Source organism: Lemur catta, chromosome 9, assembly GCF_020740605.2.
Source record: "Lemur catta isolate mLemCat1 chromosome 9, mLemCat1.pri, whole genome shotgun sequence".
In the NCBI taxonomy this organism is placed as follows: Eukaryota; Metazoa; Chordata; class Mammalia; order Primates; family Lemuridae; genus Lemur; species Lemur catta.
The window spans coordinates 80,741,847-80,886,025 of NC_059136.1; the positions used below are offsets into that span (position 1 = coordinate 80,741,847).

General features: G+C 38.3%; 1 protein-coding gene across 1 annotated transcript; it reads left to right on the forward strand.

Moving 5' to 3' along the window:
- Nucleotides 1-27,625: 27,625 nt before the first annotated feature.
- TRPA1 (transient receptor potential cation channel subfamily A member 1) lies at nt 27,626-75,901 on the forward strand. The gene is made up of 27 exons (XM_045560642.1): nt 27,626-27,736; nt 31,883-32,042; nt 33,688-33,863; nt 37,424-37,531; nt 39,418-39,526; nt 39,715-39,860; nt 40,831-40,967; nt 43,899-43,947; nt 45,535-45,634; nt 46,292-46,392; nt 47,323-47,492; nt 47,579-47,743; nt 49,315-49,429; nt 50,349-50,515; nt 51,898-51,991; nt 55,228-55,287; nt 55,825-55,923; nt 59,632-59,702; nt 60,605-60,767; nt 61,539-61,628; nt 63,259-63,428; nt 65,003-65,132; nt 65,563-65,745; nt 68,949-69,017; nt 72,783-72,896; nt 74,618-74,715; nt 75,421-75,901. The coding sequence occupies exons 1-27, from the start codon at nt 27,626-27,628 to the stop codon at nt 75,674-75,676; spliced, it is 3,411 nt and encodes a 1,136-aa protein (XP_045416598.1). The 3' UTR covers nt 75,677-75,901.
- Nucleotides 75,902-144,179: the final 68,278 nt, after the last annotated feature.

Sequence of the window (144,179 nt, forward strand, 5' to 3'; positions counted from 1 at the left end):
AGCAAATATACTTGATGAAATGGCTTTTTAAAATCAATATTTGAATTTTACAACTATGAGAAGGCACGTATGATAATTCAAGTGGCAGAAAAATGGAAATTTAGTTGTCTGTAGCAAATTGTAGGTTTGTGGATTCAAGTGACATGTGACGATATACTGGCTATGTTTATTGCTGTGGTTTGTATATTTATATAAAGGATTTACAATGCTTCTTGAGCACAGGATGTTTAAACCAATGATATGACAGCAAATGGAATTTATATTACCATGACCTGTATTTACTCAATATGTCTTGATGTTAGAAGCTTTGAGTCATCATTGGAGAAGTTGGCCTAAGCCCTAGCAACACTGTGGAACATTTCCAGATAATTTTTTAATTAATAAACTTTTATGGTGACAAAAGGAGAGGAGTACATGGGCAAAGCTATCAATGAGGATTCTTTCCTCATTGTAATTGGCCTTAGCAACAGATAAGCAGCACAGAAAAAAACTCCTGCCAGTTGACTTTCTTCTTGAAAATATAAATAATGAGTCCTCTTACCTCCAGTGAAAAATGAAGTCAAAATTTGAGGGGAAAGTCTCTGCTTAATTTTGATTGGCTTCTTCTTCTTCCAGCATCCCCCTCCCCGAGACATCTAGCAAATTTTCAAATGAGGGAAATGGGTAATGATAAAAGCTTTTTTTTAAAGCTACTATTTTAGTAACTTCCATGGGTCATCAATGGCATTTTCTTGAGAAATTAAGAGACACTATATATTATAAAGAATGTTTTTTACTGTAAGGAAAGGACAGCTTTTATTTTATTAACACAAAGTACAGAGAAAAACAGTTCCAGGGTTATTTCAGTAGCTCAGCGATAGCGTCACACAGAATCTGTCCATCCTTCTATGACACCCTTCTTAGCATGCTAGCTTGCATTCTCCTGCAATTCACTTCATGTCACAAAACATGTGCCACAGATCCAGGCATTAAACCCTCATATCACAGTATCCAAGCTGAAAAAAGGAGGCAGGCAGGAAGAAAAGGGCATTTCATCATATGGTTCTCTCCTTTAATCAAAGAGAAAAATTATTTCCTCATTGTACTTCTTGTTTTAGCCACGCTCCCAGCCAAAGGCTTAATTTCTAAGTGTTCGCACCCAGATCGATCATAGTGGGATGGAATTACCATAATTAGTTTAGGCCATTTATGGCTTATCTCCTGGGGCTTATCAAACAACACTCAAATTATTTTAGAAAATGAGAGCTAATGACATCAGGTAAGCAAGGAACAACACTTGTCATGGGTTACTCTATGGCTATCTTCCATGTTACCATGTTGAACAAAAGTACTCACATGGGTTTTCCAACATTGCATTCTCCAACATGTGTTATATGTCAGATGTAGGTCAACAGACATCAACATGAAGAGCATGAAAAACAAAACAACTTACTTAATACTTTTAGTGCACAGAAATAAAAAATCACTATATATATTTTTAATGGAAAGCTTATAAGTCAGGTCACATATTGGAATGTAAAGTTGCTCTACCTAAATGAATAAGTTGAAATCAGGATAATATTTGGGTAAATATTTTCAATTTTACAATAACACTACCAAGAGTGGGTAGGAAAAAAATGTTAATACATGAAAGTAAGCTCGTCACCACTAAGCAAAAATAATTAAATCACATGCACTTCTGATGATAGCTCATCTTTATACACCAGATCACCAAGTTATTTTTGTGAAGTCAAAATAAAACAATACAGTGAAAATGTATCAAAGAACCCCAAAAGACAGCACAAAAGTCCTCTAAAGGAAGGACAATGTCAACAAACGAAGACAGAGATTATATCATGGTTACTATTCTGGAACAAACGCATCTGAGTTTATCTTTTCCTCAAATATTTATTTCATTTGGTAAGCTAGCTTTCCTGAGGTTTTAAATATTTCGTATGGTTAGACACCCTTGTAACTAGACAACAAGGCTGTAAAACAGTGACTAGGCAAATTTACAAAAGATCATGCAATGTTTGGCAAGAAAACACCTGATCTGCTGATCATCATGGAAGATTAATATCTGTGTAGAAAAAATTTTCTGTTTAGATAGTGCATGCTGAAGTCTGAGGTGTGCAGTGAATCCTTTGTACTTTTGTACCAGCAGCTGGCAGCATCTTGTGGGAGTGTGGTCTATAAGGAGAGCAGAGTTTTATTGTTTGAATGGAAGGATGGAATTGGATCAGATTATTCCCCTGAAAGGGACTGAAATCCTCATTAAAAAAAGGTCACCCAAGAGAAAAGACACAAATCTGGAAATATAGCAGACAGTATAAAGAGGAAGGAAGACAGCACTTGAAAGTAACAGGAAGATGAGGAGAAAAGATAAATAGAGCATTTTAGCTGATAATTGTGAAGATCCTTGGATGGTTCTTTTGGTTCCTTCTGAGCCTGAGTTAAAACTTTATACCATGTTCTTACTCCTAACTCAAAATGACATAACTCAAAAAGGCAATGCATTGGACCACGTAGGGTGGTCCAGGTGATATACCTGAGGACATCATTCTTGACTCTTCTTTTTTAAAAAAATTCCTAATAGAAATTTTTTTTTTAAATTTCAGAATACTACAGAGGTACAAATGTTTTGGTTACGTGAATTCCTTTTGTACAGTTTGAGTCAAAGTTATAAGTGTGTCCATCACCTAGATAGTTTGCATTGTACCCATTAGGTGTGAATTTACCCATCCCCTCCTTCTACCTCCCACCTACTTGATTTCCCTTGAATTTTACTTCCATATGTGCACATAAGTGTTGATTGGTTAGTTCCAATTTAGTAGTGAGTACATGTGGTGTTTGGTTTTCCATTCTTGCAATACTTCATAAGAAGAATGGCCTCCAGTTCCATCAGGTTGTTACAAAAGATTCAAGATCACCATTTTTTTATGTCTGAGTAGTGCTCCATGGTACACATATACCACATCTTATTAATCCACTCATGTATTGATGGGCACTTGGGTTGATTCCACATCTTTGCAATTGTGAATTGTGCTGCTATAAACAATGGAGTGCAAATGTCTTTTTTATAAAATGTCTTTTTTCCTTTGGGTAAATACCTAGTAGTGGGATTGCTAGATCAAATAGTAGGTCTACTTTTATTAATAGCTCTTTGAGATATCTCCATACTACTTTCCACAGAGGTTGTACTAGTTTGCAGTCCCACCAACAGTGTATAAATGTTCCTTTCTGTATGCATCCAAACCAGCATCTTTTGTCTGGGGACATTTTGGTAAAAACCATGCTCACTGGAGTTAGGTGATATCTCATTGTCGTTTTGATTACCACTTCCCTGATGATTAGAGATGTTGAGCATTTTATCATATGTTTATTGGCCATTAGTCTATCTTTTTTTGAAAAGTTTCTGTTCATGTTCTTTGCCCACTTTTTAATGGGCTTGTTTGATTTTTTCTTGAGTTCTAAATAGATTCTAATTATCAGCCCTTTATCAGATGTGAGGCATGTGAATATTTTGTCCCATTCTGTAGGTTGTCTGTTTGCTCTTGTGACAGTTTCCCTGGCTGCGCAGAAGCTTTTTAATTCAGGTCCCATTTATTTATTTTTATTGTTGTGCTGTGATTGCCTTTGGGGTCTTCTTCATAAATTCTTTGCCTAGGCCAATGTCCATAAGAGTTTTTCCAAAATTTTCTTCTAGAATTCTTATAGTTTCATGGCTTATGTTTAAGTCTATCATCCACTGTAAGTTGATTTTTGTGAGAGGTGAGAGGTCCAGATCCTGTTTCAGTCTTCTACATGTGGATATCCAATTTTCCTAGCACCATTTATTGAATAAGGATTCTTTTCCCCAGTATATGTTGTTGTCTGCCTTGTCAAAGATTAGATGGCTATATGAGGATGGTTTTATATCTGGGTTCTCAGTTCTGTTCCATTGGTCTATATCTCTGTTCTTATGCCAGTACCATGCTGTTTTAGTTACTATAGCCTTATAGTATTGCTTGAAGTCTGATGAATTTATGCCTCTCAATTTGTTCTTTTTGCTTAAGATTGCTTTTGGAACACAGTGTCTCCTCTGGTTCCATATGAACTGTAGAATTATTTTTTCTAGATCTGAGAAAAATGATGTTGGTATTTTAGTGGAGATTGCATTGAATCTGTAAATCACTTTAGGTAGTATAGTCGTTTTAACAATGTTGATTCTGCCAATCCAGGAGCATGATATGTTTTTCCATTTGTTTACATCCTCTGCAATTTCCTTCCTCGGTGTTTTGTAGAGGGCATTTACCTCCTTGATTAAATATATTCTTAGGTATTTCATTTTCTTTGTTGCTACTGTGAAAGGCGTTGGGTTTTTTATTTGATTCTCAGCTTGACTGTTGTTGGCATATAAGAATGCTACTGATTTGTGTACACTGATTTGTAACCTGAGACTTTGCAGAATTTATTTATCATTTCCAGGAGTCTCTTGGCAGAATCTTTGGGGTTTTGTAGATATAAGATCATATCTGCAGTAAAGATCGATAGTTTGACCTCCTCTTTCTCCATGTGGATACCCTTAATTTCCTTCTCTTGCCCAATTGCTCTGGCTAGGACTTCCAGCACTATGTTGAATAGAAGTGGTGACAATGGGCAACCTTGCCTGGTTCCAGTTCTAAATAGGAATGGTTTCAATTTTTCTCCATTCACTATTATGTTGGCTGTGGGTTTGTTGTGTATCACTTTTATAATATTGAGATATGTTCCATCTATGCCTATTTTGTTAAGAGTTCTTATAAAAGGTGCTGAATTTTGTCAAATGCTTCTTCTGTGTCTATTGAGAGGATCATATGATCTTTGTTATTTCTTCTATTTATGGGGTGAATCACATTTATAGATTTGTGTATATTGAACCATCCTTTCATCTCTGGGATGAAGTCCACTTGATTGTGCTGGATTAGTTTTTTGATATGCAGCTGAAATTAGTCTGCTAGGATTTTACTGATAATTTTTGCATCTATATTCGTAAAAGATATTAGTCTGTGGTTTTCTTTTTTGTTATTGCTGTGTCCTTTTCTGGCTTTGGTAGTCTGAGAAGATACATGTATAATTTCTATTTTTTTAAATTTGTTGAGAGACATGCTTTGCAGTCTAGGCTGTGGTCAATCTTAGAGAATGTCCCATGAGCTGATGAGAAGACTGTATATTCACCAGTTTGGGGGTAGAAGGTTCTGTAAATGTCTGTTAGGCCCATTTGTTCTAGAGTCCCATTTAAGGCCATTGTTTCTTTGTTTATTTTCTGCTTGGAGGATCTGTCCCATTCTGTCTCTGGGGTGTTTAAGTCCCTGGCTATTATTGTGCTGCTGTTTATCATTTTGTTTAGATCAAGTACGGTTTGCTTTATGAATCTGGATGCACCTCTGTTAGGTGCATAAATGTTTAGGATTGTTATGTCTTCTTGTTGAATTGTTCCCTTCACCATCACATATGATCATTTTTTTTACTTTCTTTACTTTTGTTGATTTGAAGTCTATGTTTTCATCTATGAGAATGGATGTTATCATTTATGAGAATGGCTATAACCGCTTTCTTTTGGGTCCCATTTGCATGGAATATTGTTTTCCATCCCTTCACCTTGAGTCTGAATGAGTCCTTGTGGGTTAGATGTCTTTCCTGGAGACAGCAGATAGTTGGCTTGTATTTTTTTTATCCATTCAGCCAGCCTATGTCTCTTCAGTGGGGAGTTCAAGACATTCATAGTTATTGAAAAAATTGATAAGTGGGGTGGATTTCTGTTCACCATGTTGAGTAGAACTTGGTTGCTTTGTTTTACCTCTGGAGCCATTGTGGTGCCTGGGCTTTGACCTTTAGATTTTGGGTGATTTTACACTAATCATTGTCTATTGTCCTGCTCTGTATATAATGTGCAGTTCTCAGTACTTCTTGCAGGGAGGGTCTTGTCTTGACAAATTCCCTTAGTGTCTGCTTCTCTAAGAAAGTCTTTATTTCTCCCTCATTTAAGAAACTTAGTTTTGCAGGACACAAAATTTTAGGCTGGCCATTATTCTGTTTGAGAAGACTGAGAATGGGGTCCCAATCCTTTCTGGCTTGTAAGGTCTCAGTTTAGAAGTCTGCGGTTAGTCTGATGGGTTTTCATTTGTACGTTACCTGATGATGCTTTTGCCTTACAGCTCATAGGAGTGCCTCTCTTGTGTTTACTTTGGCCAGTCTGAGGACTATGTGTTGTGATGATTGCCTCTTTACAATGACTTTCCCAGGAGTCCTTTGAGCTTCTTGTACCTGTATATCTAGATTTCTAGCAAGGCCTGGGAAATGTTCCTCAATTATTCCCTCACATAGTTTTTCCAACCCTTGTGTATTTTCTTCTTAGCCCTCATGGATGTCTATGATTCTTACATTAGGACTCTTTACATAATCTTATGTTTCTTGTAGGGTTTATTCGTTCCTTTTGTTTCTCTGTTCTTTCTCTTTGATTGACTTATTTAACTCAAAGGTGTTGTCTTCAAGCTCTGAGATTCTTTCTTCTGCCTGATCTAGCCTATTCTTAAGGCTTTCCACAGTGTTTTGTATTTCCTTGAATGAATTTTTTCATTTCCAGAAGTTCTGTTTGATTTTTTTAAATAATTCAATTTCTTTAGTAAATTTTTTATTCATTTCCTGCATTGTTTTTGTGTTTTCTCTGTGTTGGTTTCTATTTTCTCTTGTATTTCATTGAGCTTCCTTAAATTCCATATTTAAAATTCTTCATCTGTGATTCCACTCTTTTTGTTTTGGTTGGTATCCATTGGTAAGAAGTTATTGTTTTCTTTTGTGGATGCCCTTTCACCTGATTTCTCATGTTTCCAGAGTTCTTTCACTGATTTCTTCTCGTGTGGCCTCTTGATTGAGACCTGGGGGTGCTAGGCCTGGCTTATCTGCCTGTCTTCAGGTCTGCGAAGATTGATCCCCGATCATGCCAGAGAGAGGAATGGTGGTCCTGAGTTGCGTATGGGGTGTTCTAGCAGGTTTGATGAATCTATTTGGTTACCTTTGACCTGCTGTCTTCACCTCTTCCCAACAGTGTTTAGTGAGTTAGGTCCCCCAGCTTAATCTCTGAGATAGTGGCTGGTACTTGCAACTACGTATCTGCTGCTCCCTGTTTCCTTGAGTTGGAAGGCACTATGCTTAACTATGTGGTTTTTCTTCTGTCATTGATTAAAGTTTGCATGGAAGAACCAGCTGCTGAGATGTTCTTTTGTGCCCATGGTAAGCTCTGGTCCCCGCTCCTCAGTGCCCCTCCACACTCTCCTGTTCGATATGTCTGTGAGGGCTTCCTCACCACCCAAGTCTGGGACCAAGACCTCTCCCCTGTGTCTCCCTGCACTGCTCTCATGTCTGGAGCACTGGATCCAGCCTGATTGTCCAAGGTGCCAGCACATGATCCTGTGAATCACTGGTGGGCAGGAAACTTGCAAATTGTAGTGGCCCCACTCTCAGTGGTGGGCTTGGCTGGGAAAGTGCACCTGCTGTAAAGAAGCAGCCATTTGTGAGCTTCTTGATTCACAGTATTCTCATGGTTGCAATGGGAGGGGAGGAGCCACGGCTACCAGCCATACAGAGCGACAATTACTTTCTGTAATGCCACGGTTGGAGGAGGTGCAGAGGAGGAAGCGTCTAGGTGTAAGAAAGGTGGCACTCTGGTCTCTTGTGGCACTCTCCCATGGGATGTCCCTTTTAAATGTCCAGATTCCTGGGGTTCACTGGTTCACCCCACTATTCCTATTTAGCTGCCGTGCCTGGGCTTGTGGAGGGTGGAAGTGCCTCCAACATGTTTTGTGTACCCGCTGTTTACTGAAGGTACCTAGGTAAATGACAGGTTTTGGACAGGCTCATCAGTTTTCCCACTTTCACTTACATTGCTTGCACAGTATTTTTTCCTTCCCTACCCATCCCTACTCATTGTCTGGCTTGCAATCTTTGCTGTACTGATTCATTTTGGTTGACTTCATTTACTCCAAAAGCCTCAACTATACCTTGAGCTCAGACCTCTTGATACTCAGATGAGACACCACCCACTACCCAGAAACAGAGTAATCTTAGAAGGCAGAAATCCTCTTTCACCTATGTATACTGAATCTCTTATAATTCCCACTGTTTCTGCCTCCTATAAATCTTTTGTAGCCACTGGTGCTCACCATCCCTACTTACCATCCCCAGTCAGGCCCTCATCATCACCAGCCTGTTAAGCCCTCCTAACTGCTTTTGTGTCTTCCAACCTGGTCCTCAGACCAACACCAGAATTACTTTTCTAAGAAGGAAATTGAATCTGAGAAGCAAATTGAATCTAAGAAGCAAATTATGTCTGGGAGGATTTTCTTTGGGGCAGGCAATTTGTGTGGAAGTATGTGAGCACAGGATGAATCAGACTATCCAGGCTCAATGTTTATAGGTGAAAAGAACAATCATGTGAGTAGAGCAATGAAGGGAGTAGGTGAGGCAACCTGTTGATACCTGGAGATTATTAACATTAGAGTTGACAATCAAAGATGTTTATGGAATCTCTATTTCTAATGATCCTTTGGGCAAGTCATTTTACCACTCTATGACTTAGTTTCCTCATCTGTAAAACCGGGGAAATAAAGGAGCAACTTCATAAGTTGTGAGAATTCAATAAGATAATAAACATAAAGCACTTCAATGAAATAGTAAGTAAAAAATCAGGCTCATGGTGATCATTCAATAAATGTGAACAATGTCCACTAATTACTGTAACTATCTTGGTGACTTCAAAATAGAATTCTGAGGAAGCATAAGGCATTATTTTCCCTTTTATTACAACAACTCAATTAAAAAGGTTACTCTGTAGTCATTTCCCTAAAGATTTATCTTATTCCCAAGAACCACAATAAAGCAAGTTTGGTTTTAGAAGAGTGCAAGGGTTAATGTTTCTCCACCTGAAAGGTTCATAAATGGTCTGTTTTGTGCTGTGCTCCTAATGCTTTCTTGTATTACTGAAAAAGGATCATCAGCATAATAAATAAGCATTTGGTAATGCTGCTCATAAAACCCAGATGATTATGCTACACGGCACTTTATAGTACAATAAGCATTTTCTCATACGCTGTCTGATTTGTGTCACACATAACCCTAATGAGGCTGGTTTTATTATTTCCATTTTGTGCATATGGGATCAGAAATTCAGAGAAATTAAATGACCAACCTAAGGTTATAAAACTTCCAGGTGGCAGGTTGAGACTCAAACTTTGGTCTTCTTATTTCAAATTTTATGTCATTGCATGTCCTTGGTTCTCTTGGCCTGAACAAGTCTAGTTTAGTAGAACATTGGTGTGGTGTTCTGTGGATAGCTAGGTAATTTGGGCATGCGTTTGCTGATTTCTTACTGAGGAAATAGAACAACTTTTGTAGTGTTCTCCATATTGTTCTATATAGATTGTCTTACTTTCTAACATGGAAGTATTGTAATTATTTTATCCCTGATGAGTCAGAAAAACAAAACTAAAAATAACCAAACATAAGAGACAAGATGCTCCTTTTTTTACTTTGTAGTAATCCATCATATTATGATGTTAATATAGATGCCAGACCATTCTCCACTTAAGCTTTTGAACTTCTCATAGAATATGAAGTGAAAAAGATACACCATTTTAGTTTTTAAGGGGATCAATGATTGTATAACTAAATATACAAGAAGTTATCTTTGTTTCATTTTTAGTTTTTTGAGATTTTGTTCCAGATAATGTAGTATTGCATGTTAAGTTTTGAGAGGTTACTTTCTTAATAAAACCACAATTTTCTAGTCTACAAATTCCAGTTTTGCTAATATATTATAAGCTGTTTTTTTATCTTTCAGAGATTTTCTACTGCACATGAAATATCTGATGTTAAAATGTTTAGCTTGACTGCTAAATAATAGCTAAGCTATATTATTGTTCAGTAAGAGGGTCTTAAAATATCCTTATTGATGCTGCATACTTTAAAATTTTACTGTCATAAATTCCACAAGTCATTACTCTTACTTATATTAATAGCACGATTTTCTACCATTTTGATAGCGAAATTTTTAAAAACATTGCAAATTGCAACATGCAGCATGATGTTTTAGAAATAATAATCATATACATTATCATCATCAAATTTCCCAACAAATTTAGGCAGAGATAAAAGTGTTCCACATGGAGAAATATGAGAGTTGGAGCTCCAATAATTCTGTACTAGAGATCTTTTTTGTATGTTCAGAGCATAAATATATTCATTTTAAACTTTGCTCAATGTCATTGTGATGAACAGTAAAGTCCCTTCCCCTCTATAACTGAATCACTTAAACACTAGGGTAAGCTGTCCTATTACTTAACACAACACATTTCTGGCATGATTGTGATGTTTTACTATTTCCAATGTTGTTGAAATCTTACTATTAATCAATAGATTTCATTTCTTAACTGCTCTTAGCAAGTCACCAGTGAGATTCGAGTTTCCACATTAAAAAGCTACATTTTGGTCCTTTTTGCAGATTTTACAAAGTTATATTTTTCTATAATTTTAAAACTCTCACATCTTATGGTTTTCCGGATGACAGAGTCTTTTTTTCCTCCCTCCACTGAACACACCTGACTTTTTTCTTCCTCTCTTCTCCCCAGGAAGTCAGAACCCTTGAAGTCCTTCTAGAGTCTACTTTGATTCATCCCACCCTCAAATTGTCCTCCAAGTTTGGTAGTGCCTATGTCCCAGAGGTCTAATAAATCCTTCTTCCCTCTTTATTTCCACTGCCACAGTTCAAGTCTTCATCCTTCCCGACCTTATGATGGCTGTGCCATCCTTACTGATTTTACTGACTCCACTCTGGGTCTCTATTTCATCTCCTGCAATGCTAATCAAGTGGTCTCAATGAAGCATGATGTTATTAACCCAACAAGGTGGACAACTGCATTACAAAAGCATCTGTGGTCCTTCACATTCTCCTTTTCTTCCACCCTTTCAGGAGAACTCATGTTGCAATTCCTTAATTCCATCAACCTATCTTATGTTTATGATTTGCACACAGACTCTTCCTTCTGCCTACAATGATCTTGCTCGAATGGATCTTCCTTCCCCACCCCAAATTTCTCCTGGTTAGTTGTTACCCACTAAATACAATCCAGCATAGACTTTGCTTCCTTTAAATAGCCTTTCCTGACCAATCTCCCACCTATAGCTGTGGTCCTAGAGCACCTGAGCAGGGGGATAGTGATCAACGTGGTCTCTCCTCCCCCTAGGAACTATATTTTCCAGACTTCCATTGCAATTATTATAACCACATGTCCACAATAGACCTGGTCCAAAACAATGTCGCTACAGCTGCTTTGAGCTCTTTCCCTTCCATGGCTTGATACAAATTAACATGGCAACATGGGAAACCATGAATTAAAGATGGTGGAGCCTCTTTATGGAAGGATGCTTGGTCTCTGAAACACCACTTAAAGAAAAGTTTCTGGCTGATTGAGAATACTTGTTTTGGACTTTGCATAACTGAGATCACTCTTTCCACTGTAGTTAGCTTATATAATACACTCTGTACACACTATTGAAAATATCTACTTCTCTTTCTTTCTCAATAAGCTGGCAGCTCCTTGGATGATCCGAATATACCACCTCATATGTAGTTGCTACTCAATAAATGTTTCCAAATCAATAATTGAATGAGGGAATGAAATGTTTTAGGGACAGAAAATGGAGAACATATCAGATGGGACATTTACAATCAAGTCATCACATTTGACATCTAAAGTTAGTGTGATTTAATAAAACATTACAGTTTTCACAGGGTAATTTGTCAATTGCTATCTTTAGACCTGTATTTTTCCTTAACTCATTTTTCTGGTAGACACAGATATGTGTTTATGGTATGAGGTATTGTCATATTTTATTTTGGATACTTTTCTCTTGGATAGTCCAGTTTTGTCCCCAATTTACCAGTACACAACAGATTTTAACAAGTAAATGACAACGTTGCAATTCTTTATTCACTTTTCTAAATAATTTGTCTCCTATTCAATAGGAGGATAGTAATTAGTTTTCCACAAAAGTTTGATAATTCTCGTATGGCTACCACTGTTAACTACACTAGTCCGTTTTCCCCCAGGTTTCACTTTCCATGGTTTCAGTTACTGCCACCAATGATGTTCCAAAAATAAGTGAGTACAGTACAATAAGATATTTAGAGAGAGAGAGAGATGGAGAAAGGGAGAGAGACCACATTTACATAACTTTTATTATAATATATTGTATAATTGTTCTATTTTATTATTAGTTATGGTTGATAATCTCTTACTATGCCTAATTTATAAAATAAACCTTATCATAGGTATGTATAGGTAAGAAAAATAGTACATATAGGATTTAGTACCATATATGGTTTCAGGAATCCACTGGGGGTCTTGGAACTTATCTCCTGTGGATGGGGGGGACTACTGGACTTTGCTTTGTGGTATTGCATTATAAAGGAGCCATGGTAGGTGAGGCAAAACTACATGCAGTAAATAAATTAGGTGATTGGTTTTGAGTAGGCAGTAATCAAATTTCAAATCTCAAATTATGAACACATGATGCTCACTCACCATTTATATAAGGTAGTCTAATAAAAAGGTATAATATTGACTCTTAGAGTGAACCACCCTTTGTATAATTATACGGGACTATAAAAGTGGGTGCAACCTATTGACTGTGTGAGAAAAGGAACAGTTGTCCACTTGGTTATTTAAGCCTGTGTAACATCAGAAACAGGATGTCACTTTCCACAAACAAAGGTAAACAATTTTTTTTTCAATATCTTGTAATTGTCCTATTTTTACAGGATAATGCATGTATTTTAGATGTTAAATGAGTCAAAGTTTCTGATATATCAAATAAGTATAATTGTTATATTTTATATATATATATCAATTTGGGTTTCGATTGTAAAGAATGTAGCTTTTCATTTTATACTTGATATTATTTAGTTTCAATTTGATAGAGTTCCCATCATGAATTGGATGAGATAAAAACTTTATTATACACCTAATTCTATTTGAATTGTTTGAACTATGATTGTCCAGAATTCACCGAGAAGCTTATGACTTGGAATCCTAAAAAGGTTTTCTCTTCATAGACTGTGATAAATTAATATATCTTTGAAACAGTCGAACAAAAATATCTGTATATACTGAAGATAGAATTTGAATCACAAATGTTATTGTGTTAGCTACTTAAGATAAATTTAATAAAATATTTCTACATAATAATTTAAAGTAGCTCTACATTCTGAAAGTTTCATATATAATAAAATTATTAATGTAAATAGCAGAGATGCTTAATGAGAAAAGAGCTTTCTTTTATAGTTTTACTGTGCCAACATAAAATGATCTGGGTATAAATTAAGTGCATAGCTGGCAAAGTTGTACCATAGAGGATTTTTATACTCAATAAGTGGCTTACATTATACTTCCTAATCCTATAAAGCAATACTGGTACCATAAGAACTCTGCCATATCTCTCATTCATGGGCAGATATCATGGAAGCACATTTTAAAAGTTTGACTGTTGCTTCAGGTTAAATAGTTAGAAATAAAAATTCACAATATAAAGATTAATTCCATCATCTGATTAAGTAATAAAATATGTGCACATTCACTACAATTTAATAAATTCTTACAAAAATTACCTTTATCTATCTTATTTTATTCTTGGAATTTGAAATACTACTTGCTCTGACATAAATGACTCTTAGCTAGGTTTCCCTTCTCTGGGGGACAACTTAATTAGCTTTTTTAATATCTCACATTTTAAATAATCTTATCAAATATGCATTTGTATTAATGGTTCCAATAATCCCTCTAGACCACGGTTGCCAGGGGCCCTGGAAATGGTGTTGCTCAGGACAATCTGTGTGTATCAGCTGGTCTTCTGGGAAGGAGAAAGGGCAAGGCAAGATCTGCTTCAGGTCTCTCTGTAGCAAAGTACACTAAGTTTCTTTGATTCCCTGGTAGAATAAAAGCCATTTCATACGTGTCACAGTAGAACGTGTGTGTGTGTGTGTGTGTGTGTGTGTGTGTGTGTGTGTGTGTGTGTGTGTAATTTATCACACCATTTATCCATATTAAGCAGAATTTTCTATCTGGAGCTCAGCTCTCACCAAACTAAAGACACAGCTTGGTAAGTAGCAGAATCTCTATGACCATCAGTTTCTTCCTTTCTAACCCAGTCCTTTCTAATGTATTCAAATATTTCAAGAGAGGCTATAGAAAAATGTTCTCCTTTCCATATAATTTGGCAGAAATAGGGTAGAAATTTTTAATTCCATAAAAACTAAGAGAAAACAATTGCATTAAGATAGTTCTCTAAATATACCTATCTACCTTCCTTTCCATCTGATATAAAATGACAAAAAAAAAATATTTCAGAAGAAAAAGTAAATCCAAAACAGGAGGAGAAAAAAGAATGCCACCAACAGACTAGAAATGTGAGCAGATTCTGGAAAGATAGAAGGTAGGCAGGATCAGATATACAAAGTGATGAAAATGAAGGAAAACATAAGTTAAACACAGGCAAAAGGATACTGTGATGGGAAGAATGATGGGGGAGTCCTGAACACAAAGTCAGTGGCCACAGGGATACAAGGTGGCCTCAAGCATTCATCAGAGAAGTTATTCATGGGGGAGCAACAGTGAGAGCCTAGTCTGCTGGGCTCCCCTCTCTGGTCTGTGCTAAGCAGCAGGCAGCAATGTTGTTTGCTCGTGGCTAAGGCTCAGTGTGGGCAAGTGGACCCTGAGGCAGAGCAGTGCCCCAGGAGGACAAGGAGCTGTCGTACCCAGAAGGTCAGCCAAGGCACATAGCATAGCCCCCTCAGCAGCACACACTGAGCCTTTCTCACCAGGCCGACCTTAACGAATAGAAGAGACAAGTGAATAGAGATACTGAAACAGAAAAATGAGCAGGCAGGGATTATTCAACATTTGAAAGAAATGAACACTATTATAATGAGAAAATGAGATTAACAGGATAAGTAGATCAGCTCTTTACAATAAAATAAAATAAAATGTAAGAATATACTACATTTCCAAAGATTCAGAGACTTTGAAATAAAAATTTCTTCATACAATTAAAAAATATACTTGATAAATGGACATACCTGGAGTACAAAACAGTGAATTGGAAGATCAAGTCAAAGAATTTTCTCCTAACACAGTATAAAAGGACAAAGGAGCAAAAAATATGATAGTAAGTTTAAGATGCAAGGAAAATGGGTTAAGGAATTGTAATATGTAGGCAGAGAAATCAGAGCAAATGGAAAGAAGATATGTAAATATCTATACAACCAGCTAGAAATAGACACTCAATATCAATTCCTCCTGTTTTGCCAATGGTATACTCAAATTTCTCTCAGCATGATGGAAACTATCCTACCCCTTTCTCGATCTATTTTTATTAATTGTTTACCCAAATTCAGTTTGAGTAAAGTTGGTTCCCTGCCTGGGCTCAACAGGAGGCAGGTTATCTCAGGTCTAGGTAATCTGATTGTTTTCCTGGCCAGGTGACTAGCTGAAAGATTGAATTCATAACTCAATTAGAGCCAATGACACATTATGAAATTTTAAAAAGCTGGTAGAAAATTCAGTGATCATACCAGTGGATATAAACTTGGAAGATTTCAGCCTCATGCTGCCATAGCTAAATAGGTGAGCCTTCAAAGAAGTAGAGAAACTTCTTTCTCTCAATGAAAAACAGATAAAAAGAAAGAGAACAGCTTTAATGACAATGAGTCCCCAGATGAAGTTAGCACTACCATAGGCCTTTTTAGTACTGTGACCAGTGAATTCCACTTTGGGTAAAACCAGATTTGGTCGTGTTTTTCTATCAGTTGCCATGAAAAGATGCCTAACATATACAGAAATAAATTAGGATACTAATACAAGGAATGAAATTTCCCTGAGCCAAAGAAAAATAATCACTAGTTTGAAAGTGACCACAGAGTACAGAACAAGGTAAACAATAGAAGATCCCTTATTGAGTTGCAGAATGGTGAAATTTCAGAACACTAAAAATAAAGATAAAAATCCTAAGAGATTCTAGAGAGAAAATGAAATAACTTACAAGGAAATGAATGAGAAATGGATTGATATAACACTTTATCTGCAAAAATGGATGATGAAAAGTAATATCAAAGTCTTCAAATTTATGAGAGAGTGACTTTGAAAGAGTTTTATATCTGTTTAAACTACCATTCAGTAGGAGGCCAACATAAGGACAGTTCCATTGTAGCTAAGGATATGACAGGGCTTAGAAATTTTAGTACCGACATACCTTCTCTGGAAGAATTACTTATGTATGGAATACAGAAAAATTAATATGAATACAAGACAAGGAATGATAAAGATTATGAGAAATAGCAATATGAAATATTATGTAACAAAAGTAAAATCTAGAATTGTGTAAGTATTTTTATAAAGTTTAATTTTTTTAATTTGAAACTAAAATGCAGGATATATTAAAATGGGTGGGAAAGGTGGTCAGAGAAGAAAGAAATGCAGGCTTGTTAAGCTTATTGTATTGTACATGGGGAAGATATAGACAATCATTAACTCTTGAGGTTGACAAAAATCTTAAGCTGAAATGTGATTGTTAAAATTAAGGAGAATCCCAAGAAAAAAATAGCACGGTAAGTCCCCAAATCAGTAGAAGTTAGAAAAATGCTCAAGGCAAACTTCATCAGGAAGGGGAAGTATAGCAATAAAGAGGAAAACAGGTAAAATTTCAAAAGCTATATAAAAAGAACAAATGCAAATGTATTAGTGAGCACTTTAAATATAAATGAATTAAACTTCTCCATTAAAAAGAAGAGTCTTTCAGACTGGATTAAAAACAAAACAAAACCAACTCTAAGCTGCTTGCATGAGATACATCTAAAGGAAAAAAAAAGTGTAGATAAATGTTAAAAATAAGGAGATAGAAAAATATATGAGGAAAACAGTAACAAAGAGAAAGGTGCTATGGCAGTATTAATACCCAGTAAAAAAGAAATTCAAGTAGAAAAAGCATTAAAGAGGACAAATATATTTCACATTGATAAAATTATAATTCACCAAGGTATAAATTTGCCACCATTGTTATGAACATTTATGTATCTGAAAACATAGACTAGAAATACATAAGTAAAAAAACTGACGATATACATGACTAAATTTTCAATTCCACAATCATAGTGAAATCCCTTAACACAGAAGCTTGCATATCAAGTAAACAAAAAATAATGAGGTACAAGACTTGAAGAACAATCAATAAAATTTATCTAATGAATTTATATAAAGCTTTATATTAAAGATACTACCTTCAATTGAGCTTAGTTATATATTAGACCATAGAATCCCAACAAATTTTTAAAAAACACAGAGAATATAAATATTAACTGAGCACTATCAATAAAATTACAAACTAACAAGAAAAAGTTAGTTTCAAAAATTCCCAGCCATTTAAAATTTAAAACACTTTTTTCAATAATGTTTACATTGAAAAGGAAATTAGAATCCAAATGTTAGAATTAGCAAGAAATAAATTTAAAAGGCCCTATTTTTCAACATTCTGTGATACAACTAATATGATTCTAAAAGAAAATTTTATCACTTTAAGTGCACATATTAGTATAACAATATAAAAAAGACAAAATTAATGAACTAAGACAATTTTTAAAAATCTTCCAAAGGAAATCCCAAATAATTTCATATAAATACAAGTTAAATAGCAAGGATAAAGCGAAAAGATTTAATAAGAAACAATAAAAATTAGAAAACCTGATTACTAAAATCAAAAATTGATACTTAAAAAAAAACTGAGATAGGCAAATGTCTGAAAAATAATTTAAGAAACTTATAAATCACAAATAAACATTAGCAATAGCAAAGGGGAAACCACAGCTATAGAGAAGATTCAGAAATTTATGAGAATACTATGAATCCCAATACATTTTTGAAAGAGTGTGCGTGGTATGGATTATTTCCAAGGAAACTACAAAGTGTTGAATTTGACTCAGGAAGACAGAAAATCTGAACAGATATTACCATACAAAAACAAAATATGGCTGGTCCAAAGGTAGTGAGTTTTCTCACTTGATTATTCACAGTCAGTTACAGATTGAACTCCTTGTTCTACTCTTTCCCCCTTCTCATTACTGCACTTGACTAGTCTAAAAAGGAAAATATAAAATATTATTGCCGGGAGCGGTGGCTCACACCTGTAATCCTAGTCCTCTGGGAGGCCGAGGCAGGTGGATTGCTCGAGGTCAGGAGTTCGAGACCAGCCTGAGCGAGACCCCATCTCTACTAAGAATAGAAATAAAAATTATCTGGACAACTAAAAATATATATAGAAAAAATTAGCCGGGCATGGTGGCACATGCCTGTAGTCCCAGCTACTCAGGAGGCTGAGGAAGGAGGATCGCTTAAGCCCAGGAGTTTGAGCTAGACTGATGCCACGGCACTCACTCTAGCCCGGGCAACAGAGCGACACTCTGTCTCCAAAAAAAAAAAAAAAAAAAAAATTGTTAAAATAACAAAACCAGAAAATACAGTCAAATATTGAGCCCTAAAATACCTTATGTTTTAATATTTTCATAGGCGAGTTTTTCCAGAACTTCAAGAGATTATTACTTAAACATGCTTACAGTTTAGTAAAATTTGAGAATGAAATAAAATTGAAAATTACTGTAAGAATTAAAAGCACGTTCATTTATCTATAGAAATCTGTCAATTTTCATCTTTGTGACTATGATTATATATTCAGCTGCTAGCAAATAGCCAGTTGTGGATACTCTTTGAACAAAATAAAGCAATGATTTTATTTAAACAATACACATTCAAGTGGGTAATAACCCTAGGAATCCAGGATAAAGAAAAAAATTGAAATTAAAAAACCTTCTCTGAGAAGAAACAGCAGCAGCCACAAACCACATGGAAAACAAATTCTATAGTTTATGCTCAAAAAAGTTACCAAAAAAACAAAAACAAAAACAAAACCTCTTAAAAATGAATCAGAATCCAGAGTTGCTACAATATATAATCTAAAATATCTAGATTTAAACAAAAAGTTATAAGAAAGTGTAACCCATACTCAGGAGAGAAGCAACAAATAGAAACTAAATCTGTTTGGACATAGACATTAAATTTAGCTGTTAAATATTTCAAATCAGCTGATATAAACATGTTAAAAGTTAAAGAAAAAATATTCAAAGAATTAAAGGAAAACACATTGACAGTGATACGACAACAAGGGAATCTTAATAGAGAAACAGAAACTATAAACAAAGAACCAAATGGGCATTCTAGAATTGAAAAAACAATAATATAAATGAAAAATTTACTAGTAGTCTCAATAGCAGTTTTGAGATGGAAGAAGAATCAGTGAACTTGAAGATAGATCAATAAAAATTATCTAATCTAAAGCAGAGAGAAAAAAGATTGAAAAAAATTGAACAGACTTGTGGGGCAATGTTAAGCTTATCAACATTTGTATAATGGGAAGTCCCAAAATGAAAAGAGAGAGTGAAAGGAAAAGAAAAATTATTTGAATAAACCATGGCTGAAAACTTTCCAAATTTGATAAAAAGTATTAATCTATTAATCTACAAATTCAAGAAGCTCAATGAATACTAAGTAGGATAAACACAAAGAAATCAACACCCAGACACCTTATAGTCATGTTGCTGAAAGACACAGACAAAGAAAAATCTCAAAAGCATAAAAAGAAACACTACTTATCTCATTGTAATGAACAATAGGATAATTTGTGACTTTTCATCAAATACTATGGAGGCAAGAAGGCAGTGTAATAACATTCACTGTGCTGAAAAAAACATCTGTCAAACAAAACTTCTACATCCAGCAAAAAAAGTATTCCTTATTATTTTTTTTTCAAGCAGACATGTTTTACAAGAAATTCTAAAAGAGGTCCTTAAGATTGAAAGGAAATGACACCAGAGAGTTACTCAAATCTATAAGAAATGGAGACCACTAGATATGGCAAATAGGTGGGCAAATATAAAAGTCTATATGTGTGTATGTGTATTCTCTGTCTTCTCTTAATTTCTTTAAAAAATGTGAACTTGTTTAATGCAATAATTATAACACAGTATTTTGGAGCACATAACATATGTGTAATATATATAAACATATTACATATGGCAATAATAATATAAAAAGAGAAAGGAAATGGTGGTACATTGGAGCAAAGTTGCCATAGTTTACTGGAATTAAATAACTATTAACCCGAAGTAGATTGTGATAAGTCAAAGATGAACATTGTAATCACTATACCGTGAAAGTAACTTTAAAACATCTAAAAAAACCTACCAATGAATTAAAATGGCATGCTAAAAGAAATGTTGACTACAAGTGAAGGCAGTAAAGAAGAAACAGAGTGACAGAGAAAGACGTGACACAGTAAACAATTACCAAAATGGGAGTACCATATAAACAACTACATCACATGTCAGTAACACAATGAGTAAACATTGTAATCAAAAGGGAGAGACTGTTAATCTAGGTCAAAGAGCAAGATCCAACTATTTATAAGAAGCACCTTAAAGACACAAATACATTAAAAGTAAAAGGATGTAGGAAAATCAGCCATGCAAACAGTAAATATAAGAGATCTGGAGTGGCTATATCAGACAAAATAGACTTTAAGACAAATATTAATAAAGACAAAAAAGAAAATTTCATAATAATAATAAGAAAAATATAATGGAAAGACAACAATTATAAATATAAATGCATCTAAGAACAGAGAACCTCTCTTCCCAAAATGAAGCAAATCCTGACAGAACTGAGAGAAGAAATAGGCAATTTAACAATTATAATTGAAGGCTTTAATACTCCTCCTTCAGTAACTGATAGTATAATAGACAGAAAATCACTAAGAATATAGAAAACATGAACAATACTAATAACCAACTGGACCTAATAACATATTCAGAAACTACTAGTCAGCAGCAGAATACACATTCTTTTCAAGTGAATATAGAACAATCTCCAAGATAGACCATATGCTAGCCATAAAAGACGTTTAAATAAGTGCACATTTAAATTTACATAGATTGAAATCATACAAAGTATGTTCTCTGACCATAATCAGACTGAATTGGAAATCAACAATGGAAAGAAATTTGGGGAAATCTCACATACTTGGAAATTAAGCAACACACTTAAAAACGTAATTTGTGAGTAAAAGAAGAAACCACAAATGAAAACACAATGAATCAAAATTTATGGGATGCAGCTGATGTAATGCTTAGCAAGTATTTTGTATCCTTAAATGATTACATTAGAAGGAAGAAAGTTCCAAAGCCAATAACCTGATGTTCTACCTTAAGGACGTAGAGAAAGAAGAGCAAATCAAAACCCCCAAGTAATTAAAAAGAAAGAAAAATCAGAGAGAAAAAAACATTGAAAAATAAATGAATCCAAAAGTAGAAAAACAATAGAGAAAAATCAATAAAATCCAAAGTTGGTTCTTTGAAAAAATGAACAAAATGGATAAACCATTATCTAGAAAAGAGAGATGACACAAATTACAGAAAAACAGGAATGAAAGAGGGAGACATTATTACAGACCCTACAAAAATTAAGTTGATTGTAAGGGAATTGAATGAACAACTTTATACCTACAAATACATAGACAACTTAGATGAAATGGACAAATTTCTCAAAAGACACATATTACCAAAATTTACTCAGGCAAAAATATTAAGGCAAAATAGTTTTATAAAAGATAAGAAAATTGAAGTAGTAATTAAATATCTTCCCAGAAAGAAAACAAAAAGCCCAGGCCCAAAGGGCTGCACTGGTGAATTCTATTAAATACCAAACATTTTAAAAAGAAATAATACCAGTACTATATGAACTACTTCAGAAAATAGAAGGCAGCATTTCTCAATTTATTCAGTGAGGCCACTCTTACACAAAGCTATACAAATGAACCATAAAAAAGGCAACTACCAACCAACATTCTTCATATACCTAAATATAAAAATCTTTGACAAAATATTAGCAAAATGAATTCAGTAACATAAAAAGGGTAGATTTAATATCAAAAAATAAATTAATATAAAATAATAGAATAAGTGAGGAAAAACACATGATCACCTCAATGGTTGTAAAAAAGCATCAAAGTTCAACACCCATTCATGATAAAAACTCTCAACAAAGTGAGAATAAAAGATACATTCCTCAACCTGGTAATAGGCATCTGTAAAAATCCTACCATTAACACCATATTTAATGCTGAAAGAGAATGCTTTCCCTCTAAAGTTGGTAAAAAGGCAGAATGTCCATTATCTCCACTTCTATTCAGCAATGTCCTAGAGCTTTTAATCAGTTCACTGAAATGGAAAAAAAATTAAAGACATACATTTGTGAAAGGACGAAGCAAACTGTCTTTATTAGCATAAGAAACAATCATATATATATATATATTTCAAAGGAATCAAAAAAAGCTACTAGAATTAATGAGCAAGATTAGTAATGGTGTAGGAAACAAGATCAATATAAAAATTCAATTGTCTTTGCATATATTAACAACAGATATTAACAATAGACCATCTGAAAGTGAAATTAAGAAAGCCATTCCAAATTTGGAGCTAATCGATGGGCACACATGGGCACAGAAAGAAGTAAAAGTCATTGGAAATCCAGTAGGGGGTATGGGGGAGGAGGGGAGGGGTAAAAACCTACCTGACAGGTACAATGAACACCATTCAGGTAATGGGCACACTAATAGTCCTGATTTAAGCATTATAAAAACTATCCATGAACCAAAAACATTTGTATCCCCTTAATATTTTGAAATTAAAAAAAGCCATTCCATTCAAAATACCTTAAAACTAATAAAATACTTAGGAATATATTTAATGAAAAATCTGCATGATCTGTACATGGAAAACTACAAAATACTGCTGAGAGAATCAAGATAGATCTACATAAATGGGGAAAATTACCACAATTATAGATGAGAAAACTCAATATTTTTAAAATGGCCCTTCTCACCAAATTGATCTACAGACTCAATGAAATTCTTATAAAAATACTAGCATGAAGTTGAAATTGAAAATTGAAATTTTTCAATGAAATTGACAAACACACTAAAATGTATACAGTAGTGCAAAGGACCTAGCATAGACAAAACAGTATGGAAAAAGAAGAACAAATTTGGAGGACTTACCCCATGTGTATCAATTAGGGTTCTCCAGGGAGACAGAACCAGTAGCATATATGGCAGGGGATTTACTAGGGGGAATTGGCTCACGGAATCACAAAGGTGAAGACAAAGGTCGACTGCAAGCTGGAGAAACAGAGAAGCTGGTAGCATGACTCAAGGCCAGCAGCATGACTCAGTCCAAGACCCAAGTTTCAGTACCAGGGAAGACAGCAATGCAGCCCCCAGTCAGCCTCAAGACACACCAACCCCACCCACCAGAAGGCTGTTGGTGCAAGTCCCAGAGTCCAATAACTGAAGAACCTAGAGTCTTATGTCCAAAGGCAGGAGGAGAAAAAAAACATCCCACTCCAGAAGTGAGAGAGAAAACAGAAGGCGAATCCGTCTTCCTCTGCCCCCTTTTTCCAGCCGAGCCCCCAGCCCATTGGCTCCTGCCTGCCTGCATTGAGGGTGGGAGGTCCCTGATCAATCCACTGGCTCACATGCCAATCTCCTCTAGGAACACCCTCACAGACATACCCAGAAACAATCCTTCACCTGCCACCTAGGCAATCCTCAATCCAGTCAAGCTGACACCAGAAATTAACCACCACGTTGTTTGATTTCCAAATTTACTATGAAGCCACAATATGAAGGCTATGTGGCATTGGCTTAAACAGACAGATTTTGATCAATGGACTAGAATAGTCTAGAAACAAACCCTTATATTTATAGTGGACTGATTTTTTTCAATAGTTCCAAGGCAATTCTATGAGGAAAGTATAGTTTTTTCAACAATTGGTAACAGTTGTGTATCCATATACTATAAAAATGAACTTAGACCTCTACCTCACAGCCTACTCAAAAATTAACTCAAAATTGATCTATGTATTAATAAGAGCTAAAACTTCTAGAAGAAAACATTGAAAAGAAACTTTTTAATCTTGGTAGAGGCAAAAATTTCTACATATGACATACAAAGCACAGTCCGGAAAAAATTAAGAAATTGGACTTTTATCAAAATTAAAAAGTTTGCTTTTCAGAAGACATTATTAAAAAAATAAAGAGAAGCCACAGACTCTGAAAAAATATTTTCAAATTATTTACCTGATAAAAGACTTGTATTTAGAATAAAGAACTCTTACAACACAATAGTAAAAAGACAATCTAATTTAAAAAGAGGCAAAAGAATTTAATAAAAATTCATCAAGAAATTTCTAAACAAGAGAAATGCAAAATATACGTCCACAAAAAGGTTTATTTGAAAATGTTCAGCATTTCTTACAATAGAAGCATTATTTATAGTAGACCAAAATTGGAAATAATCCAAATATCTATCAACTGGTAAATGGATAAAGAAAATAAGGTATATCCATACAACGGAATACTATTGAGCATTAAGTAGTATGTAGTGTACTGATGACACACTACAACATGGGTGAAATCTCAAGTGCATTATGCTAGGCAAAAGAAGCCACATGTAAAAGAGTACATACTGTATTACTCCATGTATCCGAAATTTCTGGAAAAGGCTAAACTATAGAGACAGAAACTATGCTATAGAGACAGATCAAAGGTTGCTTAGGGCTATGAGTGGGAAAGTGGAATGACTGCATTTTAGCAGAAGCTAACTGGATGGATGGAAGTATTCTAAAATAAGATTATACAGATAATGGCATAATTGCATAAATTTACTAAAAATCATCAAACTGCATACTTAATATGGGTGAACTTTATATGTTTTTGGAAAAGATGCTATTTTGTATTCCTTAGTATTTTTATTAGGCCCCTTTTCATTATATTATTGAGTTAAGGCACTTAAGGTAACCAAGCAGTTTTCCCTTCGGTGACTGGTACTAATAATACATTTGGATTGATGGCTTGAAAAATTTTTTGTAATTAATGTGTAAATAAAAACTTTGTTTTAATTTAGGGAACAAAATAAAGATAATTTTTGGTAATTTGGATTTTTTGTAAAAAGTTATTACACGTATATATGCATATAACTATGTTTTCCCTGAGAATTCAAATAAAATCACTTATTATTACTTTTAATTTTCTTGAATATGGTCCTATGTAATATCAAAACATAATTTAATAATAAAAATTACCTTCAGGAAATTTCTAAGAAGGCTTATTTTCTTTAATAATTTAATAATTATCCTTATGTTAAAATTATAATTGGTATAAAAACACTGCATTTTATTACTATTCATCAATAATTAAACTTCAAAAGTAATAAGATCCTAGTCGTAAATGGCTGGATACCATCCTGTTCCTAACTACATTATGCATTTTAAGACCAGGATTTGCAGTAATTTAAAAGGGCAGCTTTATGAAAGAGATCATTTTTTATGGCTAGGAAATAATTTAACAATTAATAAGAAGCAGTCATGGGAATTCCTGAGAGGTCTTAGGATGACACTGCCTAAAGAGCGCCTAAAATGGACAAGTCCAGCAAAATATAAAAAAATTAATTAATATTTAATCCCTCTGTTTTTACAAGCAGAAAGCAGGAAAAAATATTCAGATCTATAACGCCAACCATCCATCTTTTTCAGTGTTAAAGCTGGAGAAGGCAAGTTAAAAAGAATACGTGCTTTAGGCTGGAATTCCCTGGCCCCCACATCCCTCTCCCAGGGCCAACAGGGCCATCTGGCTCTTGTGACCATGACACACCCTCTGCCTCAGTTTCCAAAATGACCCCTTTTATTCCCTTTTTGCCTTAGTGACCATTTTCAGCTGAGTGTTGGGAGAAAAGCAATTGATCAAAGTAATTCATAATAACAAATAAAAAGTCTTAATATTCTTATGAGGCATTTCCATTCTAAAACATGAACCTGGTGTATGTAAAATGCCAGGTAGATACCAACCAGTGGCTCAGTGAAAGTTATTCTCTTTCCTCATCCCTTTGATTCTTTACTGGTTTTTCCAACTGCATTACCTACTTCAGCTAAATCGTAGCAAGGTATGCAGCTGATCCCTGTTCTGCACTCTCTGAACATAGATGCTGGTGGGAAAGTGTGCAGGGCTGAAGCTGAACATTTGTATCCTTCACCAAGCTTTCAGCAAGCCACACTCACAGATTCATGATGTGACACATTTGACATTATCCTTCCAAGGAATTCCACTCCAGGGGTAGCATTGATGGCAATCTGCCACATGCATTGGAAGATTGTAGAGGATCTTTCATGGTTCCTCAATATCACCATGACCACTCTGCCTACCCCTAAGTTCAGCCCACTGGAGCCCCTAGGTCAGGAAGTTCACAAACCATTACTGAGCATCAGCTCTATGCCAGGCCCTGGATCCATGCGGGTCTTGTGTTAGGCACTGGAAATAGCCAGGTGACTATGACAATCCAGGGCTTCAAGAAACACAACTTGTCAAAGCAAAAAGACTGTCAAAACTATGTTCAGTCCTGTGCAAAGTATAATCAGCCTCAGAAAGAGGTTTTCTTGCTTTCTGGCCCTGCAGCTTAGATATCCTGGCAACAGTTTCAGAAGCTGCCCTGGCTGTACATAAAAGTAGAAGTAGCCTCTTCAAATCAAAGGGAACACCTTTTACTCTACAAAATTAATACCTATGCTGTCAATTAACAAACGCAGCAGGGGCCCATGAAGTCTCTCAAACAAAGCTGAGGGCAAACAAGCTTACATCAGTCACTACCCGCTTATGTTTAACTTGACTGTCATTTTAATTAACCATTCTTAAACACCAAAGCACGAGGCAGATCAATATGATTTGCCACAGGAAATGGGCCCTGAGAGTCCCAGGGACTTAATCTAGTCCCTCGAGCCAGTGCTAGGACTTAACCATTCTCCCAAATGTCTGGAAACAGAAGTTTTGCTAAAAACATTATTTCCAAATCCAAGAGGCCCCCAAAAGGAGGCGGACATGGGAAGACAGGTCCATAGGCTTTAAAGGTTGGAGAAAAAAATCCTGAAAATTAAAAATCTTCCTAATGTGCCCAGTTATTCTCGCATTCCTTCTTCCTCTCTCTTTACACACACACACACACACACACACACACACACACACACACACACACACACACACACACACACCTCTTGGTGTTTTCATTATAACAAATTCGCTGCACCCATCCCGACCTGACACCCTTGACTCAGCGAGCGCGCTGGGGCTGCTGCTGCGGGGACAGCGGAGACAGGCAAGTCACAAGTCACATGTTCCCCTTTGGGGCGAGTCCGCTGGCGGACACGAGGTTTGTGTTTCTGCCTCCTTCCTGTGCCCCGCCTCCTTCCCGCGCTACAAGTAGCCCAAGGCAGGGAACTCCTTCCAGAAGTTCTCCTGGGCTTCCCACAGCGCTGGCTTTCCCGCAGCCCGGGAAGCGCCCCGCCGCCCGTGCCGCCCACCGCGCTCTCTCGCCGCAGGTGCCGGCGCACGTGGGGAGCAGCTGCACCAGGTGGCGCCAGGGGTGGGGTCAATGAAGCGCAGCCTGAGGAAGATTTTGCGCCCTGGCGAGCAGAAGGAGCCCCAAGACTATGCCTACCAGGGCGTGCAGGACGACATGGACGGCTGCAAGGAGTCGCTTAAGGTACCCTGGGCGATGGGTGGTGGAGACCCAGTTCCCTTGGGACAGCCCTTGGATGCGAGGACGCGAAGTAGGAAGCTGGGAGAGGCCAGCGGGGTGTTTGCTTAGGGCTGTGTGCACTTTCCAAGAGTAGACCTCGCGACGTGGGGAGCCACGCTGATAACACGCCCATACCGTGCCTGCTTTGTCCCTTTTGTTTGCTTGCTTGTTTGTTCAACCTGTTCTTGCTCCTGAATGGGCAACTGCAGTCCGGGGAGACCTACTCAAAAAGTACCTGTGGCATTCGGTACAATTAGGCAATTGCCTAAAATCAGGACGATCTGGAGTGTGTGCTGTTTCACAGGGACCTTTTTGTAGATTTCGTTTGTAGCCACACAGCGTGTCCGGTAGTCCCCGGATAGCTGTTCAGGCAAGAGGTGCTTGGTAGAGAAACGTTCTTGACTAATAGACTGACACGGAGAAACCAACGCCTGCGAATGAAGCGTTACAGAGAATGCCCTGGCAAAACGCAGGTAGGACTAGTGAATTCCTCTTCCAGGGAGTGGGGGCGTCAGGAAACACTGTTAGATGAGACTCTCTGAGGATGGGAGAGTGGTCTCCTGGGGACGCTAAGGGCTGGCTGGGGGCTTCTGTTCCTTATACAGTTCTCCAGTGTGACCTAAGGCAGCACAGGGCCTGATGGCCTAGTCTGAGGCATAGAGAGGCTGTTGGGTTCTCAAAACCCACCACTGATTTCCTCAGATTGCCAGCAGGAGGAAAGGTCTCTTTTGAAACGTTGAGATGTCATTAAAAATTCTCTCCAACCCCCCATGACAAATCTCTTTCCACAGTGGAACCATGTTTGCAGTATGTATTTTCCAGGAAAAAAGTGCTTCTACACATACACATATGTTCATATATCTTTTAAAAATTATTTATGGAAGTATGAAGTAGCAGAGATTTCCACTTTGATTTACTCACAAAATATATTTTAGAATACTGTTCAAATTAGCACTTGGAGCTATACCTAGCTTTTTTGGAAGCTTCATAGTATTCCATTTTATGAATGTGTCATGATTTTTTGAGCCAGTCCAGCACTGATGGACACTTAGGCTGTTTTTGTTTCCGTTTTGTTTTGCTGTTACACACATGATTGTGTCTGTGAGTGTAAATGTGGCTTCTCTGCCCATCCATTCATACCTGTGTAGGTATGTCTGTATGTTAAAGTCCTGGCAGGGTCGAGAGGTATGTGCAGCTTTAATTTTAGTAGAAATTGCCAAATTGCTATCTAAACAGGTTGCACAAATTGTCACTGTTGCCAATCATGTATGTGAGTCAGGCACGTGTGATAAATCACACACACCAACAAGCCCAAGGTGAGTCTGCATATTCAGGTTGATCACAGACATTTTTTTTCTCCTTAATATTAGCATGTTAACTGATGCCATTTGGCTTCTCTAAAGAGCTGAGTCAGGACTGGATTTCAGCCACTAGGACAGTCTTACAATTTATATTGGACAGGAAGAAATTTTAAAATTTCAAAAATCACCCAGGTGGTTTGGTTTTTCTAGAGACATTTGCTGAGGGATTTCTGTAGCTCAAAGTCTCAAACTTATTTTGCTTCATGTTTTTCTTTAATTGTGTTTATTTAGTTTTATTGCCTAAGTAGAGCCACTTATGTTACTTAAGGCTTTTAGAAGCTACATTAGGGCTTGTAGATTGAGGGATTTATATATTTTATTTTATTAACTGCAGTAATTCGGGATCATTTCATAAAAATCCCCATGGTTAGACTTATTACAAAGCAACATGTGAAGGCTTTTGAACTCTAGCGATTTTTTCGTAGCTTCACAATATAAAAGATATGACATATAATATATTTCATATGTTGGCATTTGACCTTTCATTTGTTATAATCTTTCACCTTAATTTCCTTCTTTTTTTGCCCATCACTGCTTATATGTATTTCATTAAATCAACCTAAAGCAAATGTATTTGATATCTCTGCTTTAAAGGGCTTAGTTAGAATTAGCTTCTCTAAAAGTGATCTAGTCTATTATGTTCTGAATCTAATCATATAGTTCAAAATCAAAAAGAATATGAAGTAATTCTGCAACAACAGGAAACTACACTGAATGTATAATAATTTGTCTAAATGACATCCTTGGCTTTTAGGACTGTCACACAAAACCTGACAATATGTCAGGTACTAAATTGACACTGTTTAGCACAACTGATATTCTCATATAAAATATTTAGCTGCTGTTTGTTCATTGTGAATTCAGTAGTACCTTGTGAGTTTCTGAACCTAGTACTTCCTCTAAAGAGTGTGGAATGGGTTTGTGTTGATAGCACATCCTGAACAGACCCTGTGCTCTTTCTGGCACTGAGGAGTGGGCAGTGTAACCCCTTTATTACCACCTGAAGAATATAACAAATTCAAGTGCTAAAATGCTTCTGAATGGATTTAGGTAAATACTTTCTTTGATAGGGAGAGACATTGAGAAACAGCTTATTTCTTCAAGAAGCCCATTTTTAATTTAATACTGACTATGTAAAAATTTGGACATAGTTGGATGCTAAATGTCATATCCTGCAGTCACTAGAGCTATCATATAAATAGCATATGTAGAAGTCAGTTTTTTAGTTAAAAAGTGACACATCTATATTTAAAAGACTATCATAGAAGAGGGACTTTTAGGTACTATTCTGTGGTAACAGAAGCAAAAACCAAAGTTCAAAATTTTAAGAGGTTAAGTTTTATTTATTTCAACCTGACTTACTGAATGAATCCTAATATGCTAAATTCTTTATTAACTATATTAAAATACATTAAGTACTTTAACACTTCATTTTAATTGATTTTCTTTACAGTAGTGAGAAATGCTCTGGTTATCTTTAAAATCACAACTTAAGAGTTTCAACACATATATATTATCATATGGCAAATGTGACCAGTCATGGTCAAATGTAGAATTAAAGAAAGTATCTAGGCCATTTACTACTATTTGAAGATTTTTACATTTTCAGAAAATGGTCATTTCACAGTGGTTTCCATGAAAAGCTACTGTCTTTATAGTATGTTTTCCTTTTGCTCCACGTGATGAAATATTTGCTAAGAAATAGCTTTGGAAAAATTTCAGGCAAATGTATCATTTGATCACATATTTGCAAAACTGAAAGGAACATTGAGAAATAATTTTAGTCTATATATTGCCATAGGGCTGGAATGAGGTTCTTTTAATTTTTCTTATTTTTAACGTTGATTTTTTAAGCCTCTGGGGAATTAAAATTCATCAGATAATCTGGGGAAATTCTGGTGTATATAATAGTCCATGTGGCCTGACCTGCTGCTCTGTGAGAGCTCTGGTTTCTCCTTCCTGTCTCCCTTTCTCTCTTCTTTTCTTATTTTCTCCCTCCTTCCCTCCTATCCTTCTTTCCTTTCTACCCTCTCTGGAAAAATTATTTGCACGTATGAAAGTATCATGGAAAGATAAGTATTCAATCGGTAATACACATTTAGCAACAGCGTGTAAAATAAGAGATTAAGAAAGAACTGGAGACTTTTTCTCAAACTTTTTGTCTCAGAACCCTTTTAAACTTAAACATGATCAAGGATCCTGAAGAGTGCTTGCTTATGTGAGTTATAGCTACCAATATTTATCCTATTGGAAATGACAGTGGAGGAATATTTTAAAGCACAAGACACAGCATGCATTCCAGTAACTGTTAGTGCTGTGAGGTCACCACACATCTTGTGGCATCTGGAAAACTCCACTGTGAACTTGAGGGAAATGAGGGGGGGGGCTGGGCTGAAGATGGCCTGCTAGAGCTATCAGGAGGGCCTGCTAGAGGAGGGGCACTTTAAGAGGGCTTCAGGAAGCTAGGTGGATGGGGAACAAGGGAAGGAAGAAGGCCTTTATTTCTACAGCATAGACAAGTTTGTGATCAGAAAATAAAAACATGGACATAATGTATTGATCAATGTTTAGACATTTGCTTATACCTTCTTTATAAGCATTTTGTGTTTTCAAGAAAAATGTTTACCTTATTATAAGCATGGTAAATAGTCTTGGATAATAAACTTTTTAAAGCTATGAAAGGATTAACTTTATATTTATAAGCTTTGCATATGCTTGTTTGGTGTAACACTTTTCTATGTACCTCTAGGTGGTTTTTGAAGGAAATGCGTGTAGGTTACAAAACTTTATCCAGAAACAAAAGAGATTAAATGGCAAATATGATACAAATGCCTCCTCTTTGCATCATGCTGCAGCTGAAGGTCAAGTTGAGCTGATGAACATGATCATCAATGATTCCTCTTGTGAAGGTAAAAAATACACTACAATGAGTGTTCCATAAATCTTTCGTCCCATTAGATTCATTGGAAAGAGTGGTATGAAGTGATTCTGAAGGGTAGATTAGTGCCAATTATAAAAGGCCTTAAAATTACTAACTGGTAGCCAAGGGTAGAGTACCAACATTGAGAGGCAGGTGGCAGAGGAAATGCCAGAAAAAGAATGAAGAGAATGATGGATAAGACATCGATGATGCAAAAGCCAAGGGAGATGTTCCTGGCACAGGTAAGTTAGAAGGACCAGCTCCCACAAGGAGACCAAATAGGAAGGAGATCAGAATAAAGCCCTTACATTCGAAGGCCCCACTGACCTTTGTAAAGATGATTTCTGAAAAGTGGTGAAGATAAAAGCCAAACTTTAATTAGTGAATGGCAGTTTGTAAGTATAAGTCCCTGTCTAAGTTTGGTGCCAAACAGAACGAAGAATGGAGTGACTTGTCTTGATCAGACAGGATGGTCAAGAGAGGTGCGTGAGGGTATGTGTGCTTCTTGGGGATGTGGTGTGTATGTGTGTTGTTGAGAATGAGGCACTTGGATGAATGAAAGGAGATAGTGGAGAGAGAAACTTTTAAAAAGGAAAGAAACAGAAAACATGCCCGCCTGGTTCCAAGTATCATAGGTGATCCCCAAATCATATTTATGAGCAAATACTTTTTCTCCTACCCCAGACATAAAGATATACTGCTGCTAATTTAAATGGTTGGTAAAGTGGACAGCTGTATCTATTTTAGAATAGCCATAGGACACTGCAGGATGAAAAGACTTGTTATTCTTATGCTGAGCTCACAGGGAAAATAGTGCTACAAATTGCATTATAGAAATGTGTGCAAACCATGTGTGCGTCAGGGGTTCTAGCTTGAATTCTAGGCTTGTGGTTTATTAGCGGTGTTTCTTTTTCCTGTTAACGTTTTTTGAACCATTGCTATTGGCCAGGCATTCTGCTAAGATCTTTAAAGACATGATTTAGTGTTATTCTCCCAGGAACATTGCAAGGGATGTGTGTTTGTGTGCATGTGCGTGTATGTGCATGTGTGTAGATAGATGTATGTACGGGTTTTTTAAAGTTTATTTATCATACTAAATTTGAATATGAGACAGCTGAAGTTCAAAGAGGTCAGGTAACTTTCACACCTCCTTACTTGCCGTGTGATGTGGGCAAGACTGTTAGCCTCTCTAGGCCTCAGCATCTTCATCTTTCTGAAAATTGGTCATGGTGGTAGCTTGTGGGCTGTCGGAGGCTTGAGTGAAATAATGGTCATGTGCAACGTTGTAGAGTGCCTGGCACATAGTTCTTGCTTCTACATAATCTTGGTATTTTATCACAATCCCAAAATCCATATACGCATAAAAACATGCAACAATAGGTGCTATTTCTTATGAAGGTTCTTGATAGAAATTTAACTCAGTTGGCAAAGTCAGTGCCATGCTTCTGTTTATTGTTGACAGGTGCCCTTTAGACGGCTCATGTCACATGAGAACAGAAGCTGTATCTTTTTGTAAAGAAGATGCAGCTGATTATAGTCACACTTAGCACTGAGTTTTGAAGTGAGTAGGCACTCAGGAGGTATTGGATACAGTCCCAGCAAAATTTAATCTATATTTTGGTATCTTTTTCTAGTGCTGAATGTAATGGATGATTACGGGAATACCCCTCTGCACTGGGCTGCAGAAAAAAACCAGGTCGAAAGCGTTAAGTTTCTTCTCAGCAAAGGAGCAAACCCGAACCTTCGAAACTTCGCCATGATGGCGGCCCTCCACGTGGCTGTGCAGGCTATGCACAACGAGGTGGTCAAGGTGAGGGTGCTGCTGGCTCGTGGGGCCCTGATCATCGGAGCAGGGGCTGGCTCCCAGGTCTGGCCCTCTGTACTGGGCTGGAATGGCTGCCCTAAGCTGCCGGGGTAAACCAGATGTAATGATTACGATGGTTGCTTTACTTCTCCTCAACTGACGATGATGATGTTGATGATAGTCCTATTTTTATTGAGTAGTTCTTATTTACCAAGCATTTTTCTAATAGTTTTGTATGGTTTAATTTATGAAATCCTCATTTTAAAAAACCCACTATGAAGGAAGACTATTAATATTAGTATTTCCATTTCATAGCTGAGTGCACTGAGGCCCAGATAGAATGGAATAACTTGCTTAATGTTGCATTACCGGTGAAAGCAAAGATATAGGAGTTTTGTTCTCATCTTTATGTTTCCAAATTCAGGCTTTATCATTTTTACCTGACTGATTTATGACTAAAAGGAAGAAGGTAATCAATGCCTCAGTGAAAACAGAAAACATAATAATAATTTGTTGTTTTTGTCAGAGAGATTAGTTAGCGTAAGACATAATGATACTATTGGGAAATTTCTTATTGTTTTTCAAGGTTTGAGAGTAAGTTTGGTCAAAAAAAGGAAACCCTGGTAAATACCTCAAGGGTAAGATTTAGGCCATGGCTTTTAAACTACATCTCAGGAGTCTCACAGACACACTAGAAAACAAGCGTGCTTACCTAAAGAACAACGCAATTTACAAATGGATCATGTTCCAGAAGTTCATTTCTAAGACAGGCTATTTGGAATTTATGATAAGTTTTCCTGTAAAACAGTATTGCAAATAATGATTTGCTATTGTGGTAAGCCACAACAAAACCTAATTGTCTGTAAATCACCAAGGAGATCCATGAGTCTCAAGTTCGCTTTAGTCCAAAAACCTTTCTCTCAGCCCTCTGAGACCTTGGCTCCTTTAAGCCTGGCACAGAGGGTGTGAGAGGAGCCCCTTTCGGCTCTCTGACTGTTCCTTGTGTACGGCTCCATCGCAGTTCTTAGCACATGATATTGGAGTCAGATATTCCTGTGCTTTTCTCGCCTGTGGCTGGCTGTCCTTGAAGGAGGGGCTGTGTCTTACTAATCTAAACACCTCCAGTCCTCAGCACTGCTGGTAAATGATGGCTGTTGAATGAATGAATGAATGAATGAATGGGTGAATGGGAGTTCTGGCTGAAGGAGAAAGGGAGAGCCGAAATATCAGAACCTATGACAATGAGTCAAGGCAGCCCCCAAGGAGGTTACTAGAAAGGCCTCTGGGAACAGGCTGGTTTTTCTTTTTAATATCTGCATTATTCGTGAGCCAAGTGCCCCTTCCATATCATCTGGGTTGGGCCACTAGTAACTGCAGGGAGTCCCCCAGAGATGGCACATATCCTCATGGAGCTCTTGGTGCTTCCTCTGAAGGCTCTTTTCAGAAACAAATGCCCATTAACTTAATTAATATGGGCTCTGAATGTGTGATTTGGGAATTCAAAGGCAGGTAACAGTTGGAAGACTCTCGTTAATTAGAAGGAAGAAATCTTCAGACTAACAAATACAGAGAGGGAGATATCACATAGAAATAGAAAATAAAATTAAAACTCATAACTGATTTGTAAACTAGAAGGCCGACATGAAAGAAATTTTGCTTCTGGTGAAACCAGAACAAGAAGAAAAATAGGGTTATAAGAGTTATATAATAACTGTTGCAAAAAATTTGTCTCTTTCTTACTGGGTCTTACCAGCCGTAACTATGTCTAAAAATATTTTCAAACCACTTTGGTTCACCAGAGATGATGAGAGTAGAAGAAGGAGGAGGAGTTTTAGAGTATTTCCCTTCATGCTTGCCAATAGCAGTCCTCCCTGCCTGCCTTTCCCAGTGACACCCAGGGGTCAGGCCTGCACCTGCCCAGCCCTCGCCAGTTTAGAAGGCTGCTCCACCACTGCTCCGCCAGCCTTCCCCCAACCCTCGCCCCGCTGCCTTATGGTTGTAAATAAAAAATTTTCCTCCATGCAACACCTCAAGTTCCTGCACAGACGACCAATGATATGCATAGTATTTCCTTGGCCACGTTGGCCTGGGGATTCGGGGAGCCCTGTCTTTCGGTGGCCTGCAGACCTTAGTCCTTGGGGCTTAACTTTAAAGTATCCAAACGTTTGACCCTTCCATGGGGCTTCCTAGATTCTCATTAAAGGGACCTCTGGTGAGCTCACCTCCGAACCTTGCAGATTTGCCTGGTCATGACTGAGTTTGAAGTAGGTGCACAGTTGAGTTGGTCTCTCTGGGACCCCTGCCACATATAATGTAACACAACCTTTTGAAAGATTGTGCTTATGATAGTACAATAATAACAGTCTAATATATGTTACAGATCTATGATCTATGATTCTAAGAGGGCAAAGAAAGAAAAATCACTTCTTGTAGGCTTTGGTAGGTTATTTTACACGTGAACCTAGACTTTGTGAGGACAGAATGTGAAGGTGCCTGAAGTCCACAGAAGGAACCTTGTGTCCTCATTTCCCTGCATCCATCAGAAATTTCCCTGTGTGTTCTTATGTGCTGAAATCTTGGTTTAATTTCCTTTCATGAGCAGAGTTAATTAATAAGCCTGAATCCTTTGCTAACATATTGGGGTTCATGCTGTTAACAAGTGGCTCTGGCATTAGGTTGTATAGTCAAGGCTTTTAAGAAATAGCTTATTTAATAAATTTTTAAAAATAACTTATTTTATAAGCACATGTCATAGTTTTATCATAGTCTTGCTGTAAGAGGAAAGGCCTCTAATAGATAAATTCAAAGGCTTCTCGATAAGATATTTATATGAGATAATTTTGGTTATATTTAATAAAAAATGAAGACTGGTTAAAGATGTATAGACTCTTGGGGCAATAATTAGCAGGTAGTTAATTGGTGAGGAAGTTACAGGTCTTCAATGAAATTCCATCAGAAAAGTTACTTGACCATTATATCAGCATGCTAATTTCTTATATGGTAGAAGAAGTTTCTGTTCCAGACCAAGTTTGAATCAATTGAGTCAAGCTATATCAAACTGTTACAAAAAACTATATTTCTCTTCCTGAAGAGAATGGAGTTTTTATTGACATTTTCCAGAATGCTTGTAATCTAGGTAAAAGAAAAATGAGTAGAGGGGAAAAAGAAACCATTCTCTCCCTTCTCCCCTCCTTCCCTTCCTCCTCCCCCCTGCACACATGCTAAATGGCGAAAATATTAGTTAACATAGCTCACTTAAGACAAATGAGTGAGAAGTATTAAGTGAAGCTATGTTAACTAGTATCTACAATTCTTATTCTGTTTCTAATTCCACAACTCAATAGTGCCTTAATTGATGTGATATTGAAATCATTATTTCATCTACTTGAGAAATTTATTTAGTGACCACTGTGTGCAAGCTTTTGTGTTAGATTGTGTCAGAGAGGGATGAAAAAAGACAAATAGACATGATCCTTGGCATCTACAAACTTATAATCTGGTGGAAGACAAGTACCTTACTTGCAAATCTGCAATTTAGCTTTTTGACAATTATTCTCCACTTTTAGGTCTTGACTGAGCATAGCAGTACTAATGTTAATTTGGAAGGAGAAAATGGAAACACAGCTGTGCTAATGGCATGCACCAAAGATAACAGTGAAGCACTGCAAATTTTGGTTTGTATATTAATCATTTTTGCATTCTTTGTCTTTTCGTGAATACAACATGTATTATTGTTATTTACAACAGTTCTTTTGTTTCTGTCTTTAGCAAAATATAAAATAGATCAGAAAAATTAGTTCTTTGTGTTTTTGTATATGTACATACCCCTTCAGTGGATCTGAGATTGCTTACAGAAGACTGACAGTAAAGCAATGAAAGTGTGAGAAAATTGGAGTGAAAAGAAAATATAGGCAGGAAAAATTAAGATGAGGCTTAATCTTAATTAAGATGAGGGGTGGTCAGGTTAGAATACAAAATACAAAGTATCATGGCCTGTATTTTGGTAAAGACTCCGAGCTTCTGATAGTCAAAGGAAAGCTGAATATAGTCAATTGCAGACTTATGGGCCCATGGATAAAAACTGAAACAAACACAGCCACTCCTGTTCCTAAGACCAGAAGATCTGCTGCCACGGCTTCTCAAACTGGAACTCTGTGTGATTTAATGACTAAAGTCCTTACACACGTCATGTCTCTGAGAGCAGAGCCAGCCTTCTCTCCCTGGTGGGGCTTCCTGGGGTGGTCCAGTAAAACGCTGCGGATGCCTGTCTCAGTGACTGACTCCTGTTGTTCCTGGCAGGGCTCCTATTTAGAATTCCAATAAACAGCTTTCTTTCAAATAGTCTTTAATCCGTTGCCTGTCATCCAGGTCAGGTTCTGTATTTTTGCCACTTGAATTTTCCTCTTCACCATCCCAGAAAGCAGGAAAATGAAAGAAATATTTGCCTGCTATTGAAATACACTGTACAAATATGGTTTAACATATTTACTAGATGTACTTAGGGACAAGTGCATACTCTGTAAGTTGTTATGATTGGGCCTAAAAGAGAATAAATAATTAGGAGAATAAAAATAACCATTAACAACACTCAAACCAAGAATTTAGAAAAAAGAACCTTAAATTAACCAAAAAAAAAAAATTGGAACAAATTAGAAAGTTGAAAACACCTTCAAAAACAATATACATTTTTAAAAATCTTATTTCTTTGAAAATATAATATTTATGTATAAACTGTATGATCACATTGTTCAAAAAAGCTTTTTCTTAACAATATCTTGAGTAACCCTTTATGAAGAATATCTTCCATTTCTGGATACACAACTTTATATATATATATAGGTATATGTATTATGTAAAATATATATTTTATATTTCTTTTATATATATAAAAGAAACTGATGCTGCCTTTAGAAGCCAAGATTACAGGTGGAATTTGCTTCTTCACACTTTTCTGCTTTTTCAGATCTTTTCTTTTGTAATAATTAAAGGTATTTAAAACAAAACTGAAGTCCAGTGATGTATAGAAAATGGTAGTTAAAAATGATAGGCTCAGAGAAAAAGGTAATGCAACATTCAGGTTTTTTAGCATCTTTTTAGTAAAGAGCCTCCAGTAGTGAAAAGACTGTTTTTCATAGTTTGACTAGTGTGCTGGCATATTCGTTTATTAATTTTACATAAATGGAAAAATATCTGGGAAATATCACTTTATTTGCAGAAGGAATTGAGAGTGGATATAGAAGTCATGATAATGTTTTTAAAAATCTCATTAATCCCATTGAAAATTGTGATGACATTATTTGCTAGGTTATCAAGATTGATATTTTTATGTCTACATTGTCACTTTGGAAGATATAAAATGTCTCTATTTCATAATCTTGGCCTAGTGCAAAATTATCTTCTTGCCTAGATTTCATATCATATGAAGCTTTCTATATATTTTTACATGGGCACACGATAATGAAATGATCTGGGGGAGGCACATAAATTCTTGTTCACCCTCGTGGTTTGAGATTTAACATATATCATTGGACTTTGTTTTTTCTTCTTTCTTTTCTTCCAGTTTAACAAAGGAGCTAGGTCATGTAAACCAAATAAATGGGGATGCTTCCCTGTTCACCAGGCTGCATTTTCAGGTGCCAAAAAATGCATGGAAATAATACTGAAGTTTGGTGAGTAGAGGCTTTCCTACATCACATGCTATAAAGAAGCCTACTCTGGTGGATGCTATTCATTTGAAAAGTATTTAATAACATGTACACATGGGCTTTTATGTAAGTCTAAATGCCCTTTCTTTTAAAAATCTTCGCTATTATTTATTTTAAATGTTTGTTGTCTTGACTGTTGTTTTCTTCTGCAGGTGAAGAACATGGATACAACCGAGAGTTTCACATTAACTTTGTGAATAATGGGAAAGCCAGCCCGCTCCACATGGCCGTTCAAAGTGGCGACTTGGAAATGATCAAAATGTGCCTGGACAATGGTGCACACATAGACCTGATGGAGGTCATTGCTCGCATTCCACAGGACACCTGTATTTTAAAATTGTCATAAATTATTTTCTAAAATGCTTTATAGCTCTTCGACAGTTAATTTAGATTGAAAGTACATATAAGAAATAGATATTATTTCCTTCTGTTCATATAGAAGCAGAATAAGAGAAAATTTCAACCCCCCAATTTCAATTTATGTAAGGAATATTGAGAATTACCAAAAGCCATTGCAGACACAAATATAGATACAATAAAGATGACATATACAGTTTAACTGCCATTAAATGAGTTAAAGTCAACCCTCAGAAGATGGTAATATGTTACTGTTGTCAGCCAGGAACATTAAGTCCCAATCATGAATGTCTTTGGTTGTAGTTCTATTCTGAAGAGTTGTCATCTTTTAAACTAAGGGCCACTTAACTAATTTCTAAGGATATTATGTGAAAGTGTTGACTGTGCTTGAGATGAGGCCTTTCTGACCAAAAGTATAGAGTTCTGGCCCTTTTCCCTGAGTTTTGGGCAGCAACATCAAAGGCTCCCCATCAAAGGCCTGTGCTTTCTGGAGGAAGAGGGGATTGGTTATTAATTCTGTGTGGTTTCTGGACACTGCTCTTAAGTGCCTTCAGTATAGAAAAGAAGAGCTGCCACTGTTGGTATGGGGTCTGAAGTCACCTTATACACTGGGTTTCCTACAGCAATGAATCAGACATGGTTCTCATACTCCTAGGAGGAAGAATGGCATCCTGATGATGATAGTGGAAGTATATGCCAAGAGCTGTCAGATTCCAGGGATGCCCAGTTGTTATCTGTGATATTTATACTGATGCTTTTCAATAGATTAGACTGATCACTATTGTTCATTTGAAATGTGACAGAGATTCCTTGGTTTTATTAACTTAGGAAGACAAAACTCACCGCTGCATATAAGTTATCTTCTTAGATTGGGATTGAAACATTGATTCTGGTATCAAAATTCTTTACAGAAGGGGAGGTGTATGGCCCTTCATTTTGCTGCCACCCAGGGAGCCACTGAGATTGTTAAACTGATGATATCGTCCTATTCTGGTAGCACCGATATCGTTAATGCAGTTGATGGAAATCAGGAGACCCTGCTGCACAGGCAAGTTTCCTACCTATCATTCTGTACACAGATTTTTAGTCTTCTTGTGTTAAATTACACACTGAGAGAAAAAGTCAGCACTAGTTGTGCTAGTAAAGATTCATAGTTCAAAAGAAAAGAACAGAGATAACAAAGACCCTGTGGTTCAACTGGAATCTCTTGTGTTCCTTGGGAATTTGAGTAGAATATTACTAACAATTAAATTTCAGAATGAAATCTTCAGTGGCATATTCTAGATCGGTTCTCAGTCCAGTGGGTATAGGCTCAAGATTAATTTTCTGTATGCTAAGGAAGTCAACATACAAGACTTTCCAAGCCCTTTCTAATCTGTTTCAATTCCTCACGTGTATCTTATTCTCATTTTTAATGACAATAATAGAGCAGATATATATGGATATTCCACCTTTCCCTCTGTAATTCCTTCTGCTAACCCCACAATTACAGATAAATGGTTTCAAAACACATAGTTTTAGGGAATTATAACACAGTCACCAAAACAAGAAAAATTTCTGTGGCATTTTGCAGAAATACATATCAGGGAAAGTGTTTGAAACTGTAGGCTTACTAGATGCTAGGATAGGAAACAGGCAGTGCAGTCTGTAAGTTCAATTTCTTTGGGAAAACAAGCATTGAAAGTTCCCCATGTGAGTGAAAGGAGTGGCTGAGATGAGTCTCTTTGTATCTCTTACACACACACACACACACACACACACACACACACACACACACACACACACACAGCTGTGAGCAGGCTGAAGCAAAACTACCTGCTGCAATAGGATATGCATGAATAGAAAGGATTTCCCACTTAGGATGAGTTGACAAACTAAAATTTGGTAGCATAAAGGAAAATTAATAAGAAAAAACAACAAAGTCAACAAAAGGCTAATTTATTTCTAAGGGAATAGAAATAATAGGGCAATTTGATAAGAATTTTAAAATAAAGATATTTGAGACCTTCAAAAACTTAAAGGAAGGCTGGGCACAGTGGCTCACGCCTGTAACCCTAGCACTCTGGGAGGCTGAGGTGGGAGGATCACTTGAGCTCAAGAGTTCCAGACCATCCTGAGCAAGAACGAGACCCTGTCTCTACTAAAAATGGAAAAATTAGCCAGGCATTTGTGGCATACACCTGTAGTCCCAGCTACTCAGGAGGCTGAGGCAGGAGGATTGCTTGAGCCCAGAAGTGTGAGTTTGCAGTGAACTACAACGACACCACTGCGCTCTACCGGGGTGACAGAGAGAGACTCTGTCTCAAGGAAAAAAAAGGGGGGGGGGAATAATCTGTTATGTAAAAATAAATATCTGAAGATAGCAGAAGATCATAGGAAATATATTGGCATTTATGAAGCCAGGACCAGGATTGGTGATATGAAAAAGATCCAGTTAGAAACCCTAAAAAAAAATTAGGTAAGGAGCAATTGAAATAAAACAAAAACTCAATAGATAGACTCACCTCTAGACCAGCAATTCTCAAACTGCTGCATGTTAGAATCCCATTGCCAATTAATACAATAGATTATATCAGCATCTCTGGGATAAGTCTCAGCAATTTTTAAGAAATCTTTGATTCCAGTGTTTAGCCAATTTGGAAACCCAATGATTTGGTTATAGTTAGAATGTATCTTTAGAACACAGCCTTAATATATAAATATGCTTAAGAAGAAATTATTTTAGGAAAATGGGGCTTTAATGTTATAATTTATTCCCTGAAATTATGAAGTATAATTAATATATCTTAAATATAATGCAACCTCTTGTGGATCTTTGGTGAGAATCAGCAAACTGATTCTGAAATTTATATACAAAGGGCCAAGAATAGCTGAGAGAATCTTAAAGAAATGAGATTTGCAAGAAGAAACAAAGTTTTAAATCATTAGTATTAACATTTGTTATGCTGGTGTTTTCATTTGAAACTTTTGTTTCATTAATTAACATTATCCTTACGACTGTGAAATGATACCAAAATGACTTTAATTCTCTCCATAATGATTTTTGGCTTCATAAAAACTCAGGAAAGCTAATGCTGCTTTGTAAACTTTTGCCAGAGAGGAGCCCCACAAAGAGGGAGCTTTTTGAACCCTGCAGGTGAATGTTAGGCACACCTTGCATGCAGCTGTTGTTATTCCCCGTGATCTCGGTGATACCACCCATTTGTTTTGTCTTTTATATCTTGGGACAGATGTTACTGTTCACTTCAGAACATCTTCATTATGATTATACAGGAAGAAATAGGTTTACTAAAAGATGAGGAAGAAAATTTTGTGATGTATTTGGTTTTTTAAAACATTCTTTATTTTTAATTATAAATACATAATAGTTATACATCTTATGGGGTACATGTGATATTTTGATACAAAGATACAATGTGTAATGATCAAATCATGGTAATTTTGGTGTCCATCACCACAAGCATTTATTATTTCTTCGTATTAGGAACATTCGAATTCCACTCTTTCAATTATTTTGAAATATACAATAAATTATTGTTAACTGTAGTTGCCCTATTGTGCTACTGAACACTAGATCTTATTCCGTTTATCTAACTATATTTCTGCACCCATTAACCATCCCTCTATATCCCCCCCTCCGCTCTACCCTTCCCAGCCTCTGGTAACCATCATTCTACTCCCTATCTCCACGAGATCAATTTTTCTTTCTAGCTCCCACATATTATTAAGAACATGTGATATTTGTCTTTCTGTGCCTGACTTATTTCACTTAATGTAATGTCCTCCAGATTACTTTGAAAATATCACCCTAATCAGATTCAATTATAAATTTTGAAAGGTTGCTATTAATTCACTAACATGACATCATGTTATTCAATGAAGAGTTAAATTCACTTTATGAGTTTGTAGCTTTATTTTATGGTTTTATATTTACATCCATAGTACTTTAATTATAATGTTTATAATTCTCTTTTTGTAGAGCCTCGTTATTTGATCACCATGAACTAGCAGACTACTTAATTTCAGCGGTAACTATTCCATTTACTGGCTTATTTTTTATTACTATTTATAGTTGAAAAACCATGTAATTACATGCTATGGATTTTCAAACACAAAGCAAATTTTAATTTCTTGCTTATCAGCAAAAGAAGCTTATAAAAGGATGATTGACACATTTGCAAATAGAATATATTGTGTGTGAATATGTAACAGCCAAACTTTATTACTGTGAAGTTAGAAATGCCAAAGTGTACTTTGGATACCCGTCTAAGTGCTTTTAGTGTGGGGAGTCTGTGGATGCCTTGCAAGGCAAGCTCTTCCGATGTCCTGTGAGTAGGTGCTATGGGACTCTGGGCCTGGGCGACTCCCCCAGCCTTCTTCAGCCCTGGTGGCTTTGAGGTGGAGGCAGGATGGGCAGCACGTGGGTGGAGCTTCCACCCCAACTGCCTTAGCGCCACCTTTCAAACAATGAAAAACTGAGGAATTGAAAAATATTGTCCAAAGTTTATTACAAGTGCAAACAAAGGTCTTTTTCACTTAAGAAATGGAATCAGCCAGGTTTTGAGTTAGATTTTAATAAGCTCTTTATCCAGATGAATATATGGTGAATTTATTAAACCCTACCGTATCAGCAAAGAATATATTTAATAGTTCCATTTGCATTATTAAACATGTATGTTATCTATAGCAGCTACTGAAATTGTGATTCTTACACAGAAGAATTCTGGAGAGACTCATCGTATACCATAGTTCATGCCATGCATGGTTTCCTGCAAGGCAGCCATATCTTCACCTGCCAAGAGAACTGTGGCAGCAACTCACTGACCACCACACAGTGTGCAAAGGGGATGCCGCTGCCATCACTGTTTATATTCAACAGGTCCCAGAAGAATAGGGAAATATCCACAGAGTTGAAGCTATTTTTCTTACTCTGTCCAAAGTATAGAATTCTTTCCTGGAAATTTTAAAAAGCCTCTGATTTCTTCTCACATCAAATATTATAACTATAACACATAATCATTAATATTGACTTATTCATTTTTAAAATATATGTACATATAATGTGATTTTTAGATTCAAATTTTCTCACATAAATGTTATGCTAAAATTTTACTTTGAGATTTGAATGATTTCAATTGAGTTGTTTCAGTTTGTCTATTTCAGATGAAGCCAATTTTTTAAAAAGTGAATGGTTTCTGGTGAATGTTTGTTAAATCTCATATGCAATAAATTTGGAAGACTTAAAATTATAGACATTTAAGATTCATTTTTAACAGTGAGACTAAACCATTGTTCTAGGTCAAAGGATATTATTTTTATGGTTTAGGTAATATTATATATATATATATATGTATATTATACAGCTATTGCCAGATGTCAGTAAAAAGCCTAACATGAGAATAATCTCATTGTTGAAATTACAAAAGAATGCCTTGATTTCTGATGTTACAACATATAAATTATAGGGACATTTCAAGTAATTTTGTAATTAATTTTATGTGTTAGCGCTAGCCATGATATAGACACTCTATCTCAATGAAATAACATTATTTAGAGATTGCAATGTAAGCTGATTTGTTTGTAAGCTCTTTCTTGAATGACTTGTTTTATTTTAGGGAGCAGATATTAATAGTATCGATTCTGAAGGACGCTCTCCACTTATATTAGCAACTGCTTCTGCATCTTGGAATATTGTAAATTTGCTACTCTCTAAAGGTACCAAGGGGGACCAAGCCATGCCTTTGGGATTACTACTCAGTTTGGTTAGATAAATATTTATTAACCATCTATTGTGAGCCAGGTACTGGGCCAGGTGCTATGAATACAAAGATAAACAGAATAGTCTCTGTGTCTAAGATAATTTTCAGTCCAGTAAGGGAGCAATATTTTAAAAGACAATTTCAGAACAATAACAGGTAACATTTATAAAGTGTTTATTATACTCCAGTCATTTTGCTGAACATCTTGTCAACTTTCTCTCAACGAGTCAGTCCTGTGTGGTGTAGGTGCTGTAACTGTCCCCATCCTAGATACTACCTGGTGCTATGATATTATAACAAAAAAGCAAGGTTTCCTTCTCTCGTACCCTCCTTTCTTAATCTTGAATCCCTCCATATTCACATTTTATGCTTTAAAGAGTAAGGCCTCATATATTAATGTCATGCGTCACGTATTCTCTACCCTACTCACACACACACAGAGTAACATAAACCCATTTTAAAAGATGTTTAGTTTTCTCATCTAAATAAAATTTCCTGAAAATTAAAGATTGTCAAGGTTTTCATTAAAAATTTTTTATTAAGATGAAAATGCACCATAGACCATGCTTTAAATAAATAATTAGAATTTATATTTGTATTGTGCTTTTTTTAGGTGCCCGTGTAGACATAAAAGATCATTATGGGCGTAATTTTTTGCATTTGACTGTACAGCAACCTCATGGATTAAAAAATTTGCAACCTGAGTTTCTGCAGGTAATATACATTTGTGGACTTTCATAAACTGAGTTGAGTTCAACAAAGAATAAATTGATGTTTTTATTATATAATAATATTTCTTATTGTGAAAGCTGATTCTGGAATTTTAAAAATGTTTTAAAATAAAGACATAATTGAATATTTAGTTGCAACACGGTGATGGTGATGATGATGATAACTACCACCTCTAAGAAGGATACATCGTTCGTGGTTTGATTTCCTTCACTTTGATCATTATGATTTGCATGTCAGTGGAAATTGAGTTTTTCTTCATCAATTAAGAAAAATTACTCAGCATATTTGACTTGTTGACAGGTCAAAAGCATTATTCCCATATTTATATTCACCAGCTAATACTGAGTGACTATCACATGTATGTGAAGTACACCACATTGTCATAGTAAATAGATTTTAATATTGTCACTGTCTTTAATAACCAAGAATATATGTATTCGAATATTTTAAAAACAACAAAATGTTGATTGAATTAAGCTACTTATGTGTCATTCATTTTTTATTTAATATACATATAAAAGATAATGTAAACCTAATTTTAATATCTCACCCATTTTGACTAACAGAACATATTAGCATTAAACTCTTAGGTGTTACTGGTGGGGGTAATGAGAGGAGGCACACAAGGAGGGGCTGTGGTCCAGTGTTTGGAAAATGCTGGATTAGGTACATTTTCCTACTTGCAGGATGTCTCAGACGCTTTAATATGGTAAGGTATATTATAGGGAGACAGAGCATTCAACTCCATCCACATTTATTTTACTCTAGTAGTACCCTTTAGGTTATTTACATTTTGCTCCCAAGGGATACGTATTGACCCTTCCTGGAAAATAGTGTCCTATGGAATAGTTTAAAAAACATCATATTAGCATAATAGCAGAATTATATGTAGAATATTAATTTTTCCCACAGATGCAGCCTATTAAAGATCTGGTAATGGATGAAGACAATGACGGGTGTACTCCTCTACATTATGCATGTAGAGAGGGGGTCCCTGTCTCTGTAAATAATCTACTTGACTTTAATGTGTCCATTCATTCCAAAAGCAAAGATAAGAAATCACCCCTGCATTTTGCAGCCAGGTAAGGGGCAGCCTATGCAACATATGAGCATGTCTTCTTTCTGTTTAATATTTGCTTTGAAACTATGAAACCTATTTTTTTCCAAGTTATGGGCGTATCAATACCTGTCAGAGGCTCCTACAAGATATCAGCGATACAAGGCTTTTGAATGAAGGTGATCTTCATGGAATGACTCCTCTCCACCTGGCAGCAAAAAATGGACATGATAAAGTAGTTCAACTTCTTCTGAAAAAAGGTGCATTATTTCTCAGGTGAGGATATATGATTGGTATGTTTATTCTCTTTAGCCATTTCAGGCTGTTTTCCCGTTATATCTTAAACTTTGATATCTATTATAACTGTATATCTCACTAAGTACTTTTATCCATCTTATTTAATACTCAAAACATATATAACTTCTCAAATATTGAAATGGAAGTCAGTATTATTCCCAATTGACAAATGAAGACATTGAAGTTTACAGAGTTGAAGAGTCTTGTTCAAGGTCACAGAATAAGTGGCTTTGTACAGACTATTTCTCAGAATCTTTGAAATACAACTCCTCATATTTTACTTCATCATGCTGCCATCTTCCTATGTAAATGCAAACTGTGGCTGTGTGTGTGTGTGTGTGTGTGTGTGCGCGTGTACATATAGACATATACATACACACACACAAAACTGTAAAGTTCAAAGACCCTACTTTTTATTCAATCTGATGAATCATGGACATAAAAAGCTCCCTTTAAGTGACAACAGGAGACATTAAACATTCCTAAACTTTATTATAATTAGAAGAACTCTAATATAAGAAAGAAAACCAAGTTAAAATATGTAAGCTTAATAAAATACGTGACATAATTAAATGACATTGTTGTGAATGGGGGAAAAACCTGGAAACATTTTATAGAGGTGCACTGATCTGTCTTTTAATTTCATGGAGGTGGTAGCAAAGAGCTCATTAGGCTCATGCTCAAAAACACATTTCTGTACTGATCTACACTGATGCAAATTAGTGATGGAGTTGCAAAATGCGTACTTTCTCAGTTCCTTCCCTCGTACAAGGGGACACCAAGCAGCAGACCTGCAAAGGGGGCCCAAGTGGACCCAGGCCACACAGTTGTTATTCAGCTACATCATAACTGAAACAGCGAGCTGGCTCTCACACCTTCAAACAGCTGCTCACTAGAACTGAAATTAAATAGTGTCAGGATTTTTTTCTATGTCTAATTCAGAAAAGCATTGCTAATATGACAAGGCTTGATTGTATTTACATCTTGAATTTCTGTGAGAAAGGGTGAGCATTTTTCAAAAGGATTGAGGAAGCATCTTTGAGAGCACAAGAGGAAAGTTTTTTCACACCTACACTCTTAGAAGAATAAGTGACACTAAGCTAAGATGTTATTATTATTAGCAATATCTATTGACCTGAAAGACAAATACCACCATGGTAACAGCTTTTTCAATTTTCAATGAAAAAATGAGACAAGATTTAAAATGGTGTGTATAAGTGTATTATAGCTTTGGAAAAAATATGGTAAGTCTACTTTCTCCCATCCCCAAGTGTTTGGTAATGTAAACACATGCAACATACAAGCATGTATATAAATATACTTTTATAGTTTAATCCACTAAATAAAAAATATGTGTGAACCACATTATGGATAGATCATTTGAGACTATTGAGCTTGAAATTAGCTCGTTTATTATAAATATGTAATAAATATTTAGTTGCCACATCTCAATTATGCTTTTTTTTTTTTGTCATCAGATGAGCCAAGTGGCATCCTTCCCACATTTCGTCTGTACTGTGTATGCACATCTTTTCTTAACTCTTTTTCAGTGACCACAATGGCTGGACTGCTTTGCACCACGCGGCCATGGGCGGGTACACCCAGACCATGAAGGTCATTCTTGATACTAACTTGAAGTGCACAGATCGGCTAGATGAAGAAGGGGTACGTACCGGGGTCCTCAAACTTACCGCAAATGGGGACATGGCAGAAACTTCCAAAGTGGCAAGAAAGCCTTCTTCTTAGCTGCCTGCTTCCCTTCCTTGCTCTATTCGCAGCTTTTTGTTGGGTTTTTAACAGGCGGACTCTTAGAGTGAGAAATGAGTAAAAGGGGAACTGAAATAGGAGAATACCAAGGGGGTATTCTCACCCCCAATCTCACAGAGGCCGGTCCACAGGCCATTGCTGTTCGGTGGTAAAGTTTTAATTCCCTGGTGAACCTGGAGAAATGAAGAGGGCAGGAGTGAGTTTTTATTAATATTATTTGGAAGTGTATTGATTTAAAGGATCAACCTTTATTAGCTGTTATGTCCTTCCTTTTTTGGAGAGTAAGTATTAAAATGGACATTCGTTCATGAAATGATGGAGAGAGAAGATTGTTTTTGCTTTAAAAAATGTTTTTATGTGGCAAAACTTAAAAAGTGGCAATCTTATAATATTTTCTGATTTTTAAAAATTTTTGCAAGCTCCTGAAACCCTGAATCTGTAAATCACTGCTCTGCTAGGTGATAAATCTCCCAGGAGTACTTTCTTCTTTGTTCATTCCACCATCCTCACCCTGAAAGCTTGTTCTTTGTCTTGTGGAATCATCCCTTGCAAATGCAATGCAGAACAACCCCCTGGAATTCACACACACATGCACAGACCCACCTCCCCTGCCAGCACACACTATGTTTCAACTATAATAAACTCATTATTTTGAAGCTTGATTCTGAACACCAGTTTTAAATTTTATGTGTTTTGGTATTGAATAGTTAGTGTTGATAATTTCTTTTAAGCACTTCAACAATGAGACAAGGCAGTGAAATGGCCCTCGGCTGGTTACCCATTGTCTCCACATTTCTGTTTCTGCTTTCTCTCAAAGAACACCGCGCTTCACTTTGCTGCGAGGGAAGGCCAGGCCAAAGCCGTTGGGCTGCTTCTGAGCCGCGATGCTGACATAGTCCTGAACAAGCAGGACGCCTCATTTTTGCACCTTGCATTCCACAATAAGAGGAAGGAGGTGGTTCTTACAGCCATCAGGAGCAAAAGGTACCCGTCTTCCTGTCCACTGTCATTTAGTGTCCTCTGGCATCAGGGATGACCCACAGCCAGAGAGGAAACAAGACAGAGAAAAGGAATAAGTTTCAGCCATTAAACAGCATTTTAAAATGTCAGATTTCTACATAAATTTTTAAATGAACTTTTTGGGTGACAACTGGCACATTGCTTAACTTCCTCTAATCTTCATATGGGGAGTTGCTGCTAAGAGCACTAGCCTTAGCAGCACTCTTGTGAGACTCAAGGGGTTCAGGCAGGTGGACTGCCTGGCACCATGTCATTGTCAAGCACACTCTGCCTTGCCCCACCTGAACTTGCCCAGCACTCTCTTGCCAACAGCAACCCTCAAACTGGATGTTGGCAAAAATATTTCCTATAAATCCTGTTGCTATCAGTGCCATCTACTGGAGCATCTCTGTAACACGTGATCTTTTATGGTTGTGGGTTTTTAAACCATACTCCAAGGAGCTTTAATAATGAAGTTCAGGGATAGTTTGTCTCACTTCTCGTACATAAACTTTTCTGTATAATCAGATAGGTACGCACAAGGGCTCAGTGTGGCCCAGCAGTGGACACAGAGGTGAATGGTCTCAAATTCAAGGCAGATCAAGCCTGTGTTTTTGAGGATGGGCAGTCTCGAAAATCTGCTGACCATTCCTTTGAAACACCAGTTAATGAAAGTGTGTAACCAGAAGTCTTCTGATGGTGATGTGGATATTCTAGATGGATGTGACTGATAGGGTTAACGGAAAATTTGCTAGGATCTTGGAGATAAATGGGCTTTTCTTTACTTCCTGCTGTAGACTTAGTTCCTCCTGGGTATGGTAAGTACCTTCTTAACCCATCTAATTATTAGTAGATGGTGATGAAGAAAGGGGCAAACTCTGTAATGTTCTGGCAGAGGCTATGCTTATCAACACACTTCATGCATGTTAGTCTGTAGTTTAACTCAATATGTGATGTATACATGAATTAACTGTTAAATATGGGCACAATACTAGGTTGCTGATGTATGTATGTAAATGTGGATTTCTCTCCTGACATAATCAGCTCTGAAAGGACTTACCATTTCATGGCTTGAGGAGAAAAAGAAGATATAGGCCTGGCTTCTTTGGGAGGCATTTAGAGAGGCAGAATAGTGATCATAGCCATCCTGGAATTTATCCACATTCCTAATTTCTATTAATGGACAAGGATCCTATTAATAGATTGATCTTGGTTCACATATTGGTTCCATTGGAACCAACGGGAAGCATTGCATTTCATGAATCAACTTAAATTTAAGTTTCTCCTGAAGATATAATCTTGAGTTTCAACTGTTTTGCAGAACATATGGATTAAGAATTGTGTTTGTCTTTTATATTTTTTTGTAGATGGGATGAATGTCTTAAAGTTTTTAGTCATTGTTCTTCAGGCAATAAATGTCCGATCACAGAAATGATAGAATACCTTCCGGAATGCATGAAAGTAAGTTCTCTAAAACAAAACTCTTTCTGGGTATATGCTTAGCATATAATATGATGTGAGGATTTATTGTTGTAATCACAACCTAATAATAGTAATTCCATCTTCAAATAAAGTTTCCAGTTTTCCATAGGCTATATGGGAAGTTAGTCAACAAGTATTTAATGGGAACCTACTTGGATTAAAGAATCCTATTAGATTAATATATGTAATCTGAAAAAATGTGGTAAACAGATTTTTTTAATTCAAACAATCCATGTCTAGAGGAAAAACTACAAACTGGTGTTTTCTGGCTGAATAAAGCCCCTAGATATGTTTTTGTTTGGAATGCATGTTATTGTTGTTTCAAATTTACATTAGTCACTAACATTTAAAACCAGGATGCTTTCCTTAAGGATCCAGGTATCTGGCTTCCCTTAAAAATGAGATCTGGTAGCTGGGCCGGCCTTCTCATAAGGCAAGAGTTGCTGGGCCAAGCAGCAGTTGCTTCCCATGGATGGGACAAGCACTCTCCCACTGGACACACCCCACCTCTCCATTTTGTGTACTTGGCTTCAATGTCTAGTATTAGTTGTCATGTGTTGTCATTCTTGTGCAATTGTTTTCCTTATACAGATATTTCTTGATATATGGCTCTATCCCAACTGTGAAGATAAAAGCCAACCCAAAGAGAGCATATGTTTCATTAATAATGGGAGAAAGCTCTTATGCCTGGCATGGTTCATTCATTAATATTATTTGCATGGCCTGTGTGGGCCCTTGAATGTGCGACTCCCTGTGTTGCATTAAATACATACCCAGTATGTGACTGGATGTCCACTACAAGAAAAACATGCACAGACGGTTGAGCACCTGAGTGTTAAAGGATGCAAATAAAAGACCTCCTGAAAAAGTTGGGATTTGAGGATTGGGACAGACATAGAATGATCAAGAAAAGCAGAATGACTTCAAATGTCATTCAAGGGGAGAAATATATTCAAACACTGGAGCAGTAAGACATAGTGACACAGGGGATAGAGGACTAGATTTGGAGCCTGGAGGCCCTGGGATTTAATCCTGGCTCTGCTTTTGCTGTGCCACTGTAGGTGAGTCATTCTACCCCTCTGAGCTTCATTTTCTATTTTCTTTATCTTTAAGAAAATGATGCTGATACTGATCTTGAAAATTGATTACAAAAAACAGAGGTAAAATATATAAAGTACTCAGGATAATGGCTGGCACATAACATACCTTGTTCTATTTTTATACTGCTCAATGTGGCTACTAGTACTACTGCTACTAGCACTCATTTTTTTTAAATTTTTTAATAAGTGCTATGTGTTAAATATTTTATGTGCATTTTTTCTTTATGATGGCTAATGTTCCAGTCTAGTGCACAAATGGCATACATATTAACTTTTTAGATGCCTAAATATCATCAAAGGGCACATAAATATTCAGGGTTGAGAACCTGCACCTCAGACTTTCTCACTTGGTAATTACAGTTATTGGAATCTGTTTTAATGAATAATAAGAGATAGATTTACATAGAATGTTTTCTGCAGCATTATTTATAATTGTAGAAATATATATGTTAGAAATATTCACATATGGAAAAAATAATAAAGAGTTGAAGAAATTATACCAAAATCTTAAGAATGATCTGTTATGGGATGATGATTGGCTTTTTTTCCTTCTTTTTGCTACTATATTTTCTAGTTAGTTTTCTATAATGACATATCATTTTTATGTTTTTTTTTCAATAAAATAAGGGAACCTAAAGGTCTTAGTTTAGCCTCACATCACATAGTTGATGCTCATACAACATTTCTGAAAAGTTGCTTTTACAACCCCAACCCCACCCAAGGCAGCCCATCCTTTCTTTTGCCTGATTATTAAAACTGTAACAACCAGACTTCATCTGGTCCTGCCTTGCACAGCACTACTGACTGGTCTTGGCTTTATTTTTCATTATGCCTGTTATGTCCCCCAGTACTGCCATCTGGTCACTAACAAAGACTTTTCTTGAAATTTTCGGAGTCTCTCTGGTACCCAAGATAGGTCAGGTCCCCATTTCTTCCATTCAGGGAACAGTCTAACCCTCTACCCTCCAGTTCTGCAGGTGGGGTTGACCAGATGTCCCAGGAACTCCTGGATACACTGATGAGGCCACCTGGGGCCTTGTGTTCCACTCTGGTTCCAAGAAGGCAGCCTGGCTAGGGAGTATTTCTTTCTCAGGATCACAGATTTAGGCTACCAAATTTGGGATGTCTCTCATTGTTTATGTACACAAGGACCCCACAAAAACATATATCTCTACACACTGTAGGGGTGGCTCTAATGACCCCATAAGTGTTCTTTCCTTGAGTTAAACCTCCAGAGGGTCTTCATTTCTTGTTACAACATCTATCCCCCACTATCCTGTCTGAATCCCCTCTGAACACGTACTCTCTCTGTGTTGGTCGGTGAACGAGGAACAGAAGCAAACACAGTCCTCCAGACTGGGGCAGCACAGAAGATGGCACCTAAACCACAGAAAGACCCCAGTGTTGGGATGAAAGGTCTCAATTAGGGATGATACATTTTTGCTGTAAAATACTGAGCACAGGAACCCTTAATACAGATTGAATATTCCTTATCCGAAATGTTTGGGACTAGAAGTGTTTGGATTCTTTTGGATTTTGGAATATTTGCATCTACATAATGAGATATCTTGGGGATGGGATCCAAGTCTAAATATGAAATACATTTATGTTTCATATATACCTTACACATATAGCCTAAAGGTAATTTTCTACAATATTTTTAATAATTTTGTGCATGCAACAAAGTTTGTGTTAAGTGTAGAATTTTCCACTTATGGCTCAAAAAATTTTGGATTTTGGAGTATTTCAGATTTGGGATTTTCTGACTAGAAAATCTATGTATTATCTAGAAGCCCAGAAAGACATCAAATCATAGGCAAAACTAGTGGAATATCTCTTACCCAAATTTTAGTACATACAATTCCATTCTCAAGCACATGGTACTTTTCTGAATCAGCTGGTATTTCTGAGGCATGTAGAAGTATTTGTAACACTTTGTATGTTAAACCTTGTTCCTGAATGACATAGATTATAATTTGTCCTTGAGGTATAAGAAGCAAAGAAATGGAAGGAAAATACCTTATGTGTTATCTTAGCAATGGAATAAAATCCTCTCTCATGTATAGCGTGCTGCCCTGCCCAGATTTCTTAGCTTTTTTTTTTTCTCTCTCGGAGGTTCTTTTAGATTTCTGCATGTTGCATTCCACAGAGGACAAGTCCTGTCTAGACTACCATGTAAGTTTATTTTATCATAATAATTTGAAATTTATTTTATTATAATTCTCCAAGGACTACTAAAAGTACTGTTCCTTTAGTTCTACAATCTATTGTCAATGGTTTGTAAATATTGGTTTTATCTGTTATATTATTATATTATCTAATTGTAAGAAAAATTTTCCCTTACATCCTCACTTTTCCCCTGATATTTTAATTGTGTCTAATGGCATTATTTACTATTGTTTCTAGTCTTTATATTTTCTGGGGTAGTCTTGCCAGAAGAACGAAGGTCTAAAATATCTAAATGATCCTTTGAGAATTCCTCTTTTTCCATGCCTATGAGTTATAAATCAATTGCAGAACAACCTTCTTGCATAATTATTTTTGTAATTAATATGTAATAATTTAATTTCTTTTTCTCCACTTGAAATGATGCAGCTTTTTTCAAATCACTTAATTTTCAGCAGAATTGTAGGCTTATATATTTGATTTGTCAGTAACTACTTTTGGAGTCTATACTAAACTAATTTCTTTCAAAATTTATGTCTTCTACAGATTGAATATAATTTCAGATATCTTCAATGTCCTTTAGAATTCACCAAAAAAGTAAGACCTACACAGGATGTTACATATGAGCCTCTTACAGCCCTAAATGTAAGTACAGTGTTCTCATCTTCCAGGCACTTTCCACCTGGGTTCTAAAATGTTTTGGTACAGGCTCACATTTGGTAGAAATGGAAGGCGCCTGGAGAGAATTCCAGTTTTATAGTTCCATGTCTGTGTATGCCATGTGGCCCAACCCTTTATTTTTAGTAAAGTAAGCACTTTTTTTTTATAATTGCTGTAATTTAAAGTTCTACACTTCAGTTCTAATGGTCATGTAAGACCCGCACCAATCCAGAATCAAATAGACCATGGACAACATAGTCAGTACTTGCTCCACACCTCTACCCACCTATATATCCAAGAGTTTCCTCCAGTGTAAACCACAGGAAAATGCAGGGGGTGACATTTTACAGCCACAGCTTCCAAGTTCAATCAGCTGCTGGGCTCCAAGGTAAAGTCTGACCATTCAAAAGCTCATGGCTCCATCTGGAGGGATGAACCAAATCTAAAGAAGGCTCTGAACATATAGCATGGACCTGAATTTCCTGAGACTTGCTCCAAACCAGCTCTTATTTCAAAGAATGCTTTTGAAACCAATGAAGCAATGAAGGTCATGCATATGATCCACTTCAGTCAAATAAAGGGTCTCATACTCAAATAAATAACTGCAGAGAAAACAGGTAACAGATGAGTAACATAGGCTCCTGGTTATAAGGAGAGTGGCCACTAGTTTCAACAAATTGTTGCCATGTGGCAATAGCAGCCCATGCTTGTGTAAATATCGACAACAAATTAAAATTGTGTGCATGCAAAATAAAACATGTTTGAGGATTAGATCTGCAAATTTTGGTCTATATCAGTGCTGTCAATATGGTAGCCACTAGTCACATGTGACTACCTAGTTACTGTTCGCCTCCATTGATCTGGACTCGCTGAGTGCCAGAGGCAAATTACCTGTCTCCTAACTACCTCCAGTGGTAGCTCAGACCAGTCCCTCCCCTGCCCAGTGCAGTCCTGGCTCAGAGCTCCAGGAAGTTCAAGATGCTCCCCACTATTATCCCGCCTCCTCAGAGCCCCACATCTCCTGTTGCAATTTTGCACCAACTTCAGGCAGGTCCCTGTCTGAGTGGGTGTGGAGGTCAGTAGGGAAGCAGGACGTTCTCCTGTGGGACTGACCCTACTTCACTCACTGGCCAGGTGGGTGCAGCCGTCCCACACTCTATTCTCTATTGTTTGTCTTGCACTCTCCAGATTTCACGATCCTATCTCCCATTCACCTTTTTTTCCCCCTGTTTTGTGTGTCCCATGCTGATTCTCTGCTGATTCACACCGCTGTTCTTGTGGGGGAGTGATCCACTCATGTGACCGAGATCTACGCCTCTTTCCCTGGGAGCAGGAATCCAGGAGGTCACCTTTACTCCGCCATTTTTGTCTCTGACATGTGACTACCTAAATAAAAATTGGTTAAAATTAAATAAATTTAAGAATTTATTCATTCATTTGCACTCGCAACATTTCAAGTGCTCGGTAGCTGCTGTGGTTTATGGTTCTCATATTGGACAGCACAGATAACAAGACATTTCTATCACAGTAGAAAGTTCTATAGAACAACGCTGATCTAGGCCAATGAGGAATTTTCATTTACCTTAAATGAGTTTATTTCCCTACATTGAAGCGTTTTGTACAGATCGTGGTACCAACTGCCACATAAAGTGAAATCTACAGGCTTACTGGGCACCTGGAGTGTGAAAGATACAGACTCATGTGGATTTTATGCACTCAGCACTGGTGATGGCAACAGACTCACATTTTTTTCTATGCAAACCATTTTAGCTCTGCAGAGCCTTTATTTTTGAAGGACAGTTTTACTAGTTATAGAATTCTTATTTAGTAGTTTATTTTGTTTCAGCCCTTTGAATATATCATCTCACTCCCTTCTAGCCTGTCAGGTTTCTGCTGAGATATTTACTGATAATATTATTGAAACTTCCTTATAGGTAATCAGTTGCTTTTCTCTTGCTGATTTCAAGATTCTCTCTTTATTTGTGGCTTATGATAGTTTGATCATAATGTGTTTCAGGGTAGGTCTCTTTGGATTTCTGATAATTGAAGTTATTTGAACTTCTTGAATATTTGTGTCCATTTCTCTTGTCAGATTTGGGAAATTTTCAGACATTATTTTGTCAAATAGGCTCTCTAACCTTTTCCCTCTTTTTCCTCCTTTGGGAACTCCATAATGCATATGTTGTTCTGCTTGATCATGTCCCTTAAATCCCATAGATTTTCCTCAGTTTTCTTCATTCTTTTTTCTTTTTGCTTTTCTGACTCAGTGATTTCAAACATCCTGTCTTTGAGTATACTCATTCTTTTTTCTGCCTGGTCAAGGTTGCTGTTGAACTCCTCTAGTGAAAATTTTCAACTCAGTTATTGCATTCTTTAGCTCCAGAATTCCACAATTTCTGTGTGCTGCTTCTTTATAGTTTTTATCTCTTTGTTGATATTTTAATTTTGTTTATGCATAGTTTTCCTGATTTTGTTTAGTTTTCTATCTGCTCTTTTTTAGTTAATTGAGCATCCTTATGGTGGTTGTTTTCTATTAATTCTCTAATAATTCACATATCTCTGTTTCTTTAGGGTTTTATTTTTGAGATTTAATTTGTTCCTTTGATTGGGTTATGTTTCTGTGTTTCTTTGTATGACTTGTTATCATTTGTTGGAACTTAGCTTTTTAAAAAAAAACAAAACAGTCACCTCTCCCAGTGTTTACAGTCTTACTTTGAATAAGTAGGACTTTCACCAATCAGCCTAGCTAGATTCTGGAAAGCTCTCAAGCCTTTTTTAGGATTCATATTGTCAGGGCATGTGAATGTAATTTCCTCAGATTTGCCTATTTCTACTCAGGACCTCCCCCTGGTGTACGTTGGCAGTATTGTAGCCTCTCTGATGCTATAGCAAGCCATGATGCTGGGGCACTGCCTAGTGTCTGTCTGTGACACTGCAGCTTCTCTGGTACTAGACCAAGCCCCTGTGACCTACTTTGTTCTCAGTGGCCATCTCCTGGTGCCTGTTCCTGTCAGCACTTAGGTTCAGGCAAGGTAGGTATCATTCCCTTGGGTAGTCCTCCAAAAGTCAGAACATTGGATGTGTATGTTCCACTCTTCTCTTTCTCTCCCCAAGGAGAAGCCAAGAGTTGGGAGTTTTCTCCCAGTGACATTGTGCTATGCCAGAGGGAGGGGCTGTGATGAGTAAATGTCATGAATTTCCCTGCTGTCTTTGATTTGGTACTTTTTGGCTACATGTTAACTGGGTTCTGGATTGCTCACAAAGCAAACTGGTTTGTGTATTGTTGTTATAATCATTTGGTGCCTCTGTTGGTAGAAGGAGGGTCTGGGGCTTCCTGGGGCAGCAAGATTCAGCTATCTTGTTGACATCAGTCCCTCTATTTATGTATTTCTTGAATAATTAAAAATTAATTTTTAAATAGATACTAGTAGTTCCTAATAACTCTCATGAAAACTTACAATCTACAGATTAGTTTAACTACTAAGTCAAATAATTGCCCTGTATAATGGTTCTCTCTAACTTGTGTGTTTTTTTATCTTGATATCATTTTTAATTTTTTCAAATTTTCTAAAATAAGCAAGTATTACTTTTATAGTATCAAAATTAAGTTATAAAACCAGAAAATGGAAAGCTTAGTTTATATCTGGTAGTTTAATATGATTGTAATTTTATCACTCTTCCCTTATTTTTTAGGCAATGGTACAATATAACCGCATAGAGCTTCTCAATCATCCTGTGTGTAAAGAATACTTACTTATGAAATGGTATGCACTGAGCAGTATTTCCTTTTTAATGTTGTTCCTATTAAATCTATTAAAAGTCTTCTAAACAATTATGTTCTAATTGTATTTTAATGTTTTATACTTTGGAAAAAATAAATATTGAAGGCAAGTTTTGGTATTGAAAATGCTGACATTGTTTGTCTTTGACATTAAATGAAATATTTGGGGAGTGAGAGGGAATCATTATATAAAACTTGAAGAAGCATCCTGGGCCCTACAACTTATTGGCAGTGAAGTGAGAGGTATGTTTTAGGGAAGAACACTTACCTTTGAGTCAAGTCATATGGGCTTAAATTTTCTGTTCTTCCATTAATTGGTAAGCCATGATTTGCTCAGAAGTTGAGATTCCTTCTTTGAAAATGAAAAAGATGAATTAGAAAGTTCTCTTGGTCCTAAAGTTCAGTGAATTTACCAAATAGATTCCTGAAAGAGATTATAACTACTTTTTCCATAGGCATCTTAAGCAAATATTTTTTGTTTATAATTTTGTTTTTTCCTTTTTTCTTGTCTTTTTTTAAAAAATCTTTATTTTTACAAACCACTGAGTTGAGGGCTTTGAATAGATAGCAGCAAGGTAGTTTCTCTGCTATGTACAGAACCCCAACCCAGAAGCAGGTTGTCTACGAATGGTTGAGTACCAGGTCCTCCACAAACATGCCTTGCATGAGGGGCAAGGGTGTGGTCCCCTTCTGGCCAAACCCCATCTTCCAGGACAAAGGGGTTTCCACACCACACCCCAGTCCCAGTGTGTGGCGGGGCATGCCACACACACGGGGTTTGTGTTGCAACTTGCTGGTGGAGACAGTGAGGAACTAGCTATCCGAAGCCAATTTTTGTTTAAAATGACTCAATTATGGTCTGCTTATTTTTTTTTTTTTTTGTAGGTTGGCTTATGGATTTAGAGCCCACATGATGAACCTAGGATCTTACTGTCTTGGTCTCATACCCATGACTCTTCTTGTTATGCATATAAAGCCAGGAATGGCTTTCAACTCAACTGGAATCATCAATGAAACTAGCGATCATTTAGAAATATTAGACACCACGGTATTTTCAAACTTCAACTTTTCAAAATAAGGGAATATTTTAAAAATATTTAATCTTCAGAATCCTAACTCAATAATAAATCTGAAATATCAGGACTTTGATTATTATAAATACCTTATAGAATTTATATATGGTACCAATTTCTCCTAAAAAACTTTGTGAAATGAGAGGGAGTAAAAATAAATAGGTTAATAAATGAGTGTATAAACAAATTTAAAAGGAATTGACATTTATGAGATGCTAGCTTGAAGGCTGAAGTGTAAAACTGTAAAATAGGTTTACAGGAAAGCAGATTTGTGGTTGCCAAGGACTGCAGGGAGTGGGCATGGGGTTTCCATTTGGAATGAGGAAAAAGCTGGAGAACTAGATAGTGACGATGGCTGCAGAACATTGTATTTAATGTTATTGAATTACACATTTTAAAGTGTAAATGTACACGTAAAAGGTAAAACTTTTAAAATGGCAAATTTTATGTTATGTGTATTTTACCACAATTTAAAAATTTTATATAGGTCTACAGATCCATATTCCTTTAGAATCTGTAGACCTACATCAAATTTTGAACCTCTCTTATTAAGGACATTATGAAATGAGTATGTGTCATCTCTACTAAATGAGATGAGTATTAACAGCACAATAATTTTCAAATGTAGATGGTACATAGAAATGAAGCACAACAAAATAAATATTTAGCAGTGGAAATTACAAAGAAGTTAAAGTGTTTTATTTTATATCCCTAATAATTACTTGTTTTATCCTTTTTTGTTTTAGAATTCATATCCAATAAAAGTTTGTATGATTTTAGTGTTTTTATCAAGTATATTTGGGTACTTCAAAGAAGTGGCCCAAATTTTCCAACAGGTATGTAATATATTTTGTATCTCTAAAGTTGCAAATATTTTAACATAAATTAACTAATAAAGTGTTATTTGACATTTTATTTTATATTCTTAACAAATTATTCTTTATGTTAAAATTTCATATTTTAACATAAATTTAACTGATAAGCTTTTTTTGAAATACTTTGAATTGGAAATAATATTATGTCATAATAAAATCACATAGCTTGGCTAATGTATAGATTGGAAATACCAACGGTAAACTTTTCAAAATGTAGAAATAACATGATTTTTGGTAAGGTTACTGTCTGATATGTCCATAAAAGAGATATTCCACTTGTACTGGTCCATGTGGATCTGTCTGGCAACATATGATCATTATGAATGACTATTCTGTGTTTTCTCTTGCATCATTTTTAATATTTTGCTAACATAATAGATTTTGAATTTGATAATTTTAAATGTAAATGTTTATAAAGAACTTATCTGGCCCAACTCCATTTTCAATGGGTCTTTCTTTGAATTACTTTTCTAACAGGAATGCTTTTCTTTATTAAATGAAATTCCAAGTTATAATAAAATTTGGGAACTTGTTATGGAATATTTTTTACTTTATATTCTATTTTTTAAATGTGTGAACCAAGTTCAGATCAGACCCAAGAATTATATAAATTATCCGTAGGTCCTTGCTTTGGTTGATAAATGACATAGATCCTTCCTCAGTGTGAAGGTTTAAAGTCTTTTATTATTTATGTTTTTGTATATTTTTTGTAAATGTTATTATACGTCATATACCTCTTATGCAACATCTCATTTTCTATGAAAATTTTCTTTGTTACGTCATGTAAGCCCGTGGATATTTGCATTAAGTAACTTGGTGATAATAATGCTTTGCATTTATTTAATATTTTGCAAGTACTTTCATATATATACTGTAAGTATTAATGAATTGTCCCAATTCTGAGAGTTAGCCTATGTTGTTCCATTTTACCTCAAATGATTTAGGATGTATTACTGAATCTCTCTTGTCATTATTTTCGTTTTCCCAAAATAAAAATTACAGACTATAGTTTAAATTGAACTATAAAGTTATATGAATTCAGTGTCAGATTTGATCTCCACATTTTCTTCTTGATATTTAAGTGGTCTACTCTATGGGAAATTTAATGTATAAAACATGAAATTTTTAAGAACACCATTATGATGTGTTCTCATTTCCTAATTAAGTCTCAGAACAGGTCTCAAACTTCCTTAGAAGCAGCTTTAGTTCATGTATCCTGAGAGCTCCACGTGCATGTCCTTATACAGACAGAAAGGTCCCAGGAATTACCAAACCAACTTGCAGTCCCCAGAAGTTTCCTTAAGATGGAGTAGACTCTACAGGAAAAGCCCAGCAACTTGTAGGATTTCCTTAGGCATCAGACTTCCGTAGTACTAGGTTAACAGATGACTCTGGGCCATCTCCAACACTGATCTGTACCCCAGGGGCTCTGAAGTCAATGCAAGATGGCAGGAAGGGACTCCTTGGTCCTAAACTTCTCTCCTGATGGCTGTAACTTCAGAAAAATTTTGTTACTGGTTATATGTATATAACCATCCATAAGATGCCAGGTCTCTTATATGTGGTCATTTTTCATTCCTTTCAATCCCAGAAATGTAATTACTTTCGGGATACTAATAATCTCATTGAATGGATTATCTACACAGCAAGCATCATTTTTGTGCTGCCCTTGTTTGCTAATATACCAGCTTTAATGCAGTGGCAATGTGGAGCAATTGCTGTATTCTTCTACTGGATGAACTTCTTGTTGTATCTTCAAAGGTAAAACCAGCTTGAATGATTTCTATATCCTTTAATCATTTTTAATATCAAGAGAAAAACTATTATAAGTGCCTTCCTTTTCCAAATGTTTTAAACTGTGAAGATATTTGTTATATCTTATTAAAGAAAGGTGTGGGGTGGTTCTTGAGTTCAGAGTGTAGACCAGGGTTTCCCAACTTTGGTACTATTGAAATTTGGGGCCGATAATTTTTTTTATTATGTGGGGAGACTTTCTTGTGTATTGTAAAATGTTTAACAGCTTTCCTGGCTTTTGCCCACTAAGTACCAGTAGCATACATACCACCCCAGTTGTAACAACCAAAAATGTATCCAGACATTGCCAAATGTCTCCTGGGTGCCAAATGAGCCCAGGTCAAGAACAACTGGTCTAAATAAACCTAGATTAAATCTAGGAAGTAAGTAGGAATTAAAGTGTTGGCTATTCTTCTTTTACCTGATACTATTTTGTAAGCATCTACTTTGTGTTAAAATACTCAAAATGAGCTCACAGGTAGTATGGGGAATAAAAGTGGCATAAAAGAAAAAAATAAGCCCAAAGAATCTAATTCTAGAGAGCGGAAAGAGGCTGAGTTCCTCTACCTCTGACAATTGCTAATGTTGAGTTAAATGTTATTTCACGTAATCTTTACAATAACAGGAGGCAAATGTTATTATTCACAAGGAAGCTGAAGTGCTGAGTTAAGTAACTTTCCCAAGATTTTAGCTTGTCACTCAAGACACAGGTATTGAACCAAAGTCTTTCTGACTCCAGGGATCATGCTTTTCCCACTGTACCATCTGCATTGCTGTGTCATAAGCACAGTGACACAGAGGTGAGCCTGGCTCTCAAGAGAGAGGACCTGGGATGTGGGAAAGCCAGTGACCCAGAAGTCAAGAGGATTCAAGACAGTTTCATTATCAGTGACCCTGGCGAGTTACTGGACATCTCTGTGTACTTAGCTGAAGTCTCTTTCAGCTGTAGAATCTTACGATTCCTTCTTTTAACAAGTTGTCTTTGCCAAAGGAAAAGTAAAAGTTAGTGGCCAGGTGACACACTCATTGTCTATCCAAACATTTCACAATGTAGGGTGCTGGGGGGAGAAAAGGAAATCAAAGGAGGGCGTGAGGATGGGTGAATGTAAATTATGTGTTATGTGCCCTGCAATAGTTGCCTTCAGGAACATGAGCTCATTTAATTGATCTCTTCTTGATGCATCACACAATTCATTTCACTAATATCTGTGTTAAGCATTTGGTAGCATCTTCTTTGATATTTCGTAGCTATGATTTTTTGTTCCTACTTTGGTTGAAGTAATGCTCAGTGGTCAAGTGATAAAATGATTAAAAATAGACATTAACAAGAAGAGGGGGAAAAGTAATTTGATAAAGAGCTTGAAAATAAGACTTGATTCGTCATGAATTCTCATGTCTTCTTTTTTAAAATAATTGGCCTTAATGATCTCATCTGTGAAATCTAGTACCTGACTTAATGCATGATAATTATTGTCACTGAATGAAATACACTTTGACTACAAAAGTGAGTAATTACTTTAAATTTATTTTTATTTTCCCAGATTTGAAAATTGTGGAATTTTCATTGTTATGTTGGAAGTAATTTTGAAAACTTTGTTGAGATCTACAGTTGTATTTATTTTCCTTTTTGTGGCTTTTGGACTCAGCTTTTATGTCCTCCTGGGTATACAGGTAAGGCACTTGTATCAGTAACTGATTTCGTCACTGTGAATATTGGAAATATATACTTATACTTAAATCTCAATGGCCTAGAAAATTAATAATCATATAACACAGTATTTGAAAACTTTAGTTTTTTTAATCTGATGTATCTTTCAAATGATTTTTATTGCAGAAAAAAACTATAATCTTACTAAATGACTTTTTCCATTGTCAAAAAGTTTATGTGGAATGCACCATGATTTGTTATTTGTGTAGCAAAAGAGCTTTCTATGACTTTGCCACAGTTTATTAATATTTCTTATCACTGCATTTCAGTAGCTACATGCCTATGACTTTTAAAAAGTATTCTTAATATAATGTTTATCATTTTACTCTTCAGGAAACATTTTTTCATTATATACATTTCGCATTTCACTGTTACCTTCCCATCTGTTCTCAGGATACCTTCAGCTCTCCGTGGCTAGCCATGATGCAGACCTTCAGCATGATGCTGGGAGACATCAATTACCAAGATGCCTTCCTAGAACCGTATTTGAGAAATGAATTGACATATCCATTTCTGTCCTTTGTGCAACTTATCGCCTTCACGATACTTGTCCCAATTGTCCTCATGAATTTACTTGTAAGTAATTTTTCTCTGTAGTTCCTGTTTGTTGATCATTTGGCACACTTGATAATGATAATTATTCTTAACCTCCTTAATATCCCTCCACGGTGGGATGGGGAAGAGGTTACTACAAAATCCATTGATTCAACATTCACTTGCTGTCTGGGGTATGTCAGGCACATCAGGAGGCTCAGGAGATGCAACGATGCATTCACTTGGCAAATACCAAAAATCTGCGATGTGCTAGGCACTGTTGCAGGTTCAGGGAAACAGCGGTGAACAAAACAGACCAATACTCAGTCATGGGGATGATAAATGCTATGAAGAACTAGGACTGGGGAGGGGATGAGGGGTTAGGCAGAGACCTTTATGGAGGGTAGATTGTCCCTACGTGCAAATGTATTGTTGACCCAGAGATCCAAGTGAGGAAGAGTCTCTCAGGCAGAGGGCATCTGCGGCATTCAGATGCCACTTCTAACCCAAAGGCTAGACACCCTCAGCAGACACGAGAGTGCCCTTCCCCATGGAAGGCTCTGGAGAATCTGCTGGAGCCGTGAGCATGTTGGCCAATGCAGGCAGAAGTGCATCCCACTCCAGGTCTATGGGGAGCCCTTGTTGACTTTATGGTGCCTGTTTTTCCCTTATCCATTTAAGCACACATGCACGCATTTGACACTCTTTCTCTGAGTCTGACCATGCACCAGAGTCTGTGCTAGGCAACGTTTCTGGAAAGAAAAAAATAATACAGACTCCTAGGTGTTTTTATCCACTTATCTGATACAGCTCCAGAGTTTTATTTTGGTGACCTAGAAAAACAAAGGGTGGCACTAGGAATAATAGAGGAGAACATAGAGCCCACATTCTTCTCTTCCAATTGCTTATGTTTTGGAAGATAATTATCCGGAGGAGAGTGTGGCTTAGCAGCACTACCGGTTGGCACCATGCTGAGGAACCACATGCACAGCACCCACCAGGCATCTCTACCTGCATGTCCTGGAGCTAAACCAAACCCAACAGAGCCCAGACTGACATTATCTTTGCTTCAAAATCTGCTACTGCCTCCCAGTTCAGTCTCCTATTTACATCATTGGCACACATTCTCAACTCCACCCTCCCCCTTTTTTCCTTAGTTCTTTCGATAATTGTTTGCCTCTTACATCTATTTCCAGTTGGCTTCACCTCATGGCTCCTCCTCTACATTGCTGCAGTAGCCTGAAGGGTATCTTTGTCTTGTCTCACTTCTCTGTGCAATTCTTCCTACAAATTGTCGCCACAGGGATGTTCTGATAATAAAAAGCTGTGTCCATAAGTGGCTCTTTTAAAGTTTTTATCTATGACTCTTAAAAGGGTTCTATCCATCAGCACCCCAGGCCAGGGTCCCTGCAATCTGGATCTCATCCACCTCCCCACTGTTCCCAGGATCCATCCAGAAATGCACATTCCCTGAGTGTGTTACGCTTTCCTTCATGCCTCCTGAACTCCGCACAGTCTGTTCCTTCTGCCTGGAAAAACCTCCCACCATGGGTTAACTCCATGTTGGGTTAACTCTAAGCTTTCAAAACTCAGCTCAAGCATCATCTCTTCTCGGCAGACCACCAATCCCCACCCCCATTACCTTAGTCTAAATTGGGTTCCCTTTTCTTGTTTTGTCATAGTTTTGAGGACACAAATCAGAGAAAGGTAATAATAATGAAACCTGCTTCGTAGGTTATTGTGAAGATTAAATGAGCTAATTACAGTGCTTGGCATGTGGTAAGCATTCAATAAATGTTATATACTATTAAGAGTTAATTGATCTGTTCTGTGGCTCACAAGCCCAGGTGTCTTCAGAGCCCAGGAAATATCTGAAATGTGTGAAGCAGCAGGTGTGAGATGACTAGTTGGGATGGGGGCTGCTGTAAATTGGACAGAATACCCATCTAAGTAAGGGCTCTCACATTAAAAACCAAACAACATTATCCTGCCCAGTAAAATCTATTTGCTGAACCATATATGGTTCTCGTGCTAGTTTATAAGCCCTAGGATACACTCTCCCACTGTTCAATCATTCAATGACTATTTTGTATGCCTACTATGTGCCCTGCTCTGTGCTAAGCACTGGGCATGCAGTAGGTGACCTTGACAGAGAGAGCCCTTCTCTCATGGAGTTTACTCATCTTTGAGTGCCTTGAGAGCAGGCACTGGATTTTCCTCTCTGATGCAGCAAGCAGGATGCTAGCTCAGCATAGGCAGGGACTAAAAGTGCCACAAAAATAAACGAAAGGGTGAGTGAAATGAGCTAATTTCATTAGATTGAGCAGAACTGAACTAATAGTTTCCCCTCACCTGATTCTTTCTAGCCATGGGTATCTAGATGGGTTTCTCACCAGAGCTTCTCTCACCCTAAAGTGTACCTTTTTCTGCTGAACTTATGTAAGATATAAAATCTCTCAATCTTCAGTTTAATGTTTTAACTTTTCCATGTTGTCAAATCACTCTTATCTCTACCTTAGTTGCTAAACTCTTGGAGTTTCCAACCATGTTGTGTGGCTAAACCCAATAGCATTTGACATCAGATCACCCCTGTCTTCTCCGAAAATAACATATTTTTATCTTAAAATGAATTTCAGATTAATTTGTGTGTCTTAAGTTTTCATGGTAACACTTGGTCCAGATTACTGGACCCACCAATGTGGCCATCACTGTTGCAAAGGTATACAGGCTTTGCAGTTTTCTATACGGTACATTAGCAAAGCATTATGCAGCCACTCCTAGTGAGTAGATCGCATGCCCACTCTTCCACTTTAGCCAGAGAGACCTTGCTATGGTTTGGATGTTTATGTCTCTTCCAAAATGTATGTGTAGAAACCTCACTTCCAAAGAGATGGTATTAGAAGGCAAGGCCTTTGGGAGGTGATAAAGCCACGAAGGCAGAGCCCTCATGTGTGGGAGTAGCACCTTCATAAAAGCAAGTATAAGGGTGCTGTTAGCCCCTTTTTGACCTTCTGCTTTGTGAGAACACATAGAAGGCACCACCTGTAAGTGCCCTTATCAGATTCCAAATCTGCTGGTACCTTGATTTTGGACTTCCCAGCCTCCAGAACCATGAACAATAAATAGATTTATGCTGTTTATAAATTACCTAGTGTAAGTTATTTTGTTATAGCAACTTAGATGGACTAAGACAGACCTTAAGTGGATTTTTAGGTGCAGTGATTAAATTTTGTGCCCTACTTCAGATTGGTTTGGCAGTTGGTGACATCGCTGAGGTCCAGAAACATGCATCATTGAAGAGAATCGCTATGCAGGTAAGTACAGATGATCTTCAACTTATGACGGGTTGTGCCCTGATAAATCCATTGTAAGTTGAAAATATTGTTAAGTTGAAAACTTACTAAAATTAATGCCATTATAATTATTTGTACGTAAGAATGGCTGATTTTCTGAGAACACGGTTATTTAATATGGATATTTTCTCAATCCTGAGGAGCAGCATCCTGTTTGCATGTTCTCTGGTATCCTTCTGTGATCAAAGATGAAGAAGGAAATGTCCTAGAACAATCTCAGTAGAGAAACTGAGAAAATGCCTGAGGCACTTTTTTATGTCAACATGTGGCTAACCAGGTAGCTGGACCAAGAACCTCCCTGGTGTGAGGTGTTCTGTCTTGTCACAGCCCAGCTGTTCAAAGGAGCTCCTGATATTTTGGGTAGGGAATTACAGGGTCCCATGGCATGTTTGATATGGAAGTTTTGAGGTCCATGAGGTTTTGTTCTCTTGGGACATCATCTCTCATTTTTCTAGACAATTTGATATAAAATTTGCTGGAGTCAAAGGTTTCTGGATAGGTGCTTGGCTACTGAATCTTGTGAGGTAGTTTCCTGTCATACAACACAAAGTTCTTTGCTTTTAACTGCATTGTCTTTAAATTTCAAATTCAATTGGGAATATTTGATGCTTCAAGAATATCTGATGACCAGTTGAATATATGCATTCAGAAACTTCAGTCTGTTCAATAGAAAGAAAAATCCATGCAAAGATATAACTTTCTCTTCGCTCTTGTCTCCTGTTCACTTTTTTTGGTCTCAAGTCACAATTATTTCTTTTCTGTTAAACATTCATCTACACATTAGCATTTATTTGTTCAAAAACAATGTTGCAGTGCATAGTATGTGCAAAGTGCAGTACAACTTGGCATGAGAACCCAGAGGAAATAAATGGATGTGGTTCCTGACTATACTGAGTAAAATATGCCAACTTAGCACCACAACTAAACACTCAGAGGATGAAGTATCAAAATCAACTTAGAGACTTTGCTTTCTGGATCAGTCCACACTTCCCTTTTCTGTAATAGTGTACTTTGCTTTCAAAAACCTCTCTGCTTTTGCTCATTAAAAACATCAACTTAGAACTATTCCTAAACTTGGTGATCTATGACTTAGTTGTGTGTTATACACAGAACTTGGAACATTTAGGGAACAAAAACATATTAATTAAATTGTTATCAGGTACAGAAAAAAATGCAAAAATAATTAAGGGAATGCTACATGGAAGATTTGGGATGAGTCAGCGTTGAAAGTGGCTGGGATTTAAAAGGACCTGAGACTTTCTAGGAAGAGAGACCCCAGCAGGAAGAAAGGGACAAAGCACAACTAGGGGAAGTGGCTAAGGTGCTGTCATGAGGCCCCCTTACCTGGAAGGATGGTTCGTGTTAGCGGGCTATAAGGTTACCCCAGATGATGGAGGGTTTTATTGAAAAACAGCAAAGAAAGACCATAGCCTTGAAAGAAAGGGAGCAAATGATGAAGTGCTTCAAGTTACTTTGTTAGTGAGGGGAGAGTTATTATCTGCTCTCATAAAATGAAAATGGTATTTAAGATGATCTGCTATTATCTTGGTTTAGTGGGGAAAGACTGCAGGAAGGAAGCTCTAATGACAGGTTATTACTATGACAAGGGTGGAGTTTAGGACTCCAGGCAGGTTATAAGGAGAACGCTGTATAAACCTCTTGGCAGGGATGTCAGTAGTCCCTCATAACTGTCCTGAAAACTCTTTAAAATATTAAGGAAAATAAATTAAAAATAATAATATAAGCAGCAGCACTAGATAAAATGTCTTGGGGAAGCCCACACACCTATAATGTCAGGGTGGTTGAGTTGAAAAGCACGATCCTACGATCCTATATTGTATTTACTTCACTCCCTGAAACCAAACAGCACAAAGCCTAGTACCCCTATGTGACCTGTTCCCTGTTTTGGATCAAGAACAGTATTGACTAGAAAACCAGGACACTATTCCCCTATTTCCCCTGAGTTGTTTCTTAAGCAACTCTCTGCATCCATTCTGAAACCTGTGTCTGAGCCCACAACAGAACTGGGAGCAAAAAAGGAGTCACTTATTTTACAGAGTCATTTACAGGGTCATTTAGTCCTCTCACAGAGTGGTCTTGAGCATATGTGGAGACAGAGGGGTCCCTGGGATAGCACATGCTGGGAGATGTGTTCAGTACAGGAACTTTCAGTTCCTTGGGGCAGGAGTTATGAGTATTTTGAGGGGTTGAGAGCTGTTTGGGGTACACTGGCATAGCCACTTTCCAGCACAGTGCTGGCAGCTGTAGACACCCTGTAAACATTTATAGATTCACTGCAAATTAGGAAAAGAAATTCACAGAGTGCATCTTGCCCTGCAACATGGAAACCCCACCAGTTGGAGGAAGTAAAGATGCTACTTTAGGCCTGTAGAGCCATGCTCAGTGGGTCCCACTGAACCCACACTGGACTTGGAGTTTTGCTTGTCAGCCTCTGCCAGGACCATATTTGAGAGAGGCAATCTGGCAGCTCCTATGTAGACCATGAACAGGTTAAGATAGGCCATGTACTTTATCTGTTGGCAAACACTGGGCTTGAGTAAATCTTTCCAATCAAGTTTGAATAAGTGAGTAATAACATGTGACCTCAGAAAATATATATATGGCAAGGGGAAAGGAATATTACCCTAAAGACCCAAGGGGAAAAAGGAATCTTGAAAATTATTATAGAAAAACAAAGAGAATAACTAACTGATAGTGTTAATAAAATACAAGAAAACATAGCTTTTCTTGAAACTGGAACTAAAATACAATATGTTAAGTAGTTGTAAGTGCTACAAAAATGGCAAGGAAGCCAGACAGAGAGAGTGTCATTGTGGGGTGGGGCAATGGGGGTTACAATTTTAAGCAGTATGGTCAGGAATGTTCTTACCTTCTCACCATTTGTGACTATAAATCATGTAAATGCTCATGTATGGAAAAGCATATGATCTTATATTAGAAAGCAAATCTCATGATATGGTAATTATAATAAACATATCTAAACAACAGACACATACAAGAATCCCAGATAAATTTGGCAAACACAAACAAGAAAGTAGAAAATATGAAAAATTAAATGTAAACTCAAGGTGAAAATATTAGAGATAAAATATTATATTCCAAAAAAATAGAAATTATATTCAACATAGGTCGTGGATAAACCAAATTGCACCTGACAGCACAGCATGAAAATGTCTAAAATCCTCTTAGGCATGCTAGTTCTATTGCTTTTACTGCTTACCTTTGTCCTTCTCCAGTTATATACTTCTTCCTGTCTGCTACCCTAGGTATACGTGCATCTACATTCATATATGCATATATATAAATTATATGTACATATTCATACCATTCACATTTCCCAGTTGTGCACATTTTATAGTATTTTAACACTCCAAGAGCATGACGGTCTTTTTCCTCTTTATATCTCCAGTGTTACTCACAGTCCCTGAACAATAAACACCTGCTGGCTTAAATTGAATTCCTTCCTTAAACCTCTTGACTTGGGCTGCCTATCGCCGCCCTTGTCTTGTCAGTGGGTGAGATGAGGGGCAGGGGCCAGTGACTGTCAGCTAGGGGCTAAGGAAACCTGGCCAGCCCACCTGCTGTGCAGAAGTCAGGACGTAGGAATCAGTTCTCATTTTGCTGAACTAATGATTGCTTCTCTGCAGTACAAGAATTCCAAATCCTAATTAATGATTCTATCAATAAATCCAAAATGCACTTTAGGTGGAACTTCATACCAGCTTAGAGAAGAAGCTGCCACGCTGGTTCCTACGCAAAGTGGATCAGAAATCCACCATTGTCTATCCCAACAAACCCAGATCTACTGGGAGGTTATTTGTAAGTACACATAACAAATACCATCAGTAAGGTGCTACTGCTTGACTTCACTCATTGTGTTATCCCTAAGGGGGCCCTTTGACAGACTTTGAGTGTGCTCTGCCTGTGGGAAAGAAATAGTTGTGTGTGTGTGTGTGTGGTTTTTTTTGTTTTGTTTTGTTTTGTTTTGTTTTTTAAGGACATGAGTAAGTGACAGGCAGGAAGAGGGAGGCATTTGCTTTCCTCTTCCAGGGGGCTCATCCATAGCATCTGTGTTAAATGTGAGCCACAGCCCTGTGAGAGCAGATGGGCGGCAGACCAGCCATACCGTCTCCGTATCTTTTTGTACAGTGCAGGTACTTCATTTGTTTTCCTTAGTCACACGTCACTTACATTTATGAGTAGATATAGGTACATATGTGTGTGCGTATCTGTATGTCTAAGGGTATATATAGAACACACAGTAAAGAACACACATACACACACACAGGGCATGGCCACTATAGAAATATACAAAGCAATCAAAGCCTAAGCAAGGCCATTGCCTTATAGTGGAAAAGGAACCACAGGAAGAGTCAGAAGTACCGGTGCTAATCCTAACCATGCCTGGGCTTCCGCCATGTCTGTGATTATTTTCCATGAGTTCTTTGCAGGTTAATTTTCCCTTATACAGTCATAAAATGAAAAAATTGACCTAAGCATCCGTCTAGGCTTTATCCTAACTCCACATTGTCTCTGTGTCTGATTGCATGCATATGCGTGCTTGCTGTTACTACCTTGAACACGGAGAACTCCGCAGTTGATCTCTCTATTTTAGAGCTCAGCCTTGAGTTCTGGGCCCCTACACCCAGCTGCCTACTTGACATCTCCACTTGTATGTCTTGAAGGTGCCTCAAATCCAGCATGTTTGAAATCAGTCTTCACTGCTCCCATGCCCACCCTCTGCTCACACCCCCTACTAGAAAGTAGTGAAGAAGTCCCAGTCCTTCACCAAAGTTCCTTGTTGCAACCTACATCAGCACCATTCATTTGCCTATGCAAGCCAGTCACCCAGGAGGCACCCTTGGCATGTCCCCTCCCTTTCCCTGTCCCCTCAAGTCAGTCAAGCCCCATGTTCAGTCCATTTGACTGGGTGGCTTGTGCAAGTAGCCTCTTCTCTTGCCTGGACTCCCAGAATCACCTCATTCTTGGTCATTTTGCCGCTCCCCTGGACTCTCCCCAGCCCACCTATGGTTTTGAACATAGTAAATTAAAACAAAATTTATTAAAATAACAATTCAGAAATTCCCCCTGTGAAATTTTGTTGCATGGTTCAGTTGTGTTGAATAATGGTGCAGAGCAGCTTGAGAGAATTAACAACAAATTTTGTATGGAATACCACCTCCCATGATGGGCATTTTTCATGATAATTTATAAAATGATTCAGTTAAGGCCCTTCCTAAGCAATGCCATTCCCCATTTTACTCCTTCTATTTTACTTGTACATTTTAATGTTTCTCATACATTTTTAATGTACTTGTACATTTTTAATGTTTAATGTCAATGCTGTATTTTAATGTATGACTTAACTTTATAGTTCTTTACATGTTATGTTTCTCATAGAAAACTGTGGGTTCTTTGAGGGCCACAGTTGTGCCTTATGAATATTTGTGCTAGTGAGCCTGGTTGAATTTTGGCACAGATTCCAGAAATAACTTCTGAATTGAATTTGATTCGAGTAATTATTTTGTTTTATCCCACAGAATTTATTTTGTTATTTGTTTTACAACCAAGAAAAGAGACAAGAAACACCAAATACTGATACATCTTTGGAAATGGAAATACTGAAACAGAAATACCGGTGTGTATTTTTGCTTTCATCTGTATTTGAAAAATTTAAAACTCTTAAATAATAATACATGGTATGAGGTGATATTGTATATTGGTATTTATTTATTTTATATATTAAGCCATGTTTTATTGACTGATGCAGCTAGTGTCTTGAGAGTCATGAGACATTTTTCAGATCCAAAAACTTATTTGCCACTACTCAGCAATCAGTTTGCCTTCCAAAAATAAGTGAAGGAAAATTTAAATGTTGGTTTCCTTTCCCTTGTGGGCAGTATTGTAAACTGCATTCTTCATGAGCCATCTGAATTTACACAGCAAAGCTCTGAAAGCTTTAGAGGATCACTGGAGTAACTATGTCGTTGACAGTGGTTAAGCCCATGGGCTTTAGGGTTAGTTTACTTGAGTTTAAACCCCTGTTTGACTAGGTACTTACTAACTCTGTGCCCCTGGGCAAGTTACTTAACCTTTCTGTATAGTAGTCTCTTGTTTGTCAATGGGGGAAAAAATAAACCTAACCTTTAACAGTGTAACTTTGGAAAATCACTTAAACTTCAAAAATAAGTATTCCTTGGAAGGATTATGACCACCATGAGGCTATATAATATGAGCACAAATAATCTGATGTAGAACACTTCTAGCACCTATGCCTACCTGCATGCAGAAGGGCTAAAAGAGGAATTGAAAGGATATTCACAAAATGTGTCTGTTTTTTTAGGCTGAAGGATCTCACTGTTCTTCTGGAAAAACAGCATGAGCTAATTAAACTCATCATTCAGAAAATGGAGATCATCTCTGAGGCAGAGGATGAAGATAACCATTGTTCTTTTCAAGACAAGTTTAAGAAAGAGCAGCTGGAACAAAGGAATAGCAAATGGAATTGTGTGTTGAAAGCAGTCAAGGCAAAAACACACCAGCCTGGAGCACCAGTTACCAACAGCTTTCATGGGGCTTCCAATGGGGGGTTTCCATGACCTGCTGGTTCTAATTTCCAATTCGAAAAGAATGAGAAAGAAATAGAAATCTGATTGATTTCACTACATGTGAAGTTGGGGTTCCTGAATTCTATATAAAAGTTTAAACCTTCTTTTTCTCTGTTTCCATATTTCCTGCCAATCACTATGTATTGGGAATATCCTTGCAGATATATTCAAGTTGGACTTTAATGAGAGGTAGCCTTTTTATTTGAATGGGTAGAAAACTAGTTTGCTAGAACACACATGTTTAATGATAAGGAGTAGTAAACACAACCATTAAGCTAGAATGCAAATGTCAGTAGTACTTAATTCCTGCTTGATAATTGTATAATCTATTATACCTTAGAAAAATTGTCTCAAGTATTAGTAATACCGTAGATGATAGTCTCAAGTATTAGGTTGAGTTCTACCAGTTGGAAAGATTCTTTGTGTTGGAAGAACCTGTGGGTGGCACCCGGTATACTCTTCTGTCCCTGCAATTATGAATAGCATTATCCTTCTTGCTGCTTTCAACACACTTGGTGTCACTGTAAACCATATAAAGACCAAATTAATAGACCTTATGATATGCATGAATTTTACTATAGATACTGTATGTTATTTTTTGTTTGCCAATGATCATAATAAATGTAACACTGATATAGTATTCCTCAGTCATTATTGTGTGAGCCTTTTTGTTGCATTTAACTTTTTGAGATTTGCCAAAATGCCTCCATCACATATTTCCTTTGTTTTTTTGATGTCTAGGGCAAAGTGTGAATTAATCACACACTTCATCATTGACTTTTCCAAGGTCCTGCTCTTGCTTTATTTCCCCCTTTCTCCTGATTCCCACATTTATTCCCTCACTGCCCCGGGGAGACATCGCTCTAATGAATGTGCCTTTGGCTGTGTATGTGTCCTTGTGTTATGCTGAACAGTGTTGTTTTGAGTGTGTTTTTAGTTACATAGATTTTATTATGCTGTGGCTATTATTTCTGGTTTTTTTTTGTTTGTTTGTTTGTTTTTACTTATTTCTATTATACTTCTTATTTCTGTTTCTTATTTATTTCTACTGGACATTATGTTTACAAGACAGTTGTGTTACCATGTGTGCATCTAACACCTGTAACAGCTGCTTATTATTTCATTATGTGCACCCACCACACTGGATTTATCTATTCTAGAGATAGTCTATAGCCATACCACCCTTAATGCACCCAATCTCATCTGATCTTGGGAGCTAAGCAGGGTCAGGCCTGGTTAGTACTTGGGTGGGAGATGGACAGCTTGGTGACTGCTGCCTTCCTGCTATCATACACTTTCTCAAACATGCATTCGTACATACCAGCAGAGTGCTGAGTGATAATATGTAATATCACAAAAGGAGACATTTTTACATCTGTGGTCCAACAGAGCACATGGTCTAGAGACAATGTTGTATATTCCTTAATACAAAAGAGATCTTTATTTTCCTTAAAACAGAAAGGCTGGAAAGTCATGATACAGGAGCAATAACCAAGAATCTCCTGATCTTCAAAGAATGGTTATTTTTTGTCCTCACACTTCTCAAACTTTGTGTAGATTTCTAGTCAACATTTACTGAGCACCAAGAGTGTGTGAAACACTGTGCCACATCTGCTGTGCGGAATATTGAAATAAATGCATCGTCTTACAATCACCTCAGCAACTGGTGAGCTCTCAAGAAGCTTATGGTTGGATGAGTCCACGTTTACTTTCTGCAGTTCTGTCCTCTTGCTGCACACACTGCATCCTCCTGCTTTGCCACTGTTTCCCTGACTGCTTCTTCCCTCTTCCCCGCCTGGCCTCTCTTTCCTGCCAGCCAGCTCCTGAGGACATTCCTGAGGTCTGTGCTTGGTCCTTCCCTTTTCAGCCTCATCATCTTCATAACAGCACTTAACATATGCAGCTGACAAACTGATACAAACTCTCTGCCCTTTCTTCCAAAATCCAGTCCAGCATTTCCATATTTCTTCAAATTAAATAGATATCAATCTGAATTTGGTGGAGGGGGGCAAAGCAACTACTCCTGATTTCCCATTTTTCATTAATGGTTCCAGTATTCTCTCAGACTCCTAGACTTGAAAGAACATACTATTCATATGTTCAGTTCATCTTCCTAAACTAGAGCTCTAAGCCTTCACATCCATGTTATAATGAAAAGCTTCAAAAGTTTTCTTTTTTTACATAATCGACCTAATCTTCTTAACCTGTCTACTCAGTCTAAATTAGCCTTACCCTCCAGTATTCTGCACTGTGCCCAAACCAGAAGATCTCTGTTTTATCCAAACACTTCATGGTTTCCCATCTACCTATCTCCAGCTATACTCTTCCACCCAGAATGTCCTCTTTTCAACTCTTAATGCTCAGTTTCAATGGCACTGCCACTTTGAAGTCCTCTCTTAATCCTGCCAACTTATTATGCCTCCTGCCTACCCTTAACTGGCACACATTGTGTTTCTCTGATACTGCTACCTCTATGGTCACCATGACTTGCCATGCCCCTCCCCCAACTAGGGGTACACTCCCTGATGTTCATGGTTCACTGTCACCATTGGTCTCAAGAGATACAAAGAATTACACCCTGTTTTATCTTTTTCATCCCGTGTATCTCCTGGCACAGTGCCTTACACATAACAGATGCTCAACTATAAGTGCACACAAATAATAAAAATCAGTGAAAATAATATCATAGGCCTGAAAGATAATGCAAGAAAAGTCACTGAAACATCACTTTTCTGCCTTTTTGTTCCCACTGCTTCAATCTGGGTGGTGGTTGTTTTTACAATTTTTAAATAGGGTTAAAAATATGGCATGAGCAAAAGAAAGGGTTTGTACTTTGCAAGAAGACAACTCGTGCTTTAATACTGACTAATTCCTATTGGTTGAGTGACTTTGAATATGTTTCCTCATCTCCAAAAAGGTGATAATACAATATATTTCTGGCCAGGCATGGTGGCTCACACCTATAACCCTAAGCACTTTGGCAGGCAGGAGGGAGGATTGCTTGAGCCCAGGAGATCAAAGCTGCAGAAAGCTATGATTGTGCCACCGCACTGCAGCCTGGATGACAGAGTGAGACCCCCATCTCAAAATAAATAAATAAATACCAATATATTCCTTACTGTGTTAGTAGGACTGGACAATTTCATGAATGCAGAGTACCTAGCTCAATAAATGCTTTTGCAATGTGTTTAAGAAAAATGATTTACCTGAGATTAAGGGAGTATAAAGCAACCGGAATTTTTATATCAGACCAATTACTCATGGAATTTCTTTGAACAAGAATTAATTGGCCGCCTGATATAGGCTGAAGCTCCAGGTACTTTTGGATCCCATTAGTCAAACAAATCCTGAAGTGTGCATACTACAACAAAAACCTCACAATTAGTGAAAACCTTGATTAAAATAAATATTTTAGCACTTTTTAATGTTTATTTTTGCCTTAGACTCAAATCACCAAAAATCACAGGTTCTGTGAAGAAATGAAACCAGTAAGTCAAACTGTAGTCTTCATCAAGGACTCAAAGTCCCTTCCACTGCAGCAGTGGCAGCCGATCACCCGGCAGCTTGATGACCCACGTGGTTGGTTGGTTGCCTCTCAAATGCTGAGTGTGGTACAGAAACCAGGAAACTCTTGGAGAGCTGTAATACTGAACTGTAAAAATGTGGGCACTCACCACCATCCTGTACCACTTTGAAAACTTTCCCAATTATAAATGTGCTAAGAAACATTTATTTGTTCATCCAAATTTAAATAAGATGGAAAATGTACTAAACCAAATTGTCTCTATACTCACAAGAATAGAACCCAGTTCTGCCTCTAAACCCAGCAGTTATAGCATCACAGTCTAGTGGTCAGCCCTGCCATTCCTTCTTAGTTTGTAGAGAGTGGACTCCTTCTCTCCCAAATCACTATAGACTTAACATTCGGTGTGCAAGATCTGACAGTATGTTTTACCACCCTATAGTTGCTATGCTACTACATCATGCCTTGAAATGGATTCAAACCAAGCTGGTAAAGGATACCGTCAGTAAATGACTGACCAGAAGATCATAGATCTTGAAAGTTTCTATCAACCGATGAATGACAGTCCACAGGACATTATCAAACCTTTGAAATGTGCAACATGTTAATTTCATAATATGAAATATATTGTCTATGTGGCATTCTAATTTTTCAAATTTTTATGTTTTGAAGTCATTTCAATGTATAATTTTTAAACTACGAAGAAATTTCAATAAGAGCTAAAGCTAAATTCTATTAAAACATTTTGAGCTATGTTTGATACTGCTATTTTAAGTCTTAGCATTTATAATGAGAATCATCAAAATGTGGTGATTTCTTTGTTATTAACAATAATACCATGAGAACTTCACTGATGTTCTTTGCAAGTGAAGATTTAGCAAGGAGACTGTCTCTGAAGAGCTAGATTGATGCTTTAAGTTCTAAGATGAAAACTCAGTTACCAGAAGCTAGTTTGAAAACAGAGGCAAAAGTACCACATTGCTTAAAGTAGTCATTCTGTTCTTTTTTTTTTAATCATTAAGTTGTTTAACTTGAAAAGCATGCTAATAGAGCCAAAATGTAGGGTGGGCCTTTCAAAGTGGGCACAGCTTTGCTGCTTGGGTGAAGTGTTTCCTAAGATTCAAGTCTTTGCTCGCTTGGAAAGGACAAGTGGGAAAAAAATCAGGATGGGGTGTTTTGGTTAAACCATTTAGAATGGCAATTGCAAAAATAAGTACAATTTTTAATGTTTTTATTTATTGTTACTATTTGCTTTTAAATAAATATTTTGGGAAAACATTATAATAGAAAAATATTATATGTATACACACATAAAGTATCAGAAAATAGTAATTATCTGCAGAATTTAAGCCTACAAGGATGTATACATACATTTTTTTTATTTCAGCTCATTATGGGGGTACAAAAGTTCAGGTTATATATATTGCCCATGCCCCCCCATCCCCCCGAGTCTGAGCTTCAAGCATGTCCATTCCCTATGCACCCATCCCCTCCCCCCATCCCCCCCAGTCAGAACTTCAAGCGTGTCCATTCCCCCGACAGTGCGCATCGCACTCATCAGGTAGGTATACACCCATCCCCTCCCCCCAGCCCCCACCTCTGTCCGATACCCAATTGGTGTTATTCCCAAATGTGCACTTACATGATGATACTAGTTTGCTGGTGAGTACATGTGGTGCTTATTTTTCCATATACATACATTTTTACATTCTGAAAAATAACATTCCAGGAACTACTTACAAGTGACTGTACTGAGAGTTACTACTGAAGATAACATTTGAAATGTAAAAATCTGGTTTAAACAGTATATTTTAAATGACAAAGTATAGCTTGTAATGTTAGTTACATGAATCAGATGGGTAAATAGCAAACTAGAACTATACACTTGAGATGTGCTAATATACAGAGTTTTATGTGTAGTATTTTAATTTTTTTTTTTTTTTTTTTGAGACAGAGTCTCATTTTGTTGCCCCGGTTAGAGTGCTGTGGCATCAGCCTAGCTCACAGCAACCTCAAACTCTTGGCCTCAAGCAATCCTCCCGCCTCAGCCTCCCAGATAGCTGGGACTACAGGCACGCACCACCATGCCTGGCTAATTTTTTCTATATATATTTTTAGTTGTCCGGTTAATTTCTTTCTATTTTTTAGTAGAGACGGGGTCTCGAACTCCTGACCTTGAGAGATCCTTCTGCCTCGGCCTCCCAGAGTGCTAGGATTACAGGCGTGAGCCACCGCGCCCAGCTTATTTTACAATTTTGATTAAGACAAGAAGTATCAGATGCTTTCCAATTAAACAATAAATGTGTCACTGATAAAAAAAAATAACCACTTAGTCACCAAGCAACTATCATAACCTTCAAAGGAGAAGATTTCAGGCAACACAAATAAAAACATGCCTTTAAGCTTAACCTTAATGTAAATTTTCTGTGGAGTCAACTCTAGACAGACGTTTCAATTCTGTGCTGCTAACTAACGCCTGTGACCCACAGAATTCCCAGCTGGATTTAGCCTGTCTGCACTGAGCTTTTAAAACAAGTTAGAAAAAGGCAAACTCCCTGTTCTTCTAGTGCCATGTGTATATATTTTGGCTATTTCAGGACATAGGGTAATGGGAAAAAAACACCTTTTGTTTCATTTTTCATCATAATGAAGGACACCATTTGACATGTGCAACAACTCCTCTGGATAAGCGAGACTAGAGCAATAAAACACAAGGCTGAAACGTGAAAAGAAGAATGTTTCCTAAGGTCCCATTGGGCATCAGATAGTTGTTTTATGGTATTTTAAAATTTATTTTTAATTGGCCATGCCCAAACCCAAACTTTGGAATAAGAGACACCTATGAGTATTTACTAATCAACAAATGTTACAAGAGATCAGGGAGGCAACGGCATGAATGTGCGATGACACAGGCTACATGGGCAGATGTTTATGGGAAAATGACTAAGCCATTCATAAATTATCACTGCTTACGTTTCAAAGACCAAGCCAGTCACTTTGTGACCATAGATTATACCTTCAGTATTGATCACTGACAACTATTTAAAAAGTCAAGCTGTTTGCATTCATAGTTGTGGGAGGTGAACAAGGGATGACAAACACACTAAATTATTCATTTTTCTTAGCGAAGAGTCAATTCTATTAAAATCACAGTTAAAGATGCTGTTTCATAACTGACATTTAAAACTAAAGAAACTATAGGGGGAATAATTTCTTTGAAAAATTGTTAGGTTACCGAGAACATAATTTGGATAGAATAAATACCCATCAATACACATACACAAAAAGATGAAAAGAAACAAAACAGGCAATATAAGAAAAGCTAAACAAATTAAATAAAGGAAAACATGAACACCCTCCCAAAATTCAAAAACACAAACAAGACTACACGAATAAAATAAAATCAATTAATTCTAACAACAAATCTAAATTTCAACAAAAGACAAAATACATTTGAGTTAATAAATGTCATTGCTATAGAATAATCTAAACTAGTATTATAGAACGATGAGCAAATATAAAAATGTAAACATCAGGAGTGACAAAATGAATTTAACCCAAAGAACACAAGCGAAAAGTATAAAATTAGGCAAAATTATTGCTTTACATTGATAAAGGTTGATCTGCAATGAAGTCATGAGTTATTAACCTTTTTGTTTTCGATAAGTTATCAAAATATGTCGAGCTATAACTGGTACAGGTAATCACTGGCAGAAATGTCGTGGGAGAGCCTTATCACACCTCCATTAGCTTCATCCCAGCTCCACACTTAGGAATTGTGTGACGCACAAAGTTTATTAAAACCCTGTTGCTAAGGAACCAGGAGAGAAGAGTCTGCTAGGCCAAGGTACCAGCAGAGAATAGCCATTGCTGGAATAACACAGGCTCCAAAATTAAGTTTCCAGGCTAGAGCAGGGCCCAGATTAGGCCAGGAAAATGGGTCTTTATGAGATAGGAGAATTTAAGAAGCCTTAAAATAGCTGATTACATTTTGCAGCATTACCTCCTCACCTGACCCAGGTGAACTTCTTTTTGTCTCAGTCCATATTTTTAATATCCAATTTCTAACATTAACATCCCATTTTCAATAATTAGTTTTTAAAAATTCATAACCCATGGAGCTTGAGTTTGTGAGTAGAGAGAGAAAAGAACTAAACTTGTGCCAATGCTGTGCCTAGCTTTCTTCTCCTCTCACCTGGGTTTTAAAGATAAAAATGAAGCTACTTAGTCCATACGCCAACTGAGGGGCTGTTGAGCCATCCTTGTGCCCCTTCGATAACAACTGATCACCTAGACTTCAGCTGAACGAGACCTGCCACACTGCAGTTATTCAATTTAGTCCAGCTCTCTGTTCAGTTACTCTGTCACCCTCTAAACAACACACTTGTTTAAACAGTTGATCCTGAGGGTGAGGGGGCTATTTCAGTGATGTCATTTGCTCTTTCACTGGGAGGCCAAATATTTCTTCTTGACCCCAGTGTGTTCCAGCTCCTCCTCACTATTCAAGGTGTGGCCTGTGGAAAACAGCAGCCTGGGCATCCCCTGGGAGCTTATTAGAAATGCAGAATCTCAGACCTTACCTTAGACCCACAGAATCAGAATTTGCATTTTAACAAGGTCCCCTGGTGATTGATTCACATGCAAGTTAACATCTGAGAAGCACCGATACTGCTGGCTGCTTCATTAGAAACAAAAATCTATGATCAAATATGGGAAATCCTACCTACTTTATCCGTACTGCCCTCAGGGTTCACAGTGCACACTGGTTTAATAAGGCTCTGAGCAAACCGGTAGTAAATAAACCAATTCTTTTTTTGTTATCTTACTATTTTTCAATCATTTTTCTGAGGGTCCCCCAGCACATAGTAACTATTAACATCCTTCAGAATTAACAATCTTTGGAACACATTTTGGAAAACACTGGTCTAATGGACATAATATGATGCAAAAAAAAACCCCAAATCACTAATTAGGCACCTCTTTAGACCTCAGTTCCCTCATCTATGCCTTGGGGATAAAACAGGACCTACCAATGTCAAAGCGTAGTTCTGAGGAAAAGATGCAATAGATTTGAAAGCCTTTTGAAAATGCAAGTGTTTAGGACATTTCCATTTATTTATTCATTCACTTTACAAACATTTATGAGTGCCTGCTCTCTCCTAGGCCTGTGCCAGGTGGGGAGGCTACAGCAGTGAGAAAAGCTCCTACTTTCATGGACCCAAAAATCAATTCAAGTGAACTAAGAATTAAGGTCTGTAGACCACAAATAAATGCACTGATTCTCCCAAGGTAATAAATTCCTAAAGAAATCTCATCAGTGTTATTTTAATTCAAAATCATTTATTAAATCCTCAGAATGTCTTCTCAACAGCACAGGGAGTAGGAATAACTACTGGGTAATAATAGTAATGTTAACATTTATACAGAACTTACTATCGTCAACTAAGAACTTTACTAGTGTCAACTAACTGATGGTGTGCTGGTGTATAGCCCGTCCCTGTGTATAGTGTTTGCCAATTTCCGTGGTGTCAATACTTCCACCATGGCCAATTAATTTCAAGCTCCCAGTATGATATCACTGGATGTGGGGATGGGAAGATTGGCAGAATCAGAAAAAATGTATCTTGTGAGCCAGGATGAACGAACTGTAGTACATCATGGCATGGAACATGATAAGTATTTCACATAAAATCAATCATAACCATCCTATAAGAAAACAACTATTACATTTCCTATTTTAGAGATGAGGAAACTGAAGCACAAAAAGGTCATATAACTCTTCAAAGATCATGCAACTAGTAAATGATAGAGCTGGAGTTGGAACCCAGAGACACATGACTCAAGAGCCCTATCTTTAAACACTATGGCCCAGTACTTAGTGAAAGGCTCTGATGTAATTCCTAAGGCTAGTGTCAGCCAAATCCACCTCATTCATTCATTTATTCATTCAATAATTGACCAAGAATAGTCAGTGATGGTGAATTCACTTTGGATGAGATGCTTATAGTTACTCCACTGGGGTTAAAATATTCTATGTGGAGAGTAAAAGAAATCAAATATTTGGGTTTGCCTAACACACTCCTGTGTGGTAGAGCTATACTTTCATAGGACAACACAACAAAATTCCCTTGCTTTGGCATTCCAAATAAACTGAGATTTGGCCAAACTGCTAATTGGTGACTGGGCTGAGAGATTATGATAGAAGTTCTGGTGGGCCTGTGGGTATGTGTATGTACTTCCTACTGTTGGAATGATGAGAATATTGCCCTAGATTAAGATAAAGTTATTCTAACCCACCTTTAATTGGTTAGGATAGTGTATTAGTTTGCTATGGCTGCCATCAAAAAGTACCACAAACTGGGTGACTTAAACCACAGAAATGTATTGTCTCTCAGTTCTGGAGGCTAGAAGTCTAAAATTGAAGCATTGGCAGGATTGGTTGCTTCTCAGGGCTGTGAGAGAGAATCTGTTCCATGCCTCCTGCCTCGCTCCTGGTGATTTTCTGGCAACCTGTGGCATTCCTTGCCTTGTAGAAGCATCACCCTGATCTGTGCCTTCATCTTCCTGTGGTATTCTGTGTGCGTGTGTGTGTGTGTGTGCGCACCTCTGTGTCCCAATTCCCCCTTTTATAAGGATGACAATCACATCGGATTAGAGCCCACCTAACGACTACATCGTAACTAATTACATCTGCCGTGACCCTATTTCCAAATAAGGCCCTATTCTGAGCTACAGTGGGTTAATACTACAACATATGAATTTGGGGGGGAAGGAGTACAATTCAACCCATAACAAACAGATCTGTCTGTAAGAGCAACACTCAAAATAGCTAGTCCTTAAAAAATGAAACGCATAAAATGTTGATTTCTTCTGACATAAACGAAGTCCAGAGGTGAGTCCTACAGAGCTAATGTGGCAACTCTGTCCCACAGCATCCTTTGCTCAGCACCCCACCATCCACACCCGTGGCCCTTGTCCTCAAGGTTCAAAATATTGGCTTCCATGTTCCAGGCTACGGATTAAAGAAAGGGAGAGGAAAAAGGGCTGCACCATTTGTCTCTTAAAGAAGGCTCCTGGAATCTGGACTTCATGTTTTGCTTATATGCCATTACCTGAACTTAGTGTAGTAGAAATGGACTCATTTTGGTTCAAGAGGAAATACAGTTTTAATTCCATGCAGGTGTGTGCTCAGCTAAACTTGCTATTATTTGGAGCAATGGGCCAATATATGTTGGCAGCCAACCAGCTATCTCTACTGCAGTTTATAAGGAAAAATTACAAAATTACACTACCTGTAAGTAGAGGGCAAGCCATTTTCTGATGTCATTTACCTCACCTGATGGGGAAGGTTTGAGTCTTAGAACAGAATTATTCCTTGGGAGGGTGGGCCTCAGCTAAATGGCAGAGAGGACTTGGCTCAATCCAGTCTTTGAAACACACAGCTATCCACAATGGCTTGCAAGAAGTGGAGTGCTGAATAGAAAGCCCAGCCTTAAGGAAGTACAAGGGAAACTAGTTAATGCGGGAAAGGTCTTCTTTTTCTTTCTGGATATCCATGGGGAATGGACTCACACTTGAAAGTCCCTAGAAAGCAAGCACCTTTTTTACAAGCCAAATTATTATTAAAGTTTATGGCACTCTGTATGTTTATTTCTTTTTTTCTCAAGGATTTACTCTAGTTCCCCACCCCCCACCCCACCCCCCACCTGGCTGAACATGTTTCAGCTGTGAGCCAGTCATTGAGTCAAGGGATTTTGCTCACACTTAGGCCAGAATATTTAAATGATGAAGCAGAGATCATCTGAGGCCACCATGGTAGAGGTAGTGGTAATTACTCTAATTGCACATTTGATACAGCATGATCTATTATCCCCTCCTTTCCTACTAGCAGAACTTTTTCTAGATTAACTTTGGATGTCTGGAGTTTGTGTGGCTGTTTTATTAAAGAAGGCTACGTTGCCTTCCTGTGAGTTAATAGCTTCCACAGTCTATTATACACACTTTCACTCTCAGACCTCTCTCTCCCTTTCTCCTCTCTCTGCCCACGTGTTGAATTCAATAGCTGCTGATCCATGGCCACCACCATGTTTAACCATAAAAGGACTAGTTAGTAATTTTCTTCCTCCTCTGATAACCTCAGGAATCAGTTCCAAAAAGAACAGAAAAGAGAGAGAGAGAGAAATACATAGATACTTCAGTAATTCCTGAAAATTTAACAACCAGCTCGTGAGCTGATATGGGAAGACCCAGACACCAATGATTATTGAACTAATACATGACATTATAAGAGAGATTTATTTCAGATTCTAGAAGTTGCATTAAAATCCAGTCTCAAGTGGCTGATGCCAAAACAGCCCTACAAAATAGAGGAACATTAGTATAAGTACAGCATTTTGTTGATTTTGCTATTTACCAAATTCACTAAAACCACTATAAATTCCATCTAAAACTGTGGAAGTTTTATATGAGCAACTCAGTGATTGGAGACATTTGAAACAAGGGCTATTTTTGTATGCCCAGAGGTGTATTTACTATAGTTATAAGACAAATGTGAAAGCAAATTGGTGCTTAGCTAAATAACTTTTAGTTGGTTTTTAGAAACTATTTCAGAATCTTGGGAACTCAAGTATTTCTTTAATGCAAAGTTAAGAGGCTATTTTAACTCACATGCAAAAATGAAGAGGTACTTAGTCATCTCTGCAATTTATTTGTGAGTTACAGACTTTCTTGTTCTGTTACAAACTTTCTACTCGGCAACTGATGAATCTGGTCTATGAGATTACAGTGTCTGAAGGAAAAGGCGGTGGACAGAAGGCTGTGACAATGATGGCAGTCCGGGGAAGATGGACAGAGAATGAGCTAAGACCCTGACCCACAGTTTGTGCCTGGGTGGGCAGGAAACACATGGGTTTTCAGGACACAGATATCACAGCACAAGACTAGATGGGCAGGAGACACAGTTTGTATGCCCCACTTTAATCTGAATACATAGAACTGTAAAAGAAATTTAGAAAAGCAAAATAATATGGAAAAAAATTCATTCATCTGATTAACACTAGATGGCACTGAATGATAATTATTTGGAAATAGGTCTGGAGTTTCATTAATAATGGCATTTTTGGGCTGTTCTGAGTTTTGTCAGAGAGAGAGAAAAATATCACTAATCCATTCTTGCCTCTTGTCACTGTTTTAGCTATAATCCAAATGAAACATATTATTTTTTTCACTTCCCTAAGGGCAAAAATAGTTTTATCTCAATTTTCTCCTTTGCACTCAATTTCTCTATTCTTCCATTTGGTGCTGCCTTGTGTTGTGATCTTTAACATTTATATATTTGCATATTTGTAGGTTCTTTGAAGGCAGAGGCCATAATTTTTCCTTTTATTTATTTAGTTGTTGTTATCATTAATTTCTACTCAAACGTGTTGCACATGGAGAGCTCTTAATGCTGAACCTTTCAAATGGTACATTTTATTAGTTTCTTGCCATTTGTGAAACCAGCATGCTGCAATTGTTTTCTGTGTGCTAATCGTGTTCTCTAAAACTGTATAATATTCCTGACGGGAGAAAGTGTGTTATATTTTTATATCCTCAGGAAATAGAATTTTTGAATCTTGGAAGGTCAGAGCTAAAACGGACATTAATAGTCACATGGTCCAATGCTGTCCACTTTCAGATGAAGAAACTAGGGTCCAGAGAGACATAGTAATTTGCCTGAGGCCACACAGCCAGTGTGTGGCAGCAATGGGAATAGACTACAGGGCATAGTGTCATTACTTCTTGAGCCCCCAGGCCCACGGTGCTAAATGGAGGAAACGGGTCCTCTCTAGGCCGGCGCAGGGGCTGGGGAAAACGTCGTGCCTAGGGTCATTTCCCCTCTCCTGGCCGCCTTCTGTGGCTTTCAAGCCCAGTGAGAGGGGACAGAGGTCCCCTGCAGGCTCTCTGCGCACCACAGGTGGCGGCAGGACAGTCAGGCAAGGGAGACGAAGGACACGTTCCCTCTGAGCCACCGAAGCGACCCTCCTCCACAGGGTAGGTGTAGGTGTCTGAAGGTCGCTGTCCTCAGGAGGAAAAGGGGTGTCACCAGTCCTAAACTTAAAGGGTGGAGGGAAGTTCCGGACTCTGAATCTGAATCTGTGAAGCTGCTCGCACCTCTGCCAGTCGCCACCCGTGTCCGCGGTTGCCCGGCCGCCCCGGGACAGCTGCGCCAGCGCCGACGACCCCCGAGACCGCGCGGCCAACGGCGTCCTACCCCCGCCCGCCGCCCGCTCCCCTGCGGCGCCACCCGGCCCAGCCTCCTTCCCAGAGCCCGAGGACTCACCCCAGCCGAGGTGGCGCAGAATGATCGCTCCCCAGAGTCCGGACAATCCCCAGACTCTCCGAGACAAAGTGTCGGCGCTGAGAGTTCGCGGGACACGAAGCGGGAGGGCCGTGGCTTGGAGTTTGTTCTTAGTGGCCAGTGGGGCGGGCTGAGGGAGGCAGGGACACTTGAAGCCGGGGACTTGAGTTGGCCAACCCTGCCCTCCTTCCTCCCAGCCCCATCTCGGCTAGGGGTGACATAAATACACACCTGTGCTCTTCGAAATTGTGGAGTCGCTGGTCTGCTGCTCAAAATAAGAAAAAGAATACCAAAAACTAAAAACAAGCAAAAAAGCTTTTCTAGGCTTAAGAAATCTGGAGGATCTAAATAAAGTCCGTCGGCTGTAGCAACTCCTTTTAACCTCAGATCGTCCACTTAATCAATAGCCAATAGGTATTTACGGAGTATCTGCTGGTGTCAGGACTGCATTAGTTACCATAGTGAATAAGGCAGAGGTGGTTTCTTCCCTCATGGAGTTTAAAGTTTAGAAGAAAGAATAGACAGGGAGGGAGCAGGTACATAATCAAACATTGTGCTTACAGGGTAGATAGGGTGGGATCTGGAGGAGACGCCTGGGCTGGTACTGGCTTCCCAGGGGCCATAGTGAAAACTTGAGGAATTTTGCCAGCCTGTTGCTGAAAATGACCATTCTTAAAATCAGCTAAGGAGGTTATAGGTTATACTTAGACCACTGAAACAAACAAATGTCACAAACCAGCTCTTCCTCCAGAGCCCCTGTTGTTAACCATTTAGGGCATATGATCGGAGATAAGTGTCCTGTGGCACCTTACTGCCAAGGGGTACAGTGAGTTATCCAACTACCAGCAGGGCTGGAGGAGAAGGGAAGGGAGCAAAGGCATGTGGCATTAGAGTAGTGTAGCCACTGGTGGCTGTTGGTTCCTCCTCTCCACTGGCAATCCTACTTAGGAGAGGTTACTTCCTGGGCCACCAACTGCCAATCAAATTAGGTAGCCAGGTAGTGACAGTGAGCACCCACATGTGGCATAGCATCTTTCTTGAGCAGAAACATTTGGGCTATGGAGGTTTGATCAGTTTGAGTAAATACCCCCAAGTCCTTTCCCAAACTTCAGACATAACCTTTCCACCATCAGCATTTTGCCTGATGTATATATTTCCTACCCTGTCAATAACTTCACATTTCTTTATTTTTTCCACACATTCTCTTTAAATTGACTTGCTTTGTCCACATTAATAAATGTTATCTTAAAGGAAACTTTAAACACCATCATTAATAAAAGTCAATATAGTTTGAAATAAACAGAAAACGATCATAAATATAAATGCAATGAAAGCAGAACGATTCTGTTAAATTCCAGCTCTGAGCTTGAGGTTTGCTCAAAGAGTAAACATCAATAGGTGTACAAGATATACTAGTACCACCCAGCAACATTCCTCTTGAGAGCATCAGAATAATTGAAACCAAATTAAAAAGGGAATAACTTCATCAATGTGTGATTTGACATTTGTCTTACCTGAATACCACTTAAAATTATCTTGTTATCATCATTGCCTGACATTTACTGAGCACTGCTTATGTATTTGCGAGGCACTGTTGTAAGTAACTTCCAGTTTTCTGCAGTCATTGGAGGTTAATGAAGCTCTACTCTGTTCAGCCTCTGCCAGTTCTGTTGCATGTTTACTTTGGTCTTTTTCTCTACATGAAGCTTCAACTGATTTTATTTCTACAGAACCTGAAGGCAAACACAATTGATCGCTGTGATAGTTATCTGCTAATGAGCACAGGATTAATCCTTCTAATTAACTGATAAACATTATGTTAAAACATATCTTTATCCTATTACTATTTATTACAAGCATAACAAAAAATGTCATTTTCCCGGAAGTGAAAATAAAACACAGTTAAGCTTTCCTGGCTGAGTGATTCACTCATTCAACAAATATTTATTGTCTCTAACAAGAAACAGCACGTGGGCATAGAGGATGAACTTCCCTGACCCATGCCCAGCCAGAGGCCCTGAAGTCATTGTCTCAACAAGAGCATGGGTGTAGTAAATGATCACATTGATATCATTAGCCATGTGAAAGGGAGTTTGCTTAAGCACAGGAGGACCAGGTGCTCAAGTTCATGATTCAAAGTCTAGACTTCCAAAATAGAAAGAGAAATTAAAATAAGTCTTCTTGTTCAGTATCTGATAGCACAGAAGAAGGCAAAATCTTTTAGTGATGCACTGAGCAGACAGAGTTTATTCCTCATCTATGCTCAGCAACCCTGCCCTGGGTAGTCCTGGCGTAGGAGCTGGTCTGAGGACAAAGCAGGCCTAGCCTCTCTCAGAGCCAGAAAGAAAGGGCTGGTAATGAGGACGATAATACACAGAGCCCCAAAGCTGCTCCAGGCCACATACAGTGTCCACTGGGACCCCAAGGACTATCAATAAATGAATGAACTAGTATAGTGACAATTTCATCCACTTTTGTTTTCTTGTACCCAATTCAAACTATCTTCTAATATATTCCCAACAGAAGGCCATGCAGTCACGTTCACATGCAAAGTCTTAGAAAGATGCTCCATATTTTAACAATATGCTTGCTTCCTATAAACCCTACCCTAGCTAGCCTTATAGGTCAGGGCAAAATTTTTCTTTTTTTAATTTTATAAATTGAAAGTTTATTAGTATAGGTTCTGTTATTTTATTCTTTTCCTCCTGTCTCTATATATGTTCATTTCTCCCAATATATTTTAATGAAATAGTCTATCTAGACTTTTCCACACCTTGGTTGTCTTCCTATGGTTACAATCCCACCTGTTAATGCGTCCTGTAAAAGGCTCCGACGCAGTGATGCACGCTCTTTCCTCAATGCATGTGGGGAGCAAAGTGAGCAGTAATGTGTCTCATCATCATGGGAAAAAAGCATAATAAGCAAGAATATAATATCCAGGAAGGCAAATGTTTATTGGCGAGAAAGCCAAGACAAGATGGAACTGGGACCATCTTTGGACCATCTCTGGACAGAAGCCAATATTTTTCTTCTTTAGGGCATTTTATTTTTCTGTTGAACTTCCACTCAATTTCATAACAGCGATTTAAATGAAAACATGTTGTTATTTTCATTTAGTCTGAAGATCTCAAAGTTGTGAGTATGCCTGATATAGTATTGAACACTTGGCAAATTACAAACAGACAGCAATTTTATTCTTTCTTAAATCTAACCCTGAAAACCACTTAGTGAACTTTTTTCTCTTCTAGTTTCTTTTGGGAAATAAAAATTAGTTTGCACCTAATTTAGCATGCTTCAGCTCTCCTAGCTTGGCTTGCCGCTGGCTTAAGAAGCCACAGTGTGGAGAGGATGAGTCATAACCTGCCCCTCTTCTCCTTCCCTAGCAATCCTCACTATGGCGTCTCTGGCTCCTATAGGAGGGGAAGGAGCAGAAGTCTTCTTTTGGAGCAGGGCAGCCCTCAGCGAACACTGGTACCCTTTGGGCAGGGCAGACACCAAAGCTGACTCTCTCGGGGGACACTTCTGTGAGTTCCTCAGAGTTTCCTGTTGAGGACCTCCAATCACAGCTCCCTGGTGTGGACTGTCTTCCTCTGCTGATCACTTTTGCCTCCCTACCTTCTAGCTTTATAATCAGTATTATATAGCCAGGCTTTTTTAACTTAAGTTGCCTCATCCTTGGCTGAAAGTTCTCTTGGGAGAGCTCTTTACAAGATGGGGAGTGGCTGACTCACTTTTGCAGGGTCTACATGTGGCCCATAGGACACATACCCTTGCCCACCATTGGTGGAGATGTCACTTGCTTCCTACTCTGCCCTCTATGACTTAGAAGTATAATTTAAAGCAGGGGTACTCAATGGAAGTCTATGATACCCTACAAGAGTGAAAAAGTGAACCAACAGAAACAGAAAATGTGAACGGTCATCACTTAGTGTTCTCTAGAATTTCTAGACAACCTGGCCTATTTATCTCTTGTTTCTGTGCATGGCCTTATTCATAGAGCTAGTTATAAGATTATAAGATACTCTCAAAATGTGTTCTAGCTACCCACATTCCTATCCCTTCATGCCAGGTCAATTTCTCAGTAAGGGACCTTTGCTAATTCTTAAACTACCTCCTTACTTTGCATTTCTGAAAGTCCATTCCACATCACATCTGAAAATAGGAAGATTAGTCAGCATCACATCTGAAAATAGAAAGATTAGTCAGAAATTTTAAAAAATGAGCATTTCTTGGGTACTTGCTTTGAAGGCAAAGGGCTTAATCACCAATCACGGTTGCATTCTGAAAGACACTGGAGTAAGAAGTAGGGCACAAGGGCACTTTTAGGCAGTCAGTCAGCACCGCAGGGGCCCCTGAGTGTGCTGGTGTTGGTGAGAGCAGGAAGGAGCTGCAGGGCTCCGCCTCATCCATCCAGTTGCTCAGACTTTAGCTGGGGAGACTGACACTTCTTTCAATTTCACTAAACTTAGGCTTTGTGAAATTAATCATATCTCATAAACTTGGGGGTGCAGAGAATTTTCTTATTTCCTTATTTTATAAATGTAGTCATTGTCAACTTCAAGCTTATTTCAGATGTTTCTGGGTAATCAATAGACAGTGAGGGGCAGGAGAAAATGGATCCGGCAATGTCGTACGGTAGCGGTAGCAGGACCTATAAAGGAAAGGTGTCACATTATAGCAGAAAGAAAACACAATGTGTGTGGCTGCAATCATAGGATGGATTTTGGAAGAAATATGTAAATTGAGCAATGAGGCTTAAACGTGATGAAGGGGGTAGACAAGGCTAAACCCTGTAGAGGTTAGAGTAAACACAGCTTGTTTAACAAACAGACATGGCTCTCCTAGCTTCAGCTCTCATAGGTGCAAATGGCTTATGTCTGATTCCAGTCTGTGGTAGCAAGACTCTCCTTCACCTTGAATAAATAAAAAATTGCTACCAAAGCATGCAATGAAAGACACAGCAACCTGCCTGGTGTCAGACTGCGCACTATGGCTGGTGATGCTCCCTGCATTTACAGACTAATACTTCAGAGCTTTAAGCAACAAATGGCTAGATCAGTTGATCTCAGCATTGTATACTTGGGAATTAAGAAAAAATGAAGGAAATAACTTACAGTAAAGGCCCTGAGTGTAATGTTTATAATATAAAATTCCTTCCCTTAGAAAATGTGGGAAACTACATTGTGGGAACTTTTAAAATAATGTGAAGTTGTTTGTTCTGCAGATGAAAAACCAAGTGCTCTCTGTCCTTTCCAACATATGTGGCTTGGGACAATAATGTGCCATGCAAATCAATTTGAATCAAAGGTGAGAAACTTCTCCAAGGCTGTGCATGCCAGGATTTTTTCAGGTTCACTTTTTGTCCCAAATGAAGAATTTGTCTTTATTCAGAAATGGGGTCATCAAATGCTTTTCCTGACTTCTGCTCTGAGGCTTCCTTGGGGGAAGCTGTCAACCTCCCCTCGTTAAAGAACAATACCTAGGGAAGCAAAGCCAGAAGTGATCCTAAAGAGGTCCTGGGATTTGCTCAGGGATGAGCAGATAGGAAGTGACCAGGACAGCACCAGCACCCTGGGCTTCCGATTCTAGGTTCGCAGTTATATCCCCTTTGCCCACCCCAAACACTGATGGTCCCAGATATCTGTACAGCCCCGCTCATAGACCCAAATCAGTCTGAGGGGTTCTCTCCTGTTAGTCTAATACTTTAAACCATTTGCATATGTAAATCAAACCTAAGGATATTTGATCTAAATAAAAAAATGAAAGTCCACGTGTATGCTTTTTTCTGAAAACCTCAGTGAGGTGGCCCAAGTTCCCCAAATGTATTTTTCAATGCAGCTAATAACATTTTAGCTTTTAGTACTTGAGTATCTTGTACAAAGAAAATAAATTGCTTGTCATAGAAGCACAAACAGCGTAAGACCAACTAAAGTACAACTTAAAAAACCCTGCAGCTCATCCCATGTTTGCAGGTGGCACTTCCACTTACAATCAGCATAACTTCAGGCTCTTTAACCTTTATGAGGCTCTGCTATGGTTTGAATGGTGGTGTCTCCTCTATAATTTGTACAGAAACTTCAACAGTACTAAGAGGTGGAACCTTTGGGAGGTAATTAAGTCATGAGGGCTCCACATTCATGAATGGAATTAGCATCCTTATAAAAGGTTGGAGGTTGAAGGGAGCGCTCTCTTGCCCTTCTGCCTTCCACAGCGAGGACGCAGCAACAAGGTGCCATCTTGGAAGCAGAGAATAGCCTCCACCACGCACTACAACTAGCACCTTGATCTTGGACTTCCCAGCCTCCAGAACTACAATAAATACATTCCTGTTCTTTATAAATTACTTAGTCTCAGGTAGTTTGTTATAGCAGCACAAATGGACTAAGACTATGCAGTTACCTCTTCTGTGGGAGGATATTCAGATTCCTTCTTTCTTGGTCATGCAGATTCCTGGATCTTATCTTTAGAGATTCTGCAGTCAGAGCTGTAGCCCAGGAACTTGTATTTTTGGAAAGCTTCTCACTTGATTCTGATGCACAGTCAGACATGGAAATCACTGGTTACAATAATTACAAGCAAATAAAACTATTATCATGGAAAAGTGAAAGACATATTTATGTTTGACATTAGTTAACCCAAACCAGGCATTGACCTGGGAGAATTCTACTTTATTTTATTATTTTTTAACTCCAGCCCAAGTTCTGACCTAAGAGAATATTATTTTAATTTAAGAACAGTTTAAATTTCTCATGTACAATATTATAAGCTAGTTTAAGAGAGGGAAAAAGTGGCAAGCTCCTTGGTTACTGGCAGGATTTTCTCAGCCAATTTGTGTAAAGTGCTTAGAGCAGTGCTTGGTACCTAGTAAATGCTCAGTAAATGTTAGCAATTATTTTTAGCATTGAATAGAAATTGTACTGATTAATTTAAAAAAATTGTAAATGATCTTTAAAGTGGGTAGTAATCAGCCCTTTAAGTGAGCAAAATGTCTTTTAGAAATTGTATGAAATATCAAAACACATTAAAATATTAATATACATTAATATAAAAACTTCCATACATGAACTTTTTACATTTTCCCACCAAGCAATTTTGGATAATCCTTTTACTCTCACTTAACTTTTTCTTCTTTAAAACTGATATTGATAATCCTTTTTTCCTTTTGGAAAGCAAATACCAAAAATTATGTGGAAAATGTTTATATTCTCATTCAAAGAAATTAGAGCTGGAAAAATCCTTTTGCTGGTCTACTTAATCTTTGGGGAAAATGTTACAAGAGGATTTTGAAACACACCAAGGAAGCCCATGTATTTATAATAAAATCCCACCTTTTCCTGCCTTGCTCATGTTTAGGGTACATGGGAGATCTGAAACATGCATGATGGTTTGAGGGTATAAAACAGTGGGTTTCGATTGCTTCCTTTCCCTAATTGACCAGTTCATTTGCATTTCAGGGGAGTTCTTGGCCTTTCTTCACAAGTTTTTGCACCTTGCAGGCATTAGCTTACTTCTTCCCTGGCTGGGACAGAGTGACACTTCTTAGCAGATATAAAATGAGGAGGTAACCTTGAATAATGTCACTCCTGTGCTGGGCCGTTAATGCAAGACCACTTTGTGAACTGCTCCATTATTTTAACTCTTTCTTCTCCCCGAGGTCTCCCTTAGTCGCTGTACCAGCCACTATTGAAACGATTATAAATCATGGTTGTTTGCCCACTCTTATAACACCAAAAAATGAAACTATGAGCTTGGAGGGCTCAGACATAACTTAGACAGCACCTCTGCTGTTGATGAATCTTTATGGAAGCCTTATCTCATATTTTCAACAGCAAAGCGAGGGCTCTGTTTTACTGAAGCTGTTTATATATCTAATCAGAGTAGATCAGGAAATGTGGTTGACAGCACAAGGCTGCTTGAGAAACATAATATTTGCTGGCCAGCATTAAGGGGACCTTTCAGCTTAGAGGCATGATCAATGAAGTGTGCCTGAGGCTCTGTTTAGATTAAGGGAAATAACACATTGGTGGCCACATTCATCCTGAGCAAATCAGTTTCCCTCACGTGGGCTGCAGTGAAAAGCTTTCCAATGAAACTGATGACAGGATTAAACACAACCAGCTCTCGCATGCTTTTCACATGGTTGTTGGCCACAGGCTGGGAGGAAAACGGGCTCTGGCTTGAAAGAGGATGGCCCAGAAAGAGCGGCCCATGCTCTGCCCTGATACCGACTAGCTGTGTGGCCTTTGGAAAATTGTTTTATCTCTCCGAGTCCATGTTTCAGCATTTGTAAAATGGAGATGTATTTCGTTAGGGTTCTCCAGAGCAAACAGAAGCAAGAGGAGATAGATAGATATAGATACACTCCTATATATGTGTATATATGAATACATAGAGAGAGAGAGAAATTTATATTAAGGAATTGGCTCATGCAATTGTCACGGTGTCTGGGAAGTCTGAAATCTGCAGGGGAGGCCTGCAGGTGGGAGACCCAGGGAAGAGCTGACGTCGCAGCTGGAGTCCAAAGGCAGTTTTGGAGAAAGAATTCCCTCTTCCTCTAGGGACTTCAGTCTTTTTCTCTTAAGGTCTTCAGTTGATTGGATGAGGCCCACCCACATCGTGGAGTGTAACCTGCTTTACTCAAAGTCTAACAACTTAAATGTTAATCCCATCTAGAGCATACCTTCCTAGTGACATCCAGACTGGTGTTTGACCAAAAAATGGATACCATGTTTATGTGCCTTAGCCAAGTGGGCACATTAACTGTTACAGGGGATCATAAAAATGAGAGGTTTGGGGAAACTTAAGTGCTAATACCTATAAAACACTTTGCACAGCACATGGCACCAAGTGAAGACCCAATAACTGACCCTGTGCCCTGAGATTTTAGGTGGATTTCACTAATGATTTAAGATTAAATTTTAAAATATTGGAACACGTGAGTCACCACTGGGTATAGCTCAGTGTTACCATCTGGCAGCATCTGCTTCCAATTCCTTCCTGGCCACGCTGTGATGAGCCTCCACCCATAAGCTTCATGTGCTCCTGGAAATTGAGGGGTTACTTACACATTTGTAGCAGAGACATGTTTATAGGCTCATAGACTATTTAAAGGCTTGCCTTCTGCTCTTGAAAACAATTTAAAAAAAAAAAACAAAACCTTTGTGGGTATGGTCAACTTTTCATGGACGCAATGTGGCCCCAGCACTTTCCAACGTGGAGGAGTAAGTTAAGGGCTCATTCAACATTGTTTCATGAAGTGCTTGCCCCAGAGTTGGAAAAAGGAGCTTAAGAATGTGGCTTCCACGTATGTCTTTTTCTCCATGGTATGAAATATGGCCTCAAAGAAAACTTCGTTGTTTCCATTTCAAGGTCCTTTTGCAAGGGGAGAACTGGTCAGTCACCGGTGGAATGCTACCTTTCCAAGATTTATTAGGAGTCTTGAAGGGCTCAGTAAACTAGGAAGGTTGCTTTTGTATCCTACAGCACTCAAGACTGATTTAATTTCATGTCAGTTCTGGAACTGCAACCACAATATGAGCTGCAACTCTATAAATTGCTCCTTGGAGCAGCTGACCTTGCAGGTGGGGGAGTCAAAAGGGGTAGAAAAGTAAAGGAAGCTGGAAGACTGAGAACTGGTACACCCAGCAGCTACATTTCACCAAAGCACGTGGAGTTCCCATCTGTGCCCAGTTACACCCAGAAGATCCCTTCTTTCCTTTATGTTTTTCTCCTGTCTAAAATATCCATTTTGCCCCCAGAAGGGTGTCAGATGAGATAGTGAAGGAAAATCTTAATTATGCTACCATAGTGTGCAGGATTTTTTTTTTTTTTTGGATTTGCAAAGATTATTTCATCAAAATTCTGCCCATGAGAAACTCATAATAAACTAAGTAAAGCCTAATTTATGTCCCCTCTCACAATAGAATTCCTGATGGAAATGTTAAAACAAACTGATGTCACTAAGAAAATAAAGTTAATACTCAGAAGCACTGAATTCTTACAGGAGCTAGAAGATGTGATTTGATTTCATAGCATCTATTAAGTCATGCCTTAAAACAAGCAGGCAATGATGTTATTGAAAGGAAACCACAGACTGAGTTTCAGGACAAATCTCCCAACAGCCTATTAGTTCCATTGCTATGGAGTGTTGTCTAAGGGGGTGGTGGAAACCTATTCTCTTTTGTCATCTGAAATTATACTGGACCAAACATTTATGGACAATGTGAGGACAGCCATACTTTGGTAATAGGATGGTTGTGAGGTTTGAGAGGTATTTCCATGCCTCAGAATGCATACCTGCAGTTAATTCTAAAAATATAAATAAATAAATTTCTTTGGTAACAAATATAATCTAAAAATAAAGTTAAAAGGCAAAATATGGAAGTGGACATTCTGAGAGGAAAAAAAGAAAAAGAAAAAGAAAATAAAGAAGAAAACAGGATGGGTGTATTGGCTCGCACTTGTAATCCTCACACTCTGGGAGGCCAAGATGGGAGGATCATTTGAGCTTAGGAGTTTGAGACCAGTTTAAGCAGGAGAGAGACCCCATCTGTACTAAAAATAGAAAAATTAACTGGTCATGGTGGTGCACACCTGTAGTCCCAGCTACTCAGGAGGCTGAGGCAGGAGGATCTCTTGAACCCAGGAGTTTGAGGTTGTGGTGAGCAATGATGACACCACTGCACTCTAGCCCAGGCAATGGAGCAATACCCTGTCTTAAAGAAAACAAAGAAACAAAAGCAAAATAATAAAAGACATTAGCACAGGCTATTAGTTGTGAATTTTAGATTTGATGTACATTATCTTACACCACTTATTACATTCATTACATATAATTCATCAACTATAATATAATACTGATCCATAGTCACATGGTCTCAATATTTTGTAGGGAAATATGCTCTTTGATTATGCTAATCACATTTCAGTTATTTTGACAGATGGCTAGGCTGTCATATTGTATGTTTACCTTTTCTCTAGCCAATGTCTTTCTCTGCATTGCATGTGTTGAGTGTTTTAATAATTAGAGGGTGTGGAGAAGATAGAATCCTATCTCTACGCATTTACAAATCTCAAGACTTACCAACATCTACCACCATTATGAAAAGAGCACACTGATCTATATCTAATTGCCAATTTATACACACATACCTCCCCCCGACACATACACATTTCCCTAGGAAGCCAGGTAAAGATTAATGTGGCCCAATTCTACACTACTTATGTGGTATGTGCTCGTTGCTCCTCCCTGAAATAAAGGAATCATCCTTGTGTGTCATCTCTCATCTTAAACATAGAAGAGCTACAATAAATGTATTTCTTGTCCCAAGCTTCAAAGCAGAAATGTGGGTTTCAGTCTGGATCTAATATCACCCATCTGATCTGGATTTCTAATCCTTCTCTCCCCATCACACAATTACACTAGAATTAGGTAGAATTCAGACCTCTCAGCCTTTTGGACAAACTTCTCACACCTAGGCTTTTACATCTGCTTCAAGATGGAGAGAGAGGATAGACATGGAGTGTATTCAACTGCTGAAGGGATAACGTCTTACTCTGTCTGTGTTGCTATAAAGGAATACCTGAGGCTGGGCATTTTATAAACGAAAGAGGTTTTTTTGGCTCTTTCTTCTGCAGGCTGTACAAGAAGCATGGTGCCAGCATCTGCTTCTGGTGAGGGCTTCAGGGAGCTTCCACTCATGGCGGAAGGGGAAGGGGAGCTGTAGTGTACAGAGATCACATGGTGAGGGAGGAGGTAAGGGAGAGAGGGGTGGGTACCAGGCTCTTTTTAAAAAACCAGCTCTCATGGGTACTCTCGTGGGATCTAATCGATCCAGAACTCATCGATCCAGAACTCACTCATTACTGATACCGAGAGGACTGCACTAAACCATTCATGAGGAATTGGCCCCCATGACTCAAACACCTCCCACTAGGCCCCACCTCCAACATTGGGGGTCAACTTTCAATATGAGATTTGGAGAGTCAAATATCCAAAGTATTCCAAACCATAGCAGATACTGTCTGAAATAGTGGTAGGAGGGAAGGATTCAAAATATGTATTTGTCTAGGTCAAAAAGATTACCATCACTCCTGGTTGCACAAGATTGTGAATATACTAAATGCCACTGAAATTTTCATTTTAAAATTATTACTTTTATGCTATGTGAATTTCACTTCAGTTATTTTCTAGAGTTGTATTTATCCACGGAGTAGTCATTTAAGTGATCCAAGTGTCCAGAAATAGCCCCTCGCCCCTTCTTCCTCCTCTTTCTTTCGGTTACGATTTTAAGCTTGCTGGTATCGATCGCATTGGCCAGGCTTGGCCCGGCCCCCATGACGCAGGTGAAGTGTGGCCTCTTCAGTCCCTTCTGTCCTCTCCTCTGCTCCATCACAGTCTCAAAACGCTTCCCAAATATCACCTTGCTACACAGTACCTCCAATCCCAGAGAAATGCAACTAATAAACATTTTTGGAGTTAGAGGATTGATGTTTTACTGCCAAATGTTGCAGTCTGGCTCAGTCATTTATTTACCAAACATGTATTGAGCACGTTTTAATCATTCAGAGAAATATAGAAAATAAAATATTGGACCCTGTTTTGCTGCCATCCCTCATTAGCAAATATTAACAATTAGTCATATTGACTTCGTGTTCTTTAGAGAAATCAAACATCAAGCATATGGCCAGATCCCTAGCCAGTCTGTACTATTCTCTCCTCTCAGTCCGAGAAATACTACTAGTCTGTGGTAGACGTGGTAGTCTGTGATCCTTCCCTTATGTGTTTTTATACTTTTTTACTAATATGTTCAAAATTGTTAGCCCAACTGTGATTTATCCCCCTCCGCTTGATAGTTGAGAGAGTCATCTCCCTTTATAAATGTTTGTTCATCCATTTAGCTGCTACGTATTCAATTGTATGCATAAGTCCAATGTTGATCAACATTAAAGTTGTTCTCAATATTTTACTCAATAATGATACTTTAATGAACATTTTCACCTATGTCCCTTGTGTTCACATGTGTGAAAATTTCTCTAGGACATACAGACATTGCCTGACTTATGATGGTTTGACTTAGGATTTTCCAACTCTACCATGGTGCAAAAGTGATACGCACTCAGTAGAAACCTACATCTAATTTTTAATTTTGATCTTTTCCTGGGCTAGACATACACCGTATGATACTCTTGTGTTGCTGGACAGTGCAGTGAGCTGCAGCTCCCAGTTAGCCATATGTTCACCAGGGTAAACAACTGCTACTCTATAGTATACTGTGTTGCCAGCTGATTTTGCCCAACTATAGGCTAATGTTAGTGTTCGTACATTAATTATAAGTTAAGCTATGATATTTGGTAGGTTAGGTATATTAAATGTATTTTCACCATAACAATATTTTCAGTTTATGATAGTTTTATTGGGACATAACCCCATGTAAGTCCAGGAGCTTCTGTATCTCTAGAAGCTTTTATGCTAGTTCACAGGATCTTTCTTGCAAAAACAATGACTTTAATCACCAGGATCCTGCTTAATTTATGGACGTGTTGGGATTCTAAAGGTAGATCATGCAGAAGGCTCACACAACCAAAGATAAAAGAAAATCAAGGGACGAACTTCTTTGCTTGTACATGTCAGGGAATTTAGCAAAGGCCTCTTCCAAAAGAGTGAAAAGATACTTATTGGGCACAGACGCAGACCTCAGGAAAGGCCAGGAGGGTGAGGTTGTGAGTCAGGGAATGGTCTGAAAGGCTCTCTTGTCCCAAATAGCCTGGATGCTCTAGGGCCTGAGGGGTCAGTAGGGACAAGTGAGAGTCAGGCTGTCCTTAGTAGGGCCAAGGTTTGCACTGGGAGGAGATTAATAGCAGATCAGGCCAGTAGGCAGAGAGACTGACTCAGCAGATGGGCTATTTCTCCAATCTACCTTCTCTTCTCACTTCCTAGCACCTACCGCCAGTTCAGCTTCTTACAGTCTATCCAGGGGTAGGAAACCTGCAGCCTTGGGGCCACATGTAGCCTTCTGGATCCTTGAGTGAGGCCTTTTGACTAAATCCAAATTTTACAAAACAAATCCTTTTAATAAAAAAACGGTTCAGTCGAGAGCCTCTATTCTCTGACTAATGTAGTGCTCCTGGCTGGTCACTGCCCCCTCAAACTATCTTCCACATTCTGGCAAAACAGTCTTCAAGAATAGCTTTGGTTTATTATTTCATTGCCCAATTCCATTCAGCAGCTTACCGTTACCATATAAATCAAGCACAAACAGAGTTTAGTTTGATATTCAAGGGTTTTAAAGTTTAGCTTCAGCCTACACTTCCAGGCAGAGTTCCTTGTTATTCTGCTTCTTTGTAATTAATATTTAAATTTTTGTTTAAGTTGTATTTTTCATAGTTTTGAAAATCAAATAGTCCTACAAGATTTGTTATAAAAATAGCTAACTATAGGACTTCAATCATTACTGAGTCAATGTCACATATTCTCACAAGGACAGGACGTATTTTGAATGCCTTTACCTTTTATTCAGCAAGGAAAATATCAGATTTGTTTACTGGATGAGCACATAAAAGATCTACAAGTCCTAAAAAATTTTATAGGAATTTTTTTGATGTCTTCATTGTCACCTTGGCATTCCAGTTTTGCTGCTGCCAGTTGCTGGTAAGGAGTTAACTATATACTACAAACCATGACCTGAGTAGCAATTTGGAAATATACAACCTAGATGATTCATCTACAGTTATACAATTAATAGTCTTGGATCTTGTAATTCATAAATAAACAAGTCTTTATAACAAAAAAGAAAATTCAGTAACTATAAAAAAAGACTCAGCCACTAGAACAAATCCATAAAATTCATAATATACCTACTGTCTTAGCTTAAAATGCTATAACAAAATACCATAGATTAGCTAGCTTAACAACATTTATTTCTTACATTTCTGGAGGCTGGGAAGTTCAAGATCAAGATGCTGGTCTATTCTGTTCCTGGTGAAGTTCCTGTCCTGACTTGCAGTGGCTTGCACACAGCCACCCTCTTACTGTGTCCTGTGTCCTCACATGGGTGAAGGGGGTGGGGGGGAGACAGCATGATTGCAGGTGTGCAGGTGATTGAGCATGGACTCTGGTGTCTCTTCCTCTTCTTATAAGGACACTATGCCATCATGGGGGCCCTTCCTTCATAACCTCATCTAAACTTCATTACCTCTGAAAGGCCCCATTTCCAAATACCATCACATTGATGGTTGAAGCTTCAATATATGAATGGGGGGGCACAAATATTCAGTCTTATAACACCTGTTAACTATTAACTCCAGAGGTTTTATCCCTCAGAAAATCAAACTGATTAGTTTCTGATTTCAACCAACTCTATGAATATTAGTTGCTGGCAAATGTTTAAAGTTCTTACCAGCACTAAATTTTCTCTCTTCGTTCCTGCTCCCTGATCAGATTTAGGAGTTTACTCCTTAAATAAAAGTGTCCAGTTTTGCCTAATGGTCTTTTCACTGGGGTGAGCTGTCATGTAGCATGCAAAAGGGAGAAATATTCTCTTTCGACACATGGAAACCTGTTAATAAGCTATACTCCTATTTTCTTTATTTACACAAATGTAACGCAAAACATCTTCTATAACAAATTGCAATTTATTGAACTAAACTTGGATTTCTCAAAACATGACTACCAGAGGGTAGACCTGCCTTCTCCATAAGGTTTCAAATGTTCTCTGTGAGGAGTCCTCAATCTTGTCCTGGGGACAAGACACTCCTGATTGACCCACACCAGCCATCGCCTGCCGCATTGTGGAAGAGCTTGTGGAGAGTGTGGCAGGGCCCCCGGGTTGGGGGATGCACAGGCAGCTCAGCCAGGTTGAAAGCCTCTCAGGCAACGCTTGGCAATTTCAGCTACATGTCACTATGCTTTTATATATTTTCAAGAATCCAAGAGAAAACGCCCCCCACAGCGTTTGTCCACAAGATAATTGTGCATAGGAGAGGACTGTAAAAGCATATATATACTTAGGGGTAGTCTACAGGAGATTCAACCCCAATCTCTTTCATAAATTTGAATTTTTTTTCAGTCTTTCTTATACATTAGCAGTCTTTAAGGACACATCTGTTTCTCATGCAAAGCTTCAATTCACATGTACAAAAAGACATTTGTATATACAAATGAGATAAGGGCAACCGAATCTCCAATATCCACATGTACACAGGTGTCAGTGTTTTAATGGAGAGTTACTGAAGAGCACACTTAAAATGTCACATTTCATAAAACTTTCCCCCATCCAAAGACATAAAAACTTGGCTGAATTTAGTTATAAAACTAAAATTATTAGAGAGGTTTAGTTCACCTTCCCATGGCAACCAAAACAAAATTGAAATTGAAAGGATATGAAACTGCAGATATCCTCTTTAAAAATATCATATTAATGCCAAGGGAAGCATCAGAAATCAGGACATTCTCATAAGCATATCAGTTGTGCATAAGTTGCATCTAAATTCAGTTTGCTGTCAAAACTTCCCGAATGTAGGCTCACATCAGAATGAGATTTTAGTGCTGATATTAGCAACTCCCCTATCTGATCAAGTGGGAAAAGCAGTGAGAAGTCTCATCACGGGGCATATCTAGTTCTCCACGTTCAATGTTTGTTGCAAACAGGAAGTAGAGAAAGGATCTGGTTCTCCCAACCCCTCATTCATGCTACAATCATATCATCCTTGTCACATCTCGTTTGGAAAAACCCTTCGTAGAGGTGGTGAGTTCACAATTGCCTATAAAACCAAATCCCTGCGTGATAAACTCTGCCCGTGCCCTTCATGTGTCAGCACGGCTGCCCATATATCATTAGCACAATCAAATCCATCCCTACACCTTAAGTCGCTGCTTGGGTTTCCCTGCTAATGCATTCCTGCAGTGCCTGCCTTTAATGTTCTGCCTTTGCTCGGAATAAAAACGACTGGGTGTCCCCGCTCTGTATATTCTGAAACTAAAAAGAATCAATTAAACCAGCCATATTTCCATCAGGGGGGCTGCCGCTGCTCCCCAAACAGCTTAAGCTGTCTTCTCATAGTTTATGATGTCAGCAGGATCTCCCGATTGAAATACGGCCCTGCAATCACACCCACCCCCCTCGCTGGCCCTCTGTCTGCAGTATATATTATTCTTGTAGTTTTCAGAGACAGCTGTGTGAATTAATGAACTGATGTGAGAATCAGAGTTGGCCTGGAGCCCCATTTAAAAGTCATGTCGATGACCTCATAAAAACAGCAAAGAATGCTTACAGCTTGCTTGTAAAATAAATCCATTTCTTAATAACTCAGAATGCCCACATAATTCAGCACATATTTTAGCCCAAAATGATTATTTCATAAGAATGAAAATTTCCCATGAAAAAGACGTTTAGCTAACCCAGGCAACTATAAACTTTAATTGATATTTCACAGTATGTACTAGTTTGCTCTCTAGGGAGTGTAGAATATCATTCTTGCACCTGCACTTTTAACTCCAGAGTTATAGTATTTCAACCATTAAACATTTTTCATTAAAGCACTTCATATAGAATTAGTCTAATCTGATTTTAACAAAAGTATTCTATATTTAGTTTTTCACACTGTATTAGTGCAAACTGTTAGAACTAGAAAGGCTGTGCTTTTGTTCACTGGCAAAAGCAAAAGGGTGGTCTGTATCCACTCACTTCAAAGACGGTCTGTAGCACGTTTACTGTCCTTTGAAACAAACACAGCATTTATAAACTAAGTCACTCCTGGGCAAACTGTAGGCACTGAAGAAACCGCGACACATGGTGAGCTCAATTGGTTTACAAATCTTCTCTTTTTCCCCGTGAACAGTCATAAAATCCCACAAAGCAGGGAAGGATGCGGAATATTTTGGGGAGGCTGGAAGTGAGAAAGTGTGCAAAAATTTGCATCTTATGGTTTGAGTTTTATAGCTGTTATCTTGCTGGCAATCTTAGGTGAACAGCTGCAGGATTTTAGAATGTGTGACTTTAACAAGGAGAGGGCCTTTCTAAATGCTACAAGTTAGAATTGGACAGGACCAAGTAACATTTAAAGAGAACTAGCCTACTCCGGACAACTTTTTCTCCCTGAAAGGCTAAACTCTATTCTTTATCAGTTAGAACATTAATTTCGCAGGCTTGAGAACACCTGAAGAAAACAAAAGTAGCTTTTCATAAACAACGGTTGTAAGTTTTCTCAAATGAACAACTGCATGAATACTTTCAGTTTCTTTGGCTTTAGCATTTAGTGAAGAAAGCTTATTATTGTTTCTTTTGTCGATGCTTCCACTTGACATGCAATCAAATTTAATGTGATAAATTACAGTTCATAGTTAATTCTGCTAAACAGACATTGCTGATCTTGGCTGTATTAAGGAAAAAACAAACAATGTGCCAAATAAAAATGGCCCATGAGATACTCATTCATATTAAAAGAGAAAATTTTAAGGAATAAAAAGATTTTTCATTAGGTTTATTAAAATAATTGGATCTTCTTAGACAGTTCTCATAAAATGTATGCTGGTTAACTTCACACAACATAAAACTCCCATTACACTCTCCTTGGGTTTGATAAGTGCACACTGAGTTTTTTAAGGTAAAGCACACAAATGTTCCGACATTTGACTGTTTGACCTACAAGCATGGCTAACTCATATGTTCCAATCTAGCAGCTCCAAGGCCACTCTGAGTGTTACTGGAAGTGGGGTCCAGCCAGGAAAGTGAACCCCTGGAGCGAACTGAGGCACGGCCTAGAGACAGCTGCAAAGGAAGGGCCTCATCAAAGGGAATCCTAGGTCAACAGAAGCAGGAGCAAAAAGCCACCAGAACGGGGACCTCTTGCCCACACACTAGGGACTCAATCTTATCTTACACTGAAGAAACAGTCTGCCCTGCTGTTGTCAACAGAATATTCAGATCTCACTCATGTAAAGCACTGTAACGGGGTCTGGTAAATCACCTCCCACTTGACCCTTTTCTGGCAGGTGAACACAGGGCAGGCAGGGTGTGGCTGCGAAAGCTCCCAGCTCGCAAAGTAGACATTCTAGAAGTGTTTTCTAAACTACCTTTATCATTAGTGGCCGTGGCAGTGGGAATAAAAGCAAGTCCAAGCCTGCAGGCCACACCAAGTGGCTGGCTGGGGAGATGACAGGCAGAGCGGAAGAGCCCTGGGACCTGTGCCCACGCCTGGGTGGTCTCTTTCCATATTCCTAATGGGCCAGTGTGAGGTGTTGAGGACGTGCTTCTTGTTTTCCTGGAATTAGCTACTACAGCCTGCCGATGAGGACACAAGGGTGTTAGGGCCTCCCATTCTAGGTTTAAAGATTTCTAAAGCACCGTTTCAGGATAATTGGGAAAAGCACTTCCCCCCATGCCCATGTCAGTACAAGAAGAGGACTTGGAACAGGGAAGGTGGCCTTACGAGGATGAGGAACACACAGTGTGTGGAGTGTCTGTCTCTCTCCCCAGATTGACTTGGCTAGCTGGCCCCTCTTCCTACAAGACTGAAGGGTGTCCTAGTGGAAACTGTCTCTCTTGTCTGAGAGTAACTGCGTCACAAAGCCAGCAGAGCCCCTACATGCAGGAAGGGGCCAGAAAGAGCCGGCAGGGCAGGGAAGTGCAGGGGCGCCATCTTTCAGGAGCAGCTGAAGGAAAGAAAGATCCATCATCTATTTTCTTCTTCTTCCTCCTCATCCCAAATCCCTTGTTTAGTCCGTGGAGGAAGCTGGTTTAGTGAGCAGTCCCCACTGGCTAGGAGTCTGCACATAACACAGTTTTAGTTTCTCAGTATTTACTCTCCACTCTTCTCTGTCAAACTCTCCGTTCTGGCTGGCTCCCAGTTTTCCTTAATGATATTTGCCTGAGTCCATCTTTTCAAGTCACTTCAATTCATTAAAACTATTTTTAATTCTTAAAGTATACCCCCCATTGTTTTTTGTTTTAAACTTGAATCTCATATTCATTTCAGGCTATTCTAGTTCTCAAATCAGCACAGACTGGAGGGGCCTAGAGTGGAGGCGGGATGGGACTCCTTCTTCCTTACCCCAACTCCTGTGCACTTGGGTGGGAGGAAGACAGAGGGGACCAGAGAGTATCAGCCAGCTTGAAGGCCCATGAAGCAGGTGCCTCTTATTCTGTCCTTTGTCACAGCTTCCCATGCAGCCGTGAGTGGCTCACAGCCCTCTCTGTGGGCCAAGTGTCCAACGTCAGCTAGCTCAGGGAGGCGTACACTGCTGGTTCCTCAGCATCACTGATGATCCAGGGCCAGTACTAACACCCTACGTCTCCAAGAGAAGTAGTCCTCAAATGCCACTCTGGATAGACTGACTTAGTTCTGAGAACACACCCTCCACTAAAACTCCACTTGCTCTGGCATGAGGCAAACAGAATGGTGACTGGATTTGCTGCATTCAACTTGGGTGGTCAATGTAGTCAAATATCTTCTGTACATGCACCGACTGGAGGGTCCATAAGCCAGAGGATGACACATAAGATTAACCCTTCAGGGAAAAAAATGGAGCGAAATAGTCCTGTAGTAAATCAAGTTGTTCCCGAGGAGTGGTCATTGAAAAGAACCCTCTGCAAGTGCTGGCTCTGTGTGGTGTTCCACTGTTACAATAAAGAAAACCATAGAGGGAGGAAAGGAAGGGAAGGCAGGAAGAGAAAGAAGGGTGAGGGTAGAAATTAGAGCATTGAAAATCAAAAAATAATACAGTAACTTTGACAAGGAACACATTATTGATAAATTTCCTCTATTACAACTAATCCCAGGAAAAGCAAAGATAAAATGCCAGGAGAAGCACATAAGTGAATTGAGTTGATGCAGGGACCCAGCAATCTCTGCACATCTGTACCATGGATTTCAAAGTGTGTCTCAACTCAGTGTTTAAGAAGATATCTGTAAAAGAGAATGGGGAGGAAGCCCTGAGAATGAGCAACATTTCACTTGCTCTGCAGTGAAGAGACATCTGGTTCATCCTTGGGCCTCTCTTCCTACTCTACAATTATACTGGATGCTACTTCTTTGAATCACACGTATAGCTTTTTCTTTGTAATAACAATGAATTGGATAGCTGTTTCTGTAATTAAGGTATATAACAAACAAGTTCAAAAATTCTAAAAGGACCTGTAGCAGACAAAGATGAGCAGGTAGACAGGGCCTGGCTCAGACTTGGCTCCATTCTGTGTGTGTTCCATCCTCTTCCTGGGACAAGCAGGCTAGTTTAGCCCAGTCTTCTCATGGAGATGGCAGAGGTGCAAGAGGGCAAGCCCAACAAAAGTGCTTTCCAGGCCTTTGCTAGCAAATGTTCCCACTAAGCATCTCACAAGGGTAAAACCAACTATAAGGTGTAGGGAAAATGTCCCACCTCTTTATTGAGAGAACTACAGAATCACATGGTGAAGTGCTTGAACACAGAAATGGATGAACAATTGGGGACATTAATATAATCTGAAAAAAAAATAGTAGCTGAAATTTTGGAAAAGACATATGAGGTTAAATAGGAAATTAAAACGTATCCCCTAATCCTGCCATCCACAGATGACCGCTATATTGTTCCAATATTTTTTTCTAGGGATATAAAATTTTTTTTTTCAAACTTAAGATCATACTAGAAATACAATTATGGGGTTTTAAAAACCCATAAAGTATATTGGAAGCATTTTTCTATGTCATTGAATATTCTCAGACAATTGGTTTCTGCTGTTAGTCTACCATAGAGATGTGCTGTATTTCATTTAACCATTCCACTACTCTTAGACATTTAGTTTGTGAACACTGTTTTCTTAGCCAGTAGTCAGGATGCCCCTGAGGATGAAAAGATATTTCTCTGAGCCATGGAGCAGGTAGGCACATGCTGAATGGGCAGGCTGGACAGCAGGTTGAAAATCTAGGCCTGAAAAAAATTATAATACACTTATCTGATGTACTCCTAAGAATCTGTTTTTTTCCTTCAGAAGAGGCATCAGCCATCTCTTAGCTTTCAGTAAGCTGTATTTTGGATATAAAGCAACAACAAAAATTCATGGTTGGTATTACATACAAAATAACACATAATGTCAACATATGTCAACCTAACTGTGTAGTATATTGGTTTGCATGTACTGCCCTCCTAAGAACAGAAATGTACTAAAAGTCAGAAATTTCAATGCCTGGCTGATGTTTCAAAGTGGTTTTCTAATGATCACATCATCCAATCAGGGGAAATACTATTAATAGTTGGCCAATTATTTTGAAGGAGTAAGAAGCTGTTCTTTATCAAAAATATTAATAGCTACCATCCTTCTAATCCATAAAATCCCTGTATTGATTAGTAAAGTCATGTCTTTCAAAATTTAAATACGCTCTGGGAGGAGAACACATTAAGTCAATTAACAGTCATTTACAACTTAATATAATTATTAGGTCATTAGAAACTATAGCCATTGCTGAAAAGGGGGAAACTGCATGAAAACATAAAACCCTAAGGATTTACTGAAAGTAGATGAGAGTAGGGCTTGAAACTAATTACTGACAAATTATTTTTCATTCCCATTGGATAGTGACACTGAGGATGGGAGAAGAGTACACATGGGAGCAGATCCCCTGCCTGTTCCTTCATAGATTCTTCATGTGTCTAAATTCCTATATACTCTCTGGGGGATGGGAACACTTATAACTTTGACTCAAATGGTACAAAAGCAATTTATGTAACCAAAATATTTGTACCCCCGGAATATTCTAAAATTAAAAAAAAAAAAAAATTCTTATGGCTTGTGTGCATGCAGTTACTCATTCTAGTCACTAGATGGTGCTTTTGTGCACACTAGGTCTTGGCTTTGCAACAGTTTCTCTTTCTCTCCTTTTTGTATATTGGAAATTCAAGATGTACCTCCATCCTTGTAACTAATTACATTTTTTTAACAAAAATTATAACTTTAGTTTCCAGGAAAAAAATATAAAATATGGTTGTATTAAATATTTCAAAGCAATCAGAGAAAAATTAAATATCTATCTATGATATTTACCTAGACTTTTTTGGTAACATAGTATGAAAACTCAGAAAAAAAAGAGTAATTTGACATCAACTCACGCTCCGCCGAATCAACAGATCATCTACTAAAAATAGTGTAACTTGTAAAAAACACACAACTTAGTAAGAGTCTTGGCTGAAATTAATTACTACATTAAATGTTGTTATTCATATGTAAATAAAGAGTCACAGGTTCCAACCTCACAAAGCAACTTCTTAACTGAAAATTTGACTGATTTACTCTTCTTTTTTGCACTCAGACTTCGGGGTTCTATTATTTGAGAAATGTTGGGCTACTGTTAAAACATCCTATAAATGAGCATTTTGCTACTCTCAAAGTTCTACTCACCTTCCCCATTTTCAAGAACACTCTTTGAAACTGTTAGGCAGTCAGTCATTTCTTAGCAGTGCTGACATTCAACTACATGTGATAATCAGCATTCATGTAGCTTTCTGCGCGTGGAAGCTGATTTAATAGTTTTCCAAGAATAGTGTATCTTGCAAACAATTAACTGGTGTACGACTATAAAACAAGTTGTGCTGTACTTGACCACTAGGGAATCTGTGCGTCTTATTGGGTATCTGATGTCTTGTCTTTCCTATTTGACCGGAAGCTCCTGGTTGGCAGAGGAGGTGACCATCTCCTACATAACTACATATTTATTCATTAAACATATGCCCAGCCACTATGGATCAAAGGAATAGAAATAAACGCTTACTGCCACTCTTAGCATATTCATCAATGGGCAACAAGTCATATATGATTGCCTCAGCTGGAAAAGAGGAAAATGTTGCTTGTCCCTTATCTTCTCAGAAGGTTCTAATGTCCTTCCAGGTTTTCATTCGACATGAGAGTCCATCCTACGGATTGGAAGTTGAACTAGATAAGTAGAAGCCATCTGATATTTTTTTTTCTAATTTTGGAACTCTATGCTGCTATGAAAATCAAGTTATAAGAAATCTTGATGTTTGGCGCTCTATTGAGTCAATGGACGGTAATTGCAAGTGTGTTTGCATTATTTAACAAGGTATCACTAAAAAATGCTAAAACTGTCAATCCATTCAGTGGGACAGAAATGGAAAAGGAGGGAGAGAAATTGGTTAAGGGTTTTGCATCAATGTAGTTCTATGAAATATTTCATGTAATTAGCACATGGTAGAACACAATATGCTTGATTTAATTTCCAACATGATGTACTATGTAGAATAGACCTAACTTCCTGGTATAAAGGCAGATGCTATCATTTAAAAGCATATCCCTATCTATGTTACTTGATAATTTGTTTTCTTTTCTAATATTCATTATACATGTTGAAACTGAAATTGATCTCATTGCCAGAAGAATATTACTACTTTTGATCATTTCCTATGGTGACAAGGAGATAAACAGTTAACAGTTATTTATGCACAAGAAACTACACATTTTTATATATCTTCCATTCAAGTGAGAATATTCAGTAAAGGTAGGATTATACCTGCATAATTTTGCATTTTAATTAAAAAATTGAAGCTGCTGACCTGAACTTCCTCAAATTCATTCCACACCTCCCTCTCTGCAGCCTGAGTTTCTGCTAACATCTCTTGCCTTTGACTCCTCAGGGAGGCTCCCACCTTCACATAGTAGATTCTCTTCTTTCCTGCCTTCTCCTGCTCTAACCCCATCGGTTATCTCCTCTCACAGATGTGTCTTTGGCCTCTCCTCTTGAGTTTCAGATGAGCAATATCATTTCCCTATTTTTAAAAATAACAACCACCTTCCTTAAACCTATACCTCCCCCAGCCCCCGCACTAGTCCATCTATTTCTTCCCCTTTATAGCTAAACTTCTGGACATAGATGACACTTGTCACCTCTTCTTCATCTTGCACTCATTCTCTCAATCCACCGCAACCTGACCTCCACCTATGCCACTCTGCTGAAATCATCCACACCAAGGCCACCAATGACCTGCTAAATCGCAAATTGATTCAGTTCTCTTTGGTCCTTGTCCTAACCCTGTTGACAATTTATCTTACACTTTCATATCACCAGGTTTTATAGTTGCCAGACTCTGCTAGTGCTCACACCTACCTGGTCACCATACATGTGTGCGTGCAGACACACACACTCTCGTTTTCTTACCTATGAGAGAGGGGAATTATTTTTCAAGTATAAAACAATACAAAGCATAATCTAACAAACACATTCACCTACAACCCAGAATTAATCCCCATTAATATTATATCTTATTTGTTATTAATATTTTTTCCATAATTATACCTTTAGGAAAATTACATAAGTAATATAATCTTATGTTCTCCTTTAACAACATAAAAAGAAAAATTACACTTCAGACAAAGCTAAAGCTACTTTTATTCACCACACTGCTAAGCCCTATTTCCTCTCTGCCCCTTTCCTCAGGCATTAGCATGAGATTGGTGTATCATCTTCCCGTTCATTTTTAACTTTTACTTACACACATATGTAGTTATATGTTCTATGGTTCTGTGTGTGCTCTGTAAAGTTACACAGACAACACCATACTGAAAACTTTACTTTTCTTGCTTTTTTCATTCAACGTTATCATTTTAAGTTCAATTTACACTGATATATAAAGATCGAATTTATGCCATTGAATTGTGGTGACACATTTACTCTGTGACCCTGCCATATTTTATATATTCAATCCTTTAATAATGAGTATTTAGACGGTTTCCAGTTCTCTGCTCTTGCAAAGAAGGCTGAAATGAATCTCTTTGTATGTGTGTCTTAGGCACGGGGGAAGTTTTCTCAGGTATCTGTACTGGACTGGATGTGGCATTGCTGGGTCTTCCCCCTGCCTACAGACTTGCCTCTGTTAGATGCATCCCCCATTCCACTGGCAAAGTTATCTTCCTGTAATATAATAAAACCCTAGCCATGTGACTTTCCTGCCTAAAATCTTCAACTGCCTCCTCATTGGCTTCGAAATAAATTGTGGTCTTTGGAATGTTTTGTACGGTCCCTCCTCATTGGGCTGCTACCCCCCTTTCCAGGTTTGCCCTCAACTCCTTGTCCTCGACTCTAGTCCTGTTGAGCTACTTTCAGCATTCCAGCATTTCAGAACTACTTTTCTGAATACTACATCTTGGTCTCGTTTCCCTGCATTTGCACGTGTGCACCCTAAGCTTAGAACACCCACCCCCATAATCTTTGCCTGCTCACTCCTCTTCATGCTTCAGAATCCATCTCAGATGCCAGCCCCTTCAAGAACCCTACCCTTTCCTTCCTTCTGGGATGACTTAGACATTCAAAAACCAACAAAATGTGCATCTTCTAATAATTAACTGCAAGGATTAACTAGTCAATATTGTCTTCCCCTGTGTTCCTACATGAGGGTAAAGAACCTACAAGGTTTCTGTTCATAACAGGTGGCAGATCAGGCATGAATGCCCTGGAATAAACCCATGGTCAGTTTCTCTTTTTCACTGAGAACACTAGGATTGGAAGCAAACTGCATACAACTGCTATTTGAGGCTGCATTAAAGTGGGACAGTTGCACTCCACTCTTTAAGAGAATGGAGTTTTACCTTCAGACCTGCTAAACGATTGCCCTCTGTCTTACCCTTCCATATGAAAGAATGACTTTTAAAGACATCACTCAAAAATCCCTTTTCTCAGTGGGGCTACACTTCCTATTGAAACATGTGTGCCTTGTTTCACACAATCTCCATGAACAAAGGATGCAAAAGTCTCATTTGGGCTAAAATGATTTCACAGATTCCGGACTTCGCTGTGTCTTACTTGTGAAGGAGTTTCCTCCTGCAGATGTGAACTGCGTGAATAGTCAGAACCGATCGATTCCTCCACAGATAAGCGCATTTCACACATAATCAAGAAAAATTATCATTTGAAATAAGGGAATAGGAGTCCAGTCCCGATCCCCTGTGAAGGTGGCCAAGCATGGTGCTCCAGCGGGATTGTATTTCCGAAGCCTGCAGTGAGGGGGTTCTGACGATGGGGAGAAAAAGCAAAAAAGAAGAAAAGTTTGCTTAATAAACTCAGAGGGAGAAATGTATGTGGTAAATAAGTAACTAAGCTTCCCTTTTTCTTACACATCACGCAATGACTTTCAACAAGAGCCCCCAGCGAGTGTCTGCTATGTGCCAGGCACTGTTCTAGGCATAATAATAGAGAAATTAGGGGCTGGGGGTTAGGAGCAAGAAAATCACAGGCCAGGGGAGGAGACAAAAAATTAAACAGATAATGAAATCAAGTGTGCTAAATGCTGGGATGCTGGTAGGGCATTTGAATGAAATTTGAAAACATAAAGGAAACATTGCTTAACTGAGACTTGAGGGCTTAGGGCACGAGCCAGCAAAGGGAGGAAAGTGTGCCATGTAACATACAAGGTGGCTTGCAGGGGTCAACAGGCTGCTCAATAAACTAGATTTGTCCTTAGTAACAGACCCCTGTGTGAGAGATGCAGAGACCTGGAGGAGGGCTTCGAAGCACTGCCCACCGTACTTCACCAATCTCTCGAAGGGCATATCTTCCTGGCCAGGGAGCACACTGCCATGCAAGATGCCATTCTGGTGACAGCTGCTACCGTTGCATATTCTGGAGCTAGAGTGCAAAGCAGAATCTTCAGCTGGGAAGAGAAGTCCCTTTGGGGCTGGCCGGCCTGTGAGCTTCAGCCATCAATTCCTTTGTGATGCCCTCAAGCTGGCCGGTAGCTTTCACATGTCCCCTTGGGCATAACCTTCCAAAGGTACAACCACACGCAGGTACTGACTGATCCTGGGACCCACGAGGATACGTTTGCTCACAGGCAGAGATGAATGGCTCCTGAATGTGAGGAGGCCCTCACTGGTCCTGTTCCTGCTCACCTCTAGCTGCGTCCCCACTCACTCCCGCAACACCTGTGCAGCCTGCCTGGCTCCTCGCTGCACCTGGGGACTCACCCTGCTTTCCTATGATGCTTTCACTCGCATGTTTTGTTCCCTATGCTTGTAATACCCTCTCTTTCCGTTTGTAACCAGGGAAAATCTACACATTCTTCTAAGTCCATGTGACTTACCTGAGTCACCTTCAAGCAGAATGAATCACTTCCTCGTCTGTGCATTCATAACTCAGAACACATAGCTTTGCCACACTGTTTTATATTACTAGCTTTACATGTTGAATCCCACTCAATGCTGAAAGCTCCCTCTCCACTCAAAACCCACTATTCTTCTCCTATTCCTTATCCTTGCAAATAGCACCTCCCCCCCCCCCAAGGCAGATACTGAACATTATCCTCTACCTGATTTCCCAGGGGTTATCAAACCTAATTAATTGTACCTCCTAAATGTCTCTAACATTTCTCGTTCTACTTGCCTTACCACTGCCCTAGATTATTATTTCTTTCCTATACTGTTGCTTTTGCTTTTTAACTAAGCTGTGCACCTCCAGTCTCCAGTTCCTCCTGACTCTGGGGAGGCCCTAGAGCAGGGTTAAGTGCACGGACTCTCCTGCCTGATTACACTGGTTCAGATTTCAGCATCGCTACTCAATATGTGTGTGGCTTAGTAAAGGAAGAAATGCTAGTACTTACCTCTTAGGTTGCTGGGAAAATGAAGTGCAGTTAACATATGGAATGTGCCCAGAACAATACCAGGCACAGAACAAGGACCCTGGAAGGGTCAATGATTTCCTTTTTTCTTTCGGCGTCTGTGCTACCTTTAGAATGATTGTCAACCCTACTTTTTTGCAAGTTTGGTAACATCCCTCCCCTGGATAAATGTTTCTGAGACTTCCCATGGTCTTTGGAATTTAGTGAGGCTCGTACCACTCCATGATCTGCCCTGGACTCCTCCCCCGCCCCACCCAGCCTTTCCTCATCAACTCCCACAACCCCCTGGGCTGCAGGCAAGGGCAGCCCCCAGCCCTTCCCTGGGCTTGCTGTCCTCTCTTCTGTCTCCTTTCCTGGTGAGTTAATCCCCTACAGGGCATTTACCCTCCATCTACCTGACCGATTCTAATTAATGCTTTAAAATCAGTTCCTAAATCAAGTTCGCTATTTGAGGAGTTCAGGAACACAAACAAGCAAAAAAAAAAAAAATAGATCTCAAACTTGATAATAAATATTTTATATTCACACTTACAATTATATATAACATTATATATGTTATATTATAGGATAGTTATTTGGGACTTTTCTTTTTTCCCACTGTTGCCAACATCCTGTCCAGGGTTCTTCTGAACTGACCACCGAATGCTTTCCCCAACCAAAAATCTTTTGGCTTTGAGTATTTAGAATGAGATCTTTGCTGAATGACACATATCCAGGTCCATCCCTTTAAGACTATTCCTATTCCATAAGAATTTTATAATTTCAGTAGATTTGGATCAAGTAGGGATTAAAGAAATTTGGGATGCAACACTTTTAATGATTAACATTAATGCGACAAATATTAACACCCCTTCTCTCCTGCCCCTGAGAACACACAGAAATCAGAGAGAGGGAGAGAAAAAAAAATCTCTGTCCTTAAGTTTCCAAGGTTGATGAGGAGACAGACACATTAACTAATAGGTTCAAAGGAATGCTGAATGTTTCAACAGCACACAGGCTCATATGAAAACAGAGGGAGGGAAGTAGTGAACTATGGGTAGAGGTGACCGTGCAACCAGGTAGATGGAGGAAGGATGAGTGAGACTTCCCACGTACATCGGTTGGAGGAAGGGCTCCAGGACAGCATGGGCATGAGCCCTGGAGAACCATGGACCACAGCAGAATAAGAGGGTAGGAATTCTGGGAGACAAGAAGAGACATGGGAGAGTGACAGGAAATAATTTTGGAGATATATGTAGAAGCCAGAGAGTAAAGGGTCTTGAGTGCTATGTTCAAAAATCGAAACGTCATTTATCATTCTGTAGGCAACAGTAATCCACAGAAAGGGTTTAAGATATGTGACATGACTGTATTTATGTTTTCAAAGGAACAATTTGATGCTGATGGGGCTGGTGGTAGAAGTGTCATCATATGAAGACAAGGAGACCTATCAGCCGGTTGCTGTAACAGTACAGGCGAGAAGGGAATTGATGAGGCTACTACACAGTAGAATGGGCTTATCAGGGCCAAGTTCTTTCACCAAGAGGAAAGACTCCCCTCTCTGTAGAATGGTGTGTGACCACATCTATAGGTCCCAGGGAAAGAACAATATGCCCTCTCACATGTATTTCAAGTATGTATTTATTTCTAGTATGTTCTAGGTATTTCTACAATTAACTATTTCTGGGGCATAGAAATTCTGAAATTAGATTGAAATGTTAGCATTATTTTCAGCTCCAATGTTATATCCAAAGTAGAGACTCAGGTTTTTGGATCAGACACAGAAAGAATGATCCCTGGCATGAGGGGACAGTCACAACTTTTAAGATTCTGACAACAGAAGAGAAATACTAGAGTGGCAGCTTCTTTGGCATTTGTTTGCATTAACAGTAGAAGCAAAGCAGTGAAATGGGGAGGGCAGGACTCTGAGATGCTTTCTTGGATGGAACAGACCAAGGAGAAGTTACAATTATTGTATTGGAACTTGTGCATGAATAAGGACTTACTAGCAGGTTTTTCAGATCTGTTAGGCTGAGTTGGCTCATAATCGAAAGGCAATGCCATACTGAATGGAGACATATTCAGATGGAGGCTTCATGGTAGTGGAATATACCCTGGTGGGGATCATGGAGGGTGATCTGGACTCTCAAACAGAAAACTCTGAAGAGTAACTTTCCTCTTAGCCCTCTGCCCCATGTAAACAATGCCCTGAGTACACTGAAGTCAGACACCTCTGCTGAACTAAAAATACTTCTCCATACTAATCATCTAAGTCATCAATCAATTTTCCTTAATTATCTCAAACCTAGGCCCTATCTCTTCTTTTTCTATGTGCTCTGCCACAAATCTTGGGCAATAGTTCTTAAATAAGCAAGCTTCCTTCCATGTTTAACTCTCTCAGGATAAGTCTTTTTTTTTTTTTAAATTAAATAGTAGTTTAATTTTGACTTGGACAATGGTAACATATTAAGCCATTTAACCTCTGTACCTCAGTCTATTTTCCTGTAGAATGGGTGACATTTTTACTGTCTTCACAGTTAAGGTATGTGATATTTAATTGTTATATATGTATTTTAAAACTTTTACATAAGGCAAATTATTTACACCTAAAAATTTGAAAGGATTCAATAATTCAAACTACATTTAGCTTATTTATGTAGCTATTGAGCAGATATAATAAACCTAATACAGACAGGCAGAACTTGGTAATTATATATGACTATGTATTTTAAACAACTGGGATAACAGTGCTTAGGACACACAGTACAGTCTATCGATATTTTTAAAAAAAAGCATGGCTGATAACTAAAGCTTATTTTGTGTCTATAAGACTAGTTAGTAGTGACATTTGAAGTATACAGGAAAAAAATCCTCTTCACTTTTGAATTTTGGGGCATAAAATTCTACGCTATAACATATATCTGCATGGGTTCCCCTCTTTTGCATGTCTTCCTTGGAGGAGTGTCTACCAAGTACAGAGGATTCGTGCACCAGACCATACTCCTGTATGAAAAATGCAAACACTGGGACCCACTGGGAAGGAGGATGTGGGCACCAGAGGCGGGGAAAGAGAGGAAGAAAAGAAGCCTGCAATGAAGCCATGAAAAATCTATATTTGTAGAGGCACCCCGATTAAATGTTTTGCTCCATATTATCCGTGAGAAGGAATGGCAATTATCTGTGAGGAGGAGTACAAGTTCTTTCTCCAGGCCCTCTCTCACATTCAGAAGACAAACTAACACAGCTTCCTAAGCTAAATATTTATCTGATAGAGACTGAGTCATTCAGAGGAAACCATCACCGTGGTAAAGAGTGAGCTTAGAATTTAATTCTAAGTCCCTGATCACCCCACAATCCAACAGGTGGGGCCCACAGAGATTGGATCAGCTGAGAAAAATAAATATGCAGCATGTCACTGCACAGCTGAGCGCTACGTGAGTACATTTATAATCCTGTTATACCTGTAAGCATATCCCCCCTCTACCCCAACCCTGGCGCCAATGACTCCAAGCCAGGAAGTGCCTTAGTTATCTGGTGCTGAACACTGGGATTCATCTGCTAACATAAACCTGGGGCCCTGTTTGCCTGGGGTGAACTTGGGCAGCTTTCGTGTCAGTCTGATCTCCCTTTCATACTTGCTCTTCCTCCCCATCACTGAAGACCTGCTCTGAGCCACCCAATTTAACCCCCTACCTGTTTCCTAACAGTGCCTTCTCCCTAAAGACTGACCTTGCACCTTGTTCACAGATGATGTCTAAGATCTGTGGTTTCCCCAGGCAACCAAGAGGCTGCCTCTAGCCTAACAAAATACTGCTGCTTCCCAGAAAACCCCCACCCCACCTGTGGCAGCCCAGATAAGACAAACATTAGCTGTGCTCTCATGAACAATCCAAATTGGCTTACTGACTTGCTGGGGCCAGGACGAGCTTGATTTTAAACATTAGGTACAGTTTATTTTGTACTATGTCAGATTTTGTGTGTATAATCTTATCTAATCTTCAGAAAACTGTATGAATTAAATATGCATATGCCTACATAATGAAGATGAGAAAACTGAGGCTTAGAGAGTGCTGTGGGCTGCATGCATCTGTCCTCCACCCCCAAAGTCCTATGTGGAAGCTTTAACACTCAATGTGATGGTATTTGGAGCTGGGGGTGGAGGGGGCGGGAGAGCTTTGGAAGGTAATTAGATTTAGATGTGGCCTTCAGGGTGGAGTCACCATGATGGGATTAGTGTCCTTAAAAGAAAGACTAGAGCCTGCTTTCCCCCTCATGTGAGGACATAGTGAGAAGTTTGCCATCTGCAAACCAGCAAGACAGCCCTCACCAAAACCCAACCATGACGGCACCCTGATCTCAGACTTGCCAGCATCCAGAACTGTGGGAAATAAATGTTTAAGCCACCCAGTCTTATAGCAACCCTAGCAAACCAAGACAGAGGTTGAGTAACTTGTCCATGATTACTCTGCTGGTAAGTGGCAGGGAACCTAAAAGTTGAAGCAATTGTCTGACTCCAAACCTAAACCTATAACCATGGTACTTACCTGCCTCCCCTATGGCCTGATGATTTCTAGTGATGTTGGGAGGCTCTCAGCCTGAGAAGCCCTCTGGGCGAAGGGGTTGGCCTATGGCAGCCCCAATTCAACCCTAATATGCTGTAGGCACTGCAGACATTTCCCTGGAAAGAAAACCATAACCCACTGTGTTGATTCTTGCTGGCTTAAGGAAGCTCAGAAAGAACCACGGCAGCCCTGTACTCACTTGCACCGGAGTCCCTGCATAGCCTGATGGTCAGAGATGGAGGACATTGCCCCAGATTTGCCCCAGAGGGCTAAATATTCCTTAGATGGAGAGTATTGTGGTGGCTACATTGCAACCCCTAAGAAAATCTGAGTGCACTGGAAACCTGACGTTCAACCAAATGTCTGTTTGCATATTGTCTGTCTCCCTCACTAGAACACGGGCTCCATGAGCACAGAGATTTTGCTTTGTTCACTGCTGCGTCCCAGGCACTGTGAACAGTGCCTTCCACTGAGTCAGTATTCTGGAAAAGTGAATCCCTGACCTCCCTGAGAGAAGGGAGACTTGATTCAAGTGCTTTAGGTTAAAATCTTAAAGCCTTTCAGCTAAAGTTACAACACCAAGGATAGCATGGGTGATTGGGTACCACGGTGAGTCTGAGCTGCATGTTGTTTGGTGTTCAGGACAGCCAGACTAAGAGCAGGACAAGTGACAGGGGTGGGACAGCAGCAGTGTGGAGCTGAGGTGGAGAGTCAGAGCCAGGCTGGGGCGTGGGTGGGGGGAGGGGAAGACCTGAGGTCTCAGAAAGCCCAGATACCCGTGACACTACCCTGTGCCGAGTTACTGGAAGAAGGGAAAAGTTCAACAATTCCCTCTGGATTTCATCTCATTCGTTGGGTACAAATAGAAGGAAAAGAGATTATCAGAGAACTCAGTAATAAAATATGGTAATACGTATTGGGTACATAGTGCATGCCAGGCTCTAATTTAAGCACTCACATAGATTGGTTTATTTAATCCTCACACCATCAACTGATCTAGAGAGAGGCTAAGCCATCAAGGTTATCCTGGCAGTGGCAGAGCCTGGATTTGAACTTCAGCAGACTGGCTCCAGGGCTGCAGCTCTTCATTAATGATGAGTTCTCAGGAAGGTAATGGCATCTATCCACAGAGTCCTAAGAGTGTGCCAGAATCAGACAAAATGTAGGGTGATTTAGGCCAATGACATCACAATAATGGGTAGTGGTTGAGAAAACAAGGAGTTTATACACACAATGAAAATTAAGTTTTTCTAAAGTTCTCAAAGTCCCAGGGCCATGACTACCCTTGTAAGGTTCCTTCCCTTTTTGGAATAACATACACAGAGATCATGACATAGTGAGCTCGGGACGCCTGTCTGGCTCAGGAGTGTGCCTGCGTTGAGCACACAAGCACGCACGTGCAACGGGTACCATTGGGGGCACAGGGACACCCAGGTGAATAAGGCACAGCCCCACCCTCAAGGTGCTTTTGGGCAGTGATGCATTTGCCCCTTCACACATACGACCAGGGCAATTGCACAAAGATGATACCTCATTCCTGAGGGGCTCCTAGAACATCAAAATTTTCTACTTTAAATGTTAAATTAGAAACAAAAAATCCGTCCTTACAAAAACCTGCCTGAAGTACTTTCTTCTTCCTCAAATATGTGTGAGACCACATACACACGTGTGCACAAACACACATACACAAACACACACACACACACACACACACAATCCCTACGAGCACAAAAGCCACCTTGCCTAATATGCATTTTAGCCTGAGAAAAGGACCATACCTGGACAGATGTAGAAATAAAACTACCTGGTGACAAGTTCAAATTAAGGTTTTTCTTTTTATAGAAAACACAAAGTTAAACCTTAAAGCCCAGTAATACATAATTAAAATCAAAACCTTTTAAAACCACTATTTTTCCTACAAGGCACTGCTCAGAAACCCCTGCCAGCTGGCTGGGTGTGCGTGTGAAAGACTGTAATATTTCGGGAGTTGTCCCTGAACCAGACATTTTTCTCAGCATTGCCGGCTGCTCATGGCCACACTGCCCGGGCACCTGCAGGATCAGTCAGTTTGCACAAGCAGCTTCCCAAGTGAATGACGTACCTCCCCTTTCTGTTGTTCCCAAAGACCAACATCTGTCAGAGATCAGCATATGCATCCGTGTATTAAAGCGCTCACTGTTCTAAGGCCCTGCACTTAATTTTCCCTTGGGTAAACAGAGCCAATAATGGATAAATACTGAAGGATCAAATATCCTTAAACTATTGGAGAGAGCTGTGAGTACAGACTTTAATCCCCATCAGAAGTGAGAAAAAACAGAGAGCAAAAAACTATGACAGAGGCTTTCCAGATCAGGAGTGAGGAGGCTGGGATGGCGTTTGTGCCGTGGCAGTGTGACATCTTGGGAGGCATCTTCCGAATGCGGTGGGATAGGACATTTAGGATATTTAGAAGTTCCCGGCAATTTAAATGTTAAATACAGTGTGATCCAAGCAACTGATCTTTGCTCTTTCTAGAAATGAATAGGAGAGGATCTTCTTGCTTTCATCCTCCAAGCTGAGTGGACCTCACAGTCTCTGTAACCCTACACCGAAAAGATTTCTACAAACTTCCTACTAATTGCATTTCGAGGCAGGGCCGGCTAGGAAGATGAACTTTGGATAGGCTGACAGTCTTGGCCTTTGAGTCCACGGTTGGCCTTCTAATGGCTGAGCCAGCCCCTAGGGGAAACACACAGCTCCAGTTTATCTTTTCAAGTATAAACTTCTGAGGATGAGCCTTTCCGCCTCTCTGGAATTCTTGTCTAATACAAGAACATAATGTATTTCATAAATTTCTGCACAACTCTTTCTTTTAAAAGAAATGCTCTTACCTTTCAGATAATTTTGCCTCAAAGGATTATGCTATCCAAAATTTATCACTCAGTGCAGCCACTCAATTTTCTGATTTGTTTTAATAAATAATAAAAATAAAGGCATTCCATCTTCCAGATTAGATATTTCCTTATTGTAACTTCAAAAAATTAGAGATGTTTTCTTGTTACTGACAAAAAAAGAATATAAATCAATCTTGCCATGGACTGATATTCATCAGAGCCATGTGTCTCACTTAAACCATCTGGGTCTATTTTGGAATTATTCCTGTTTAGAAACCTCAAAAAGAGGTTAAATATGTGGCTGGTAGCTTTGGTGGTGAATTGCCAGAGGCAAAGCAGGAGGAGGAGTTCCAAGTGAGATGCTCTTAAGAAACCAGGCTGACACTATCCACGGAAGAGCCACAAGTGTCTACAATGAATTGTTCTCTGCCTCCAAAATGTTGCCAAACAAAGGCGGCCCCCGTGGGCCCTTTCAAGTAGGAGCTGGGGCTCTGCTCTAAGTCAGATTTGCCTGTAAAGCACATGGATAACCTTCACAGTGGACGAAGCAAAATATTACCTATCCTTGAGTAAGGGAGGCAGGACAGCACAACCAACCCAAGGGCAATCACAGGATTCAGTCCAATGCAGAATTGGGTTCCCTGCTACCTCCTGTGTAAGAGTGAGCCCTTAGCAAAATGCTGAAAGAAAACAGAAAACACGGAAAGCAGCTCCTAAAACTACATCACATTTCTTTTCCAATGGGTTAAAGAACTTTTAAGCCTCGAGAAATCAATGACTGAATAATGACATTTAGATCCTATAAATAATAAATGAGCTGGATATACAACCAACTGTGTTAAAACTGCATTAATAAAATTCCCAATAACATAGAAGGCAGAGACAGCAAAAAGTAAATAAAATCACTGTCCCTAGTAAAAGTTCTTCATTCTTATTGGTTATATTTTTGCAATGGGTCCTTTCCATTTACGCAGTGAAGACAAACAAACAGATAAGATACATGTTTGACACACAATGGTGACATTTTAAAGCTCATTTGACAAAATTTCTCCTTTTTAATTGCATGACCCCATGTATTTGTTGATTTCCTTCCTGGAAAATGTATTTCTTTGCCTCCATCTTCCTCAGAACCAGAGACCTTAAAGTCTAGTTTTGCTTATATTTTCTCATGTGATATTCACAGTCTACAAGTTGAATATTATTTTTTAATGAGCAAAGTAAACGCTTAGGGAGGCTAGGAAATGTGCCTGAGGATAGAATATAAAGAGTTAGACCTCTAACCCGGAGGTATCTAACCCTAAGTTTAGTTTGTTACATACTCTCTCCCCTTTTAAAGAAACAGTCCTGCCTTTTTACCACCAAGAATTTCTTTTTAATTTTTTATTTCTCTCTCACTGGACCCAAGTTTTGGCAGAATTTTAACCAGCCAACAACTGATAAAAATTAAGTCACAACTAATTCCCCATGCGTACTCACAGAAAATATTTATTAACATGAGAACATTATGACCAACATGGGAGAAGACTGGGCTGATACAATTTCAAAGGGTTTTCAAAAAGGTACTCTGAGTAGTCTATCCAATGAACAGAATTACAGTGTTTGAATGTTTAATCCATATTATTAGGCTTTTTGAAATATTAAAAAGAGCCATCCTTTGTGCCTATGGGACTCCAGGGACCACTGTTTTCCAACCTGCCATCAGAAGACACTAGATTCTGTGATTTTAAATAGCAGAAGCAGGCGATGTGATTGGGCTGTGCGTGAGAACGCATTACCTTGAGGCAGAAATCCTTTCATATACCAGTCTAAATCCCCCCTGCTCCAGTGTAAACCCATTTCCTCTTCTGGCCTCAGGAGAAAGGGGAACAGCTGCTGGGTGTCTTTTAACTCTTCCTCTGTGACCCCGGGGGCTGGTCCGGCTTTATTGTCAGCTCACTACATTGTGAGCCACGTTGGCCAAATTCCTAACGAACTTTGGGTTTGTTATCCCGACTCTCATTTCCCAACATATTTTCCAGGTTCTCTTTGTGTTGTGCAAGTAGGGATTTAGATTCTGGGGATCCGGACATAAAAGCTTCAGACTGGAGAAGTATCTCACAGGACTGCTTGGATTCTTCATGTTGCACCAGGCTGCAGGAGAAGGAAAATCTGATATCATGATAGCTGAAACTAATATCTGTTGCTGCTATTCCAATTGCATTCAGTACTTCTGGAAATTCTTGCCTCGGATCACAGTCATATTACCAGCTGGGGTCAAAATACACCAGATGAAGGATTCATATTTCTGTCTAATTCATTATACTCATGACTTTTATGAAGCATCTGGAATTGGACATGCTAGCAGCATTCATAGGGAATGCATTTGGAACCACGACAAAACTGCATTTCATTGATCAAGCAAAACCTGCCCAATCACAAAATGGCATTTTCAGCTCTTATCAAGTCCATTTTTAATGTCTTATCAACAAATAAAAATGCAGATATAAAGATAATATCGAACCCCACACTTAAATCCTAGGGGAAACTCAACGAAGGGATTTGTTCCATCCCTCTATACTGCAAATAAACCCAAATCCATGTTTGCCAGACGAAATCTTTTTCTCTTGTGTCACTTTGGATCTTCAAGTTTGAAACATCAAATAATGGTTGTAATGATATTTAAAAAAAATTCCAATCTTTTATGCAGGTACTTAATGGAACCAACTTTCCAACTATTTGCTATCTCACTAAGAAAAAGAAAACAAGTATTCCAAAATTTATAGATTCTAATTTGTAGGAAAAAGAAATCACAGAGATGACGTAAGTGGCATTGTCTTGCATCAGCTTGGGTCCTCATGAGGTCAAGTCTCCCGGAAGAGATGTATGTATCCAAGGGCAACCCTCAGTTGGTTAAGCCCTTAAAAAACTTGTACCTGTATTACATAGCTGTCCTTCTTCCACATCCTTAAATTTTGTGACAATTGTCAAATCTTTTTATTTCCCTTTGGCTTCTGAGCCTCCACAAAACAGATCATAAAGGTTGCCCTTCGTACTAAAAAAAAAAAAAGAAAACGAATAAGTCTGCCTAAAGACCAGGATTCATAATGGAAATCTAGTGAATTCAACTGACTGATCTTCTAAACCATCTAAACAACCTCCACAAACATTTTAAGGAGGCAAACCCAGGTCTATTTATAATTCTAATTCCATCTAATCACAAAACGAAAGTTTATGTTTGAGTATTTTTATCCAAAATTAACAACTTCATTTCTGTTGTCAACAAAAATAAAAGAAGGATAACTGCCTTGGTGCATATATAATTTTATGACTCTGTGAGTAATCATTGATAAATACAAATATAATCACATAATTCACCCTTCCTTCACAGCTGAATTCTTCCTGGGCTTACTCATACTCTCCTTCGCAAAAGCTAAACCCTTTATTATAACGTGCAAGACACTTGCCACAACCTCTATGCCCTCTCTCGATATTCCTCCATATCTCATATGCTTCAGATAGCCTGAACTGCTTTCAGCTCCCCCAAATGCTGTGTTTTCCAGGGCTTCTGTGCCCCTACACACACCATGCGTTCTAGGTAGAATTCCACTTTTCCCTCTCCTTCTCTCCCATGTGAATCTTCCTCTTCCACCAAGGTTCACACCCCCACTTTATGCCTGACCTTTCCTGAGTAGTCTCCTATCTGTCCCACCTTTAATCAAGCCTTGATTAAATTCATCTCCTTTGTCTTCTAGCCGCTTCCTGTGTTACTGCTATATTCTGTCTTTCCTACCAGATAGAAAATGCTGTGAACTCAGTAACTGGCTGGTTATCACTTGGCAGCCAGAAGAACAGGTGGGGCAGCTCCTAAGAGGCACCTGTTGCCCCTGAAGAGTGGCTTCTGCAGTGTTTCCAGAACTGGGAGTGCTCGCTTGTCCTGGGGGAGGGCGGGCCACTGTCACAAGCTCTAGGGGTTCAAGGGTTCTGCAGAGCCAAGTCCTCAGAGTCAATCGTACAGAGGTCCTGTCCCCCAGCTGGATGTGGTGGCGTGTGTCTGTAGTCCTAGCTACTCAGGAAGCTGAGGCGGGAGGATGAAGAGTTTGAATGTAGGCTGAGCAACATAGCAAGACTTTGTTGATATGATACAATATGATACGATACAATATAAAATAAATAGATGTCCTGTTTCCAACCCATGTTTCAGGGTCCCACATTTTCTTAACCAGGGCGCTGACCTTACTAGAGCAGACCTGCCTTAGCAGAGGATTCAAACATCTCTGGGGCTCCTTGACTTTATTGGATCATCAGTCTACTGCCTAGTTACCTCTGCTCCTCCTGTACAGGAGAGAAGGACCTCTTTATCAGGCTATAACTCCTTGTTAATGGCCTTCAGTTTCTAGTTATCCCTCTGCCGGGCACGTATGCAACTTAGCAATAACTAGCCAACTCTGCAGTCTCTATGGCAAATACCCAAACTATCACATCTGTAATCATTCTACTTCATCTGGACATATTTCCAGGTCATCAGCTGTGAAATAGGAAGCAAAGTACTTTCTCTATCCTCTGTACCACTTGTGATAGCATTCCCTTCACCTGCTAGGTGGTGACAGACCCAGTTCTCCATATTACCTCTGTTTTCTGGGGTCACTCTCAGAATTACTTGTATTAGTTTAAAACCTTTGAGAAACAGATGCCAAAATGAGATCGGATGTGCAAGACATTTATCGGAGGAAATGCCTACAGGGAAAGACCCAGAGGAGGTGGGGGAGCCTTGGGACCAGGGTGCAGGTATAACCCCTGTAAAGTGGGGAAGGGGTGCATAAGGAGAGCCACAGACTGCAGTGCAGTTCTAAAAGTGTCAGCTGGGCCAGTGGGGAGTCCTTTAGCCACAGTCTCCCATCCGACAGGAATGGGCTCCCCTTTTGATCTATGCCACACTCAGTCTTTGGCTAGGAGCAGCTCACAGGAAACAAGGCCTGGCAGGAACACAGGGGCAGGCTCAGGGCTTAGCCATCCATCAAACACTTGCCCTAGCAGAGATGTGAGGGACAGATTTTTATAGCCACCACAGTCATCCTGTTGTCCAGTGACTACTAGCCTTATTATAAAGCATGTTCTGTCTGTGCACAGTTCCTATATGTATGAATTTCAGTTACCATTACTTAGTTAAATAACAACAGTCCTCCTCTAACAGTTCTGTAACAAATCTCAGTCGCCATGGTATCTTAAGTGTGAGTAATTGCATAAAGCACAAACTTTGCTGCTAGCTCTTTAGTCCACAGACCATTACATTAATAATAGATGCACATCATAATCAAAGACCGCTCACGTCACCTCTTCCAAAGTCTGCTGGTGATGAGTCACTGTGCATCAGGTACTCAGTTCACGCACAGACAGCACAGAGAAGCATGTATTTGTGTAGTCTCCTTGTCTCCCAGTGATAGACCCATGTGACATTTACATAAATGTATAATCAGAAGAGAGAATTGGCCAACAAATACGAAAGTGAAGCAAAACAAAACAAAAACAAAAAGTTGAAGGTAAATGGAGTTCCAGAAGAAATAGCTGATTATGAGAATGTTGACACTGCCACTGTGGGGGACACTCTAAATATGCAGCCACAGGAACAGGGTGAAGATGAACTTACTAACGTAAATGAGGAAAGCTTTCGTGATGAAAAAGGTGATGATCTCCCAGAACTGATGCCCTCAAAAATCTTCACCTTAAACGTACTTTCAGAAAAATTTCACAACATTGAAAGTGCACAGCATAAAATGCTGGAAGCTGATCCAAAGTTAGAAAGGGGTATGATGATTCACCAAAGCCTAGAAAAAAGTGCTCACTCAGTATTGTAAGTTATACAATGAGAAGATGGCAAACACTGTTCAAACTACTCTTGAGAAGTTTTTTATAAAGATATAAGATACTTTAATTCTCAATGTGTCTTCCTATGATTTAAATTATAACATACTAAAAAATGCTAGTTTTATCATTTTTATTCCCTTACATATTCATAACCAATAGCAACAGAATTTTCAATGTTTTGATAATAAAGTTTAAAGGTCACAGAACAATCATAATTTTCCCCATGGATTATTAAGTCTGCATTGTGTGATTCCAGCTCACACAGTCATTTTTACATTTCTATCTAAAGCAAGGACTGCCTATGTACATAAACTTAACCAGGCTTGCTTTCTCTCGCTAATTAATTAACAGTCACTAAGGATTTGAATGATTAGGCAATACAAAATATATGATCACAATTAAACATCAAAAATTAATAAAATTGCAATGTTGAACAGTCTAACCATATGCCCTTTAACTCAACGTCAAATTATAGCATGTGAAAAGTTTTTCTAACATTTTTAAATGTTAGGAAATTAAAAAATCATGTAGCCACTAAATTCTGAAGGTTCAGTAAGAAGATAGAGGACACTTCTAGTATTTTCCGCCCTAGCTACCAACTGGAAAAGATATTATTTCAATGAGTAAATGAGATTGGGCAGCATATAAAACAAGAACTTCCTCAGAGGCACAAGTTAGAAATCCTTCCACAGCTTCTGGTTACCATCAAGATGGTAGATACCCTGCCAGCTCCCTCCCCAAAAACCAAACCCGCAGAAACTAGAGAAGCTAAAAAGAAGCATGGATTCCAGAAAACAATAGAAATAACCACAAAAAGAAACTGGGCAGACTCCTGCTGCCCTGCACACTGTGTAGACTGTGGGGACGGGGGCGGAGCTGAGCAACTGCAGCCTGGGGCGAGAGAGCCCCCTGAGGGAACTGTTTCATTCTCTCTTCCATCAGCCCATGTTGAGTTGGTACAGTCACTGCCCATCCACTTCCTAGAAATGGCACAGACAGGCCAAGGCACCAGGGCTGGTGCTCTGTACCAGGGCAGTTCAAAAGCCCTTCTTGTGAGAATAGTCAATGAAAGTAGGCAGTGGGGCTGGCTGGGAGGCTGCCCTTGGGCATTCAGTTCTCTGACCCCCTTCCCTCCGAACTCGCATGGCCGGTGGAACACCACTGAAGGGGACTGCCTCTCCCTAGTGGTGCATCTTTCTAAGTGTGGAAAGGTGCAATCCCACCCCAGAGAGTTGCCTGGTACAGTGGTGGCAACAGGAGTCATCAGTAATGGAATTTTGGTATTTGGTCCTCTCCTCTTTGAGGCTCATCCTGTCCCTTCTCTTTAAACTTTCCAAAACTGGGACAGTTTAGGGCATGCACTTTAGAGCCTTCCCACATATGTTTTCTGGTTGAATAGCTGAGACCTCCAGGGACCATCACAAGCCCAAATAATTTAGAAGACAAAAGCTGAATATAGGCCAAACAGCTGAAGCAGAATTGTTGAAATCAAGAATTTCAAATATCCTGATAAATATATTTAAGGGAAAGATCGTGGAAAATATTTGTAACCTAAATAATGAACCAGAAATAAGAAACAGTGGATATAGTAGATAAGTAAAATACAAACACTGACATAAAGAGCACAATAGGTGGGGCAAACAGTAGAATGGGTACAGCTGAAGATCTTTAATGAGTTATAAAGCCTGATTCAGCAATTCTCTAAGAAAGCATAAAAAAAGTAAAAAGAGAAAATATTCAAAAGAAAAGCAATAGATATGTAGGGTAGATGTAGAAGTGCTAGCATATGCGTGGTAAGAATACCAGAAAGAAAAAGAATATATATAGAAAAAAATATCTTTTACAAAACAAATTTTTCAGACTTAATAAAAGATAAAGATTTTAGTTTATACTTGTTAAACAGTACAGATAAGGAGAATAGGGGATTTAGTGAGTCAGATTTAAGAATACCATACGTGGTAAGATTTAAGAATATCAAGTACAAAGAGAATTTCTAAAAGCTTACAGGGGGAAATAATGGATCATCTACAAAAGAACCAGGCTGATATTACTTACCAACAGCAATACTGGATGCACAATGGAGTAATATTTTTATGTATTAGGGGAAAATAAAATTAGCCCAGAATTTGATAGCAAGCTAAAATGTCACTAAAATATGAAGGTATAATCAAAATATTCAATGACATAATCAGGCCTCAGATTTTCCACACAAAAATCCTCCTTGAAAATACTCTTACAGAAAGTATTCAAATAATGTGAAGAGCAAAATTTAGAAGATATTCATGCTTCACGAGTTATGGATTATAAAAGAATTCAGTGACCTATGGAGTATACTGGTCATTGAAAAGACAAAGCAAAACAACAATGAGGTAAGTAAGGACCAAAATAACAAAAGAAAGTATATCTATCAGCAACTTGGGGATAAACTCTAGATGACAGCAATATGATGTGCTATTGAAGGAAAAAATGTTCCAGGTGCTTATCTTTTTAAACTTGATAAGTTTAAGAATTCAATAAATGTGAACAAAATCAAATTTGCGTTTGAGTCAAGTAACCAATGTAAGGACAAAATTACAAGGTATAATTTTAAAACTATAGAAGAACTTGAATTATCTAATGGAAAGCCAGGGAAGGGAAGGGAAAGGAAAAGAAGGGAAGGGAAGGGGAGAGGGGGGGAAAGAAAGGGGAAGGGAAGGGGTAGAAAAAGAGGAAAGGGAAAATATAAAATAAGATTTAAGAAATAATTCCTATCATAAAGTGATTATAATAAATGTATATGAGTCATATTTACTAATTAAGGGACAGAAATTTTCACACTGGATAAAAATAAAACCCAAAAATATATTGTCTAAAAAGGACACACCTATAACAAAAGACACAGAGAGGTTGAAAATAAAAGTAAAGAAAAAGATAGACCAGAAAGATGTGGATCAAAGGATACCCAAGGTAGCAATTCTAATACACAGCAAAATAGAATAAAACAAAGAGAAATGTGTAAAAGGAACAAAAAAAGAATATAGCATAAACTTACATGGACAGCCTCAAGAAAGCAAAATAAAAATATGACAGAATTTCGGGTTGAAAAATCAACAATTATTGCTACAGATTTTAGTACATCCCTCTCCTAAACTGATAAATTAAGAGGACAAAACCCAAGCAGAAATATCAAAGACATAACCAATATAATCAAGAAGCTCAAGCTGTTAGACATATATGCAATTCCATACCAAATGGAGAATACTCATGAAATATTTACAGAAGCATTAGCTACATAATGAACCCTGAAATGATAAATAATGATAAAAAAGGATAAAAATGATAAATAATATACAGAATTTGCTTTCTTTCTTATACAATAAAATTACGTTAGGAATAAAATGATATCTTTAAATAGTAAAAATTTTAGAAACTAAATAATATATTTCAAAATAACCCTTGCAACGAAAAGGAAATCATATAGAAAATTAAGAAATACGAAGACAGATCTCCATTACTACTGGTCTGCTTTTTACATGATCTAAGACTTATGTAGAATAAATGCCAAAGATGACCCCAAATAGATCCCTATTTCCTTTAATTTATTAGACCCCAGATATTTTATGGAAGTGGTTGAAAATGGCAAAGGCCATGGCAAACAGTCCCTCTTGGTGGGGATGATTCTTGAAAGTTGCATCTTCCTACCAACCTACCTTGTAAATATCAGATCACTCTTGTATATACATACATTGTGATCTAAGTTTCTGTAAGACCTTTTAAGTCCTTCCTTTTCTTTGGGTTCTTTCATAGAAATTCCTAGTTTTTGATGGTTCCACATAATATCCCAGATAAGCTATAGTCCCATAGCTTTTATATTAAATTAATAGCAAGTGAAAACTAGTTTTATAAAAATCAACAACAAAAATGCATACAATAGCCAATAATTTGGTCACATGTGAAATTCATGAGGACATTTCTACTCTTCGTATAAAGAATGAAGACGAAAGAAAAAAATATTGGAAAGAAAACTCTAATAGCACAATAACAAAGTAAGAAAGTGAGGGATGGAAGGTGGGTGGGCTGCAGAGATAATTAATGCCTTGGAGATTAAAAAAGCCATAGGACAGGAAGTACTGAAATGATAACATATTAAACATGCTGGGTAGAGAATGTTATTTAATTCCTAAGTGTAATTGTTCAAAAGGAATGCTAAAAAGAAACCGTAAATACCCTGAGACCCTGATAAGACCTGTGTTTATTTGTCCTTCCTTCCCTCCCTCCCTCTCTCCTTTCCCTCTTTCCTTCCTTCTCTCCCTTCCTTCTTTCCTTCCTCCCTCCCCCCTCCCTCCTTTCTTTTCCTTCTTTCTCTCTTTTGTTTTGGACATAGGGTTTATCAGGGGGACACTTGCAGCCTACTATAGAGCAAAAAAAAAAAAAAAACCTTCACTTTTCCTATATTCATGTTAGTTCTCTAAGGAAGAGAATTAGCTATAGACCAAAACGGTGTACTTGCCACCTCTGTCTGCTGCAAATCCAAACATAGGGAGTTCATTGTGTTTCCAGGTTTATTTGAGATTTTTGGCTTCCTGAACCTGAACCTATGGTACAGCTTACAGGTTACCAAACCAGCTATATGGAAGGTCTCAGTTACATTGGTTTGTTAAAAGCAAAACAAGGACTGGAGTTACACATGTATAACTTCTTGACAGTCAATAAGCTAATTTTGTGAGGGCCACATACAAATATGAACCAGGACCTGCTGTTATTTCCTTCTCAAATAAATACCTGCTGAGAACCATGAATCACCCATATTTTAGTTCGATTAAGCATGTGTGTTTTTACCAAAGGCTGATAGGAACAGCAGAAACAATTCAACTAGTTTCTGAAATGAACAATTAACCCAAGTGTTTACCTCCTTAATGTATCATAGACTGTACATTGGACCCAAATATCACTAAAATTTATGAGCTTTATAGGGTTCATTTCTATTTCCAAATTGTATAGCCCCTATATTTAACTATAGGTGCCACATCATAACTAACACACCTTCCCAGTGGCTTGAAAGAGTGTTTGCTAATGCTTAACAACCAGGAAGTGGTTTCCATAGAGGACTATGGGAAAAAGATGATTTCATGATATTCATATAAGTATTTCATATATATTCATATAAATAATTTCAACCTACCTCATCCAACTCATCCAAAAAATCACTTGGGTGATAGCGATCCACTCTTAGGAAATTATTTGAATCCTTGAAAAGTATGTGAGGCATTTCACAATGGCAAAGATGTGAAAACAACTCAAGTGACCATCAATACATGAGTGGATTAATAAAATGTGGTATATGTCTATCATGGAATACTACTCAATGTTACAGTCTGAGTTTTGCGCCAAAAAATCATTAATCTGCCATTCTGCTTCTGTAAACCTGCTTGCTCCTGCTTGCTACCCCCAACACAGGAATTTCTAAGTGACTACAACACCCATGTTCTGCGTAAAATGATTACAGCCCCCACGTTTTGCGTGAAGCTATTACAAGACTCATGTTTTGCATGAACAAGATATGGCCCAGAGCCCAAACTGCCCAGATCCTGTTACACCAAAGATAAGAAAATGATATCATGCTTACTCAAGGCTTTTTGACATGTGCTTGCTCTGTCTTAGTAATTGTCCACCCACAAACGTACAATATAAAAACTTTCTGTTTCAAAGGCTCACTGCTGCTTTCTGTGCCGCCTTTGGGCGGTGCAGAGAGTAGTCGCTGGCCAGCTGATAAAGACTTCTGATTTGGCTCAATTCGGTCTTTAGGTGGTCATTTCTCGCGTCTCAGACCATAACACTCAACTACAAAAACAATGGTGATCTAGCACCTCTTATATTATCCTGGGTAGAGCTTGAGCCCATCCTTTGAAGTGAAGTATCACAAGAACAGAAAAACAAGCACCACATGTACTCACCATCAACTTGGTAATAACTGATCAACACTAAGGTGCTCACATGACAGTAATATTCACTGGGAGCCGGTCAGGTGGGGGATCTGGTGGGGATGGGTAAACTCACAACTAATGGATACAGAGCACACGGTATAGGGGAAGGGCATGCATGTAGCCCTGGCTTGGGCAAGGCAAAGGCATTATATGTAACCAAAATGTCTGTACTCCCATAATATTCTGAAATAATTAAAAAAAAAAAAGTATGTGAGGCAAAAGTCCTTCCCAATTAAGTGAGATCATCTGTTGATGTTGGTTATTCATGACAGACCACATCTTGGGCTGTCCTAATTGGTCCAGGAGGCAAATAGTTTCAAAACATTGCCCTTGGAGTGACCTAACATTCCAAATACAAACAACTCTCTCTTTCTCTTTGGAAGCAAAGGGGTAGAATTTTACCCATTGCCTCATTTTCCCCAAAGGCCAACAGAGGTTAGCTAGATCCAGGATGTGCATTTAAGATTTTAGTAGCCTAAGCCAACCAAGATAGGGGGTATACCCCCAGATACTTCACAGAAGAGCAACCACTTGGGTGTCTGTAGAACACACACACCCTGATCACAGGACAACTGGGATGAGATGTGGGGTCATTTCTTGTCCTGGTGGTGAACAGGGAGCACCACGCAGCTGGGGGAACCCTTCTTAGTTCTGCCTCACCCACCAGGGCAGCCATATAAACCAGTACCCCCAAAACAGCCTCACCTTGGAAAAACACTATGTGTCTTCCTTTCTGGACATTATGGTGGAAGTAAAATGAAAAAATTTAGGAGTTGGTTCTTCTTGCTACCATAAATTACTCAATGTTCAATGACAAGGGGCTATTTCTAGAATCCTCCCCAGCTAGAGGATACCTAAGGTCCCAGATCAATCTACGTGCCGAGGGTATTTCTTCCACACGTGCCTCAGGATGTGGTCAGTGTAATATGGACAGTTGTATAACCAGTGACCTCGAATGTGGTCTTTATACTTTCTTAGAGAAGATGGAAACCCACATCCTCTTCTAAGTACACGGGACATAATTTTCTGCCATGAATTAAACTCTCCTGACCCAATTTAGAACACACAGGAGAAATTCATTTCCCCATTGTTCTGCAGTTCGCTTGCAGAATTGTATCCATTCTGCCATTGCTTGAGTATCTTACATTCTACCTTTCTCCGACTCCCTCTACTTACACAGGAGTAAGTTGCCTCTGCCTTATGATAGTTTATTACTTATTTCCCATTTCCCCAAACCATTAAAACTGAGCCATTTTCTTAATGGCTAGCCAAAGCTCTTTGGCCTGGGTTATTCATATACACGTTTGGCATGTAATAAAACCCCACTGAATGGCCCTCAGAACAGACCATGGTACAGTCTGGTGTAGTTTTATATTCTCAGTTGCTAGCGCTGCCCAGGATTTCCAAAGGAAGTCTATAACACAGACAGATCTTAAAGCCAGGCCTTATATTAAATTAAAGGAAAGAATGTGGCAAGGGATTTCTCACCGAGGCGTAGTACAGGAGGAATGAAGTCTGCTGTAGCCATGGAAAACTAAGCTTGATAGGCGAGGCCAGACGCACTGGGGGCAAGCTCCTCCCCCAGGCAGAGGGGCAGTTTCTTTCATGGAGACAGGGTAGAAGACAAACAGGTATTGTCTGTAAACTTTACATTGTTGTAAACTTAATTTTTCATTTAAAAATATTATCCTATTTTAATTGTTCAAAAAATTTGTTAACATGACTAAGAGAACTCTTACTTAATTCCTTCACTATGGCAAGACAAGTTTAAAAAAAAAAAAACTTCTGAATTTAAACAGCTTGAATTCACCTTAACAAACAGGCAAAAGAATTTAGGGTCCTTATGCTTATGATTTGAAACCGTCCTTGGTCTATGCACAGTAGTAGAGACTGGGCTAATTTAATGAAGCCAGTGAACAGGGTTGCACTTGTGTAGTGTGAAGGGGATGGGTTTTCAGATAAAGTTTCTTTGAATGGAAATTGGTGTAAGGAACACCTGGTCCAACTCCCAGTAGTGCATTAGTTAGAAACTGGAGAAAGATCCACTTTTAGAACCACTAATGAGCCCCAGGTGAAAACACTGTGAACTACATGGCTCCTTTTTTCTGAAATTCCCAGTGTTTTGATTGATGAGCAAATTGTTTAGGATTCCTAATTTTCCGTTACATTAAAACACAACCTTTGTTTTTCCTCCCAATGAAAACATTTTTGCCTCTAGCTACCAAATGCCTATCATTAGTTATAGAAAAGACCAGCTTCCATTTAGGCAGCCACTTAGTGAGAGAGACATACTTGTAGTTTGAGTCTGTAGAGGATTTTATGATCAAAAAGAGTAAAATTGGATCACTTTGGAGTTTAAAGTGGCTAATTAAGCACATACTATGTTGTATTTTCTTATATCTGCACCATTGTTACATTTGACAAGATGTAGAATCTTTCAATATTTTAAAGAGAAATTGCCTGTTTGAATTTTTACTTGAAAAGCAAAAATGTTCAGTTACTGTCAAGTCTCAGGTGCTGAGAACCACCGGCTCTAAGGAAAAAGAACCAAAGTGTAATTTATTGTTGTTTCGCATCATTCATTTAACATGTATTTATCACACATACTATTACCATGCACTAAGAGGAAATAAAAGTATATAGAAGGAATTCAGTCACATTGTACATTTTTATTAAGGCCAAGATTTTGTAGATATATGGCAATATTTTGAGTTATTTTTTTTAGTTTGACCATTATTTATTGAAAACCATCGTCCACTGGACAGCACAGCAATGGATGTAAACATGGATAAAGTACACATAGCCAGTGCATTCATGGAGTTCATAGTACGGGGTGTTGATAAACACTGAACAAAGTAACATAGACATTGCTATAATTATGACTGAGTTCCATGAAGGAAATGTCTAGGGCACAATGAGAGTGTATAACATAGGAACTGTTAAATTAGGGAGGACTTCCTTGAGGAAGTAACCATTAAGTTAAACCTGAAAGATAAAACAGAAATTAGCCAGGTGTAGAGAAAGGGAAAAAGAGCCTTACACAGCTCAGACAAGGCCTTGCCAAGGCCCTGGGGCAGGAACAAACTTGGAAGCAAACTTGTAGAATAAAGAAAAGCTAGGAATCTCTGTAATGGTCTGCATTTCCCTACCTTTGTAAATTAATACGCTAAACCTGTTATCAACTTTTCTCACTTATTCAAGTCATCATTTTAATCATCAATAATTATGCTGTGCTAAGAAATGATGTCTTCAGGAGTTACAGAGACGCCCCTGAAATAAATGGTACCAAATAATTATGCTTCTTGAGTCCTTGTATTTGATGTATCTGGTTTTCCTGTATCTTTTTTTTTGCCATCAACCATCACTTGATCTCTGATAGCGTTTCTGCTTGTAACACTGCTCCAGTTATCAATTTTTAACTTATAATACACTGTGGTCTGGAGATCTAGATAATATATGTCAACTAGACATGAGAAGAGCAGAAAAATGTGACCCATAATCAAAATTAAAATCAGTCAATAGAAACAGACAAAGGAAGGAAAAACATGATAAATTTTGGAGCAGGGACTTCAAAATAGCTACTATAAATATACTCAAGAATTTAAAAGGAAACACAAATAATGATAAATATTAAAGATATAAGAAGAATCAAGTGGAATTTCTAGTGATATGTATGAAATAAAAAACTACATCATTAGATAAGAGGAAGAATTTAGACTCTACAGAAGAAAAATTCAGATAAGCAACAGAAGAACTCGAAGACAAGCTACAGAAATTTTTCAGATGTAAGCACAGAGTAACAAAAAACTCTAAAATGCTTAACAAAACCTTGGAGGTGAACGATATCAAGTGGTCTATCATGTTTAAAATTAGAGTTCTAGAGGAAAGAGGCAAGAAGAGAATACAGGAAAAACATTTAGAGAAATAGACTAAAAATTCCAAATTTGATAAAAAATATAAACCCCCAAATCTAGGAAAGTCAGTGAATCTAAAGCAAGACAAACCCAAAGAAAACGACACCAAGACAGATCATAATCAAATTTGTGAACATGAAATTCATAAGAGAAAAACTATAGAATCAGATATTTTTAAAAATTATACACAGAGGAACAAAGTAAGAGTGATTTCTGACTCCTCATCCAAAAATAAAGGCAAGCTAGAAGACAAGAAAATGATATCTTTAAAGTATTGAATTCCACTTAAGATATAGAAAGCTGGGAAGAGCATCATTCCCATACTAGCAACAAGAAAAATCTGAATAATCTCCAAAATCATAACTTTTCTTGTGCCCATTAGAACAGCTGAAGACACAGGGCAAACACCTGGCCTGCCATCTAAGCAAAGACCAGCACCTTCACAGACAGGCTTACCTGGGGTAGCACATGCGAAAAAGACAAGATTACCAAAGAAGCCAGTAAAATTTCAGCTAAAATATTTCATGTTGCTAATGGTCAAGACTAGAGTAAAAGTAGAGATCCTTTTAGAATCACAGATGTCACAGCCACTCACAGACTGTTGTCCACATATCTTCCTGGGTGCTCATTAGGAATGCTGAGGCAGGACAGAAGACCTGAGAACACCTCCCTGTGTGTAGGTCTGGGGAAAGCAAACAGCTCAGTGTGGAAAGGCAGGAAACCCTAACCAGATCCTTCTTCCTATGGGATAAAAAGCCTTAAGCCATTAGGGAAAGAACAGAAAACTCTGTCACCCGTAAGACCAAAGCCAGGACTAGGGTGAGGCAAACAAGTCATCTAGGGGACAAAATATAAGAGGGCATTCTCCCCAGTTTGTGCATTATCAAACTAGCACTTGCACAGATCTGAGAGTGAAGGTCTCCTTAAATATTGTGCCCTAGGTGCATTGCTTGCTTCATCCAGACCCCAGCCATTCACAGGCATTACAGTTGGGGGAAAGAAGCAGAACAAAATGAATACTACCCTGGGGGAAGTGGTTAAAAACCAGCCTGGACCCAGATCGTAAGAGAGTTTCTAACAGTGGGGAGACAGGATCACTGAGAAAGTCCTAATCCCTGAGACCTAGGGTCACAGGATTTGCCTAAGAATGAGGCTGAACCAGGATAATGGATAATGTCTACCACTCTTCTACAGCCAAGCTAGCAAGCCTTGAACAGTAATTAACATTAATACACTGCTTAGGGACAGACTGAGTGAGGAAAGGTACCTCTGAAGTACAGACTCACAGGAAAATCTAAAACTAGGAGTGGAACAGGAACATTGAGGAAAAACCCTCCAGTGACTCAGTCATCACCCTGATCACAAAGTAATGCAAGAAATATTGGAAGCCAGTGGTGCATTATGAATAACCATAGCAACAACAATAACCCAAACCCAACTCAGCTCCTAACAAGAAAAACTTAATCCCACACACCAAAGGCCTAGCAGAAAAAGGCTGTGACCATTTTCAGGCACCAAAATAATTATCTATCTCAGTCTCTCCTATCCTATATATGATGTCTTGATTTCAATCATTATGAGATGAAAAAAAGGGAAGAAAAAGAAAAACCTGACTGTCAAGAGACAAAATAATCAACAGAAAAATAATCCAGGTATTCGATCTATCAAACAGAAAAATTAAAATTACTGTGATTCACAATGAGATACCATTACACATCTATTAAAATAGCTAAAATCAATAAAAACTGATGTTAGCAAATATGTATAACAACTGGAACTTTCACTTTTGGCTGGTATGCAAAATGATACAACCACTTTGAAAATAGTTTATAAAGTTAAATATATACTTACTACATGTCCCAGCAATCCCACTCCCATGCATTATCCAAACGTATCAAAAATTTGAGTTCACACAACAGTCTGTACATGAATGTTTACAGCAGCTTTATTCATAGTGCTAAAATCTGGAAGCCTAGACATTCTTTAGCTGCTGAATGGTTAAGCAAAATATGATACATACATTCAATGAAATATAATGCAATTATAAAAAGGAGTGACCTATTGAATTAAACAACATAGATAAAACATAGATGTATTTTTCTAAGTAAAATAACCCCAAATACTATATTCTTCATTATTCTATGGAAAACGGGAAATTATGAATATGGAAAACAGATTGATGCTTACCAGGGGTGCATACTGATAAAAATAAACAAAGAAATAAGTGAACCAAAAATAAGGGACAACTCAACCTCGCAGAATAATTCCAATCAATAAATGTAGACAGAATGAAAGAAATAGAAAATGACCATTAAAACACTACAGTAACAATTACTACAGGAAGGTCTTTCAATGAGTGCTAAAATTAGTAGACAAAAGTTTAAGGAGCAACAGCATATTTGCATAGCCTCTACATATCTCCACCCAAATATTTATTCATTATAAAGAGGGAAATAGTAATTTACAGTGGAGAAACCTTCCAGATACCACCCAAATTAAGTCACAAAAGTTAACATCATCACTAATAAGATATATTGATATTATAAACTACATGATATAATGCACTGAGAAATACTTTTCACTTGTGTGGTGTTTTCCCCCAAAATCAATATCTTCAATCTACTCATGAGAAAAACACCACCAAAAAAATTTTATGGACATCCTACAAAACTTTGAGTAGTTGTCTCCAAGAGCATCAAGGTCATTAAAGAAAAGAAAAGAATGAGAAACTTTCACAGGTTGGAGATTACAGAGTTGTGACAACTAAATGTAATATGGGACCCTGTATGGGATCCTGGAACAGACTAATATTAGCAGAAAAATTGGTGAAAATTGAATAAAGTCTATAGTGCTGTGCTAGTCTTAATTTATTACTATTGATAATTGTAGCATAGTTATATAAGACATTAATA

What these genes read in the sequence shown, in the direction of transcription:
- TRPA1 (XM_045560642.1), top strand. Translation starts at nt 27,626, where the DNA reads ATGAAGCGCAGCCTGAGGAAGATTTTGCGCCCTGGCGAGCAGAAGGAG. An exon ending in TAGAAATATTAGACACCACG is followed by an intron (nt 60,768 to 61,538) that starts GTATTTTCAAAC and finishes TTTTTGTTTTAG; the next exon opens with AATTCATATCCAATAAAAGT. An exon ending in TTGTCCTCATGAATTTACTT is followed by an intron (nt 65,746 to 68,948) that starts GTAAGTAATTTT and finishes GCCCTACTTCAG; the next exon opens with ATTGGTTTGGCAGTTGGTGA.